Below are 113,226 nucleotides of genomic sequence, written 5' to 3' on the forward strand. Positions count from 1 at the left end.
TCAATTGATGTAATTTATATTGTCTCTTTAATATATAGAGCCCTGGCATTGATTTCGTGTGACTGTACAGATGAAAAGATGTAATTGGTTTTTAAATGTTTAAGGAAAGAAAAGAAACAAAAAGATGTGTTTACTACTTTGCTCCTTGCTTTGTTTGCTGATGCCCCAGATACTCTGTTTAGGGAGATTTTGAAATAAGGATATCAAAGTTTGGAGGTGCTGAGGGGAGCAGCCACTGGACCACAGCACTGGACAGTTTCATTTCCTAATGCACTAATGCTCAGCCAGGCTGATTTGGACTTTCTGTTCCCTTTGTTCTGGAGAAAACTAATTTTTATCTTCCTTAAAAGTTTAAAACTCAGTTTTAAAAGTTTTTAACTTCCTTAAAACTTTTAAAATACGAAATCTGTCTCTGGGCAAAGAAGAGATTTATCCCAAGCTAAATGCAGCTGTGCACAGCCTCCCTCTGAGCACACAGTGCTGCTTTAAAGTTGCCTGAGCTGGCCCAGCCACAGTGTGCCAACAGGTCAATAATCCCCTTAAGAGCTCCCCTTCCTATAAAACAATCACCCAACAGCATGGCACGCTGTGGTTTGGGGACAGTTTCCATCCAAGGAAAGTCTGGTTATGGCTTGGTTCATTCCCTCTGTCCAGGTGGGTGCTCCAGTGGTGGCTGGTGGTGTGAGGTGGTTGTTGGGGTATCCCTGTTTTAGAAGCAAACAGTGAAGCACTTTATTTTGGTTGTGTTTGACCCAGTTCTGGTTAAAGGTGAAGTGTGGCCAAGAAGGACCCGATACTTGGAAACAAATAAAACAAAAAAATACATAGGCAAAGGGGGGACATGCTGAAAATGCCCCCCAGCTCCTCCCTGTGCTGAGACCCACGGGAGTGTCACCGCCTGTAAATACTGTAAATTATTTATTGAGAGAAACACAAGTAAAGTTTGAGGTTTTTTTGACAATAAACGAGTGGGTCTTGCTTTGTTCCCCGTGTGTGTTGCCTGGTGCTGTTCCCCACTCAGGATGAAGTGTTGCCCCATTTCTGCACTCACTCCAAAGCAGCTTTCTTCCACCTGAAGGACCCTCTGACAGCTCATTTCTGTCCTGAATCCTACTGAGAATTGCACTCTGGAGTTCGATTAATCTACAACCAAATGATAAAATTAAAAAGGGGATGGGGGTGAAAAAAAAATTTATATATGGGAGTAATCGACCATTACAGCCCTGCTTCTCTGGGAGGGGAAATGTGCAGCAATGGGGTCCCAGTGGGTATCACCACCCCTCCCTGCTCACCACAGCAGATTGGGGTGTGCATCCTAGTAATGGTAATGGTAATTCCTCCCTTTGTTGGGCAGCTCTCCTGTCCCAGCTGGGTTTGTTGCTGCCCTCTAATGAGGAAAAACGAAATTGCATTTTTTTTCTCCTGTTCAATTTTCCGGTTTTGAAATCTGAAGGGACTCATTGTCCCAGCAGCTGGGGACAGGGAGATGCTGAGGGCAGGTGGGACACCCACACCAGCTCAGAACACATGGATATGGATGAATCCATGCAGTGATGCCCAGCACCAGAGATGTGATTGACATCTGGCTTTCCCCTCCTTCAAAGCCCAGAGAACTGGCAGCATTTTGGGAAGAGCCAAATCCGCTCCCTCTGCCACTCCTTGCATGGGAGAAGTGGCTAAATCTGAAAATTCATCTACAAAGTGCCCAGAGTGCAGGGGCCTGGGGTCTCCCTCACTGTTCTGCTAGGAGGTCACCAATGGTGCCCTGCTGTCCAGCCTGGAACAGTGAGCAGGCAGCCCCTGCATGTTCCAGTGGGACAAAGTGCTGATGTGACCACCAAGACACAAGGATGCTCATCCCCATTAACCACACAAGACAGTAAATCATCCCCAGGAGCTAAGTGGGGATGTGCAGGGACATTGGTGGTGGCAGTGGTGGCCTTGTGGCACCTGGGAGAAGTTCATGTTGAGGGCTGGTGAGGAGGCAGCCCCTGGGGGATCCAGGGTCCCATCCCATCACTCTGCGTTGGACAGCAGCTCAAGTGCCACCACCAGGGGCTTGGGGTGGGTTTCCAGCCCCACTTTGGCTGTGCCTGCCCATGCCCTGGCCTTTGGCCACTGTCCTGGGCTCTGAGTGCTTGGGGTGAGGCAGGACCAACTGTGCAGGAGCAGCCACAACTGCAGAGTGATGTTTTTCACCAAAAATCAGCTTTTTGCTAGGAACCGGCTCCCTCTAGAGGGTCTGCCCCTCTGTAAAGCACAGCCCTGTCCCCTCACTGGGGTGGGTGCAAGGCCGGGCTGGGGGAGACACCTGGCAGCATCAGGGTGCTCACATCCTTACCTGCCTGCTTAAATCAAAATAAAAACGTTTAAAAAGTCACTGGCCTCAGGTAGATTGACCCAGGCACGTACAGCCAGCCCAGCTGCCTGAGCCCCTGTGCCTCCCTGCAGCTGAGCCCCATGGCCAACAGCCAGTCACTCTTTCCATTAGGAAATCCATTTTTCAGGAGCATATAACTCAGCTGTGAAATTTCACTCTCGGCTGAAACTTGGCTCAGCAGCAGAGAGCCTGGGAAGGGCTGGACCCAGTGGCTACAGGTGTGAAAAGTGCTTTTTACAATGAGCTTTTATAACTTGGGAGAAACGGCTCCAATCCCTGCTCTGTGTGGGCCTCAGTGTGAGCAGTGCAGGGTAAAGACCAAACCAAAGCAGCCACTGGATGCCATCACATCCCACCTGGAGAGGCACATCCTGCCCAGGAGGGGCTGGGGACAGACAGGAGAACTCACTGATGCAGCAGCAGCAACACTTCTCCTAGAGAAAGGGGAATTCTCCCCAGAAAAGGTAAAAAAGAAATTTACACATCCTCAGAGATCCATAAAACCTGGGGGTGGGATAAACATAATCATCAGTATCATCCCAGTGAAATCCTGGTGGGTCTGGGTTAGAGAATTTACAGCTCCTTCTGATCAGGTGGAAATTCCCATCTGAAGAAGCTTCCAAGTCTCTATCAGCACAGACTGTGAAACTATGTAAAAACAGCCAAGCAGAACATGCTTATTCCTGCACAGTGAAAATATCCTTGGTAGCTTGGCTGTGGCTGGCAGGAAAGGGCCCTGAGTGATCCCAAAGCAGCCCCCAGAGACACCACGCTGGGGCCCTTCTGAAAATCTCAGTAACACTTTTTAATATACAAGAATCAAAAGTACAGCAGTTTTACAATGTAGGAAAATTTCATACATACTATATAAACAACATATTTACATCAGAAATCACTAGGACAGTGGCATTTCTTTCACAAATATAAATTAATATTAATTACTGTTTTTAGTCAACAGGTTTAAAAGTCCGTATTTTTACAGTAAGAGTCCTTCTCTCCCCAGAGGGGAGGCAGAGGTGGGGAGGAAACGGGTGAAAGCAGAAAAATATTTTTGTGTGGATCACAAACCATTCACACAAGGACTTCAGCACTCGGTTCCATGTCCATTTTGGTTGGGACCACATCGCCTGTCCCCACAGCAAGTTTTGGTCTGCAGGATTTCCACCATGTGAACTCGTAACTTTACACCATTTCCAAAGAGGTCAGGCTGAAAAACTCTTTTCTTTTTTTTAATTGAACCCCAGCAAGTTACTGCTATTTTCTGCAAAGAGGTTGGAGGGAATCCCACAGCTGGTTAGGAAGGAAGAGCTGTACCAAAGCTGTCACAAACACCACAGGGGAAGTTCATGGCTGTGGATGTGTCCCCTCTGATCCCACTCCTGTCCCCGTGACTGTGTTTGGTTGTGGTCCCTATGCTGAGGGGACATAAAATGCATAAGTGTGTGTGTGTGTGCTCAGGGAAGACTTTCTCCCAAATCTCCTTCTCCACCTTCACTAAAGCAAAACCCAGCAAACATTCACCCATCATGAGTGGACATGATGTGACTCCAACATCAGGCTGAAGTGACAGTGGGGACAGCTCTCCAGTGGATATGGGTAAAGCTTTTGCTGTTGCACAAGAAGGAAATCCCAACCAACCTCAGATAAGCAGAAACCCCCACATCTCAACACAGAAAATGCCTCTTGCTGGGATCCAAAGCTCTCCTGCACCAGCCCTCACACTGGTTGCCAGTATTGCCTTTGCTACACGAGTATGGCACAAACTTCCCACCGTGACAAAAACAGCCATTCTCTTTGCCCCTCTGAGGCCACCTCCATTTTCACATTAAAAGCTAATACCTCTGAGAAGAAAGGACCTCTTTGTTGAACACCACAGCCTGCAATCACAGCTTAGTGGGAAACACCACGGAAAGGTGCTCTCTCCACACCTCCCACCCCTCGAGGGGGACTGTGGAAGACTTGCCTTCACCTCACCTTGCACAGGTAAACACAAGTGTAACACTTTATCAGGGCAGCAGGTGCCCCTAAGGAAACAAAACTGCCCTGAATTCGGTGGAAATCTTGCAACATAAAAACAAAAGGGGAACAGAACACTTCCCGTGGAGCAGCGGGATGGGGAGGAGTGGTGGCAGCAGATTTCCAGGGATACACTGCATGGAGGAGTTTTAGTGTCAGTTTGCATGCACCTTCCAAGGCACTGCCTGGAGTCAGGAAGCCAGCCCTGAACACCCATCTGCCCTCAGTCCTTTGGGAAAGGGACATCACAGCTTATTAGAGTCAAATACTGGCATCTTAATAGGAGGCCCAGCTTCTGTGCCCTGCCAAACAGGAGTCTGGAACAGCCTGGTCTTTAATACTGAGCTCTGGGTGGTGATGCAGCCCCAGACACTACGCTCAGGGCAGCATTTGTGGTCTCCAGGGAACTCCAATCTGAAAAATAATCACTCAAGGTGCTTCTGGCCAGCAGGATGTGCACAACCAACCCCTCACCTCACCAGTGTCCAGGATGGATGCTGGTCTGCATCAAATACTGTGGTTTGAATACTTGGAGTGTTTGCCCTGAAGTTCACTGAGCTGGGCTGCACATTCCTCTTTTCCCTCTGCCACGCTGGGCTCTAAGACATTTGTTCCAAGGAATTCCTCATTCTGTCCCTGCTCACTGAGGTGCCAAGTCCTCAGGTTCATTTCCAATTTAGACAAACAAAAGGTCTATAAGTGCAGGTACTTTTAGCAATTCAGAGTCACTGCTGACTGCTGGAAGGTGACCATTCCCTGAGCAGTGATCACTACACTGGATTCCTATTTCACCTTGCTCTACCATCCCCTATCCTTCAGTTACAGTAAAGGTTTGTGATCACTGCTTTGTGAAGCACAGAGAGAAATGATTTGCCCAAAGACCAGAGACTTTAGTGGCAGGAAGATTAGGAGTTCCAGTATCCCCAGAGCCATCTTTTGATCTTGCACCTCCCAGCCAGCATCTGTTACTTCCTGGACCACCCAAGCTGCCCATGCCAGAAGAGTTTTGTTATGAACTCCAGAGCCCTGTCCACCAGGAAATACTGTTCTTACCCCAATTTCTTTCCTGATGGTTAGAAGTGAACTAAGCCTTTTGTTGGCCTTTTTTCGCCAGCTCACACTTAACCCCAGAGTCAAGATTTGCCAGTTCCAGCTCTGGAGAAGGGAGGAAGATCCCCCCACCTCTTCTGTTGCAGGGGACACAACAGCAATCAAAGCAGAGCCAGTTTCTTGAAATGGATAAAGACATGAAAATGATAACATGGCCAGGAAAGTGATGAATTGTCACCAGCATGGCTCCAGCTCGTTTGGAGTCATTCTGCAGGGACATCAAGTCCCTCTTTCAACCAAGTTTGGCTGCTGAGGGACTTCCCTGTCCTTCCTTGAATATATTGCCCCATGCTGGTGACACACAAATCCCAGCCCAACCAGTTTATCCCCAACCCCAAAGCAGCATCTGTCACGTAACATCAAGTCAGAGCAGGCACACAGCCTTCTGCACCATCCTAAGCAGCACCAATCTGCCTTCTCCTTCTGAGGAAACACTGGCTGAGGAAAAACTCCCTTGGGTCCATTGGACTGAGGAAAACAAAAACAAAACAACAAACGAGGCAGCAAGGCTGGTTCCATGACAGAACAGTTCAATGGTAAAAAAGGGGAAAGGAAATGGGAATCTAAACCAGAATCAAGAACTAGGGAAAATCTTCCTCCACCCACTCCCCCAAATTCCTCCTTGACCCAGCCAGATGATAGCAGCATGTTCAGAGTTTCTGGTTGCTGGCTTGGAGAAAGCAGCCACCGTCGCACCAGTCCCAGGATCTCGGACGTGCCCTTCGCCCTCTCCGTCGCTCTACGCTTTCCGAATGTTCCAGTTATAATCTGGGTTGTTTTTCTGTTCCAATGACCTATCCAGAGGTGACCTGTGATCGAGAGGTGACTTGGAATCGTGGGGGGATTTCTGAGAGGGGGGCGAGCGAGGGTCCGACACCGGAGGGTGGGATGGAGGGAGGGGCTGTTTGTAATCGCCCAGTTTGTCTGTGTGGAAGGACCGGTAGTGGTCCGAGGGTCCTTGCCCGTGGTAGCCCATGGGTGGCCTGTGGTCAGACATCCTCCTGAAATCCTGCTGGTGGTAGTTCTGAGGCCTGAAGTCCTCGGACCGCCGGCGTTTGGAATCGTGGTGGTGCCTGTGCAGAGGGAAATGGATGGAGATCAGCTCCCCCAGCCCGCTGAGGTGAGGGCAATGTCTTAGGTGTGTGTATTCTATTCCTATCTGTGGAGCAGTTACCTTCTTAGTTTTTCTTTATCTCTTCCACAACCAATCCTCCCTCTGGGAAATACCCTTCTGTTAATGGCCAATGAGTGTCACTGTATGACTGATAAAATTACATCATCCCATTGAGAGAAGCTCCGCCCAGGGGGAGGGGCCAAGCATTCCTACCTGGATCTAATCAGAGGTTTGGAAGACCACAGGCAGCCTTTTTCCCACTGGATTCCCAGGGGAGCAGCCTTTTTCCCACTGGATTCCCAGAGGAGCAGTCTTTTCCTCTGAATTCCCAGAAAAGCAGCTTTTTCCCACTGGATTCCAAGAGGAGCAGTCTTTTCCTCTGAATTCCCAGAGAAGCACCTTTTTCCACTGGATTCCCAGAGGAAGATCAGGCTCATCTACACTACCACTGGAGGTACTACTACCTTCCTTCAGAGGAAGACTACACTGTTCTACAGGATCAATGCTCCAACAGAACCACCCCTGGCACTGCAGGAGGGCTGCAGCCACCATTTAATGGGACTGCTGATATCCACAGGGTGTCAGCTCTATTCTGACTTTGTCAGAGTTATTTTGTATTACTGCACTGTTTATTTTATTTTATTTTATATTTTCTTCCCTAACAAAAAACTGTTATTCCTGCTCCCGTATCTTTGCCATAATTTCAAAATTACACCAATTCAGAGGGAGGGGGTTGACATTTTCCATTTCAGGGGAGGCTCTGCCTTGCTCAGCAGACCCCTGTCAGACCATCGCTCACCTGTCGTAGTAGTCGCGGTGGCCGCGGTGGTCGCGGTCGCTGTTGTACTGCTCGTAGGGCCGCTTGCGGGACAGGTTGTTTGGTCGGTAGTTGCCGGAGCTGCGGTGGGGGTCCCCCCGCGAGCGCCGCTCCCCGTAGTGGTGGTCCTTGTACCAGTGCTGCTCGTACTGGTGGTGCCGCTCCCCGCCCCACATCTGGTTGCTGTTGCCGCCGTAGTTGAACTTTCGATCCCTCTGCCAGTCTCCTCGGTCTGCCGTGGGCAAAGAGCACCTCTGAGTCTCTGTCGTGATTTGGTTTAAACCCATTTGCTTCCCTGAATTCTCCAAGAAAAAACAGCTATTGACACCCCTTTAACTTTCTCCTCCCTAAACGTGGGCCCATTTTATTCTTTGAATTTCTGTCACAGACATCTTTTATGAAAAATCCTTTCCTTAGAATTTTTCCTCCTGAGAAGCTGAGAGGCCTCAGGAACAAAATGTAAACAATGATTATCTGCTGCTGTGGAATGCAACAGGTGGATCTGTGATTGGCCCATGTTGGTTGTTTCTAATTAATGGCCAATCACAGTCAGCTGGCGCAGACAGAGAGCCCCGAGCCACAAGCCTTTGTTATGATTCCTTCTTTTTCTATTCTTAGTTAGCCTTCTGATGAAATCTTTTCTTCTATTCTTTTAGTATAGTTTTAATATATCATAAAATAATAAATCAAGCCTTCTGAAACATGAACTCAGATCCTTGTCTCTTCCCTCATTCTAAGACCCCAGTGAACACGGTCACAAATTTCTTTATCACTATTTCTTTATCATCCTCACAAATCTTACTCACATTCTTTTCCTCACTACATCACCACGTTTTCTAGCCCAGCAGTAAGTACAGATGTTCTATCCCATCCCCTTTAAACCTGAGCAGCCACAAGTCCCAGAAGGACTTGTGTCCAGGAGCATTAGGTCAGAAGGGAAGGTTTCTCCTGGCCTGCCAGCCTGGCTCACCTGTGTTGCTGAAATGTCTCTTGTTTGGGTGGCCGTAGTTGTCCCGGGGGTGGCCGTGCATCTGCTGCTGGGTGTGGGAAGGGGGCATGTGGATCTTCTGGGAGTGGGGATTGTGAGGCACGTGGGACTGGGACATCACGGAATCGCGGCTGGAGCCTGACGGCTCTGGGCGGAACGGCTTCTTCATGCTGGACATGTCCTCCTTCTTCTTCTGCTCCTGCAAGGGGGAACAGAGGGATGGATACAGCTCAGCTGCTGTCCCACCAGAAGAGTAGGACTGTGAGCCAAGCTTGTCTGCCAGGCTCTGGATTTTCCTGCCTCTTTGAGGTGAGCCAACTCTGTGCCCAAGAACGGCACAAACGTGGTGGAGGACAGGCAGAATTTCGCAGCTCTGCTTCTACACCTGATCTCTACAGGGCAGCATGACCAGGCTTTTCATTCCACTTTTCATTCCAGAGCAACTGAACATCACATGCCTGCTTTTGCTTGGTCAGGACAGCCAGGACAAAGTGACCAGAAATACCACATAGAAAAGAAGGCAAATGCAATCAGGCTGTTTAGATGTTGAGCAAATCACAGTGCCAACAACAAAGAACACCCACGGTAAGAGGCAGAAAGAATTGGCACTTTCAGTGCAACAACTTTTAAGGACAGAAATTGAAGGGAAAGCACTTCAGGTCTCACCTCCTCTTCCTGTGATCTTTTCTTATGAGCCATCTTGTAGAGTTTGTGTAGTTTTCTGGCATCAAATTCTGTGAATTTTGACACAAATATCCACAAGTTCCTAGAAGGACACAAACATTTTCTGTTAAGTGCTACAGCAGCAGTTTAACTGCCAATGACTTCCAAACCAACATCAAATTCCTTCTACCCTTTCGGGAAAACAGTCTCAGCTCGGGACAGGATGATCAGGAGGGCTGGAACCATATTCTTCAAAGTAAAATAAAGAGGTTTGGAGTGGTTTGTATGATTTAGCTTTGAAATCAGTTTTAATGAAACCAGGACAACTTGAAGACAAAACATTTGCCTGGGACTTGTGATGGAAGACCATCCCTGGAAGTGTTCAAGGTTCAGGCTGAATGGAGCAATCTGGTTTAGTGAACTGTGTCCCTGCCCATGGCAGGGGGTTGGAACTGGGTGATTTTTAAGGTCCCTCCCAACCCAAACCATTCCATGATTCTGTGATTCTGTGGACTGAGTGGAGCAGAAATCACAAGACTTCACGGGTTAAGTAAAAGGCAAATGGCACATCCATCCACAAAAAATCCAGCAGCCTCTGATTACCATTTCAAAATGTTCTAGACCAGCTAAGGAAAACAAAATGATCCCTCACCTTCTCCACAGCTTGATGTGATCCTGGTCAGTGTAGGCTTTAAGGCACTCAGAGATGCGATCACCGATTTTCAGGAGGCAGTTTCGTGTGTGCTCCAGCTGTTCTTGGACTGTCAGTCCCTTATCAGGCTTATCAAGTTGCTTCAGTGCTTTTTTGACTGGTCTCATCCTTTCCTTGCACTTGAAAGAACAACAGAGAGGAGAAAGTGATTAATTTGGCAGAGGGCTCTACATCATTGCCCTGTTAATTGAAAAGAAGCTTGTTTAGCTTTATCTGGCCATTAGGCAAGGAGAAATCAGCTATAAAATAGCAAATTGTTAGACAAGCTGCAGACAATCATCAGTAAAAGACAAGATTTTTCCCACCCCCACTGCCCCTGCCTTTTAGGAGGGAACAATTTGCTTTGTAAGCAGTAACCACACATGGTCTGCCCCTGCATGGATCCCATGGCAGGCAGGGAAGTGGATCCAAGCCTCCACACACTGAACCAGCCACCCCAGCTGAAAAACTGCTCAATTCAATCCTGTCCAATCCCATCTTTGGTCACTTTAATGCTTGCTTTTACCAAAACTAGCAGATATGAGATGAAAGCACCCTGTTTTTCAGCCTGGGCACACCAACACCATGCACAGATAAGGAATCAGACAGGTTTTTTGACTGCCTGCCTGGATCTTTTGTACATCACAGAAGGAAAGTTAAAGAAAAAGACAAAAAAAAACCCACAGGACTTCCAACAATACAGAGATTTGCATTGAGAGAACTGCTTGTAAGAAGTGGTGTTTCAGCCAAGGAGAATCTGCAATGATAATTTTACTAAAAGGCAATTTTTACAATGAGCCTTCTGGGCATGTTTGCTGTGAGAGCATTTACACAGCTCTTCACCTCCAGCAAGGTCACCCTCAAAACTCCCCTGCATCTCCTTTCCTGAAAGAGCTTCAGTGGCTCCTTGGCTTCCACAAGAGAGGGACTGTAAGGCTGCAGGGTGTTTTGTAACTTCACTGGGCTCTCAGCACTGCCCTCCCATTTCCCAAGGAAAATACAAAATACTCACTATGCTGAATGTTTCTTGGTCCAGATCATCATCCTCATCTTCTCCAATGGGGATTGGCTCGCTCCCTGCAGTGATGTGGACAGGACCCTGTGATCTCTTCCCTTTACTTCCAGATTTGGCCTCTGCACCTTTAGGCTTTACAAGGACAAATTACACACATCATACAATGAGCCAGGATGGAGGATCCCCAGTGACCCAGCTAACAACCTCCACACTATTGTTACTGGCAGCTGCTAAACCTGGGCACTGTTCCTACAACTTTCCTCCCAAAATCTCCAACTGTTGAGCTGCAATGGCTCTGTTTAACTTTATGTCATCCATGAAGGAGAAGGGAGAAGTCAGAGCCAACAGTTTGGACATGAACACGATATTCACACTCATGGGGAGAAACCAGTGTTGAAGAGTTGGAACAGAGGTTAAAATAAAGAGTATCTCTCCCTTGCAAAGGACTGAGCTCAGGGTAGTCTCATCTCTACAAGCATCTGCAACTTTATGTGATATCACTAGTTCTCAAATCATGGCCTGTTCATGTATATTTTTACCTATATGACTTACCTGCAGTCAAAGCCACACCAAAAATCTCTGGAAAGCAAACTTTCCCCTACATAGACAACAGAACTTCTTAGTTTGCACTTATGACCTCAGTGTCAAAACACACTGGGCATGTAGTACATACCTGTTCCTTGGACAGGTACTTCAGGTCATCATTATGGAAGCTTTTACCCCCCTTCCAATTTGCACCCAGCCTCAGGGCAGTTGTACCCAAAATTCAGGAGACATTTGAGTCTCCAGCATACCAGTGATGTTGAAACACTCATTCTGTTGAGTCCTGAGCAGTGACAATGACAACTTACAGCCTTGATGGTGTGGACACTTGGGTCATTTGGGTGAGTTTAAATTAAAGGGGAATACAGACAAGGACCTGCCAGCCCTGTGATAAATCACAGCTGGACAGAACTTTGATCTGAGTGCTCCAGGCTCTTTCCTTAGCATCAGCTCTGTGGCCACATCCATGGCACAGGGACAGCTGTACTTTAAAGGCAGCCTGACAAAATCTCTTCCGTTTTGGTCACATTCCATGAAGCTTTAGGACATATTGCCTTTTCTACTTTTTATGGCGATTCAGAAGGGCTGAAAAAGGGACACCCCTCATCCCACAAGGCCTTTAATGAATCCTAAGTCTCACAGTTTGTCCAGCTCAGGGTCTTCCCTATCATGCTGCTCCTGAAAGTATCACATACCTTCTCCTTCTTGTCTTTTGTCTTCTTTTTCTCCTTATCGCTCTCCTTTTCTTTCTTAGATGATGTCTGTTTTTCCTTGTTCTCTTTGTTCTCTTTCTTCTTCTGTTTCTTTTTCACTGGGCTCTTGTCCAAGCCATCCTCCTAGAATATCAGTCACAGCACAAAGCTGGAGTCCCTCACCTCATGTACATTTTCTTCCACAAAACATCCTTAAAGCACAGGCAACTTTTGAGGTCCATCCAGATTTACCCTCACACCTCTTTAGGCAGACATCGAGCCCTGCTCAAGCAGCTGCCATCCCCTCAGAGGTGACAAAAGGGTATGAAAAGCAGAGCAGCCCCACTCTGTGGCAAGCTGGCAAGCTGCAGAGCAGCCCTGCTCTCCTGTGCCAGCTGCACTCCAGAACGATCAGCCCCCGAGGTAGATACTGATCAGCACACGAACAAAAAGCCTCAGACTGCAAGCCAAACCACTCAAAGTCTGAACATTTTCTAAGCAACAGCATGACCTTGGTAAACTCCAGCCTCACCATGGGCTGACGTGCCCAAAAGGAGAGGGAAACAATTCTTCTTTCTCTCCTTTATAAGGGCAACAGGCTTTGTCCTGAGACAACCTTTCCCCCGAGTCAATGTGTGGATGTCTGTGGCCTTTCTGGGATGCCCCCAATCCCTTAAAGCACTGAGCTGAAAGAATAGGTGGGAAAGGTCCTTCTTTCACACCAATAGCTGTATGGGTGGTTTTGTGAGTTAGCCAATCCTGTGGGAATTCACTCTTAGTGCCTCTGACTCTGGGGGCTTTGCTGGGAATGCTTCCCAAGGTGAGGTTGGGCAGTGACAGCAGAGCCCAAGGAAACCTGGAAAAGCCACCAAGGCTGACTCACCTTGACTTCACCTTCTTCTGACTGGTTGTCTGAGTGCCGAGGGGAGGAGAGCTCATTCCCATGCTCATCTTTGACTTTGGGAGCCTTGTTCTCCTTCTTCACTCGGGGTTTCCTCTTCTTTAGCTTGCCCTGGTAAAAACAGAACAAGTCAGGGAAAGCAAATAGCTACAGCTACTTCCTGGGGACATTTCCCATCTCCTGAACATTGTGCAAACAGCTGCAGGTCCTGCAGGCTGGCAGGAAACCTGATGAGCCCAAATCCTTCAGTAAGAGCAGAAATAACCTGCCCCTTATTAATTATCATTTAAATGAGAATTATCACAATGTAATCAGACAATAAGTCCATATTCCTTCATAGAAATGATGTCAGGTGAACTTAGGGAACACAGGGTGTCTCCTGCCATCAGCCAACCACTGCCCCTGAAACCCCCAGAATCACATCTCACCTCTTCCCCATCTTTCATGTTTTCTTTCTTGTCCAGATCTTTTTTCAGCAGTTTCAGTAGATAATCAACTCGGGTCTGGAGCTGTTTTCCCTGAGGTTTCTTATCTGTCTCAACTGGTAGGATCTTTAATAAAGCAGAAAAAAAAAAAAATATATATATACACCCATATCCACAAAACTTGAGAAAATATTTATACATTAGCAGCAGCCCTTCCAGGCCCAGCAAAGGGCAGAAGATGCTGCACCTTCTGGGGGAACAAGAAGGCTCAAGCCTTCCTTTCCCATGTCCCTGTGTGGCCAAAGGCAAAGCTCCTAGCAAGCAAGCATCCTTCCCCTTGGAATCCTGCACAAGTTAAAGGATCCCAAGGCTTGCTAAGCCTTGCAAGCTTGCTAAGGTCTCTTGAAGGAAAAAATCCTTTACAGGCTATATTTGGGACTTTGAGTTGCAAAACTGAGTCCACTGGCCTTGACACCTCGGATTTGTTTGTGGCAGCTTGGTCACAGCAGCCCAGTCACTCTGGTAACCTGAGACACTGCCACAGCAGGGGCACAGATGCACAATTTTTAGTGGAAAACAAGGCTGAAAGGTGACACTTTGTGGAGGAAATAGCTCAGCTTGCCAGCTAGGTTTGCTTCATACTTCACTGGAAAATGGGTGGCGTGTTTCAGGCAGCTGTTTCCATTGCAAAATGCCTTTCTGAGCTCCACACATGGAGGGCTCTCAGGCAGAGCCTGATCTCTGCTAAAAGCACCAGCAGGGATGTCAGGGGAATGCTGCAGGCTGGCAGCAAAGCTGGTGTGCAGACTCCCAGTGCTCCTCAGCCCTGTGCTGCAGTTTCCACACTCTTTCCACCACACTGACACAACGGATGGCGGATTATTTTTAACCCAGATCATTTCAACATGGTGCCTGTAAACTGTTCTTGTGGGGATGACTGAGGAACAGAGGAACTAGATGGAGGCTTTCCAGCTGGCTGTGCTGCCATTCCCAGTCCCAGTCGTGTAACCATACCCTCGAAGCTAACACGGACCAGCCTCGACACAAGCAGTGTCAAATCTGTGAGAAATTATTTCCACTCAGAAATTCACACTCAGCTTCTTGTGAGATGCTCAAGAAAACATCAAGTCACAGCCTCTTCCATCCTGTGCATGGAACCACACTGCCACTTTCTGCCTGCATCAATTCAGTGTGGTTCACCCGGTACTGCCCACCAAACAACACAACTCTGCCTTCCATCCAGCATGCAACATTCCATGAAGGCCACCGTCTTCCTCATTATCACTGATCATGGTTTTTGGAGTAGTTACAAACATAAACATCTGTTTTTGGAGCACATGAGGTGTGTTTGCTATGAGCAATGGACCCAATGGAAGCAGCAAGCAAAGCCACCTACCTTATCAGACAGCTTCAGCTCCGGGTCTGTTTTGATCAGCTCCCAGTTTCCATAGCCATGCTCGTAAATTCCCACCAGCAAGCGAGAATCCTCCTCCACTCCCCAGTCTACATCAAAATGAGCAGCTTTGACACGGCACGTCAGGCGGTACCTAAAGGCATTGCAAACACTGCTTTTAGTGCTGTGGAGGATAAAGGAAATCCGCACATCCAGGCTGTTCTCTTCCCACTACAAAATCCAAACTCCCTGAGCCTCTTTCTGCGTTGCCTACTTAGCCAAACTCACTTCTTCCTTTCCTCTGGGTCCGAGGGAATGGATTTGTGCAGCATTTCAAACTCCTCCTCGTGCTGGATGATGGATTTCACATTGACTTGGACACCAGAAATCTTGATGGTAGGACCTCGTCTCTTTCCAGGTCCTTTCCCTGCTCAGCAATAAAACACAGCATTAATTAAAGGAACTCTTACAGAAGGAAGTATCTCTGTAAAATGGCTCCACAGACAGTGAGCAAGACCTTGCCTGCAGCCTCTTATTTAAACATAAGGCCCAAAATATAAGTTTTCTTCCACAGCTCACTTAGATCTGCAATTTAAACACCTCCCAGTACCATTTTCTTAAAAATACTTCTAAGTACACTGGAGCTGTTGATTCTGCAGTCTTGGTCAGCTGCAGCAGGCAGAGACCCAGCAGGAAATCCATCCCTGACTCTGTATGTCCAAACAAACAGCAAAGAGCAGCCAGACAGAGAGTGGGTGGTGATTCCAGCTCTGGGAATTGCTGTGGACCCAGCTTTACTGTGGAGTACACAGCACCAGTTTGATTTCCAGTTAAAATAAGATCTGCTTTGCTTTGTGGCCCAGTATTCAATGAGCTGGTCACTTCAGCCTCTCTCCACAAAAACTCATGTGCAGCAGAAGCCAACAGACCCAAGAGGCACTGTCCAGTCTGAACAGAAAGCTCAGGGGCTCCTGTCTGAGGGTGAGAGCTGCCTGGCAGAGCTGGGGTGGTTTAAGTGTGTTTTTGTTCATTGCTTCACAATGTGGCCTCCCTGTCCAGCACTGGAATGGTTTCCTCACAAGCTCCATGGAACACTCCCAAAACCACCCTAACAACCCCCTGGCCTACCTTCTGCTGGATTTTCCTTCAGCTGCTCCTCATATTCCTGCATTGCTGACACACAGCTGTTGTGGATGAGCTCCCCCAAACGCTTCAGGTCAGCCACAGACTTGTCCACCAGCTCAGCATCCCGGGCAATGCACTCCAGCCTGGGGAACAGGGACAGCTTGGTGTGAGATACAGCAGTTCCTCTCTCAATCACTTCCGATTCCATTGTTTCACAGCTCAGTGCTGTACACATGTGAATGTATAAAACATGCACGAGGAAACAACCCAGGTTTGTCTTTTTTTTGGGTCTAACAGCTGCAGTGCAGATGCAGTAAAACTGATCCAATCATGTGGATTTTTTAGTACCAAAGCAAAGGTGAGAACTGTCTCTCCTGGGGACAACAGGGACCCTCTGTGACTGTCCAGTATTCCCTGAGGCTTTCCCAGTTCCACTTTAACTCCATTTGATGGTCCAAAGCTGCCATCTGCTGTCGCTTTTGCCTGCCTGAAGTCAGTAACATCAAGACTCACATGCAAGCCTTGTGTTTCATAACAGGAGAGCAGAACCAGCTGAAAAACCACTGAATTTCTCCTATAATACATTCAGGGAACTCTGCCTCAGCCCTGAGACCTTTCCAGAGCCAGAGCCCTGCAGATCCATGTTTAAGGATGGTGCCTCTCTTTGTCTCCCTTCAGGAGGGACAGAGCATGGAAAGACGCTCCAAATCCAGTCCTGAGGCTAACGTGCACAGAGGAGCTTGGCAAGTGTTTTGGGCAGCATTTGTTGTTCTGACAGCTGCTCCCTCTCCTCTCTGGGCAGAGTGGGAATGCCCCAAGGGCAGGACTGTGCCAGCAGGGCCCTGCTGTGTCACAGCCTGGCACCACCACTGCTCCAGCTGGTTTTCAGCCAGCATTCATCAGTGCCCATCAAGAGAGGCACCAGGGAGTGCCCAGCAGTGCCTGGGGTCTGTGGCAGGGCAGCAAGGCTTGTGCTGTCAGTGCAGGCTGTGTCACACACCCAGAGCAATGAGTGCCTGCAGTGCCCAGGAGCACAATGTGCCTCCATGGTCATCTCTGGAGCAGGGCCAGCTTGGGACTCACCTTTCAAGAGGCAATCCAAACTTCTTGTAAGCCTTGATAAACCTAAGGAGAGAAAAAAAAAAATTAAAAAACTAAACTAGCTGCCATAAAAAGTAGGTCCTATATCACAAATGTGCTTGAATATATTAATTACAGCCTGTCACATTATCACCCTTGCATTCCCCACTGAGCAGCTCAGCACTGGGCAGCCTCATCCATTAGCCCCCACAAGGAGTTTTGTGACCTTGGCTGAAGAAGAACACAACATTGTTATGAATGTTGAGTGTTTGACAGATGAGGGGTAAAAAAGAAAAGGAGAGTGGTTACTGTAGGGCAAAAAAAAAAAAAAAAAATAGAAGAAAGCATTGGCTCACACCATGTTGGTAATTATTAACTTCATTTTTCCAGGAAGAAAAGAGGCATTAAATCAATGTCATTAGTAATTTTAAAGCTTGGGCTGTAAATGTAGCAACCCATCACAGAAGAGCCAAATGTGGTTCCATTCATCACAGAGGTTTGCAGATGAGGTTTGCTATTTATTTTCATGTCTTATTTTTATTGTGAAAATCCCTGCTGTGGCTAACACATCTTTAGAGCAAGAGTTGCTGCAATCAAACATTGCCTTGAGCTGGGAGTAGACACAATGGCTACAACTACAGGTTATTTTTTAAATGAATTAATTTTCTGCCCTCTCATTTTCATTTTGTATTCTTTCAGCCCCTTTCTGCTACATCACAATAACCTAAACGGCTGTTATATTGCATATTGTAACATGTCCTCCTGCTCCATGGTTTCAAGATGGTTATAAGGCAGCTATCACAGCCCAAAAATTCTGTTATCTCCTGCTTAAAAATACAACTCCTCAGAGATAGAGAGTTAAGGAAAACTCATAACTCCCTCACTTCCATCTTTGGCTGAACATCTGGGTAGAGCTGTTAAGACAAAGATCTCTGGGAAAGACTCAAGAATTAGAAGATAGGAGAAGAAAACAATATTCTAAAATTCTATTCTCCGGTTGACATCAGACACTGACACATTCAGATTAACAGGACCAGTGCTTCTCATGAGGTCATTTTGCCAGAGCCTGCCTTTCACTGAGAGCTTAAATCAGCAGCATGACTGCCAGAAAAGTGTCAGGAAGGCCAGAGCCCTTGGCTTCTCCAGCTCTGTAGCTCATGGCACCTAAGACCTCTTCACATGTTATACAGCGTGAGCTCCATCCACTTGGCCCACAAAGGGCACTTACACCATGGATTAATTTTAGGAAGGTACCAAGCTTCACTGTAGCCTGGCTAAAGACAATCCAGTCCATTCTGCACTGACCTGGATGTTAAGGTCATCAGCTGGGATCAAACTGAGCTATATAAAGGTGCAGAAGCTGTGCCAGTGAACCAGCTCTGCCCAACCACTGACGTGCTTACAGGTGAACACATCCTGGATTAATCTGGGATTTTCCCCACCTGCATGGGGTTTCTAATTTGTCTTCTGAAGTGTCCCTTGTGCCCAGCACTGACCTCCTGATTTCAGCATCAGTAAATCCTTCCACAGTGTCTTTCCTGACACTCCGAGGGCGTCCCCGGCGCTTGGGTCTCTTCTCGTCGTCGGTGTCGTCGGTCTCGCTTTCTGACCCAGATGATCTCTGAAGCCTCCTCTTGGTCTCTGCATCAGATTCACTGTCATTTGTCTGAGCCTGCAGGTACCAGAGAAACAGCAGGACAGTCATCAACTGCTCATCTAATCAGCTAGCAACCTTTTCTGTCCCTCCGTGCACTGGCACTGTTTAATGGACTGTAAACCACGTGAGCATCCACTCCTGAAGAAGCAGGAGCCCATGTGGCCAGCCCAGAGAGGCTGCACAGTGGTGGTCATCCTCCTTTTACAGCCACCAGTTTCACAATTGAATTTTGATCTATAAAAGATGTTAAAATATTGATTTCCATGAGTTTATGCCACGGTCCCTTAGACTATTTTGAAAGCCAGGACACCTCAGAAATTAATCTGGATTCATCCAACATGAATTATCCTTCTCTGTGTTTTTCACATCAATGTTTTTCTCCAGCTCAGCCCACAGAACAGTTCTAAGCCCTTAGAGTCCCACATCCCAGCAGAGCATCCTTGCACAGTCAGCTTTCTTTTGGATTGGGGTAGATCCCATTACATAAAGAAGATCTTGGGAAGACACCATCTCTTTTGCTCCTCAGGATCCAGATTTAGGCAAGAGCCACCCAGGGACCTAGAGAGCCCAAGGAAAAGAGACAGCCAAAAAATGGCAAAATCTGCAGCAAAATCCAATACAATTGGGTACTTTGCTTTGTGGTCACTGCAGATTCTTTTGATTTTGTCTGCTAAGGTGAGATGAGTCGCACCAAGTCCAGTCTGGGCCCTCAGGCTGCATCCCAAACCACTGGTGCAATGCACAGTGCCAACAAGAGGTCACTGTGTTACCTCTGTGCTTTATCCCAACCAACTTTGGAGGAGGAAAAGATGCTCAGATCTTTTTTGGTGCAAGGAGGCTTCCCCTGAGCACTCTCTTTGCCAGTTCTCTCCTCCAGCCTCTCATCCCCTCATGATGGGCTGTACCTTCTTCGTTGAGCTCCGGATTCGAGGCAGCATGTAGATTTCCTCCAATTCTTTCTGCCTTTCTTCCTCCTCCACCTTTTTCCTCTGCTCTTCTGGAATGATATCATCCCAGTCCTTCTGGGACCGCTCATCCAGCTCTGTCTCTTCCTCCTCCATGGTTGCAAAGTTGGCAACCTTTTACAAGCAAAGGAGAAGTTTTAGCAATTCCCTCCCCTGGCAGGAACACCCCAGAGCTGTCTGCTAAGCCTCAACTCCTTCTCCACAGGAATTCTGCCAACACTTCCATAACTACTCCATAATTGATCCCTATGCCACTACATTCCTGGCTCCTTGCCCTTCTTTGGACTAACAGCTTTTGAGGAAGTACGTGCAGTTTAAGGAGTACTGCTGAGTATTTGTAAATTATTGGGTTTGTTTCCAAATTTGGTAAATTCTGCATTTTATTCACAGCCTTCAAAACCACTTTCCTGAAATTAAATTAATACTTACCTCAGGAGGGGTTTGGAACTGGATGATCTCTAAGTTCCCTTCCAACCCAAACCATTCTGTGATTCTGAGATCTGTGCGAGGTGTTCCTGCCTGTTACTGACCTCAGGGTGTGGGGAGCCACATTCCCAAACCCAGCACAGCGCCTGGGGGTGTCCATACCTTGAACTGTGAGAGCAGCTCGTCGGTGGCACTGGTGGACACCTCATTCTCCCGGGTTTCAGCCAGACGCAGAATCTCGTCGATGTCCATCTCCTGCCAGTCAGGGAGAAGGAGGGATAAAGCAGAGGGTGCCAGGCACAGCAGGATGTAAGAGGCTTTGAGAACAGGCTGGTGTGCTGATATGAGCTAAATAAAGTGCAAATGTCTGCAGGGTGTCATCCCGGAGGGCAGGGATGAACTGTCTCAAGTGGGACAGCAAAGTACAAATAAGGTGACAGAACAGAAGGAAAGGACCATCAGGGCTGAACAGTGGGGAAAATTTCCAGGCAGTGAGATGTATGAACTGTAGGCTGTCTCCCTGGGGAGAAGCTCTGCTGCTTGGACCATTAAGAGAATTGGTCAAAACACTCAATGCTAAACTGTCAAGCGATGTTGCACTGAGGCAGGAGAGAGCGACCTGTTCACTGCACTGTGCTGACTCCTGCCTTGCTCAGAACCACCAAAAAAGGGTTCTGAGCAAGTGAGAGGAGCCTTCAGCAGGCTGTGCTGTCACCAGCTAATAATCCTCAGAAGAGAAGGGACTCCTTGGGTGACCATTACCATTTAATCCCCAACAAGGCTCTCCTCAAACCCTGATCCCACAATCCCAGACTCTGCTTCCAGCTTCTCCAGACTCCCACATGTCCTATTCACCAACCTCCTCTCATGCACAGGGCAAGAACAAAGCAGGAGCAACCACACACAGTCCTTCTTGCAGACCTGGAGAGCACTACAAACTGCTATGTGATTTCAATTTCAAACTACCTGAGGCTCTGACTCTTCCCCTTCCAGCTCCTTGAAAAGATCTTCAGCTCCAAACTTCAAAATAGCTGTCAGCTCCTCTTTGTTGAAGGGATTTGAGCTGCAAGAGGAAAAGAAGGAAAAGGTGTTTTCAGCTGTTCAGTCAGAACTGCTACAGCACAAAACCATACCAAAGTTTCTCCCAATTGAAGCAAGGAGTAAGATTTCTACCCAGCACTATAAAAAGCTTTGTTATTATTCTCTTTCCTGCTCCAGCACAGACAAAGACTGCAATGGGAACCACCTCCATCTACTGGGGGAAATGAAGAGAATCTGAGGTCACTGCCAAAATGCAGCTGTTCCACAGCCAGGTTCCCTCAGACCAGGATGATCTCTGGGTGAGAGACAGAAGCAAAAACAAGTGGTGCCCTAAAACAAATCTTGAATTTCTGATTATCTTTATCCTATGTATCTAAATAAATGGCTGCAGAAGCCAAATCAGTGGAAGCTGCCATGATTTATTAGCCTTCTGCCCTGTACCCTATCAGATAAATCTGGGAAATGCCAGCAGGGGAGGCTGGTTATGCCCCGTGCTCCAGACACTTCTGCCTCCTGACACAGCCACGTACTTGGATCTCCCAGAGTTGTTGTCCAGAACAGTCCTGCCAGTGGTGTCCATACGCTGGATAACCAAATGGTCCAGCACCATTTTCTTCTTGGCTCTCTCAATGATCTCCTCCTCCACTGTCCCCTTGGTGACCAGGCGGTAAATGTTCACCTGAGAGGCAAAAAGAGACCACAGCTATTTCCTGCACAGGCTCTGCTGACACAGCAATGCATCCCTCAGCTGCTTTCACTGGGCTGCTGACATTGTCTCTTCATGCACAGATGTGCTTTTTCAGAAGAAAAACAAACACATTCTCTCTGTATCCAGTCAAAATAAGGATAATTAACACAGATCCAGACACAGTAGTGTGCCTAAGCACAGAGCAAAAATCTTCTGAAACAATTGCTCTGAATTCAAACTAGCACCAAACTAGCTTTTCACATGTCCAATAACCCCTAGAAAAGGTGGATGTTCTACTTTTTAAGTTTTTCAGGGCAAGAAAGAACAGAGTCCATAGGACTAGGCTGAGAAGTGCAATGCCATGGGTTGGGTTCTGGGTATGCTCAAAACCAAGAGAAAGACTTGGCACCTGGCAAATCTGGGCTGCTTTTTTGTCTCCTACTTTTTAAATGAGATTCCCTGGAGCAAGGACTGGGACAACAAGCCCATGTTTTCAGAAGCTTTGGTGAGGTGAGAGGGTGTTTAGGTGCACACACTGAAGCCAGAGTGAAATAACCCAGCAGCTCTCCTGACCTGCTTCTTCTGTCCGATCCGATGGGCTCGGGCCTGAGCCTGAAGATCATTCTGGGGGTTCCAGTCCGAGTCAAAGATAACAACAGTATCAGCAGAGGCCAAATTAATTCCCAGCCCTCCAGCTCTTGTTGACAACAAGAAACAGAAGTCCTGAGAAGGAAAAAATAAAAAACATGAGTTAACCAGCTTGTAACTGTGGGCATAAAATAGCAGTGGTGACTCAAAAGCTGTAAAAGGGAAGGCTCTGTTGCACTCATGCTTCTTAAAGCAGAAAAAGGATTTCCTTCTCATATTTCCTTCCCTTTCCTGTTCATGCAGGCTGAGCAGCACCAGCCTTTAAGCCCAGACCCAGGGTGAGGCAGTGCTGGCCCAGTTGAAGGGATGAATCAATTTGGGAGAGCAACACAAGCAGCTCAAGGCAGGAGCACCTTATAGTTACTTCTGAGGGTCAGACCCTGTTGCTCACCAGGCTCCTACAAAGGCAGCAGGCAAACCTGCTTTTTGCTGCCTGAATCCTGTTAGGAGTGAGATCAGCAATGAACAGACTGTGCCAACTTAGGGCCAAGATGCCTGAGCCCCCATAGATGCCCTCAGGACAGGGAAAAGGGCAGGTTCTATGGCCTTTCTTTCTCTTTTCCCCTCACACTTCCTTTTGTTAACTTTCCTACAACCACAATTCCTCAGAATCCCTGTGTGAGCCAAGAATCCTGCTCCAGCCCAGGCTCCTGGAGTGAGGAAAGGTATTTCTCACAGCTGGGCTGACTGACACAAAAACAAGTGTCCTGCACCAGTCACTGTGAGTCAGCAAGCCCAGATGAGAGGTTTCAGATGCCCTCTCCTATTACACTGGAGACTTTCACCTCCAGCACTGGAATCCATTGCTTGCCAACACTTAAAATCCTTCTTTTGCTTCTGTCATTTCATATTCAAAACCAGCTTCAGACTGGAATCACTCAGCAACCATCTCATTCTCCAGACCAATAGGGGGAAAATTACTAAATTTTGGCTGTTCCCAGCCTCTTCAGAACTTTCTGGAAATGTGACTGGCTGCCCTGCTCCTTGGATGCAAGAGATTTCCAGTAATATGAAATATGAAAAACCTGCCATATCCGTGTCTTTAAAAGCACCTGGGCTCCTGTGGAAAGAACTGTTCTGAGCTAACCCCCTGGAGTCAGTGCCAAGCTGTGGCTCAGCCACAAACCCTCTGCCCAGCCTGTGGTACCTCGGAGCCGTCGGCGTTGAAGTGATCCAGCGCCTGCTTTCGGATCTCCCCCTTGATCGAGCCGTCCAAGCGCTGCAAAAACCAACAACAGTGAGAAAAGAGAGAAGGTAAAGGAGCCCTGAGGCACTGCTGCACCCGAGTGCTGCCAGCCCTGCAGCCCCCTGTGCTGCCTGCAGCGTTTAATTGTTAAAAATAGCCACCAATTAAAAATATCTGTGCTGTGTCACAAGGGCTGGGGGATGCTCGGGGAGCAGGCACAGGGCGGGTGACACCGCAGCTCCCGTTACAGGCTGCCAGCCAGGCTCTCTGTGCTCACTGTCCTCGGGGTTTATCACATGACACAGCCCAAACAGGGCCTGTCAGAGGAGTTCTGCACAGGTGGGGCCACCCTGAAAGGAAGGGACACCCCAGCTCCTTCCAGTAAGTGACACCTGTAATCCCAGCCACCAACCTCGGGGGAACTCAGTGACTCCCACTGCTCAAGCTCCCTCCACTTTTGCCCACACTTTCAAGGGGACCCCACTGTTTTCCATGCTGATGTTTCTCACCTGAAAAGGGTAGTGTTTGATAGTCAGGTACTCTGCCAAGATGTCCAGCATCCTCACCATCTGGGAGAAGATCAGCACTCTGTTGCCTCTCTCGCGCAGCCTGGTCAGCAGCTTGTCCAAGAGAATCAGCTTTCCACTGCTCCTGATCAAAGACTGAAGAAATAACCATCATTTCCAATCTTACCCTTATATACATCACACAGAGACCTGCACAGACCTGCTCCTTTTGGGGTCATTCATCTCTTGTACATCCATTATCAAATAATCTGCATTTGCACAGCAGAGCCCACACTCACATTGAATCACACAAGACAAATTGTACACTGCCCACAGCTCCTGCTCTAGAAGGCCATAAAATGTTGCCTGCAGTAGCAGTGGAGGGTTGGAGGTTCAAATGGCTTAGCTGTGAGAGCTATTTTTGAAGAAGAAGCCACAGAAGATAAAGCTTCACCAGATATTATCAAAAGAATGAAATTTAAGGAAAAGAGGTGGTGGCCAAGGACACCACTCACCTGCAGGGTCTCAAGGCCATTCTCTCTCTCATTTTCCTCGGGAGGTTTGATAAGGTAGCAATGGTTGCAGCACTTTTTCAATTCCATCACAATGTTCAGGAAACCAGATGTGCTTCCCCTTGTTCCCTTTGAAAGAGCTTTGTAGTTTCTTGTCAAAATCCACCTGCAGGCAGGAAAATTAAAGTCGGCATCATTACTCATTGCAGAGCAGAGCCTTGGAGGAACAAAATCTTCAGGAACAGCTCATTCAGGCATCAGTCTACTTCCCTGCCTCCATCTCTGGAAGACACTTCTCTTAGAGGATGCTATTTCCTCTCTAAAAACCTTGACTTTCCTATTGATATTATCACTGTTTAATATTGAACAGCATCCCAACTTTGTGCATATTGTCACTCTCTCAGGAAAGACATAACCTCTGTCTTGCAAAACTGGCCAGTTGAACTGGATCACTCTACAAAAACATCTTCCAGAAGGAAAGATATCAGCTCCTCTACCTCATATTCCTGCTGGGAATCTCCCAGTACCACAGGTGATGGTGTCTCACTGCACTCTGAAGGCCACAGGATGCACAGAACACTGGAACACACTGCCAATGCCCACAGAGAGATGTGCCCATTTCCACTGGCACTGCCAGTAACCCATTCAGTGACTCACTTGTAGTACTGCTTCTGCAGAGCAGACATTTCCACCCGCAGGATCTGCTCCACTTTGGCTGGCAGGGATTTCTCCACATCCTTCTTCACCCTGCGCAGCAGGAATGGCTCCAGGACTTTGTGAAGGCTCTGGTAGCCATTCTCCCTTCCTTTCCCGTGATCCTCCTCAAAATCCTCCCAGAACTCAAACCTGGCAACAGAAAGGAGGAGAAGGGAGGTGTCAGAATGCCTCTTGTCTTATGGCACCAAACAGCAGCTGTTGGATGCACTCCTGCTGCACCACAAACAGGAGAGCAGCACTTTAATGGAAACACAGTGGAAGATAACAGATTCACTCTGCTCTGGTTAACTGAACAGACTGCTGGCAAAGCTAGAAGATCTCTGGGCTTAGACACCTTCCTAACATCTTATATTTGAGCTCCCAGAACCCAAAATCCCAAGTTTTCCACTATTTCACTCTGTTGGCATTTACCTGGCAGCAGTTTCTGAACTTTCCACGATGCCTTCCCCCCAGGCATGGCTTTGACAACTGGACTGATTTACCCTGCTCTGAAGCTCTTTTGGGATTGTTGCTTCCTCTGACAGCTCCTTTGAAATGTGGAGATCTGCACTCCTCCACTTGGGAAACCTCAAGCCCCTTCTTCACTTTTTATGTCATCCAATAAAAAGAATTTGGGGGACAGCTCTTCTTGCAGTCAAACATAATTTCAGCGAGCTTTGAGGGTTTGCCTGCCTTAGCCTTAGAGATGCCCATAGCTCATTTTATTTTAAAGGAAACAAAACATTTGTTACACTGTGGACACACAATCAGCCAGACAGCACCCCCAGAGCTGCCATGAAATGGTTGGCAGAGGTGCCTGAACCACAGTGCACTGGAAAGCTCAGAAATGGCTGAAATGATTGCTTCAAACAAGTTTAGCTTTTTAGAGAAGGCTGGAAGACAGCAGACAGATTTGAAAGGCATGTATCAGGTTTCCCCATTCAGTTTGCTGCCAGAAATACTCCTCATGTTAGTTATTTAACCTTTGATTTTCCCCACTAATGTCTCTTCTCCCATCATTGCTGTCACACCACTGAGTTTAATTCAGGGATTTCTGCCATCCTGCATCCCTTGAGCCTACTTAACAGACAAGAATGGAACAGAGACACTTCTTGGAAGGCCTGGAAGGAGACTCACTTCTCTGGCATGATGAAGTGCAGCAGGGACCAGAGCTCCTTGAGAGAGTTCTGGAGGGGGGTGCCAGTGATCAGCAGCCTGTGGTTGGACTTGAAATCAATCAAGGTTTTGTAGAGCAAGGAGTCGTCGTTTTTCAGCCGATGGGCTTCGTCCACGCCCAGAAAGGCCCAGTTAATGCTTCCCAAGACAGTCTGGAGGAAAAGAAGGAAAAAACACAGATGCTGGGGAGATGCTGGGTCAGACAGGCCCCACCACCTTGCACATGTGTGTCTCTCCAAGGCAGGAAGCCCTGCACTGTGTGTGTCCCTATGGCTGCACCCTCACAGGATCTTCTTGCTAATAAAATTTGGGGACCAGGGTGCCTTCCCAGAAAGGAAAAGGTGAAAATCATCCATGCTGTACAACACTCCTGCTGTATCTCAATAGTCCTGCAGCAAGTACACCTATTCTAATCTCCTTTGTTTTACCCAGAAAGCAGAGTCCTTCCTCAGCTCTTTACTCTCCCCTTTCTCCATGCCCTTGGGGCCCTGGGTAGCACTGGTCCCACTGGAGCAAGAACAGGAGAGCAGATGAACAAGCCTAGAAAGTTCAGATAATCCAAGAATTTTGATTTAAATTCTTTTTCTTTTTTTTTTTTTTTAAGCTTTCAGTTTTTTGTAGGACTCAGTGATACACTGACAGGGATGATGCATATTTCCTAAGCAGACAGATTTCTCGTAGATGTAAAAATGTAAATACTGTTAACACTGTGGCCAGAGGTTCAGTCTAATGTTTTGTCCTCTTAACAAGCCTAAATTAAATCAGGTAAAAATCCAGGTACTGCTGGATCCTGCCAGATGTCTTACATGTAAAATAAAATAGCACAACTGTGCAGTACAAGAGTGATGACACTGCAAAATGTGTCCCACATTCCCACATTTTCTTGCAAATGTAGAAGGAAATGAAAATGGGGAAGGAAAAGCAAATAGTGGCTGTAGTTATCCAGCACCACAGAGGGAAGAGGTGAAACCCACTAGCTGAGAACTGGCTTTCTCCTTTGAAAATGAGAGAAAGTCTAAATAAAAACATTCTTGGAGTAATGACTCACCTTATCCTTCAGGAGGATCTCGTAGGTTGTGATAAGTGCATTGAATTTCAATCTTTTAGACTGAGAATGGATCCACTCATATTCACGTATCTGTGAGGGGAGACCAAAGTTAACTTGAACACATGTTATCAAAAGAAAGAGTTAACAATTAACAGTTTTTACTTTAGTGTAGCTGTAAGCCAGAGACTCCAACCAAGTCCAAACCCCTGTTGTTCTAAGGTGCCATTTGATGAGCTCAAGGTGCCCAAGGAACAATTTGTTTTAATGAGCGCACGGTTCAACTTGCACAGCTAACAAAATAAGGTTAACTTGTTGTTGTGATTAATGAACACATCACCTCACTGCAGACACCACTGGAGTCCCCACACTTGTGTGTTCCATTGTCTGAATAATCCCAAACACTGAAGACAAGCATTTTACACTGCTGGACTTCTCACTCCATGTTTCACTCCAGATCAGTGCTGGCTCTGAGAGAACTCAGTGCTCCTGCACTCACTCCAAGAGGCAAAATAAAGCAGAAAATTCCCTGTAGCAGGGAGCTACACCCACACACTCAGCCACACCAGCTCCAGCTGCCTGCACGCTGCCAGCACTATCCACCAGCCTCTCCAGCTGCCTGTGTGCCACACACACCACACACGAGCTGCTGCTGTGCACCCAGTGCTTCTCCCTGAGCCCTCACCCTTTGCTCTCTGATTACACACCATGTTCCTGCTCATGAGGTCTCCAATGTAAACCACCACGTTTATCTCGGGTGCCCACACTTCAAACTCCCTCTGCCAGGAGGTGAGGGTGGACAGGGGCACCACCACCAGGAAAGGGCCATAGAGCTGGTGCTGATGGAACAGGTATGACAGGAATGATATTGTCTGAATGGTCTTGCCCAGTCCCATTTCATCAGCCAGGATCACGCTGTTGTTCCTGAGGAAGAGGAGAACAAACAGAAATGCTGTCTGAGTGCATGTTTCTGCCACTATTTGTAGATTTGTAGCCCCTCATTTCTCTTCACAGAGAAAAGCAAGGCACAATTCTTGCCAAGAATATTTCTGGGATTCATGTTCTCTGAACCTCAGAGAAAGGAAAAATAATTCTTATCATTTCCTGTGCCTGTGTTTGTGCAAAAGTAGAATGCAATATGGAGATTGTTTACCTAGAATGATGGTACTTTGTTTCCTTGCCCTATCAGGGCCAAGTGTGTGTGTGTCAGGACTGTGGGCTGACAGTCATGAGATTCAGTGCAGTGGACTGCAGAGTTGAGTGCTTGGCAGATTCAGTTCAGATGTAAAATAATATAGAATAATATAGCATAATAAAGTAATTAATTAGCCTTCTGATGAGATGGAGTCAGATGCAATCATTTCTCTCTCCCCTAGCTGGGTCTCACAGCACAGCTATAACTACTAATTGACTGATGCTCCACATGAACAGCAATCCACAACAAGGACAGAGAGGGGCAGTGCAAAAACAGCAATTTGAACACTTCTAAGTGGATCTCAGGGACAGCCAGACTGAACATGGCACAATAATGTGCAAAAATTAACTGATTACTCCAAACTGGAGGAAAACAGGCAGAGGGGAATCAGTGGCCTAATTTTAGAAGGACATCTCTCAAAGATTTCAATGAGTATATAAGCACACTGAGCCAGAAACCATTTTTTCCCATTAAGTCAATGGAAATCTAGGGCTTATATGTACCAGGCTCAGCCAAATCCATCATGTGAACAGGCCCAGACAGGGAAAATGCTTTTTGTTTTCACACAAGGTTTCTGAAGTTCATGCTTTAGGCAGCTCCTGCTTGCAGTGTCTGCAATGCACCTGGGCATGATAACATTTGAAATCCTCCAAGCTGCAGAAGGAAGGTGGGTAAAGACCTCACTTGAAAGGGAGGTGTACTAAATCCTTCAGGGACAAAAAGGCACAGAATGAACATGCCAGGCTGTGCACATACTTGCACCAGGAGTGAGCCAGCCAGTTGAGGCCCTCCAGCTGGTAATCGCGCAGCTCCAGGTTCTCCCCGCCGATGTACGACGGCTGCTTCTTCAAGGCAACAAACCTCGGCCTCTGCTTCAGCACCTGGAATAAAACCTGCCTTAAGTCCACTGAAGAGAAAGACAGAACTCTCAGTGGTTGAAAGGCTGAAAATTCAGCAATGAAATTGATGAATTTAGCAAAGAGTGTGTATCTATTCACTGGTTCGAGTGAAGAGAACTTCACCTCCATCCACATTTTCCTAGCCAGTGCTTGTGTCTGCATTTCTGGTGATTTGCCTGCTGCCCTCTGGTTTATGATCAGGGCTCTGAGTCCCCCAGGAGTGTAGTAAGCTGCACAAAATACCCAGGAGTCGGAACAAGCTCCACTTCCTTCTGTGTCCTCTTTTGGTTTTTCTCCCATTATTTCTGTCCCTCTCCTTCACTGTATCAGCATCTTGCAGGCTTCCTCTTTTCCCAGGTGAGCTGTTTTTTCATCCAACTGATATTAAAGCTGCTGCAGCTCCTTCTGAGGAGGAAGCACTTGGCAAGGATTAATTAAGCCTCCCACTCCCCAGGGGGACATAACGTTCTCACTGCGCACAGAGTAAATGAAACTCAAAGGGCTTCACATCTCTGCTTGAAGTGCAATACAAGAACAGCAAACAACCCTTCAAACGCAGGTGGGAGGATGGGAAAAATGTTCTCTGACATTTATCCTGACAAAGCTTCATGCTCCCACTGCTTGCATCTTCCCCCAGCAAAGGAGAGAAGCCAGCAAACCTTGCAGTCACGGGTGGGAATGGTCTTGGAGTTGTTCCTGCTGTTGAAGCTGTCGATGCAGTGCTGGAATTTCTTGCTGATCAGAGCCTCATCCTCCCAGCTGCACTCGGCATAGGGCAGCCCCATCCACTTGCACAGGTATTCAGGGTCATTCGAGGATGTTTTGCGACTGTTTGCTGAAAAATATGCAAAAAAAAGCCCAAACTTCAGCACCTGTAGCTGAGCAGCTGAACCACAAGCATGGTTCACAGGCTGAACTGCCCAGCAGCCACAAAACAGGTCTTGGCTCATAGCAAAAGTGTAGAGAGACCAAAAAAAATGTGCCTTTACCTGGGAAATCGGAATGTCCCGTGGCAGACTTGCTGGTCTTCACAGCTGTGTTCGGAGAGAGAAGGGAAGGGAGGGTTGGAATGCTGGCAGCCAGCAGAGGGAGCAGGGCAGGCCACCACTGCCTCACACCCACGGTTTTACAGTAATTGTACTGGAAATAGCTTACACAGCTCTCCAAGCCAATTCCCAAAGCAACTGGGCATTGGCACCTCTGACTGACATCGCTGTGATATTACTAAAGTGCTCAGTAAGTTCTGGTTTTATTTTTATTAATTAATCATGAAAATCTCGCCCCTGAGCTGCCTTGCAGCCTAACCACATCCTCAACCACACCACAGAAAAGAGACCTCACAAAAGCCAGGCCCGTGCTGCTGCTTTGGAAACAAACATCCTGCATCCAAAAGGCTGGAGACAAAGAAATTCAGCAGCAACAATTTCAGCAACCTGTTGGAAACTAGTGTGTCATCCCATACTCCAGGCAAGGAAAGTCCCTGATTTGTATTGCTTGTTTGCAAGCACAAAAACAAATCTGTAAACCTGGATTTCTACTGTCCAAATTCCTAAATTTCACACAATGAATTACAGTAAAGACCATGGGGCTTTCTTCAGGGATACTGGACAGGGAAGAAGAGAGAGCTGCACACTCATTCTGCTGTCACATGGAATGAAGTTCCCATTCCTATTTCACCCCTTTACCAAAGCCTTGGCTCCACTTACCTATTACCCTCTCCACTATTTGATACTGTTTGTTTAGCTCTGAAGCCAGCTCTTGTTGGCAGTTGAAATATTCCACATCTTCAGGTGATACCTTGCCCAACCTAGATGCAAAATAATTCAAAACAAAACACTATAATGCTTCTGTCATAGTGCTCATGGATGTTGCATATAGAAAATATACTTTCCTGTATGGTTCTGTCATTCAGACAAGTCACAGGGGCAAATTACTGTTACATGACATGTTTCTTAAATTTCCTAAAATTGTAAATTATTGCTGAGAAGCAAATGTCATAGATGTTCAGACTGTCTCCCTGTTAAATGCTGCCTTATTCTGATGCAAGAAATTAATCTCAAAACAGGAATCAAATGGAGATGGAAGCTGCTACTCCAGCTTTAGCACTTTGGAAAGGCACTGTGGCTCCCCTTATAGTTCCTGGGGAAGCTGGACATGACCTGATGCAAATTCTTGCACACAGAGAAGTCCATAATTAACAAGGGTTAAAAAGGCTGCAAGCCCTCACAGCACCTCCTGGGCCAGGTGAGTCTGTGCACCCATTATTTGTTATCAGCCTTCCCAATTCTTAAGGCTAGGAAGTGGCAATAGTGTGGATTTCAGGTCTTGTCCTCTCCATTTTCCAGCCATCCACACCACAAATATCATTTCTGTGTGGGGGGATGTTCCTCAGCAGGCAAAGAGAGACCAGACTGCACATGAAACACACTTTGTAAGAATAAATCAAACATTTTCAGTCATGACTCCTCAAACCTCAGGCTAAACACAACTTGCCCAAGGCAGAATCACTGCTTGAAGCGAAGCCTACCATTGCTTGATCTCCTCCTCTTTTTTCTTGAAGTTCTCCAGCTTTTTGAGGCCCTTCACTTTCTGCTGCTGCAGGGACTCCTCGCTCTCCCACGTGCTGTGGATGTAGGACCAGCCCTTCCACTTGATGAGGTACTGGACCTCCCCCTCGTCCTTCTCGGGGTCGAAGTCGGCGCTGGGGTTCCCGTTGGCCTCGGTCACGTACACGGTGGTGGAAGCTCCGATGGCTGCAAGAGACACCAGCCTGCACTTGGCACCCTCCTGACCCACCACTGGGCATCAGCTGCATTACCCTTCTAATACATCTTTTGTGGGAGCACCAAGAACACCCAAAAGATCCTGCAAACCTAGAAGGCAGGCACACCAAAGTTCTCCGTACAACAGAATATTTTTAAATCTGTCACAAGCAGCTTTTCTTTAAGTATAATTCAAAGGCCTCTTGAAAGTGTTCACAACCATTCAGTTTTACAAAAAAACACTTTTGTAAGGCTTTGAGAAGAAAACATTGGCTTTATTTTCATTATGGCTTTGTCAATGGGACTATGAAAACTGACTCTCTTAGATCTGTTTTATATTTCAAAGCAGAGAAAAGCAGGAATTGCAGAACAATGGCTGCATCTTTAAAATGTGTGCAGGCTAAATGAAAACTGCTGAGCACATAAACTATAGAGATTTTAGGATTTTAAATATTATATGTTACAGAAGCTATTACATATTACAAGATGTAACTAAGAGGCATAGAGGAAAAGACAAAAAGCACTGAAACAACCTTTGCCCCACTTTAAAGCTGCAAAAGCATTGCACCGGTTCAAGAGAAATAAAGGCTTCTTCCAGAGCCACGCACCTCCCTTTTTTCCAAGCCTGATGTCCAAGACTTTCTCAATAGTTTCACTGTTGTCTTGCTGTTCATCAGCTCCTTCCCCAGTCATCTCTATCAGGTCATCAGAATCCGTCTCAAAATCATCATCCTCTTTGTAGCTGAGTAAGATCAAAACCAAACTGATATAAAACCTTTGACTCTTCCAAGCCCACCAACACAGAGAATGGCTCAGACTGGAGCAGCTTCTCCAGCATTTATGCTGTGCTTCAGTGCATGTTCAGCACACGTCTTAAGTATTCAGTATTTTTCCCCAGGACACTCAGACAGCTGCACTTTACCAGACTAATCCTCTATCTTGCCCAGATGGCTTTTCTGATTATGGCCAACATCAAGTGATTCATAAGGTGGAACAATCCCTGCAGCAGAAGCAAGGCCATAACACAGAAGGTCTCCACTACTGAGGGAAAGATTATTCTATGGAGGTTGCAGAGCATCAAAAGGCTGCATGGGACTGCACTTCTCATCTTTGGTGAATGTTTAACCAACACCAAATATCATGTGGATGGCTCTTTGCAAGTCCCTTATTGGGACTGCCTGAAAGGTGAGAAGATTGGGGGAATGGATAAACGCTTACTCCATCCTGGCTCAACACACTGTCCCCAGCTACCCTCAGACAATTGGTCCAGTCCAGCACAGCTGCTCCCTTTTCCTCATTTTCATCTATCATTTGCCATTATCAATCTCATCTGAGAGTGCTTTAGAAATATTATGCAACCATCCTCATGTTTCTCTAAGGAGGGACTGGTAAACATTCCCTCTTTCACAGACAGCAAAATGAGACCAACCCTGGATGTGCCCAGCAGGAACCTGCCCAAAGAGCCACACCTCAGCCACAGGTCCCTGCAGGACCCCACAGGAGTCAGGGGCCCCTTCCCCAGTCAGCTCTCACCCCAAACCAACCCCACACTTGTTCACACCTGACATTTTTGGCTGCTCTTCGCCGAGTTTGTCTCTTGGGGGTCTCATCGTCTTCGTCATCGTCGTCATCTTCAGACGAGTCTGGTTTCTTCCTCTTCCCACGCTGGATTTTGTGGGGCTTTTTAACACCAGTTTTGGCCACTGTTCTAAAATAAGAGTTGATAAAGCCATAATACAGCATGGTTTATGTAAATATCCACTTTAATAAGTCTTTAGGGAAGCAAATCTTAATCTCAAATATTAGACTCCTAAGGGATTTAATCTGCTCTAACTATCATGAAAACCACTCCAGTGCTCACTGGAGCATGAGATGGGGAGATGAGGGAATAACTAGGCCATGGATTTATTAGGTCACAAACAAAGGTAATATTGCAGGGAAAATTCATTAGTGACAAATAGGGATTTCCTCTCCACACAGCACAGGTAGAAAAAGAGACTGAACCAACCATTCCTTACCTCCTCTGGACAGGTCTTCTTGCTTTAATTTTCTTCGGCTCAGGCTCACTCTCTCCACTGGTGCCTTGCTCCCCTCCATCTTCATCCTCTTCTCCAGCAGACACCTCTCTTTTCCATTTAATTCTGTGGTCAGAAACGTAGGTCATGAAGGGCAAAAATATTTCTACACAAATACGTGGCTGAGCAAACCATCAGGTCCATAATTACAGGAAAAACGTTCAAAATTCTATCCTTGGCTGTTCAGTGATGTGCAGGGGGGATGTTGTGTTGTGATTCTCTGCTTTTAGGAGGGGATCTCAGTCACCTGGGGCTTTGCTCACACAGTGGCAGAATTGCCCTGAGTGAGAGCAGCTCTTACCACACGTGCTGGTGGCAGAGCTGTACTGCTCAAACCTGGGTGGGCAAGGCCTTTGATTGATGATTATTTTTTCCTCTACTTCTGCATTTTTTGAGAGGGGCTGGAAGGATCTGAAGAGAAGTGCTCACTGTCACAGAGCATGAGCCACAATGTGCAGAGTTACATGAGCTCCTTGGAGCCCAGAAAATGGAACGAGGCTCCTGGCCATGGAAATTCTCCTGCCAATTCAAGTTTCCAAGTGTGAAGCCAAGTCACACTGTACATTGGTGGAAAGAAACATTCTCTGGGGGCAACTAGGAACAAGCTGCAGCTCCAAAATGACTTTTGGAGGAGCCTCTCCAAGAATACATGGAGGCTCCACAAGGATCACTGCCCTTGCCCAGGAGAGGTCCATACTACCACAGTCCTCCCTGTGCTTCATCACCCTCCTTCCTGCACTGATGAAGGTTTAAAATAGAAGATGCAGGAGAAAGCAAGCAGGATGATGTCTTTGTTTAGATTTTCTCCATCAGGCAGCTCATAGTTCCCTACTCCACTTTAGTGTATAGAAAAACTAGAAGGTACTTATTAGATAGGAAAGGCAGTAAAATATGACTGCAAGTGAACTCAAGTTATGGTGCTTAGACATCCAAAGCATTCTTTATGGAAGTTCTTTTGTTTTAACAGGGGGTTATAAAAGATAAAAGAAGATAATAATTTGGTATTTTATTCTCAGTTAATCAAAAAGGTGGGAGGAGAAGGCATTAAACTGTTTTAAGTGTCTCTGAAGGAGAATCAGTAATCTGATGGAAAAGTGAAAGACTGACAACAGAAAGTGAACCTGACTCATTCAGATTCCACCACAGGCACAGCAGGAACGTACAAACAAGGGTTGGAAATTGCATCCACATATAGATTCATATTTTAATGAATTTTAATATTTTAAGTAATCCAAAGTATTATTAAAATATTTATTTTACAAGCTCACCATGTTGACAACTCCCATCAAACAATCCAATGCACTACTGTTCTGAGAAATAAACCAAAGCATCACCACTCAAGACCCTTTCCCTAGAAACTTACTTTCTTTTCAACTGCTTCTGGCGTCTTCTTTTTGGGCTCTCATTTTCAGACTCGCTACTTGCCTTTAATTGAAAAGAAAGAAAATCAAGTTGTAGGCTTCACTGTGGGCTGGCTCCTCAAGGATGCAAGTGAAACATGTGCTGGTGGGTGCTTTCCCTGCAGCCTGAAGGACACTGGTGCAGAGCAGCTGCCTCCCAGCACAGCCACCTCAGCTGCTCAGCCCTGCTGCTCTGCTCTCAGTGTGAAGAAGAAAACCCTGCAGGAATCCTGGAGAGCGCCACAACATCACCCATCTGGAAGTGCCTGAGCTCAGGAGCCATCCATCCCCCAGCACCAGCCCCCAGTGCCCAACAGACAGCATGGCATCAGGCAGACCCGCAGCGTGTGCAACACCCCAGGGACTGCAAACCCACGGGTGAATTTATCCCAACAACTGCATTGTGATCTCTGCCTTCATTGCACAAACTTCCTACAAGGAATGAAATAAAAATGTTGTAAAAAGGCAATAATCTCATCAGAATTATCCTTTTCTTGCTGTTGGGTTTTTTCTCCCACAGCAAGTCACCAAGGACCTCACTGTGTCAGAGCTGTGTCCTGCTGCTTTCCTTCCTCCCAGTTCTACAGTCTCCACCAGTGAATTCTCTTTAGCTAAATATATCTAGAGCTATTCTGACTGCTTGCTGTACTATTCTAAAAGTGGGCGTCACGAATTCCCACAGACCAGGATAGCTAAAATAATCTCTTTATGCTGGTTGCACACAACCCCATTTTCATAAAAACTAGTCAACCATGAAAACAGATCACCACCCAGATAACGTGACTTCTCCTTAGCCTCCCCCAGAAAACACAAATAGGCAGGGACAAAACTGAAGAAACCCACGTGAGATTTCTAAAGAAGTATTAAAATGACAGAAGTAGCCTCCAAGATTACTTGTTCCACACACATACTGGAAATCTTCCACTTCTGGCTGCTTTTTGCCACAGTATTCAGCTTTGGCTCCAGGCACTGTCTGTCCATCACTATGGGTAGCACAGTTTGCATCCCCTGACAGCCCCACTGCCCTCCTGGACAGAGCTCACACAGCTGTGCACACATTGAGGAATGGTGTGAGCTGTAACACGCACCCTTCATTCCCATTTTCCAGCATTCCTTCCACTCACAGAAACTTCTGCCTCACTTGCATCAGTGTATTCACTAAAATACTGGATGCCACGTCTGACCACGAGCTTTCCTGGATGTGGTGTCAGAGTTGCATGTGGCACAATAACAGCTTTTGCACAATATCTTACTACAAACACGTGTTCATCCACCTGTTTCACAGCCCTGCATGAAATCCCTGTCTCATTTACCAGCCATGAAGCAAGTGCCTGGCAAACACCATGGAGAGCCCTACCCACCCTTGCAACACAAGCCAAGCATTCCACAGGTTTCAGTTTTGATACACAAAATTTAAAAGTCCTGTTTTCCTTTTCTCTTTTAATCTCTTATCCACTTTCTGAAGCTTTTCCACTCGAATCACTGGGCATGGTTTTAACAGCTGCCCCTGAGGGCACGTTTACTTTTGCTGTCTTTTGGCAAGCCACAGGTAAAGAGAGGTGGATTTCTCTTCAGCTCTGCGTCAGAGATCACACTGGGAGAAAACCAAATACAACCTTTAGCTCTTTGAAATTAACTCCACTGTTGTGCCAAAATGCCATTTTCCAAGTTTCTCATTTCTAATGTCTGGACTCTCCCCCTGCTCTGTCACTTGTCTCTACAAAGCTGGTGATTACCTCTAAATGACTTGACTTTTCCTCCCCTCTTCCACCTTGAAAAATGTAACTTGTGACTGCACTCAGAAACCTTCTCTTACATATTTCAAAGACAGCATTGTCTGTTTTGGATGTGTCAAGTCCAACCCTATCTCCTCTGACACAGCCAGTCCCCAGCTTGAGTCATCTGCCTGCCTTGTGCTCCCACATCCTCCCCATCCCAGAATGGAGTAAATTCCTTGTTTAAAAGCACAGAGGACAGCCAGAGAGCCAGGCTATGCCAGGTACAGAGCATGCCACTGAGGCTCTGTCTGCCCACCACCAGCACCAGAACACACTGGTTGGGAAATCACATTGCAACTTGAATTTTTGTAATGTCACCTCCCCGAATGACACAAGCTAGACTGGCAAAGTCCATCCCCAGTCCCAGTGGGGTTTTTGTCAGCCCAGCACAAGATGCTGGGGTCACACTGCTTGCTCCAGAGCCCAAGTGCCAGTGCTGCCCTGCTGGGTGCTGCTGCTGTGGCCAAGGGGAAAGACAAACCTGCTCCCCCTTATCAAAATGTGCCCAACTTATTCCTGCACCACTGGACTAGGATCTGGCCTCTTACCATTTCCTCATCTCCAGCTGAAGGGATCAGCCTTCCCTCTCCATGCCTCACTGACTCCTCCCATCAATTCTTTCCCAGCACATAAAGTGCACACACTTTTACCAGATTAATTGCACTGTATTTTGCCATGGAGCAACACTGAACAAACATAATGATGTTTGCATGCAGCACCAAGCAGAACAACACAGAGCAATTCAAAGTTCTGCTCCTATAAATTATCCAGGAGTGTCCTTGCCACTAGCCCAAGCTGGGAGAAATGGAAATTCCAGGCCATTGGAGAGGAGGTCCAGGTGAGCCTCTGGAGCTCATACTAGGAAAGATAATGACTTGCTTAAACAGAGCCAAAAGTATTTTAAACTAAAGTAAAAGTGAGAATTTGCTCATTGCAGGCTTAACAGAGGCCAAACTGGAAGAAGAAAAGCTAGAGAATCTAAGCTAACCAGGTTAGTTTTATGTCTGCTGAGCTTCTTTCCCAGTGAGACCAGTAGTGTTTGAATTTTCAGCAAATACATGAGGCAAAGCATTGACCAAAATGCAAACGAGCAGATTTTTTTCCAATAAGAAAACCAGCTGTATTTTTAGAACACACTGGTGCGTGACTTCTGGCCTCTCTCTGACAGAAAAAGATACGCTGACATTTGTCACCAATTTCAATCTGAAACTATTCTTTTTATAGTAAAAAGACTGTGTCTGGTTGGGGCACATTGATTTCTCAACCAGCCCATAATCACAGAATCATGGAATGATAAAAAGATTTGAGTTGGAAGGGATCTTAAAGGTCATTCAGTTCCAACTCCCACCATGGGCAGGGACACCTTCCACTTGATCAGGTTGCTCAGAGCCCCATCCAACCTGGCCTTGGACACTTTCAGAAATGTGGAAGTGGGCACCCTGTGTCAGAGTCTCACCACCCTCACAGGGCAGAATTTCCTATATATATCTAACCTAAATCTCCCCCAATTGAATTTAAATACTCTGAAAGGCACCTGGTCCTGCACACCTCACATCCCCTGGCTGCAACCTGAAGCTGATTTGTGAACTGCAAAGAAAATGCCTGGGGAAGTAGTGTTTTTACTAAAAAACTCACACCTTCTCTTGTTCCTGGAGACAGCTCTGGGCTTCTGAGCAGATCTGTGCTCCTATGCAAAGCTGCACTTTCGCTTCCCCAGTGGCTCAAACGATGCCTGGATATTGATCACGAGTTATCACCCTCCCTGATCACCCCTCAGACACCTGCACAAGGAACCCAGAAATCCTCAGAAGGTAACCATGTCTAACACACAAATAACCCTACCCAGAGTGCTGCTCTCAGAGGACACAGTGATTGAGCAGGGCCCCAAAACCTGAATCACCTCCACCTCTGTGCAGGTGAATCACAGGGCAGCACAGGGGATAGTTCATCCACCCTTGCTCTGGTCTCTGAGCCTCACACACTGCCTGCACCATGCTCTTTGAGAAGCATTAAAGAAGAGGGCAATTACAAGCCCCCACACACTGTGCTGGAAGTCCCAAGCAGCAAGCAAGAGGTGCAGGTCACTGGAGACAGGATTAACCCTGTGAAGGCAAAAAGCATCTTCAGATGTGCCTTGGGTTTCTGCCCCCTCCAGCAGCAGCAAGGAGTGCTCAGCACCACACAAGCTTGAACTATGCTATCTCCTCTCTCTTGGTGTCTTCCAAAAGCAAGGCTTTCCATCTCCTCCTGCTCTCTGCGAGGCCCCAGCACTGTGCTCCTGACAGGTCACACCCTCCAACAGACTGCTGCAGATGGGAGCTGCCCTGTGGGGACCAGACAGTGTTGCTCTGGGGAGAGAGGGGTGAGGGCATGCTCCAATTTTTTTTAATTTCAGCTGTTTCACAGAAGTTGCAGTGATGAGGGTCATTTGAAGGACCTTTGGGAATTTTTTTTTTTGTTTTTTACAATATTTTGTGGTATAGCAAAGTTTTCACATCTCAGATTTCTATTTTTTTTTAATTTTACCTTAAGTAGTAGGAAATAAAGGTATTGAAAAAGAAAACAACATTTGCAAAACCACTTAATATTGTAAAACAAAAAAAGAAGGGACTTACCTGGGCCCCTAAGAGGGGGTGAGCGGAACTCAGGGGTGGGTGTGAGGTTGCTGGCACAGTGCATGCCGGGGCATCGCACAGAGGGGCCCAGCCTCTGCCAACTTGAAAAGGAAAACAAAAGCTACGTCAATGGAGCACCCTGAGCCCCCTCCTGAGCTCTGCTCTGCGGGACAGCCAGCACAGGAGTCTGGGGGGCAGCTGGTGGCACTGGGGTGCCACCAAGGCTCAGCAATAACACACCAGAGCAAGGAGCTGGAGACCTACGTGTCACCTCTAGAGCATCCGAACACATCTTGGTGGCAAAGCACAGCCTGAGTCACACAGCACCACTGGGCCCCTGCTCTGCTCAAAGTCTGCTGTTTACCTCCAGATGCCCAGCCCCAAGCTCCCCACAGATGCCTCTCTCTGCTTCTCCTTCCCCTGTGCTATAGCTACTCGACCTTCCTGCAGACCTGCAGGTGAAATGCTCCATGTAGAAAACCTGTCAGATGTAAATGAAGGCGGAACCCGATTTCTGCATCTTCAGAAAAAACCCAACAGTGTTCTGAAACAGGAACAATTGGAAGGTTTGGCTGCCAGGCTCTGACCACTGTCACCTTCAGCTGAAGCATAAAAGACTCCCCAGTGTTCAACCAAAGAAAAGTGATGGGTCATAAAGCTGCACACACACAAATGCATTTATTAGTGGGATCCATTCCAGGACGGGCAATAATGACTGTTTTGTTGCTATGAGGTGTTTCTGGGAACTTTCTTTTATTCCTGGTTGGATTTGTGTTGCATTTTGGTCTCATTCTGTTTTTTTAATTACACAGACTCCTCTCCAGGATATTCCTACAGCAGAGCAGACTTGCATTATGCCCCACTGCAGCAATCAGATCAGTGCATGCAGATGTCAGCCCAGGCAGCGTCCAGCTCACTCCAGAGGTCTCAGGCCAAGGATCCAGCTGCAGGATCTGTGAGATCCAACATCCATGCACCAAACTGGGACTCAGTGTTTACAAGGCAATGCAGTTGAGACCTCCCTTTCCTCTTTGTGCTTGGTTGGTTTTATATGTTCAGTAATCCCTCATCCTTTTTTTTTTCCTTACCTCATCTTTTATATTAAATCGTGACGGTTCTTGTCTGCTTCGGTTTGACCTCCTAACCCCATAAACATCAGGATATTCTTCCCACATCTGCAAAATAAACAGACCATCAGAAGGCCTGCTTCACCCCAATTATTTTTGACATTTTAGAGAAGCTTGATGGTGGCTTAAAAAAAAATCAACCAAAAACCATTAGGGAATTAGCAACCAGTAAAAAACTGGCTGGAAAGATTATTATTATTCTTTTGGGATATTTGACACCTTTCTAAAGCGGCATGTGTTATCTCTGTGTTATCTTTACAGTGGTCCATCTTTCCACTGAGACACAAATCACTCTCCAGCTCACACAGGCTGAAGGACAGAGTGTTGAGGTAACCAGCCCTCTGCAGCACTGGTGCCAAAGGAATGGAGGCAACACCTTGGATGTGGAATGGACAGACCTAACAACTCAGCAGGGCAACTCTCTGTCACTAACAGCTTCCAACACAATTCCTTTCCTGTGGAAAGCCCCACCACCAGCCTGGAGACACGGCCAGCTGCAGCTTCAAAGGTGAATTCTGTGGCCCAGCCTGGATGGCAAATGGAGCAAGATACCCTGTCATTTGGCAAGGCAAGGCAGTGGCTGCTGGTTCCTCTCCTGAATGCACTGATGGGAATGTGGTTTGGCAGTGCAGGACACATGGATGCGCAGAGGTGACTGCTGGCAATGGTTGTGCTCTTTGCTGTAAAACGAGGCCCTCACCAGTTCAATACACTGAGTATAAGAGCATGCAATTGTTCTTGTGGATGGGCAGGAGAAGGGGACACAAAAAAGGATGCCCTGAGGGGGATGAATGCAGAGCTGTGTTGGTGACACAGGACACAAGAGTTATAGGGCAGACACAAACCACCACCATGCCCCTCTAATTCCTACACCAGCAATTCCTCTCTCCCTCAGCAGAGCTCTTAATTCTCTATATCATTAATTTTCTTCTGCTTCTCTTTCCTTCCAATTCTCAAATACCGCTGCATGCCACTGGCAGGAAAAGGAAATCGAACTATGCTGTGATGGGATTGAGAGTGTGATGGATATGAGGCTGCAGCCCCGCAATTTTTCTGCCTCTGTTAAAGCAGTAATGGGATAAGGGACAGACTGTGACAATGTGTATCTGTTGGGCATGCAAGCACTGAGGTACATTCTCATGAAAGAATAAACTCTCAAATTCAAATTTAATGCTCCCTCCCCAAACCATTTGAAGAACTTGTTTTTTCATCTATTAAATGGCATGGGTTTTGAATGTGGGAGCAACTTCCATGACAAATCTTAATAGCACAGATTAACCTCGCCTTTATGGGTGTATCTAGGCAAATACCAAATAAACAATAATAATTAATTGCATTGGTTATTCAAGGGGAAGATGTATCAACATGCCTAGGTTAGACCTAGCTAAGGAAGACACCCATTAACAGAGAAATTAAGGAAGGGAGAGGCTTTCTTATTAAAGGGTGTCCTGACCTTTTCATGTTTCACCCGTGCTAATTATCACCCTGGGTATGGATGCACTTCCTCACAGGATAATGTTAACATTTATTGTTAGGGATATGCTCTTAGAATTCTTCAGAGGGAGAGAAGACTTCCTTTGGTGTCCACTTATCAACAATAGACCACAGATTTTAATATGGTGTTACCACAACTGCCTTATAAACTCATGCTCCCTTGCCAGTCTAAACACTGGAGGATTTAACCACTACCTGAGCCAGCAGCCTGGAGCTTTGGGGAGGGAGAAGGTGGTAACAAAATCCTTTATTTCTTCCTGGCAGGTCCGTGGGGAGCACAGGCTGGAAGCACTGCCCTTCCTCCTTATCCTTTACACACACAGCACCTTTCTCCATAAAACTCACTCTGAGGAGCAAGCTGTGCCCAGTGCAACCCACGGCTAAGAACAACAGGATGGTTACACACCACAAACAAACAAACAAAGCTGACCTAACCAGACTTTTCTCCTTCCAAGTGAACTCAGTTCACTGAGTTCTTGTCTCCAAATGGTATTTGGGCTCCTCTTTCTCACCTCACACTGCCCTGTGTTCGTCAGGTGCCTCCATCTCTCAGGGTAAAGCAGGTACCTGAGGGATACTGCTCATGGTATCCCCCTGCACACCCTTCTGCCCTGGGGTGTGCAGAGGGACACCATGAGCAGTAACACCCACAATTCCCTTTCCTGCTGGACAGTAGGTGGAGGGAAAACCTGACTATTTGAGGGGAGGAGCTGGGGGGAAAAAAAAACAAAACAAAAAAAACACAACAAAGAAGCACTGTCCTGTTCTGGACTTAATAAATAATAGAAGTTCTTTTTTTTTTTCTCCTATGTTTTTTTGAGAGGAAGAGTGATGTAAAAACCCAAAGTGGTTCAAACTTCAAACCCTAGACAAACTTCAAACCTTCTTCCTGCGTATTTATCACACGGGGAAGGCTTTACTGCTTCTGAGGAGAGACAGAACAGAGGAGTGGAAAGACAGAGGGAGAGGATGAAATGACAGGATCATGTACTGATGACAGGCACCTGCCCCTCATTGGCACCAGTCAGCCCTGCCACCATCTACTTGGTGCCCCAGGGGTTGTTCCACAAACACAGCAGCTCCTGCTCTCCAGGTAACAGCAGCAGGGCTCCAGCACACAGCCCAAACAGCCCCTGCGGACACTGGAGGTCACAGGCTGTTTGGTCCATGTGCAAAGTGGCCAGGAATCTGGGCACAGCTTCACTGAGGTCCTGCTGCCTGACCTTCCGTGGTGGGGACAGGAGTAATGTGTCCGTGGAGAGCAGCAGGGGCAATACCTTTTTAACATCTGCTATCCTTTCCTTCTTAGAGGCTGGTTTTTCTTTGGTTTCAGGAGGGGTCTGCTGGGATTTGGAACCCGTTGATTCACTTTCGGATTCAGACTGACTCTCAGAGGACTCGGAGCTGCTGTTTGACTCGCTGCCCTGCTCACTTTCAGACTGGCTTGCAGAGTCAGAGCCAGAGGCTTCTTCGGATGCCGAGTGACTAATGGTAGAGAAAGAAGAGGTTACATTTTAACTGCACTGACACAGCTGTGAAATACGCAGGGAGCAAACCTGAGACACATCCTGAGCCACAACAACAGGTTTGGAAAAGCCTGAATGCAAGTGTGGACCCTGTGTGTACATCCCACACTGGCATTCTGCAGCAGAGAGAATACTTTCCCAGGACTGGCAGTGAACACAGGTGAGAGTGCAGCCCCAAAAATCCCTGTCCAGGATCTCCTGCTCATCACTGGAACAAAGGCAGTGGAGGTAGGTGAGGAGAAGCATCAGCAGTACCAGCAGCACAGGTTCTCCTGGGAGGGTCTGGGAGTCTTGGAGCGAGGCAGAGAAAGGCACAGCAGGGGCTGCAGCATCCACAGACCATCCTGCTACATTAAAGATGAGCAGTTGTTCCAGCACGGCTCTCCACTGCATCCCTGTGTGGCCAGTGGTTCCAAATAAAACTGATATCCGCTTTCTGGAAGAGGCCAGTATCAAAAACACTATGCCCATAACACCATGAATGATCCTAAATGTTATGTTTTTTGCAAAAATAATTAATTCAGCAACAGAGAAGAAAGAAGCTTATATGGGCTTGTGGCTGGGGCAGCTTCTCTTTAAAGGATTACACCAGTGCTGTGCAGGCTGCATTTCTCAAGCCAATAATGGGAGAGCAGAACACTAAGTAGGCGTAGTTCCCCCGCTTTTTTTTCTTTTTTTTTTGTATCTTTATATAAAAATGGGCTAACACTCAGAGTATCCCCTTAAATAAAAGCTCCTCAACAAAACAATGAGAGGCCAAACTATTTTAGGTGGCCAAAATATTAAAATACCTTTGCCCAATCACTCCCAACATATATATTTTTTATTTTAAGATCCAAAATACCAAACTGAAATCTCAGGACACCTTAACACACATGCACTGGCAAGACAGCATTCAAACCCCACTGCCACAAATAAAAACAAAATGATGATGCCACAAAATTTTGGAACAAGTTGCATCCTTTTCCCAGTCAGCTTTCCACTGGCAGCCGGAGGTGTTTGTGATATTTAAAGATTCACTTAAGTATAACACTAATGAAAGAAGAGTCAGGAAAACTTTGCAGAGGAATTAAACAAATTTTTAATTTTTTTTCTACTTCTGTACAAACGTGACAAAGCACATGAAAGGCTTTGCTCAGATTTCATGATTCAAGGGAGAAAAAAAACAAAGAAAAATTAAAAAAAAAAAATACCAAAAAAAAAAAAAAAAAAAAAAAAAAAAAAAAACAACCCAAAGCAAGCATGTGCACATGTACATTTCCATCCGGCTCCCCAGGGGTTACCATGTGGGGATGGCCGGAGGGAGCGCGGCCCGTCCCGCACCCGGCCGGACAAATCCCGGGATCGCGGCTGTGGGCCGGGAGGCGGGCAGGGGGCAGCACCCGCGCGCCCTCAGGCGCCGCCGCCGCCATTTCGTGACCGCCCCTCCGCCGCCATCTTGCGACCGTGGGGCCGAGCCCGATCCCTGGGATGGATCCCTGGGATGGATCCCTGGGATGGATCCCTCGGATGGATCCCTGGCACTGCCCCAGGGAAGGGGAACCGTGGAGAGCGCGGCCCTCCGAGCCTGTGGGGGCACAGAGCCCCTTCCTCAAGGAGCAGGGGCAGCCATAACCCGTGGCTGCTGTTTCACAGTCCCAGCCTGGGTTTGAGGCAGCTGGGTTATCACATTGTGTCCTAAAAGCAGGGCTGAAAATTCAAGTTGAACCACGGCCATCTCAGGCCATGCCCAGGCCCTGTCCATGGATGGAGGTTATCCACGAGAACTAAAGGCACAGTGTCCCACTACGCCCCTTGTTGTGTGGGGTCTACAACAGTTCCCCCCCTTGTCCACCACAGCTCTCCATTGCCACAACCACGACCCATGGTGGTGCCACAGCCATAACCCATGGTGGTGCCACAGCCATGACCTGTGGCGGTGCCACAGCCATAACCCATGGTGGTGCCACACTGCTCCTGGCAATGGCACTCCAGCAGCTCTGGAGACAGATGGTGTCCATGGGCAGGGCTCAGAAGGACACCATCCCACTGGGCCTCCACAAAGGAATGGGATCTGGAGGCATCTAAACTCTGCTGTCACAACATAAGTGGCAACATCAGGCTCTGCTCGAGGCATTTTAGTGTCTCATGTCCCACTGGGAAGCATGGAAGAGGAAGACAGTTTTTCCTTCAGTCAGATTTCTGAGCAATAGCTGGAATAGGAATTTTAACAGCCCAGGCAAGAGTGAGGCCAGACAGCTCTAACAGTATTTGTTTAGAGGCAGAACAGTAATTGCTGTCCTCCTCCTGCTCTGGAGCTCTTTGTTCCTCACAGCCTTAAGCTTTATTTCAAGGACACAGGCTCTCTGCACATCAAGAGCCACATGTGCTTTATCCACAACATTGTCTGAACACTAATTCTTTTTTTCAGACTGTGAACTGTGCCATCTGAAAAGAGGGAGACTTCTCTGATGGCATACACATCTGTATGTGCAGATATTTGCCTGCACACCTGCTTCCCCTACTAAGGAAAGAAACACAGATGAGAAGTGGTTATATCCTTTTGAAGGCTGCTGCAAATAATTTATTTTTTTTTATTAAGGAACAAACTGTTATTGAGGCGAAATATGTGTTTATCTTCTTTTCTATGTTGATCAGATAAAAAATAACTGAAAGGCCTGTTTTCATAAAAGAATCCTTTCTAACTGTCACTGGGACAATCAGGAAGCATTTCTACCTGCCAACAGAATATAATATATTAGCAACATTAGATGTCAAATCTGGTCTAACACTGTATATACCTAGAGACCCAAGTCCTCTTTTCAGAAGTTATTTCTGGAATTTGTCCTGGTTTAATATCCCTGAGTTAGCATCCAAACAAGACCTACTTCCAATTGAACTAAAAGTAAGAAATAAACTGTAATTATTTATCACAAAAATCACAATTCAGCCAGACCACCCTCCTCCAAAAACACCCATGAACATGAAAAGAAAGCAACAGATGGACCATTGGTAATTTCTTTGAAGAAACTCTGAAAAAAAAGCTGAGATCTGCAAAGACTCAGCCAAATACATTCCTCTGGTTTCTAAGAAATACTTTAGACTGTAAGTCTGGTTTAATTAAGAGCTTGCTCCTGACTTGAAGGGGAGCAAAACTAAATCATTCCTTACCAAGAAGAACATGATCCTTCCAAGAAATAAGTAGCTGAAAGGCAGCGATAAGACCCTTTACAGTGAGGCATCTGAGTTTAAAAGGCAATTACCACATGCTTGAAGCCTCCAGATTTTGCATTTAATATTTCACATATGACTTCCATTTAGAGGGGATCATCTTTGCAAACAGCAAATCATTTTATAAGTTCTCAGCAAGAACTAACAGTAGATCTGCTTCCAGAAGGTGTGAGACAGCTGAAAAAATGACCCCAATATGCATTTGTGAAACCAAGAACTGACTGGGGAATGGCTCTAACTGGGACCATTCTGCCCCAGCCTTTAAAATGTGGCTTTTGAGGGACAGAACTTGAATTCAGACAGGGGAATAAAGGAGGATTAATAACCCAACACCCTCCCACAAGCAAAGCTCCTCCCAGCTTTAAGAACTGTTGTGAATGTTTTGAATCTAAACAAGTTTGAATCCCAACAGCAACATTCCACTGGGCTTCGCAATCTCTGCAGGGATTCAGCAGCAGCAGAACCACCCTGTGAAGGCTGGAGAAGGACCTTGGCAGATTATCCCATGGCTGGATAACATCAGGGGCTGGGTGACAGCAGGAACCGTTATATTTAACTCCTGTGCGTTGCTGGCCACAGCGTCAGAGTGCTGTGGGTAAGTGACACCCAGGCGCACACCAGCAGCTCACTGGCACCAGAATGGCCCAGCAGGTGGCTGGGACACAGCCCCTCCCTGCTCACTGTGTTCCCAGCACTGGCTGGACCTGCTGGGCTTCCTGATACCACACCTGGACAGCCCAGAGAAACAGCAGCTCACTGCCAGCTTAAACCCAGGCAGGACCAAGCCTTTACAGTAACAAGAACAGGGGAAATAAACTGCACTTGGCAGTGCAGGTGAGTTGCAGAGTGGACAATGTAACAATAGCTTGGACTCAATGATCTCAGAGGTCTTTTCCAATCTCATAGATCCTGAGAAGAGGGTGAGCAGCCCAGGGTTGGAGGAGCTGCTGGGTCAGCCCAAGGATGTCTGGCAGAGCCAACTCTACCCAGGAGGGGCTCCTGAGCCCCCACAGCTCTTCAGCTCAGGCTGCCAGCTGCCACTCCCATCCACCAGCAGAACCAACCTGAGATTTACTCCAAAGCACAGAGCAGCAAGGCCTGTGCAAGGCACCAACTTAAAACTATTTAAACAGATCTGTCTTCCTAAAGTGACCTGTACAAACTGTGGGACACACAAGCATGGTGACAAACCACAGAAAGGGCAAACACATCGACTGAGATGAGGACTGGCTGCTGTTAACCATCTCCTTTTAATATCTGATCTATAAATGTGATGTTCCCTATTATGAAAAGAAACTATTTACAAGAACATGTAGTGACAGGACAGATGGGAATGGCTTCAAACTGAAAGGAAGTAGGTTTAGATTAAATATTAGGAAAAATTCCTTGCTGTGAGCTTGCTGAGGCACTGGAGCAGGTTGCCCAGACAGGTTGTGAATGCCCCATTCCCTGGAAGCATTTGAGGCAGGTTGGATGGGGCTGTTGAGCAGCCTGGTCTAGGGGAAGGTGTCCCTGCCAATGGCAGGGAGGTTGGAATGAGATGATCTTTGAGTTCCCTTCCAACCCAAACCATTTTATGTTTTTATATAAACATATATGAAATGGCTACATATATTGCAAATACAAACAAGCACCATCAATGTTGATATGTGCACTCAAGTCACAGGGTAGCTGTAAAAAGGCACTAAACTAAATTTAACCTTTAGGCTAAACAAGCCAGGGAGAAGAACACAAGATGGGTTCTAGTTACAGATCACTAGATAAAGAGAAGATAATACGGGTAACACAGAGGACTGAGCAAATACCACAGTAATCATAGACAAAGCCATACAGACACTGCACATGGAGTGTGCAGAAGAGCCAAGCAAAGGACAGATTGTGACACTGAATATGAATGCATTCCTAGCTTTTTCATTTCCCTTGATTTTATTCTGAAAGTCTGCTAAAAAGTGATTGGTGCTTGCCTGTCTCCCAAGGCAAAGATTTTCTGAGTGAGAAGCCTTGAGATGGGTCATTTGATGAAAGAGCTTTTCCCAGTTTATTACCTGCAGGGAAAAGTAGAAATGGGGGGAAGGGAAGAAAGAAAAATACTCCTGCTCCTCTACTCTCCATACTTATGCATGGTATTTTTAACCATTGATCTTCGAGCAAGAACTTAAACTAGAATATTCTAAACACAACCAGGCTCCTCATACTGTTTAGGAGTGAGTCTCAAACAACTCTGAATACTCAAAATACGGTTTGCATAAATCTGGGCCAGCCTTAAATGGGCACAACAAACTCCCATGGTGATAGGGCTGGCCCTTCCAGATTACCAACAAGTTCTTCAAAGCAGCATAAAAATATTTCCCTAACTTCATTTTATGACCAGCAACTTTTTTCCCCCCTTAAACAGGCATGTGAGAAGTTCTCATGGAGAATACACCTGTGTCTGCAAACTTCCAGCCTATTCTGGCCACTGCTACTTACCTCAGCACAGGACTCCCAAATGCCAAAGGCAGAGCTAAATATATCCCTCCCTGCTCTGCTACAGCTCAGCAAAGCACATTGGGCTATCCTGAATGATACAGACTTTCCAAAAGCTGGTGGGTCTTTTTATTCCACTAGGAAGACACTATATGTTGTGTTTGCATAAGCAAGCAAAAAGAGCAATTCATTCATGACGGGGAGAGCTGGCCCTCTGATCTTAAAGCCAGAGGCTGAAAATGCTTGGGATGTCTAGTGGGGAAAAAAAACAAAAAAAAAAAACCAGCAGAGGGACAAAAGGAGTCAAACCCTGTCTGGTTGATTAAGGAGCACCACTGATAATCTCCAAGGCAGCATCCTTCCCTTTCCCTGCCCAGAAAGGGGAGAACAATTGCAGTTCCCAGGGTTTGAAAGGGCCCATCTCCCCCTCGCCGGGAGGCAGCCAAGCATTTCCGAAACGTTTCCGGGCTCCACATCCCACAGCAGCGGGCGGAGCCCGGCTGCTCCTGGCAGCTCCCAGCTCCTCCTCACGCCCAGCCAAGGAGAGGAGCAGGAGCCGGGGGTGCAGCCCTTCCTCAGACAGCGGGCAGGGCTGTCCCTGTGCCCTCCGCCCTTCCCGTTCCAGCCCCGCTGCGCCATGTTCCCCGGGGACAGCCAGGCTGAGCCCAGCGGCGGCACAAAGGGGACTCTGCACACTGGTGCAGCCCACTGGCAAAGGACACGTGGATGCGTGAGAGGGCAGGAGTGTGCACACACAACTAGAACTGAAAAAGCGGGTGCTTTTTCTCCCTTAACATTTGTAAACTTCCTTTAAAACTTCTCAGACTAAAGACATGGAGTGTATATGGAAATTTAGGACCCAAACGCCATTAACAGGACCATGATGGTGCAGAAATTCCTAATGGTTCCAGGTGACCTGCAGTTCAGAACAAGGGAGCCTGACCTGGCCTGAGGGGGTTATTCCAAGTGACTCTTAAAAGCTGTTTTTAACCAGAGATGTAAGCCTAAAGTTTTACAGATAACACATGGCATTCAAATCTCAACTGGTGACAACTCTGCAGTGAAGTACAGAGATTGCTCCCCATCAGAAAGATGCAAACGACTCCTATAATTAACGTATTAGCAATTCTATTAAGTCATCTATTCCTAACAATAACACTTGCAAGAAACATAAATAGTTGCAACACAGCTTTTTCCTAAGGAGTCGAGTGTTCTGGAGTCAGTGGATTCTTGACATTGCAACACCCTTGTTCATAGCTGGGGTAAAGGCTGGTGAGCAATGAAGTGTTAAGCGTCCCATCCCATCCCATCCCGTCTGTGGAGCTTGGCAGACACACTGCACTGAGCCCTGCCAAGATCAAACGCCATGCCAGCACTTCCAGCACAATACCAGAAAGGAATCTGAGATCACTGTTAAAAACTTTTTAATTTTTAACCCTTATCAGTCAAGGTAAGAACAGCACGTGTAGTACAGAGTAGGTTATCTCAGCCCACAGGTAAATATAAAGGAGGATGAAGACTGAAAATTGTAATTTAGCAGCAGTGCTACACAAGCTGTAATGTAAAATGAGCTGCTGCACATTTGGAAAGAATCAGCAACATTTGTCTCATTATATCCAAAAGATACTCCCTGCTGTAAGAAAATGAGGCATTAACAGTGTGACAGACTTACAAAAGCTTCTCTGCAAGTCACTAGGGGTAAGCTTTTTCTCTGGGCTTTTCTTCTTTTATTTCAATTCTCCTCTACAGGATGTGAAAGGGGCTTTACATACACACCAGCACCTACTGAAAGAGCATCTTCACGTGGCATTTTAGCACATGTCTATTAATAAAAGCACACCAGAAAGATTGATGTAAGACACCATGTCAGTAGAACAGCACATCCTTTGCTGGAAGGCTGCTTCTGTCTAATTATGGTAATCCAGGCCTTCCCCTCCCCCAGTGCTGTGCTGTTTGTATTTATTTTCCTTGAAGGAGAGGAGAGATAAAGCAGAACACAAGCTTTCTCCAGCCATTATCAGCTCCTTCCTGAGCTGGATTTCAGCTAGGGGCAAGGAGAGATTTAGAAGCCTTTTTCATCTCCAGAACTTAGCAGCCTAATTTAACATTGCAATTCCTGCTGGGACCGTGGTGTGCAACCTGAAACAAGATGGAGTGGATACACACACCTCCAAGTTATGTATCAGGAGATGCAATAACAATGTAAGCTGCCAAACCCACCCAAAGCAGGTTTACTTGGGCTGTCTCGAGTTCAAAAGCAGCCAGTCCGGGGCATGGGAAGCTTCAGTTCAGTCCCTAAGACTCCTGCTTGCTGTCTCAGGTACTTCACCTGCTCCTCAACACTAGCACTGATAAACCTGAATTAAGAGATGTCCCAGTATAAAAACTCCTCAGGGACAAGTCTGGCAGCTCAGTGACCTGCTAGTGCTATGAACAACTTTCTGAGGGGTGAGACACACAAAGAAAGACAGGAATTGGTTAATCCCTATACCGAGTTAGGGAGATTGAAATGAGCTGCCAGTGGCAGTGTTTGTTTGAACACAGAAATGTGGTTATGGCAGCCCCAGCGCCGCTCCCGAGGCACAGCCGGGATCCGCGTTCTGGGAAGCGCCACCACCGAGCCACAGCTGGCACCAGCGCTGCAGGAAGTGGGGAAGGTGCAGATAAGGGCAACTGCTGCCCTCAGAGTGCGGCAGGTGAAACATCAACCCGACAGAAAGCGGAACAGGCTCCAGTCTGCCATCTGAACCACCCTGCCTTGGCTGGAGGCACTCCTGGAGTTGGGAACATGCCTGCACACACGTGCACCCGGCCATGGCAACGGCCCAGCCCCAGCACAGGCTGTGCCACACAAACTGGGTTACACAATTACCCAGGTGAGCTCTTCATTCCCATTTTCCAATTTTTATTCAGCAGAAGTCATGCATTTTAGAGAATCTCTGCAATTTAAGATATTTAACTAAAAAAAAAAAAGAACAATCCAGAAGACAATGAACTACAGCTAAATGTAGCCTCTTGCAGTTGGTGAGCTCTTTTTATAGCACTGTATATACTGTATCCATCTCTGGCAGCAATCACAAAACAGGGAACAGAGGAGTTGAAAGCCTCAGGATTGTGCATGCGTAATTAGATGAGACACTTCCTTCACGAGGGTAATGTGAAACAGAAGTAACAAAGCAAAACAAGAACAATCTCCTTTGTGCAGCACACAGATTACATCATGATTCATATGAATTCCTTGCACATTATTCCTTTTGTGTCCCGCACTGATAAAGCATTTTTCCTTTTCAAAAAAGGCTCTGGACAGTTTCACAAAGGGTTAAAGCTTAAAAAGGGAGAGAGAAAAAAAAATCCTTGTTGAAGAATGCGGCGGTGCAAATGAAACTGAAAGCCTCGGCACATGCACATGGCCACAACAGCTAAAAAATAACTCGTCACCCGGGTAAAACCTTGAAACCCACAGTTTGAGGCATTTAAACCCAGATAAAACCTTGAAACCCACAGTTTGAGGCATTTTAACAATGTTTCTACTCAGCTGAGAGAAAATCAGTGGCAAAATACACACTGAAAGCAAACAGTGAATTTTGGTGATTTAAGGATACTGAAAGCTGTACATCTCTTTAAAAAATAAAAGGGAAAAAAAAAGACAAAAAAAAAAAAAGACCACAGATGTTCCGGGAATACTATGGCATTCTACAATTCCTTTTGAAGTTTAAAAAAAGAAAAAAAAAAAAGAAAAGAAAAAATCCGCAGCAAAAAATAGCCCTGCTTCTTTTTCAAGTGCCTGCTGAAAATAGCTGTCAGTATTAAAATGAAAGCCCGTTAAAATGAAGCAGAGCGAGCCCACGCCCGGCAGAGCAGCGGAAGCGGGGGGAGGCCGCGGCAGCCGCCGCTCCCGGGGGCCCGCGCGGCGCACGCAGCCAATGGCGGCGCGGCCGGCGCAGGGCGGCCTTTGAACCCCGCGGCCGCTTCCCGCGGCGCCCGAGCGGTGCGGCACAAAGAACAGCCATTTTGTGACAGCGCCGGCCAACGCCGCCCGCCTCAGCCGCCCGCCCCAGGCCCGCCGCTGCCCCGGCCACAACGGGCTGCCCCCTGCTCCCCGCGCCACACACCGGGGGCAGTTTGTGCCTAACGCGATCGTTTCCCTCCTCTCCCCCCCCTCGGCCAAACGCTGGTTCGTGTGCGCCGACATCTCCATAAAATGGCTGCCACGTCAGGCGAGGGTGTTGTGCTGCGCAAAGCCCTGCGCTGGGAGGTGGCTGCTGAGCAAAAACAGCCATTTCAGACCTCGGAGCTCCAGCCCTGCACAGAAAATGGCCCGGGAGCTAATCCACTACAAGCTATTTTTCCCCCAAAAAAAGATGTTTTAATGCTAGAGAAGCCCAGAACTGGATACAGACACAAGGGCTGGCTCAGCCTTGAGGGGTCTGCAGCTAAAACCATTCCCACGCCGGGTATTTCTGAGGTGGGAGAGCAACTGCAACAGATACAGGCCAAGGGAAAGGAAAACTACGTATCTATCCCATGCCTGTTACTTGCTATCCCTGCAAAACTCACTCTGGGCTTCAGGGGGGCCCCAGCCTGTCCCTGGCCTCTGCACTTCCCATGGGGGCCGACCATGGATGAGGTACCTTCACACTGCCTGCCTTTCACACATGCAGCACAGAAGATGCTAGAAAATACAGCAGATTGTGTTCAATTACTTATGCAAATCTCAGGCACACAGGTGGGGGTCAGCAGGAACTGCAGCAGACCCAGAGCAACTTTTACCTTGGGCAAAGTTGCATAAAATCCCTCAGCTCCAAGTTGGATTTACTGTCCAAGCACAAAGGACAGGTGTTGCTGGGCACCTGGAGAGGCAGGAGTACAAGCCTCAGCTTACAAACTGTAAAGAGTTAACACCATCACTCTCTCCAAGAATAAATCATCTGCTTTGGGACAATTCTCAGACATTTCTATTTATTCCACACAGGCCTTTGTAGTCCCTTAGAACTGGAAAAGGAGGAGTCAGTTCCTCAGTTAGGGCACTGCAGTGGTGTGCAAGAACTGTATTTTCTTCCACTCTAACACCCTTCTCCAGCCCAGGTGAATGGCACCGGCCATATCCACCTCCTCCACCACCCAGGGTTCCCACCAGGACTGTGCAGCCTCCATGTTCAGGTACTTCCATGGATACCAAGCTGGTCTCAGCAGCATGAGAAGCACGGACACCGGTGCATTTTGGGGTTTCAATACAGCAAAGTGGTGGCTTTACTTCCTAGAAATCATTTCCCCTACTTCAGGTCAACCTCAGGAAGTAAAGCCCATTTTATGACATTGAGCTGACTCACACCTCACAAATAAGCTCAACAGGGTTCACTTGCAAATATCCTGTGCTCAATTGTTCCCACACTTCAGGTGTGCTGGTGTCACACACAGCAGGTTTATTCAGAGGAAAAAAAGATGTGAAGGGGGAGAAGGGGAACCTCACACAACAGGTGTTAAATGTAAATGATCAATTATGATAAATAACCTTTCAATGAAAACCCCAAAAGCACACGAGACACTATGCAAATCTCATACCCCTAAGGACAAAACCCCCTGTGGGACTCCTGCTACATGGCTCAGATTTTAGCTCCTATTCCTTTCCAACACTGGTAAAATACTTCCAATTTCCTCAACAAATTATGTCAATTGCTGCTCTTGTTGATAATATCCACTTCAAATAAGCATAAAAAAAATACATAATCTGCAAAATAATTTTTGTACGTGGTGACTTTTTACATAATATTTTGTGTGCATTTACAGTAAAGAAAGCACAGTATGAAAATCTGATGTGTTTTTAAACTGCATTATTAGAAAAGCTCAGTTTAAGTGCTTCAACAATCCCTGAGGCTAATTTAGTTATTAATAATTTCAAATTAAACAGTCTTACCCACATTTATTTTAGAATTTAAAATTTGACTGCATTTTTAATACATCCAGAATACCATCCAAGTTTATATTAGAAGGTTACAATAATTTGATTTTATATATATATATATATATATAGCCACACTATTTCAAGTTCATGTGCTTAAGGAAGGTTAAATACTGGACATCAAGAATACTATTCAAACACCTGAACATCACATAGAGCACATGTGATACAACAGACAGTTCAGAGTTCTTTTTTATTAATGTCGGTTAAAAATGCAGGAAGACAACACCAGAGAAAAAGAAACAGACCAAGATTCAACTGAAATTAACAAAATGCAAAACTCAGTGATATTTACAAACCAAAACCAAAAATGCATGTAGTTTAATTTCCAATTTTTGGAAGAGCCGACCTTTTAAATATAAAGTGAGCGATTTGGTAATTGTACTTCTGCATTCCCAGCAAACAAACATTTTCAGTATTTCATACTTTTCCCACATCAAGGTTAAGTTTCTAAAAATCTGTAAAGAATCTCATTACTTGACAAAAGTAAATAAAAATACTCTGAGCAAAAATACGTTAAACAAAACAAGCAAATCATTTGGTGCCTCTTGTTAACAATCCCAGTGTATATTTTATGAAACAAAATGCCATCACCAGCAGGACAAAGTCTGGTTAAATTGTATAAAAATATTCTAAAATACCTCCACAGAATCAAAGTTCTACAAGCCCAAATAAAATTTGAAGTAAGAGGTATCCGACAAACAGGCACTTTCCAGTTTATATTTTAAAATAAGCTTTTTTTCATTCATGTAACTTTTTCTTGTGCCTATTTACTATAATTTACTACTACACCAGGCTTCTGTATGGCCCTCAGTTAAAGTTTAGACTTCTGAGATTCTTCAAAGAAAAATTTGCCTTGTATGTAAAATGGTGCAATGCAGCAATGGCTAAACCGACAAGGTCATTTTTCACAGCACAAAAAACCTAAAAACTGAAATTCAAAAGCTGGAAAAACATCATACAGGGGCAAGGGCTGCCCTGAATAAAGGTACAGTACCTTTTGCCTAGGACATGGGCCCTTAAGTCACAACACAAGTTTCAGAAATTGCTACCAAAAAAAATTAGGGTGTGGCATGCTAACAATCTCAAGGTCATTCCTTAAAAAGGAAGCAAAATCACTAAAATGTTTTCTATTAAGCACTGACAGTAACCCAAGGCTGTCAAAGTAAACAGGGTATTCACAGGTTTTACAAAAAAAAAAAAAAAAAGAAAGTTGATAGGTCATACCTCGATGCATTGCTGTGGACTGAACCCTCCTCTCCTTGGCTTTTGTCCTTATTTCTCATCATCTTTTTATTCTTAAATATTAAAAGGGGGTCAGGGGTGTCTGTTTGCTTTGAAGTCCTGTGCCCAGGTATTTACTGTCAAAAGTTGAAAGAAAGGTAAGGTCCCAGTTCGTTTCACTGGCTTTCATTATCAGGAACAAAGTCCTGACGCTGCAATGATATTGTTATAACAATACACAGCACTGATCAACACGGCAAACCGGAGATTTAAAACAAATAATCATTTTTACAAGAAAAATCCGAGAATAAACACAGGAGAGGAGCATCCTGCAAACTTTCCCAAAGTAACACTGGATGCAAATAATCTCTGTATCTTATTGCGTCATCCCAATACAGCACAAATCGGTCGAAAATCAAAGTATTCAAAACGGCAGAAATCTAAAAATTATTATTATTAATTGCTCACCTACCTGATCCATGCACCGCCGCCAGGACCAAGTCGATATTAGTTTCGGGTAGTGGAAAAACATCGGATCCAAAATATTTGTAATTATACCGATAAAATACAAATTTCAGAAAATGAAAAAAAAATATATATTCTAATCCCAAAAATATGCTGCCGATAAAGCAAAAGAAGCGGTAATTAGTACAAAAATGTCCGGGGGAAAAAGCTCATTAGGAGAGCGCACAAAAATGGAGGTACGCCATGGCTTCTAAGCTGGAAAAACAACGACCTGGGCTCTCTCCACGGCTTCTTCTTTCCAGCAAGGCACGAAAAGGGAGCCCTCAAAAGCTGCTTTTCTGCCCGAAAAAGGTCCGCTCGGCCCCCGATTAGTGCCTAGGAGAGGCAAGGGGCTGTGGGGGCCCCCTGAGGCTGCCTGAAAGTTAGGGAAAGTTGCGTAAAGTGTTGGGGAAGGCACGGAGCTGAGCGCGCTCTCTCTAAGGCACAGCCGCCATCTAGAGCTCCTTCCCAGCTCTGAGCTCTGCCTTTGATTGACACTCTCTACATTTACCCCACAACTCAGGTGATGTACCATAGACCCACCCCTTCATTTCTACCAAAAAAAGAGAGAGCCTCCACCTAAAGGGTGCCTGCTACCCCACAGCCCTGGCTCCCTCCAACTACCCCAGCTCAAGGGGCACCTTAACCCCATGTGGCTCAGGCACCCTTTGGAAGCCAGAAAGAAATGGAATTTGTGCCTTTTGTTTTAAAGATTTGTTAAATATTTCAGTGCCTGGGCTAAAATTACTTCCTCCCTGGACAGGAAGTGGTGCTGTTACAAGCCATTTTGAAGGCATGGAAGTGGAGCTCACAGCCATGCAGGCAGCAGCAGCCCACCCTGGGGTCACCCCACCCAAGGGGCAGCTTCCCCCCAGTTTGGAGGCAGAACCCCCAGACAAGAGCTCTTCCCTTTGCCCCCCAGTGCTGGCACTGGCAGGGGTGGACAGCAGCATCAGCAGCTCCCAAGCCAAGCCCACAGAGCTGAGACTGCCCTGCAGCTCCACAGCGCCTCCCTAGTGGTTCCCCCAACAACTCAAATGCAGCAGCCACAGCACTGCCACCAGCTACACCAAGGCACTGCGCCCAAGGCAGTCCAACACCATCAAACTGCTCGTTTCTAATGCACTTTCTTAACCCATTCATGCTCATTAACAGATTTTAACGCGACAAATTAATTTTAAAGCTGCACAATAGCCAAGCTGCACAATTGCAAATCAATCAATGGACATCTCCAACACGACATCCTGGAATTGAGAGGATGTATCACCATGGGAATGGAGGTGACCCAAGCATCCCCTGACCACCTGATTCTGACTACCAGTTGTCTTCCACGACCAAAACCAAGCCCTCAAAGCACAAGAACATCTTGCATGTTCATAAGCATCACAACAAGACAAGAGCCACCAGCCACTGGGGGCCCACTGGAGGACAAAGGGGCAATGGGCTAGTTTGGGGTTCTGTGGGAACATCCATGGCTCAGCACCCCAACAGCCCAAAACCATTGGCTTCGACCAGTAGAACCAACACCATCCCCTTTAATTCCTCCAGGGATCTGCCATTTATCTCCTACAACCATCCATCCTCTTTCCACAAGGGGCTTCATTAGGAACTCCCCAATGCCACAAACCATTTAAAAAAATTCCACTTTACCAATAATTCACAGAAGACTCCTTGCATCTCAACTGCAAGAATTAAAAAACCACAATGCAAGACCATTCCAAACATTTTCTGGTAAGACTAAAGAAATCCACTCATTTGAATGAGAACCCTTCATGGTGATCCCAGAATCCAACTCCACCATAAAAACACATGGCAAAACCAAACTGGGGCAAGCATGCACCACCAAAATGGCTGGATGGAACAGGTATGAGCAACTCATCATGGCAAAAATGGGCATTTCCAAAAAAGTCTGAGCAAGGCAAACGGTTAAACACAGACAATGAACAGGATTTTGTTTGGGTTTTCAAATACAATTTCAAGATTCTCTCAGCACCAGGTTCACCATCTTGACCCTCCAGCACAAAACAAAGACAACTTTGAGTTTCGGGTGAAACATACAAAAAAGAAATGCCTACAGTTAAATTATTAGATCCACCCAGACACCTGTAAGGAAATAATGACTTTGAATATTAGAACCATTTTAGAATTAATTTGCAAAGGTAAGTATGTCATCTGTAGCCATATCAAAAATAACTAATTTTCTCTCACCAACATGGCAGAGTATTGTGACACTAAGGCTACATGCAAGAGCAGTGAAGCACATTGGACACTTGCACAGAACAGTTTTAAGACCAAAGAGACTGTTCAGGAAGTCTGTAGTCCAGGAAATCTGTTGAAAAGTTTCTGTACCCACACACAACCCAAGAACATACCTAAAAAAGTTACACAAAACATTCAAGTACTCTTTTATTGTCGTATTTTCTCAGCCTTCAATTGGTATCAATTCCATCTTAAAATAACTTCACAAAGTTCAGCAGCAGTGCCCTGACAATAGGCCAAGTACTGAAAACCCCTCATATTAAGCACCTGAATGAACAAGCCAGAGAATAAAAATTCATTGGAAGTCATGGCAAAGTGAACATAATTTGCAAATGAAAACCACATTTGATACCCAGTATAGCACAAAATTTTACCTTGCCTCCAGTACTTAGCTAAAAGAATTTCTCAGTTTAATAGCAACCAAAAATGTAACCCACTTCAGTATCAACTCAATAAAAAATATTCAGCCAGAAAGGACAAACACAAAGTGTGAAATAAACCAAAACCTTTTATTTAAAGTCACTTTATAAATTACATTTTCTCAAAAGCAATAGCAACAGATCTTTTACCAAATTAATTTGCCTGTCATGCAAAAACAACCCAAAAGGAAAATTTTGCCACTCAGTTCTCAAACAGATCCATCATTGGATATCACTGATTAATTCAAATGTAAAGTCCATTTTGATAGGATGATCACAACCCAGATCTTCTCTGGTTTAATAACATGAGAGTCCACGTTTTAACATCCTTTTCTTGGACAGACATCCCAGCACTCATGCATTAGTCCATTTCCTCAACCTCTCATTCCCCAGTGGAACTGCCATCTTGGTGTCTCATTCGTAGACTCCTTTTGACACTCTTCATCTGAATGGATTCTTTATGAAAAATTAGAAGAAAAATGCTGTTGGAATACACATCATTGCTTTAAACTAAGACATTCAACTACTGTACCTTGAAGATAATTTAAACACGTAACTGATGCTTCATTCCATCTTACACAGTCCACAATATCTATTTTCATCAGAAACAATATCAAATAATCAATTCAAGAATTTAAAAAAAGAAAATTTAACCAAAACTATAAAAAAGTGGGAGAAAATATTAGAAGTCCAAGAACCCTTTCAGGATCCATGAATTCCATCTGAAATTTTTAAACCACTAGAGAAATCCATGGTGGGAAATCAAAGAAATTTGCTCTTGCAACCATTTTCATGGCACTGGCCCATCCCCTGGAACTGACATTGCTTAGCAGAACACCAAGGTTCTTGTAACAAACCAAAATTTTTAACTAAGTACTATTCAAGCTCCTTTCTTCAAAGACAAAGATCCATCAAAGCCAATGAAAACTGGTTTCTTATAGACAGATGGTGACTGGACACAAGACATTCCACCATCTTAACCCAGTTTTCCAGCTCATGAAAGATGCAACAGCACACACACACAGGCAAATGGGATGGCTGGTTTAGTTACTGGTGGGAAAGGACACGCCAGAAATCAGACAGAAATGGTCACAAGTCACCCTAGCTACCTTCAGCAAGGCTCCAGAGCCACATTCCAACTGCACTCATCATGGAACTGCAACCAAGCCCACAGGTGAGTGACAAACCAAACTGAACAAACAGCATCCACATGGAGAAATACAAACCCAACGTTCCCATCTTCCTATCTCCTTCCAAGAAATGCAAGCTCAATTTGCTTCAAGTAAAACCTTACTCCTCCTCACATGCAAAACTTGGGTACAGAAGTTACTAAGTGTTAAGAACATCATTTTGAAACCAATACTGACTGTAGGCTGATATGCAAAAAGGGTTTTAAAATGCCTTCATGATTTTGAGTATCTGCACTTCAACATCAATTTACGGTTTTGGATATGTATAGGTTTAACCTCATTTTAGTCTGAAAACCAACTACACCACCACTCTGCTCCCTGCTAATCCTGGGCAGATTCTGCCAAGGGATGCAGAAATTACCCACAGCCCAGCAAAAACCCGTGGGGCCATCTAGTGGTCTCTGCCTCAGCATCCCAGCTTGCCCAGCCTCACCTCAAAACCACCAGTTACAGCAAAGCAAAGAGCACTGGAAGCAGTGCAGGAAGCCCCAGTCTGACTTCCACAAGTACCCACGTGTCCTGTTTTATGCTCCTCTATAGATTTCCTTGTTTTAAATACAAAGGGAAAGTCGTGCACACAGAAGTGGAATATGGCATCTGGTAATTTCACTTTGCATTGTAAAACATGCAGAGCTGCAGGAGTATTCAAGCCCAGGACACTCCTGCTTTCAGAAACAGAACTTCCAAGTTTAAAGAAATGCTCTGTTTCAAACATTCAACTCATCCTCAGTTAAGACAATGTGTTAAATAAAGGTCTTTTCCCCTCACACTAAGCTGGTTTTTAGGTTTGGTTTGGGATTTTTTTTTCCAGTTCTCACCAAATTAATTTCAAATCTATTTAGGCATTTGAGGATTAATTAAAATTTTGAATGTTTTTTCACCATAATGCCTTGACTGAAGTATCAAAACATGAAAAAAAACCCCACAAAGTCATCCATTATTGACACAATCAAACACTCTGAAGTACTAACATACATACAGTGGAAACCCCAAAATTAAGATCATTAAAATTATTTTTCGTTATTTTTAATAAGCTTAAAATATAGAAATCCAATTACTGACATCAACTTTCCCCACCTCTAAAAAAGGTAATTTAGTTATGTATTAGTCACCCTTTAAAAGGCCCTTTCCAGTTGGGTCAGCCCTGTGCCTCAGACACTCACAGGACCTGCCAAAAGCAATCTCAGGGCAAATTTCCCTGCTCGGTTCACCTATGTTGGCTTGGACCAAGAACTTCACAAGTAACCCCATGACCTTCATCTTAAATGCTTCTCTAAACCTTGTAAAATAATTAGCAGTAAACAGAACTGATGAGGGATTATAATTAAGAACACATTCTTGTTCTCCAAGCTATTATAATCAAAAAGATGCCACAGGAATGGCCAAAATATTAACAGCAGCCTCTACACTTGTGAAATTTACATTTGCTTTAGAAGATTTCAGTGTTTGTTTACTTATGAATTAAGGCATATTTTACTAAGAAATTTCAATAATGTTACAAAAATACACTCCTCCATGAAGACATATGCAGTGATCCTACACTTGAGGTAGATACTGAAAAACCCATTTTTTTCCCTAGATGACATGAGTCTACCATTCCTCCTGTAAAATGAATAAGGCATCTGCCCATTTCTCAAGCTTCTGTTACTACTAGTTACTGGTTTGGTTTCCAAGCACTGTTATTTTGGTGATGATAAATCAGGGACCTGGGTAGTCCTGTCATCCTGACAAAGTTTCCTTCAAACCACTGGTAACATGTTGGCACTCCATGCCATCCATTCCCAGCCTGCCTAAAGGCTCAAGGCAACAATTACAAAACATCTGAGTTTACAAAGTTTTTCTCTTCAGTTTTTTTTTGCCATTATTTGTTGCTGTATTAAAAGATCACAGCAACAATAGACACTGCTTATGGCCAAACCCATGGCTTCAGCCATTTCAGGTCCCCTGTGACCCTGCATTCCTTAAAGGGTGAGCCTGAAGCCCAACAGGTACAACTGCCATGTGTCAGACACCAATACATTTATAAACTATTCCAGAGTGAAACCTGAGGTTTAGACTCTCAACCCAGGTGACCTACTTGGGAAAGGGAATTCACTCCAACAGAGGGAGCTGAATGGACAAAAGGAGGTTCTGAGCAAACCAAACCTCAAGTTCTGCGCTTCAAAGTTCATTAAAGCAAGGTTTTACTCTCAACAACACCCCTGGTAACTTTTACACTGAAGGAGTGTTCTCTATTGGCAGCTAAATCCATTATTTTATTCTGTACCATCTTTAGCAAGGACTAAGTGCTCTGGACAGCCCTAAATCTGCTTTTACCACCATCAGATGTTCCTTAAGCAGAGCAGTAAAAGCACAACTCATGTAGGTTTGGGTATTTTTAGGTAAGAAAGGCTATTTGCCAGGTTTGTCAGATTTCAAGGTTAATTCCAGATAACATGTGGCTTTATTCACAAATATACTCTTTTGTGGGTATTGTTTTTAAATAATAAATTTTATTGCATGAAGCAAAGTATGCCAACTTTAATAAAGCCCCTGCTGGTTTCAAGTTATTTCCTCTCTTCTCTTAAAAAAGAGAGTTAAAAATAAAAATCAGTGCTTCAACTAAACACCATGTTAACCAGAGAATGCAAGGTCAGACCTTTCACACTGCAATACTTTCAACAACTGCTTTTTGAAACAACTTATTTGTATACAACTATTTCAACAAAGTCATTTAAGGGTTTCACATTCACCTCTTCCTTTTAGGTAAGGATTGTACACCAGAAAAGGATGGAATAATTACTCAGTGTGTAACTGAAAAGCCAAGTTCTACTCCAAGAGCCAGATCTGACAATAGCTAATTTACAACCCAATGAAAAAACAAAAATGCACACAGGAAGATGTAGCAATCACACAAAGATTAATATTAAAATGGAACATGAGTCACATGTTTAGAGATTCTAGCAGGTGACTGGGGCTAGGAAGGCATCAGTGGATAGCATAGGAAGAGTTTTGAGGAACAGCTGGAGAAGAAACATATCAAGAAATCTACTGCTCAACACACACCTGCAGTGGGAAAAACAGCTTAAGATTTCTGAAAGAACAAAGTAATAAAACATACAGACAATAGTAGTAGAAGAAATTAAATACTTATCAAAAATGAGTTTGTGTACACACATTAAAACTTTAAAGAATTAAGTCCATGATCTCTTTCGCTACATCTTTTTCTACTTCTTTTGCTTCAGGACCGAAAACTCAAATGACAAAATTGGTCGAAAATAAAATGGGCCCAGAAGCAGCAGGAGGCCAGACTGACAGCTTGGCAAGGCTTGCAGCATCTCCCACAAATCGCTTTTCCTTTTCAGAAGGGCTCTATGTTAGGCTCCACACCTTGGAGTGGAAGAGAAGCACAGGACTTTGGAGCACCAAGCCAGCTTTTCTCCCAGCACCTGAGGCAGTGCAGAAGGCAGGGGCTGCTGGAGGGCTCTGCTAACAAACACAGCCATGGCACAGCTAAAATTCACTGTCATCCAGCCACTAAAATAGTGGATTTGCATCTTGGAATATTTTCCCAAGCTATCTGAAGCCTAAGGAAGGCCTTGCTCAATCAGGTAGCATGTCAGACTAAAAGAAATTGTCTCTTAAAGAAAAGCATATATTCCAAAGCACAGTGCTACAGGAATAGAGCTTCACATAAAAAAGTTAACCCATGTATACAAAATGCAATGGATGCCCTAATTAAATATGCAGAATCAAGGAGTCTGAATTTTAAGCAGTGAGAAAGACAAAAAGACTTGGGTCTTTCCACAAGCAACTCTTAAGAAAGTCACAAAATGTGCCAGAGACAACAAAAGGTCCAAAATCCCTTTAAGGAAATGGACCCAAAAGGTCCAACAAAAGACCAAATCCCTTTAAGGAAATGGAAAAAAATTCTGTCCCTATATTCATCCAGTATAGAACTGAATTAATTTACCTACTCAAGCCTGCCAACTTTATGTTTTGACTATATGAGGAATGATTTCAAGTCTATCAGCTAGAAGTTTAATTTAAAAAAAATACAGAAAACTGTACTGGCATTTATCATTTTGTGCAAAGCCAAAGTTTTATGAATGAAGAACAGAAACAGAACAATTGTAGAACAGGAGACAGTTACTGCCTGCTCAAAGGCTCCCACTGATCCTGACAGAAGCATAAGGACAACACAAGATGCTTGTACAGCAAGTTCTTCCTGCTATACTTTCCACACCATTTGTTATCCAAATTGTGTGTAGTACCTCTCTAGAGACAGACATCTGCAAACCAAAAACTCTTCTGAACAAGCACAACTATGATATTAAAGTTCCCAGTGCAATCTGGAGTCAAATCGTGGAAGCCCCCAAACTACAATCAGCTCTGAAAGCTGCTCTGCAGGCAGCCAGGGACAGAGCACTATCCAAGCACTGCTCACTTCCCCAGGGCCAGCAGGAATGACCCAGGCTCCTTTTCAGCTTTTCTGAAGCACACATGGCCACACACCAATGACCTTCAGAATGTACTCAGCCAAAGCCTTCAGCCACTTAAACATTACAGCCATGTGTGCTTGCTGGGCCTTTATTAAAGCTAAAAAGTAAATGTTATTAGGAATAACAACTTACCAGTGCTTCAACCAAGAGCAGCTATTTTGCGCTACAGTGAGTAAATCAGTTCCTGAACACATCTGTAGGGAAAATAGGATATTAAAACACTTGAATTAAAATAAATTTAAAAATAAAAGAGATCTAGACCTTGAGGTCTACAAGACCAAGCACTAGCTTTTATTACAAAAGCCCTCATAAAAAAAACAAACAAAAACCCCCCACAAACACAAAAAACCCAACCATTCCCAGCTCACAGCATGTGCTGGACAAGTTATTTTTATAAAAAATTAAAGTATCACTAAGGAACCTGTTATTAAAGAACCTGGAAACAACCCAAGAAATTCAGACCCAATCCACAAATTCATTGAGAAAAAACAACAAAAAAGATATTCTTAGAAGTTTTTCAAAAAGATCAATCAGGCATCAAGTGGAAATATGCTTAAGCAAACTAACTGGCCCTTCACAATAGAAAATAAAATGCTCTTTTTATTGAGAGGAGGTATCTGCGGGATGGAGGGCAATTATGTAACATTTATGTAGAACAAACTATCTATGCTATCTATGTTACTCATGTATGAGCAAAGTTCAATGTGGAAATCTGACCCTGAAAATGCCTACTGGCAATCTGTATCAATAAATTCCTAATCACAGTTACCTTAAGCAAAGGTAGAAAGAACCTAAAACACTAAAACAACTCATGAACCCCCTTTTCAGGGTAAATTTCAACTACATGAAGCAAGGCATTCAAGTTTATCCTCCTGACACATACAAGCAAACCACTTCCCTTGTCATCTTTCAGAATCTACTTATATTGAAATACAGCCTCAAATACATAAAAATTAATGAACCTATCCAGTGACAGCCTACTGTGCAATCCTCTAAATTCTTCTCTTCCCCTTGACAGCTACTCAGAGGTAGAGAAAGAAATATGGGACGAGGAGGATTGCAATTTCTTTGTTGATGTAATTTACTTGAAACTCTTACTATGAAAAAACACTTAAAAAAGGGAAATGAAAAAAGAAAAATAGCAGTAGGCTGGCAGAAAGATGTAGAATATCCTAATGCATGTGAAATTTAGAGGTTTAAAATGCATTAGTGGTATTTTTAAATGTATGTATTTGAATGTGCACAAGCAGCTGCTATTAAATGGAAGCACAGAACTTCTGGGAAGTGCCCATCCACCATTTTACAAGGAACACAACATGGCTGCTGGACCTTGATCAGCCAGGAGGCATCCATCAGTCATCCAAGGCATGGAAAATGAACCAGGGAAACAAGTGTTACTCGGGCCCTTTGAAGCATTTCACTCAAAAAAGGCCACTTAGAAACTACAATCTATATCAAGGCAGGTACAATTAATGACTGGAGGACTCTCAGTTTACAGCTCTCAGCCATTTTTAATAATTCTTGGCACAGCCACACATCCGTCACTGCTTCCAAGTCGGTTTTTGTTTTCTTTAGTTCTAGAGCAGGCACACAGCTATGGTAGTTTGACAGAAACCTTAATGAGGGTAATATTTAACATGGCTGCCACCACAAAGCACCTTCCTCTAATGACAGGGTTATGAAGACTCCACCAGACTTTTGTTCTTCTGACCTCAGCACACTTGTGCAAAAGGAATCTTTGGTGTGTCAGAGTGGTATCGTGAGTAGTAGTGACACTTCTCTTCTGGGAAGTGAGTGGACAAACCAAACAATGAGTTTTGTAAAAACAGCATGAGGATGTTGATAATATATTAAATTTCATTCACATTAGTTATTTTTTCACGACTGTAGAATATAGCCCCTGTATTCTGAGTCTTTAATTTTTATATCTGAAACACATTCACTCTTAAACTACAGAATAAATCACCAAAGCTACAGGTTTATGTCACAAGCCAGAAACCAGAGCTTGGGAATACAAGTCATGGCTGAAAGAAAACAACTTTTCATGTTAACAGCTCTACTTCATGTATCTAATGTCAAAATTTTTAATCAGACTACCTACTATAATTGTTGTAGTCTGGATGATTAAAAAAATCCACCCCCTATTTAAAAATAAACCTGAATTTACTTTCTCTAGGTTATCTAACAGCTGTGGCTTATTTTTGTATTAAATTACAGACACTCCTAGCACAGTACAGCCTATCACACCAAACATGCCCGGCCTCATAGGTGCATGGCTCCTTCCCCCAAAGACTGGCACTAACCATCACACAGTGCATCTCCTTTTTCAGCAAGAGGTGAGGTCAGACACCCAAAAGCTATGAGCTGGTATCCCATTTTCTATTTTCTCTTGTATTATTTAATTAACAAAGTATTTTGGCAAAGACAACGTGTATCACCCCACCAATGTTCTTCCATGTATGCTGTCAATGCCACCAGAATCTGTTCTATGAGAATATTTAACAGGGGTTTGTGTCCCCACAGAGGAACAGCTTCCTCTACCAAGGAGGCTTGGAGTCAAGCTGAGAGATTCTCCTTGAGCCCCGCCAATCCTCTCGAGCACGCTGCAGCGTAGCCATGAACCTGGAACTTCCCTCAAGTCCCATTAGTGTGCATCTAACACACTGAGGTCTACTTTCCTAGAGGGGAAGCCACTGTGAGCTGAAAACAAGTTGTTCTTGCAAGAAAAGGCAGCTCTGAAGAGCTCACAAAAGTTAAAGCTGCTTTTATTGTAATGTCTATTCAGCATTAGGACAATATTGGAAAGATGCAAGACCGTCAAGACCAAAGTGCTGAATTCCATCGTTATCATAAAACACCCAGGTCGGGCAAGATCCGCTCTTGAGCACTGTGATTTTCTAATTTTTACTCTGCTATTCTTTTTTTGTTAAGAGCAGATCAGTTAGAAATTGCAGATTCAGACATTTCAGAATTTAATACCAGGAATATAAGTCAAGTGTGACAGGTTCAATCCCATCAGCATTATCAGACTTTTGTGTGACCCAGGCTGGGCTTGCCTTTATCGTAACAGACTGTGCAGTATCTGTGATTTTTGACCCTCTAAACTGAAAACTTACGTGGGATTTTAGATATGGCCGGTTGTTCTTAAAGTATGAGATAATTTCTAACAGAAACTTCTAGTTCTCACACTTGCCATCACACAGTCACACGATGAAGTTGCAGGAACATTCTGACATATCACCTTGCTCGTTAGCTGTGTTTGCTGCAGGACATCCATGATGGTGGCACATGTCCAATATCTATAAATATAATTTGAACTCTACCTTTAACATCAGCAGTGACTCACTGCAGATAAAGGTTTATTACAACCTGAAGAGACGTTTTTGTAAAGCTTATGGAAAATTGTGTACAATCTCTTTTCTGTGAACAGACTGAAGGCTTCAGCCAAGCAAAAAAAAAAAAAAACCAGCTGCACTCAGGTGGGGGCTCACAATTGTATTATTATTTGGTTATCATGATGCATTATGTAACTTGAAAAAGCAAATCATGAAAAGTATTTCTGGGAATCCTGATACATGTGTCCTCGTGAAGACGCCTTACGCTTTGAGGTCCTGAGTATGCACAGAAGTACACGAGCACGGGAGGCTGTGAAAAGGAACCAGTTAACACAGGCAAACAGGATCCCCCACTTTTAATTACAGAGAGCTAAAAGGCTAACTCAAAGGTTACTCTGATCCTAAATGCAGAATCTGAAGTGTAAAAACAAAAAATAAACATTGAAAAGATGCTTTGTTTACGCTGCAAGGAGAGCAAGATAGCTCGTAACAACTGGGGTACCACTTTAGGCTTTTAGAAAAAAATTTACACCAAAACCAGAATTTTAAAGTTTATTGTATAAGCAATTTCTCGAAAAGGAAAAACTTATGAGCGACCCTTGCTAATAAACCAATACCTTGAACTAAAGAAAAGCATTCCTGAAGTTTCATTAGACAATATCCTTAGGAGATGACAATCCTCTGGCTTCACCACATGTCAACATGGTCATAGCAGATTGTTAAAAAGTTGTACTTGTGAGTGAACACAAAATCTTCAATGATGCAGGAGACATTAACATTGCTGTAGTACGTACATACTAACAACTTCCAAATGCACCAAGCTCAAAAGAAAATAAATTCAACAAGCTAAAACACTTAAACTTAAATGTTTAATGTTTATTTTGAAAAAACTGTTTCCAGGATGATTAAAAAACAAAAAACATAAAATAAACGAAACCCCACAGCAGTGTAACATACCTGGCATGCACAGTACAGAATTTTGCTCAAGGTCTTTTGCCCAACCAGTCATCTGAATCTTTGGAAGAACCATATCCAGTAATAGCCCTTAAAGATAAAAAACAACAAAACCAGGTTTGTCTGAAAACAAGGTACACACAAGCTCCTTAAGTCTTTACATTTTTGACTGACAAACTTTCTGAAAACACGTAAAGGAAATGTCTTTGAATAAACCAAAGTTTTACCAACAGTACAAAACCCGTATCCTATCGTTGTTAAACACCAGTCCCCAAAAACACGAAACAGGCCCCCAAAAATCTCCTTTTCTATGAATTCCTGAAGTCTTGGGTTACTACCTTCTAATACCAATTCTACAATTTCCCCAAACATTAATGCTACAAACTCATTAAGTAAAAAACGAAAATAATTTCCAAGTTTAATGCAGGTTTCCACTGGTGAAACAGGACACACAGAACTTCAGTTTATATGCAAATACTGTCCTTTTCCACCAAATACAATAAATGTATATAGCACCCATATATTATAAAAATAAACAGTCCACTTATTAAATAGCCTTAGTAAACTGAAATTGATACCCAAGCAGCACGTAAGAGTGACATTATATGAAGATAATCTACCTGTAACTGCAAAGAAAAGCTTTTTAGAAGTCAAGACAATTTATAAAATGTGTCCCCTCCATATAAAAATTCGATTTCTTTCTTCTTCACATCTGCACAGTAGCAAAAAGGCAATTTCCAGTTTCAAAAACAATAAAATAAGGAAATGAATACACTAACACAAGGTATAAGCATTCTTACCTAAGGAAAATAAGGCATGAACGAATCCTCTGGAAGCTTATCAGGAAATAAGGTTCTGTTCACGAAATCCTACCTGAAAAACAAAGTATGGAAATTTTCAGTATTTTGTTTTAGAAAAGCAGGTTAGTCATATGTCTGAAATCTATCAATCTTTAGATAATTATTAAGTTGAGAAAAACTTATGATCACAGTAACTGCCTTTTGAACTGAACTCTGAAAAATAAAAGTATGAGGGGCTGCACACTCCTGGCTGAAGAAAAACCCACTGGAGATGAGTGACTGACACACAACATGCATGATCTGTGTTTTTCATGAAGAACTGCAGTCAGCTCTTCTGTCTCCCATTACTTTAATTTTGAAAGACTTAAAGCTAAAATTCCAATTTAAGATTTTTTTTTTTACTGAGTAATTTATCACACAATATCCCTCAGCCCTTTTACTTTTTTTTTCCACATTAAAATCTTTAGCAGTACACTATACAAAATTAAATAAAACCTTTGCTGATAGCAAGGTTATTTTAAAATGGCTTCTGTCATCAGCTTCTCTGAATTTTAAGTCCTAAGTTATTTCATCTCCCCAAAAAACATCTTTTTTGCCCTTTAGAATACGGTTTTAAAGCCTTCAGCTTCTTTAACCTTTAATCAGATCTCAAACTACGTTCTTTTAACACAAGGAACACCATATTTGCACAACCTCTAGCCAACTTTTCTTGCCTTTTGTGAAAAGCCATAACATTTTATTTTGCAGCAATTTTATCTATCACCAGCATTACTTCATACTCTAGAAGTGTAGAATCATTCTGTAAATATACAATTCTAAAAACCATTTTTATGCTGGATTAAAAGATATATAAATTCAAACACCTACACCTTAAACATAAAAAACCCGCCGCAGAAGTATTAAATAAAACACATTATGAATTGCAAGTAATTTATTGTCTGGACAATTACCTGCTAATTTATTTTTATTTTATTAAAATAAACCAGTCAAAACTGTTTAAAAATTATCCTGTAATATACTTAAGACAAATCCAGCAGACACCCACCTAAAGCTAGAACTTTCTTTAGGGCAAAGTGTGTATGCCAGAACCTGTTCTACACTGCAGAACTGTTGCTGGGGTTATAAAACCACCACAATCCAAATCTCAAATAAAGCCACCGAACACTTGGCATAAAGGTGACAGAAGTCCAGTGGTTGCTAGAACTTGTATTTCTATTTCCAAAAAATGGGCTAACTTCAATTGTTGCAATGACAGATTCTTATTTGCAGAGGAAGTACCGAAAAATGTAGATTTACCTCCAACTGCAGTATTTAAAATCTGCACAAGAGTTTTATAACCTTGCACAAGCGTATACGATTAAAAGCCAACAAATATGGCTATACACAACCTCCAATTAAAACGAAAGTTTTTAGTATTTACCTTTTGCTCTTCTACAGGGACTTTTTATATATTTAAAATTACAATTTTACCCTTAAATTGGTAATTGCTGAACGCAAGCCAACCCAAAACAAACGTCTGCCATTACATTTAAACTTGCATTTTTAGAAAGTCTTGCAATAGGTCTTGTATAACTTCTAAATTATCAGAACACCGAAAGGACGATTAAAATGTTTTGTAAAGAGAAGTAACTGTGAGATCTCTGAAAAACCTACAAACTGAATAATAAAAACAAACGTGATACCCATTAAATGTTTTTTAAAAGCCTTCCATGTCAGACACAAACTCATCCGTTTCCTTATCGTGTAATTCGTATTTAAGTAACTCTTTTCTTTTTGTAGTGTCGCCTAAATCACAACTGTAGTATTTTGCCAACTTTAAACGGTAGACTTGGCATGACCGAGCTTTGTTTTTCTCAAGCTTTTAAGTTTCTACACTGCCGTTTTAATTGCAAAATCAAATTTGCACGTAATTCCCAGGAGTTTTCTTTTAAACTTCTGCACCTGAATTGCTGTTTCTCCAGTGAAATCAATTTCTCTCTATTGTTTCATAAAGTACCGATCGGTCTCATCTGCAGCCCGTTTCTCTTACTGGTTTACAAAGAGTTAAAAGCCAACACCCCACAGAAAAACCACTCCAAGTTTTATTTTTAAGAGAAAAGGACATGGCGTCTTTGTTCTTAGAAACTACGAAAACACATCCCCATCCGACCAGCGACGGGCAAGAAACGCTCTTTACACAGACACGGGGCTAAACATTTCAGGGATGCTGTCGTACAGCCTTCACCTCTCCCCCCTCCCCGCACTGCTGCATTGGAGTTCCAGGCTGGTTTGCAGATACCCCCCTCGCACGCTGCGCTGGGGGAACCGGTCTGCAGCCCCCCCTGTGCTCGGTGCTGCACAGGGGAGCCAAAACCCGCCGGGGCTGTCCCCGGGGCTGCATCGGGGACAGGGCGTGCGGAGCCTCCCGGGTGCTGCAGGAGAGCGAAGGCAGCGCCCGCAGCCGCCGAGGGTCACCGGAGCTCCCCGTGTCCCGCCGCTGCCCCTCAGCGCAGCCGGGTGTCGGGCACGGACGGGGGTCCCCGAGGGTACCCGCAGGTCCCCTCAGCGAGCGGCGGGGGGGGAAGGAGGGGGCAGGGGGAGCCAGCGCCCCCTCCCCCTCCCGGCTCCAAGGACATTTTGTTTTTCCTCCCAAGGACAAAGGACAATGAGGAGCCCGGAGACTCCGGCACTTACCCGGCGAAGAGCAGCCCGCTGACAGGCACCCGGGGCCCCGAGGACGGGGCGCTGCTCCCGGCTCTCCCTGCCCGCGGCCAAGGGCGGCCCCGCGCCCGCCCGGCGAGGGAGCGGCGCGGGCAGCGCTCGGCAGCCCGGCGCCATTGCTGCCCGACCGTCGGCTGCCCCGCTCGGCAGCCCGGCTCGCCGCCCTCCGAAGCCCCGGAGCCCACAGAGCGCCGGGCCCGATTTGGCGCCCGGGAGCGGCACCGAGGGCGCCCGCCGGACGTCTCCGGCGCGAGCGGCGGGGACAGCGCCGGGAGACGGGCGGGAGCTGCGGCTGCTCCCCGGCCATCTTGTGCCGTGTGTGTGAGGGAGCCTCCGCCGTCTCCTCTCAACTCCTTGCTCCCCTCCCCCCGCACAACATGGCCGCCCGGTCGCTCCTCACTGCGGCGGGGAAGGGGCGGCACCGCGCGCGCGCCCCGCCCCTCCCCGCCCTCGGTTGCGCGCGCGCCGCGCGCCGCTCCCCATTGGCCTCCCCCCGCCCGGGCCCCGCGCGCTCCGGCGCCGCGGCCTCCCATTGGCCCGCGCTCCCCGCCTCGGCCGCCCCCCATTGGCTCCCGCCGCCTCCTCGCGCGCCGGCCGCAGCAGCCGCCCCTCAGGGGGAGGCGGGAGCGGGAGCAGGAGCGGCCGCCGCCCCCTCCCAGCCCCACCTGGCCGGGCCGTCCCACCTGAACTGGCCAGCACAGCCCTGACCCCGCCGAGCCCGAGCGCTGCCAGACCCCACTGCAGACACTGCTCATGCTGCCACTGCCGGCCTGCACTGACACACAGCGTGGCTCAGCCCCCTGAGCTGGCTGCTGGCGCCCCGCATCTCACGGCCCCGTTTGCCGCCATTCCACAAACACCACCTCTGTTATCTGCCCTTGACATGAGCCAGGGACAGCTCACCCGGCAGGGTCCCCACGGAGAAAGGGGGCCTCGAACCCCTCTGTTCTGATGGGATACACCCCGATGTCGTGCACCCTCAGCTCCAGAGCCCGGCTGGGGCACAGAGCGAGCACAACCCAGTCACCTACCCGTCTGCCACATCAATCCCCATTAATGCTGCTCAGAAACAGACGCACAAATAAAACTAAGTATCCTGCTTTTTTCAGCCAACACCATAGAAACTCATAGTGTGCCAGCCTCACCAGGACACTGTCTCCTGTTTTGACTAGAGCCATGGAAACCACTTCAGATATCAACAAGATGGAAAGGCATCCCTCACATTCCTGGTCACTGCCATGAATCCTGTACCAGCCCCAGTTATGGTGCCCTCTGCAAGAAGCACACACAGAAAACATGACAGAACTGATATTTATATCAGTTTTACTGATAGAAAGTTTCACTTCAGCAGTCACTTTGAATAACACGCACACCTTTCACCTTCGTTCATTTATCCAGGTGACTCCATTAAAAGCAGAAAGAAATTGTCCACGTCTTCCTTTTTCATATGAATGAACCTGGGTAATTATGACAGGATTAAACTAACAATACTTCAAATGATTATGGAAGGCCTCAGGATCCAGTCTGGCACTAGAGATCACACAGTTGGACTTTGGCAGCTCTCTCCTGAGCTGAGTCCTGGAAAAACCACGAGGAAGTGACCAGCTGAAAAGAATTAATACCTATGATTTTGAGCCAAGAGTTGTATTTCCTTTCAAAAGACAGAGCAAAGATGACCTCGTGTATAGGAGAGCTGGGGATATCTACTACTTGTAGACAGTGGTGTTACCATCTTCAGAGAAGGGATGGTGATGTCCCACATAAAGGTGCCACAGCATGGGAACCTCCAGTCAAGGAATCAGTGGTGGTACAAAAGAGCTGATGCAGCTTCTCACTGAAAAGGGGCAAAATGCCAATTTTTTAAAAAGTTTTTTTGAATGCCTTTTTTTTTTTATTTAAGTTCTAGTCTACGGAGACTATGGATAGCAGAAAGCCTGTTCTGCTATCCATACTTGTTTCCCATTTAGATTCCTGCAAAGGCCAATCCCCTTGCTCTCAGTAGAGCTGCTCAGCTATAACTGTATTTAAAGGTGCGTGCATGGACAGAACTCAGAGGTTGTCCTCCTTGGAAAACCACCAGCAGTGAAAAAAGAGGGAAGGATGAGGCAGGATCCAGATGAAAGCAGGGTTTAGCAACAGCACTTCTTATGTCAGCATTTTCAGCCAATCCTGCATGGTAAAACTTCACAGCAAAGACCAAGATTAGAAATTCCATGTAAAATTTCCAGCCTTTCTCTTGTTTCTTCTCAAAACACAAGAACGTTTCTAGCAGAATACGTGCATGATCACTTGCAATAACCAGATGAAAGGGAGAAAAGAGATCAGAGATTCTAGACATAATAGTGCCTTGTAAGAGTAGTGTGATTCCAGCCAGGAGAGTTGAGATTGTGCCTGAACAAGACCTAACCTGTGTGCTCAGACTGTTATCTGATTTTCTCTAGCTGTACCAGACTGTCTAGTCTAATAGACTGTTCCTCTTAAAAAAAAAACCCAACAGAACAACCCTATGCAAATTTATAGACAAATGTTTCTGGAAGTCTGTTACTCTACTGCTGCTATGTGTAACCAAAAAATTACTCAAAGTCTAAATCTTCATTAAATATGTGCAGCACTGCTCTTTTGCTTCCTGGGCACCAAGACCTGAAGCAGCTGTGAAAATCCTTCCATGTATCCATGTCCTCCTCCATTCCTTGCCCTGAGCAATTGCATGGAGGTGAACACAAGCACAGTCACTCCGCAGAGCCATGGTGTTGCTGTTCCTTACCAGGAACAGACTGTTTGCATTCTTCTTCCAATGAAACAGTGGAACAAAATTCTCATTCCTACTGCCTCTGCAGTTACCCCATCTTTTCCCTCCTAAATTCAGCATAGAGGAAATTCTACACTGCCATTTCCTCTATGAAGTTCATTCCTTCTTTTTCAGATAACACATTTTCTTCCTTTGTGTATCATTAGACCAAACACTTCAGCCATATTTTATGAACCACATGTCTAAAATAATGACACAAGTTAATGTTTCCATTACTAATTTGGGAACTATTTTCTGAGATTGCGTCTGTGGCTGGAATTCCAGATGGAGGCACAAAACCTGACTTTCTGGTACTCTGTTTTCTTCTAGAACCTTCCTTCCTTCCCCCAGCCCCATGTTATTATCCCTTAGGGACAACATAGAAAGGCACACTGTGATCCCACAGGGCAGTGTCCCTGTCCCAACCTGCCCTCTGTACAAGAGGACACCAAAAGGTTGGTGAAGCAGTTTATTCTTTGTTATACAGCATGGCCCACAGATCTTTGGAGACACAAATATAATGGAAAGACAAATATTGGACAAAATGGTTGGAAAGGCAAATACTGGACAAAATGGTTAAGTGTTATATCTGCCTTTTGAAGTAGAAAACAGGAGTCTGAACAAGACTGAAGAAAAGTCACCAAACTTTTCTTCAACCAAACCTCTCACTTTTCAGAAGAAATCAATGCCAATTTCCTAGGCCCTAGGCCAAACAGAATAGTTTAGATTACTTGCACAGAGAATACGCAAACAGGATATGGAATGCCCTTTGAGCACAGCGAGCTGTTTGTGGGAGGCATTTAACTTCCTGTGAACTGGGTGTTTATTGAAGTTATCACTTTGTCCTGAATCAAGCAGGGGCTCTATTTTCAGATTTTGTATATAACCTGTAACATGTTGGTCAAACAATCTGCTTTTTTTTTCCTCCCCCATTCTGTTTCCTTCCTCAGTAATTGACTATGAAAATCACAGTAACTGCTCAAGTAGGTACAAATTCACCTTCTAAGCATGGAACCACATTCCCTGTGTGACTGGTGAAGATGATTCCACTGTATTGATCCCAGCTAAAGCTTTTTGCTAATGTCACAAGCAATAAACCCTGCAGCAGCAAGGATAACACTCAGTTGTAGCAATGAACTCATGCTGCTCATTCTGCTCCAAGTCTGGAACTGGAGCTGAAATCCAGACTTTTGCTCCAGCCGGTAATGAATAATTGCAAACACATCGACACACATAAAGAGAACTTTTACATATGCCCTTTTTCTTCCTGGGCTTTAACACTGAAAACTGAGATTATGTTAATATGGGGGGGTTTGCTGGCACTTCTGTGGGGCTCATGTTCAGAACGATGAACCTTGTGAGCAGCAAAAAAAAGATTTATTACTATGAATAATTAGAAACAAATTCTTATCAGTGTTATAAACATATGGTAAAGAAAAAAATCATTCAATCTAAGCCAAACCCCAGTGTTTTTTCAATTTATTCAGAATGAAGCCATTTTAACCAAGATTCAGCTCTGTCTATTCCTGCTTTCAAAGAAAAGTAAGTTATTAATAAAAAGTAGAAAGATGAAATGGAAGTCAGAAATGGATTCAACATATTTTTTGGGACTTAATGGTCTCTCTGAAGCAAATTTTTAGCTTGTTGGTCGCAATGTATCAAAGTCAGTACCGTTACTGTACACATGATCTTGTGGCCTGAGATCAAAGTTTAGATCTAAGAGCTCCTTAACAACCGACACACCTCGCTGTTGCAGTTTTGCATGAGTTCCTGTGTACAATAAAGCAAATTGCAGACCAGCAACTATTGTCTAGTGAGAGGATTAATTATTATGCTTTATATTAACTCCACTAGGGAGTATACACACATTTTTCTTGGGAAATCAAATCCACTTTTCTTAAGGAGGCTTGAGACTTTTAGTTCTTCGTTTCTATTACAGATCATCTTCAAACCAACCCTTGTTGCCATCTTAACTGGAGGTAAGAAATAGAGACCACCTTAGTCAAGGTATTTATGCTGTATTTGGCCAATGTCTAACACACAGCTATTGCCTTAAATGGCAGCCTTAGAGGTATAAGAAAGTCAGAAAGAAGCTGTAGTCCTTATTCTGGTGAAATCTTAAGAGAGCTTAAAACTCTAGACTGTTTCAAACTTAAATAATGTGGGTGATAGGATAATAATATGTTTAATTGCTTCTCAAAGTAAACCACTGGAGCTTGGAACAACAAATCTGTTTTCTTTCCCCCCTTTTTTAGCCCCTACTTCTTGTATGGAATGTTCTGTTTCTTCAAGGTTGCCTTTTAGGTAACAAACTATTCTGCTTGGCTTGGAAAACTTTTATAAGAGGACTGGGACATGGTAGAAAAATACTGACCATTTTACTTGTCTCCACTTAGACACTGGCATTTATAAAACTGTTAACAAGGTATTACATGTCTCCTTACATGAAAAAAATTATTGCTTACTGCTGACATCACCTTTGAAAGCAAATACGAAATTAAAGTGCGCCTTTCCCAGGGACTGTAATGCCAGAGGCACAGCACACCAAGGCAGGTGCTGTGACCTGGCTTACACACTTGGACTGATCAAGTTCCCTGCCTGCAAACTTGCAGGACTGGAACCATACAAGGATTAAATGTGGTGATAGGGTTTAAAATCACTTTAAATGATAGGAGCTGCAGGCAGTGTTCTTTATCTCACCATTCTGGCTGGAAACAGTCTGCAGAGTCACGGGAGTGTTTTGTGGTCATTGTTTTATCAAGAGTTTGTTTAAAAAAAACCCCAAAACAAAAACATCAGCACAATTAAGGGAGCCTAATCCCATCTTACATTTCAAAATAGATACTGTTCTCCCATTTTTCCAATATGTTATGGAATTGTTACATAATGAGTCAGAACATTTTATAACTTTTAAGCCAAATCTTCAGAATATCTGACTTTAAATGTAGCTGCAAAATTTTTAGAAGATCTAGACAATGAAATTAATTTTTTTTGTAAATTCAGATAATTTGAAATTCTAGCGTGATTATTTCCTTATGCACATTTAAAACTCATTTTCCAAAGGCATTTACCTGACCGTCCTTGAAACTTATTTCCTGCAAAAGCCAGTAAAGCTGGATTGCTTAAGTGTTTAAGGAATACGATCAGAAAGGGAAAAACAGGATTAGCACAAATATGTGTTTACACGACAAAATCGAGGACAAAATAAAATTCCAACTATGAGCTCTAATTTTTATTTTTACACTCTCTCCATTTGAGTGCTAGTGGAGACTTTGGAAAGTTATGATGATGATTGTAACAACAACTATATTTTCTTGGTACATCTCCTTTGGAGTTTTGGAGGCAAAGGGTTTCATACCAGCCTTGCAAACATGAGGAATTTCACTCAGACTGAACAAGATAAATTACAGCTACTCTAGAATGAAAAGAAAAACAGCCCAGGTCTCCAAAACCGTGAGTACAGAACTGGGATTTTTATTTCAAGCAAGTTTCAAGCCTGTTTCTATAATGATCTTCATTCTCATCTCCCGTGTGCAGCTGGCACCATAGGGCATTTATTGATTGGTGTATAAAAGTTGACAAAATGATGCATTATTCAGTAAATTGCCACATGCAGGGAAAAGAAATGGTACCTTTTTTTCTGTAATCTTACAAGCATATACTTTTTTTATTTCATAGACAGTGTGACAAAGCACTGAATCACCCTGTTGTAGTGCACCATATATATAAGACCACTTATGTAGTAGCTCAAAACAAACTTCTTCGTATTTGTCAATATTTGCTAGATGTGGAGTCCAATTTTTGCTGTAGTGAGGCATCAACACACTTGGATTAGAATGTCACCTGAACAGAAACAGCTCGTGTCAGGCTGATGTTTCCCATGAGCTTTTATATTTTCTTTTTACGGTCAATTTATTAAAAACTGGCTCCTGCCAGAACTTTACCCAACTCAGAAAGCTCATCAGCCCAGGGACTAGAGCAGCTCTGGGCATGTCAGGCACATAAACTCCAGAATTACCAGCCCTAACTGTTGCAGACAAGAGATTTTCACGCTGAAACAAATACTCCTCTTCTCTCTGACCAACCATCAAGGGTGACAATCTTGTCTCAGCTTAAAAACATTCACAGTGCACGTTTTTTTTTAATAGTTGAAATTTTATATTAGGTGGTGAGCTGTGACAAAACATAAGCAGCCCTAGAAAACACTGCTGGTACAATCCTGTCACAAAATTAGGTCAATGGCTTTTTGTGCAATTAAAGCAGCAGAGCAAACACAAGACATCTTGGCTGAGACACGCACAGTGCTTGATCGCCACCTGAAAAATCTGACTGTCACCTTCATTGCCATTTCACCCAAAGGAAGATCCCAACAAGGTTCTATGTGCCCAAAACAAGATTTATTTTCTTCAAGATTTAATCATGCATCTAACCAGAATCTATCACTTCTCTCTACAAATGTGTCTTAAGTGTAGAAACATTTACTTTAATGACAAAAGCTGAGAATTTGATATCTTCTTGTTACTCTAAACCCATGGAACATAAGTTATGTGCCTGTGCCTTTAATTCAGGGCTGAGTAATTACACTTAGGCCCGTGGAATCACTCCAGTTTTTTCTTGGTGTCTAAACTGAATGTTGTCCTAAGGATTTGGAAGCACATGAAGTGAATTAGGGATGAACATGTACGGCAGTACTTGGAAAATGCAACTGAAGTGAATTAATCCAGTCAGTAGAAGGGAAAGAAAACCTAAAGCAGAGGTCTGAATTTCAAGAGTAAGAGCAAGCACGTTGTAGCTTTGCACATACAGATATAATTGCAACACCATTATTTTAATTTTTCCCAACACTTATTTTTCATTCATATTTTTATTAATAATGGCAAAACAAAGAATATAAATTGTGCTAGGTACTTCACCTCTTATTCCTCTCCTTCAGTATGCCTTTAAAAACCTTCCCTAAAACAGAATATTGGCTATGAAGAGACCAGACATGAGACAGAAGTAGAAACAAACAGGTCAAAATAAAATGCTTTTAATTTAGAAACTATCTCAGATTTTCTTGTAACGAGGCACACATGCTACCGATATTAAACAGTACATTTATATTCTCCAACCTGGGGTGCAATACAAAGGAAACCATAGAACACTTTGGGGAAAAAAATGTGTGGAGAGCATAAGTTCGTATGCGTAGAAGCTAAAGGCAAATGCTTGAATAATTTACAATCATAACATGCATGAAAATGAAACACTGTGACTTTAATAACTAGCTTTTTTTCCCCCCTCCTTAAACTCCCATTATTAAGCTATTGTGCTCCAGGCTAGCATATCAGGTGCTGATAATGAACATTCAGGCACAAGATTTCTCCTGCACAAACGAAAACTGTTCTGCTCAAAAGATTAATAAAGGATTATCTTCTTGTATATACATATATACATACACACACACACACACACACACGCACTGAACAAAATTAAAATTGTAACCAAAATTGGAATGTTGAAGTCTACTCAAGTGCTGTTAATAATGTGGAATTAAGTTTAGGAGAAAACATAACCTAACTAAGAGGTTCCAAAAGGCACGTTAATATATGCTGAAAAAGTGGTTTTTAGACATGGAAACTATTTTATGCTTTATATTATCATTATAAGGCACAGTCTTAGACAAACAAACCAAGGATATACACAAATGTCATGCTAGAGTTCTACATTTATTGCTGGTCACCAGTGCACTGCACCCAGGTTATGTTTGAACGGCAGATGGAATGTAACCTTAGAAGAGTAAAAAAGGGCAATCAAGAAAAATAATAGTTGTGAGATGGCAAAGAGGCTTTTCTGTAATAAAGGAATCATCATCTGAAAGAAATCTTTGCAGGTGACAAGCTTGAAAAAGGAACCTTCAGACCCAGAGCGAGGAGATCAAAGACCTTGCAAAATTCAGCTGCACATAACATGGAGGAGTCTTAAATATGACTAATACTCCTTGAAAACCTAGCTGGGATTTGAATACTGTGGCTGGAAGTTTTCAAGTCTTTTGTGAGCAGCTGAAATAACGACGGCTGCGTTCCTGGGAGTCAGGAGCCCCACACCCAAGTGTGCTGCACTGCTGCAGCATCCCCAGTCCCACACCATATTCCCACAGAGGCTGCAACATTTCTGAGGTACACATTACAGACTGGTCAGCTGGCTACAGGATGGTCATTGATGGGTCACCAAGGAAAAAAAACAGAGACCCTCTGCACTCATTGTGTAGCTCTTCCTTTAGAAGATGCACTGATTTATCACTATAACATGCAGCCTTCCCCAAAGTGCAGAACCTCTAGAACAGAAATTTGTTGAAACTGAAGGTCAGGTCAAAAGCTCCAGGCCTTTAACAGCACCATTTCATGAGCTCTGCCTCCTTAAGAAGCCAGGAGAAAAAAATACAGCTACATGAAAAATAAATGAGCAGCTTTTCCTGACTCTGAAAGCAGAAAATAATGACATGAAACCAAAATCAAATGCAGCACTATCAGTTGTATTCCCAAATGCCAGCATTAATTCTCCCTCTTCTAGCTCCCAGAGACTTGTTAAACAAATGAGCCTTATAATGCATTTTGCAAGTGAAAGGTCCCGGAGTGGTAAAAAGTCAACTCCCATACCAAAAGCCCTTAATGAAAATGCTGCAGCTTATTCCAGGAGTTCTGCACTGAAGGGCATCAGCCTGAGCTCGCTCCTGCCACGATTCCTATTTTCTCCTTTGATCAAAAGAGCACTTCTGCAGCACTAGCAATAGTCTGGGCTTTTAGATCAAAACTGGCATCTCAAAACCTGCAAGTCAAATCAGCTCGCGTAAATCACAAAAGGCCGGTTTCGTGTGTGCACAGACCAGTCAGACCTTTTTTTTTTTTTTTTTTTTTTTTTTTTGTAGCAGAAAAAAATCCTCTATTTAAAACATTCCTGATGTACCACATTTTCCCTGCACACCTGGGCTGGGTGTACAGCCTGGTTATCCTCCCCACACCGTTCATAGCATTTTTGGAACCATGTACGCCTCTAAGATTTTTTTGTCCGCTGGAGAGAGACCTGATTTTGCTTGCATACTGTGACAGCCTCAGAATTTTCCCCCTTTTCCCTGGTTTTCCTCGCTTGTCGTAACTTTTTTCCTTTAAGTTTAAAAAACAAAACCCTATGGACTGAACGAGGATGAATAAGCCTCTCGCTTCAAACCAAGGGGAAAAACCTTAAACCCGAACTGCACGAACACAACATGTCTGCTCTCGCTGCATTAATGCCGCCTCACGAAATGGCGCCTGCCTCTGCAGACAGCTGCCTCAAAACGCCCACGGCTCCTCGGGAAAACAGAAATGCAACTTCTTTTTCTGTTTGTTATTTTCCTCGCAAAGCATTTATTTTTCTCTCTTCACATTCAGCCGCTCGGCTCCCCCGCAAAGCCGAAACCTGGCGGGGAGAGTTCTCCTTCATAAAACGGCCTTTCCCCTCTGCTTTGGGAGGCCCCCCGGCACTGCTCCCCGCACGGGTGTGGGTGTGTGGGGCTGTGGGCTCCAGCCCCTGCACACTGTAAATAAATGTGCCGATTCAGCCGCTATCGCCACGATCTTGCCTTTCCAGAATTTTCTCCCTCCGCTTCCCAAATATAAAAGGAGTTTTTGTGCTGAACACGGAGCAGGAGCGGTGACGGGCTCGGCGCAGGGCGCCATGTGGTATTTGGTTTCTCTACAGTACATGTTTTTATAATGAAGGGGGAAGGGAAGGAAGGGAGCTGCTCTTACCAGCATGCCAATAATCTGTTGCAAAGGGCTGGAGCGCTCAGAGCCAATTAGTGCTCCTGTTAACCATTTAACTGCGGAAACAAAGCCAGACTCGGGCACGCAGACCGCGGGATTCGAGACAGAAAAGACCGTGGGGGTTCCCAGGGTATCGTGTTCATACAGATCTTTTCATAGATGCATTTTTCCTATACTTCACTAATAAATACTTTCGATAGACAAACAGCTCTATCCTGCACACGTACACCGCACAGTTTTAATGGAAGCTGGATGTGCTGGCCTGTGGTGGAACGATAAAAGCCACTCACAGGAGGTACATTTCCGATACGGATATCAGGTCCCTGCCACAGGAATAGCAAATCCATGCTGTCCATGGTGGGCTGGGAAGGGTCAGAGTGCTGCTCTGCCCAAGAACAGGTGTGTCACTGCAACATCTCCCAGCAAAGCTGCTGTGGGTGGAAAAAACACCGTAAGGTGGGACGAGCTCTAGGAAAGCAATGGCAGAGTCTGTCTCCCTCTAAATGTGATGTCTCCACCATCCAGACAGCACTACCCTGCACTAGTCTTGTTTTTTCAACCCTTTAACCACATCAGAACAAGACCAAAAATAAAATAAAATTCTTTTTACATGCTGCAGTGTGATTTGTTATAAACCTTTAAAGCCTGAGGCAGGCCAGCTCGTGGCTTGTTATGTGTCACTGAACAAGCCAGGGAAGAAGCTGCACAGGGAATTCTCAGCCTCGATCTTTTTCTCTGGGGGCAAGTCTGAACATTGCCAGAGAGCACAGACAAATTAGTCCTAAAGCACAGCCACAGTAACCTGCTCCCGCTGGACCCAGCGGGTTAGTAAACCTATTTTTGTCCTCCTTTTTTATCCCATGACGTAGCAGTGAATATTGGATCAGACTCCCAGGGATGCCAGGAGGAGCAGCAGAGTTTGTACAGCTCACTGAAGTGCCCAGGGTGCCAAAAGCAGGCTCTGCACCACAGCTCAGCAGCCCTGGCAAGAAGCAGACTTCATTTGCTTGGGAGGGGCTGCAGCAGCGCTGCAGGTCTGCTCCCACCTCAGGCAAGCTCTGCAGTGCACATGAAAGGCATATTCGAACATCACTATCTTCTCTAAAAGATGAAGTTAAATTTCCCTAGTTTCCATGGAGAAAGTCCAGTGTCCTTGAAAGTTGCCGTTGCAAGTTGCCCCGTCTGAAGTGCTGTACCAAGGCTAACACTGTAACACATCCCACTTTGAAGCTTTAGGAAAGATTCCGTCTAAAGTATAACTTTACATTCAAATTAAAAACACTGAGGACCAGGGGGAGGAAACATATGGGTAAGAAACTAGCAGATTATTTAGGCATGTGAGCTGTGAGAGCGCAGGCAATACAAAAGCTCTCTTGTTCCTGCTGCCTCCCACAGCTGCATTCACTAAATATATCCCGGGCTGAGAGCTGCATTTCTCCACCCCTTCCTCAGCCCAATCGCGTTTGCACAAACACCACCCAGGTCCCTTCGGACAGGCAGTGAGGCAGCAGCGATGCCCTAGTTACAGTCGGCATGAAGAACACCAGCGACTAATCGTGTCTGCAACAGGGTGAAATTGTTACATCCACACCTTTTTTGGAGAGGGAGTCCATGCAGCTGATCTATATTTAACTTAAACCCAGGGTGGTTTGTTGTTCTCTATAAGGATACACTCCATTTGTATGACAGAATCAGTTACTGGAAGTTATTATTCCCATCAGATGATTTTCAGTGGCAGAATAGCCACCTCCATAAAAAAAGAATTCACTCAATCCACCTCATGGCAGATGTGGAGGAGAGCAATAGTCTTGGGGACTGGCTATCCCCCAGAGAGTTTTACCCAGTTTTACCTTCCATCAAGTCTCTGTGGTGTATTGACTGATCATATATACATTGGGGTGGGGGGAAGAGATATCACTGAATTTCCATAGGACTGAGGTGCTTCCCCCACAACCTCCATTCTGCTCCTTACATTTCTCCCATCCACACTTTGCATCCTTTTCCCTCAAGGACACATCCTTTGGCCTGGCACAACAGAACCTTGCTCCCAACTGCAGCCTTGAGATACTGCTGCAGTCACAGCAACAGAGGGAAGAGCTGCCCCCTCTCATATAGTGAATTCTATAGTAGATCAAATCGTGGCAGAAAAGAAAAGTTATCTTTCCTCACTTCCAAGCTGTGAACCAGCAGGGATTTTGACCCTCCTGGTCTCTGCTTCTTCCTTTCCTCACAGTTCCCCATTTCTTCAACACCTCCAGTTCCACTAGCAGCGCAGCAAATTTGACAGAATCTGGTCAATTTTTCAAGCTTTCTCATTTTAAGAAGTCAGTGGGAGCACACTATCTTGCAATCAAACCTCACAGGAGGGAGAATTAAATATCTCATGCATGACCTTAATCCATAGGATTTTGCAGATAGTTTCTCTTGTAATCTCAATACCCAGAGTTTATTACGCATTCAAAACGTATCTGTAGCCTCAGAACATTTTGCAACAAAAGAAACTCAAATTCATTTTGATATAATTATGCAGTCACACCAGTCACATGCTTGCTATGGAATAAATATAAATACTGGGCTTTTGGGAATAACTTGCAGATTTACAGTGTTAAAAAAAAACCAACCAAAACCAACACAAGAATGAAACCATCTATTATATATGGAAAAAAGATCAGGTTTAGATGTCAAATTTCAGCCAAGAAAAATGGCACAATTATGAAGTCTTTTATATATATTTTTTTTTTCAATCTGCAAAACATAAAAGAAAGAACTCAAACTGATGCTTAAGCCTCTCCATAAAGTAAGGACCTCATTTTCTAAAGCAGGAATATCATTCAAGGCATTTAAAAACCTTTGAAATCAGATAATTCATTCACAAAATGGCCACAGGTCCCTAAGCTTAAAGCTAGAGAAGTTAGAAAACTCTGCTCGGGGGTTTGTGTCTTTCTAGCACATTTTTAGTTTCTCTGCTTTTCTTGCCTTCCTGAAATGAAATGACCTCAAAGACTGTTCTAATTTTGTCGTTGTAAATTGCCTCTTTTAATTGGCAATGTTTCTATTCAAGAGCCACACCCTGCTGCCCTGGTGGTGCTGGAAACCAGCCTCGCTCACTGGGGACAGCCTGGGGGTCTGCCTGCTCTGATCTCTGATCTCCTGTGGTCCTCAGGATCCCGTGGATTTTGGACCACATGTGGGAATACATTTTCCCATATCTGTGCTTTTAAAAAGGGAATACAAAGCGTGAAACCAGATGTTAAACCTGAGCCCCAGAGAAGCCACAGGAGCGTGAGTTACCTTCAACAGCACTGCAGTTCCAAAAGCAAACAAAGGCATAAGGGGTTGGGATGGAAGGTTTCATCCCTCAAAGAAAGCAGTGACTCACCCACATTCCTAACTGCACAAACAAGGGAGGCAAACCCTCTTCTGGCAGTCAGGATCCTCCACATTTTCCTGTGTGGAGCAAATCCCAAGCAAAGGTGACTGTGGTGGTGTGTTAGAGCAGTCACAGCACAGGGCAGATGTAGTTTGGAAAGGGAGCCTCTGTGTTTATGTGCCTTCTTGAAAAAATAAAGAGTTCCCAAGTACTGCTTTTCACTTCTGAAAACACACTGAAAAAGGGCTACTACTAACAATTGGTTTTTAAGATCCAAACCCATCTTTTCTTACATACCTTTCTTTTTAATACTGAGGCAGTAGTTTACTTTAAAAAATCCGAACAAACAAACAAAAACCCATCCAAGGACAGAAAAAACAAATCCAAAAGTTCACTGAGCAGAGAGCCAAGCAGTGTGTAACATGGATAAGGTGCTGATTCTGACCATCAATTTACCCATGTGGGAAATTTTGACCTAGGGATGTGGAAACTCACCTTCCCAAACGTCTGCTCAGTCATTCCCATCAGACAAGGCACACTTCACTGATGGAGGACCAGCATATTCCAGGTGATGGATGGCATGTAGCCAGGCTGCTAAACATGCTCCACCCTTCCTGCATGGCTCTCCCAGAGGTGAGGACACTGTGCAGGTCCCCAGATGGCCAGGGCATCAGTGGAGCTGCTGGGTGGTACCAACAGAGCCCTCAGCAGCAGGGATGAGGAGGAGGCGGTGCAAAGGCTGGGTGTGAGGAAACAGGACCAAAAAGGAGCTCAGAAAGCACAGAACGTTGCTAATTTGCGAGAGAAACTGCAGGAAACCAACATCTCTTAACTGTAAACCTCAGAGAGGCTGTGGTTAGGAGACAGGTGACAGGGTGACAGGGCTGCAGGACAGGCTTTGTCTGTGCCCAGGAGAGATGCCTTAAACCCACGGTGCAAGTGGAGCTCCCCAAGGAGTGGGGCTGGGTAGGTGTCCCCTGTGTAGCTGTGCCAGGGCTCCGTAGGGTGAGTTTGTTCCTCTGTGCAATGCGGGATGCCAGAACGCCAGCACGCAATTCCCCTCTGGCTGCATGCTCCATGAAGCAGAATTAAGGCTGATGCTCAGTGTGTTCCACTTTATATCAAATTTTTAAATTCTCAGGTTTCCAGTGGTAGACAGACACTCCAAAGTAATTTTCATTCCTTCCTCCTCAGGAGCAGCTCTTGATGGTTCCTGGAGCTGCTGCAGAAGGGAAGTGGCAGCATTACCTCAGTGGGGGGACTTGTGAGGGGGCACACTTGTTTGTGTGACAACTCCCAGTGTAGTTTTGTCTGCTGATGCTACAAGAGACCTTGGCAGCATGGGCTGCTGGCAGGACCACAGAACTCGTGTTAATGACAAGTATCAAGCCTCAAACAGATAAAATAAGCTATCCTGGAGCTGAAGCCATGCTTGAGGCATCACGGAAACGCCTGTTGCACTGACACTGCTGCCATACTTAAAGCTAAGCCCCAGCAAGCAGGGACAGCACACAGACCAGCTCCTCCTGCTGCTGCAGATTCTGCTGGCAGCATTTGAAATATTTTAGGCATTTCAGAGTACTCTCCTATCAGGACTCCAGAGCTTACATAAAAAAAAAAAAAAAAAAAAAAAAAACCAAAAAAAAAAAAACCAAAAAAACCCCAACAAACCTGTTTATCAAGTCGCAGAACAACAGCGATCCGTCTGGTTTATTTGATGGAAAGGACAAGAGCGGGGGAGGATTTTGCTAACAGTATTTCTACCTTAAGTGACTGCTATGATCAGAGCAACAGCAAACAAACATTACAAGATATTTCCTTGTGCAGAGGAAGGGAAACTGCCATAAGATATGGACTCCATGTTATTATTATTATTATTATTATTATTATTATTATTATTTCTGCTGCTGCTACTAGTACTGAGCATTTTGGCTGGCCTGCGCTGTTTGGAAAGCCCAGTTCTGCCAGGCTGCTTGAGAAAAGCAGCATTTGTCCCCAGCTTTGGGCATGGAAACACAACTCAAATCCCTTCTCGGGAACAAAGGTGCTTCCCAGGAGCCTGGCGTGCTGCCGGCATGCCGAGCGCGTAGCCAGGCAACGGCAGCCGGATTGGGGCTTGCGCCTCACCCGCGATGCTCCAGCCTCCACAAACAATTCTTGCCACGTAGACAGGAGCGTGCAGGGTAATGGAAAATTACTGCAGGCTCTTTCTTAAAGGGCGAGCACCGCCGCTGGCGGAGCGGGCTGATCCGCACGGCGCTCGCCAGCGCGCCCCGGGGTCAGCCCGTGTTTCCTGCGGGGAGGCTGCAGTGCGTCACCGCGCACCGGGGCATTAATGCACTGAAATACCATTTACATGCCATTCCAGCCGGCCATCGGGAGCGTAAAGCAGCGAGGGAAAAGGGAACAGAGCAGCCGGAGCTGAACAGCCGAGGTTGTTCTCGAGCTGCTCTCTCGAACACGGCAACCTTGGTGCGGTGCAGTTTGTACGGGCTGCGGGCTGATGCCAAAATAACCCTTGTGTGCTTGACAGGAGCAGCGTTATAACAACTGCCTGGCACATTCCTGCAAGGCTGCAGGAAGAAAAAAATTACCCTTAAAGAAAGAGCAAACTTTGGCAGCGGTTAAGCTGCTATGAGGACAACAGCAATAATAATAATAATAATAATAATAATAATAATAACAATAATGGCCATGTTTACCTCCATTTCTGGTGTAAAAGAGAATTTAGTTAATAAGACAGCATGGTGCTTACCTAGCTTTTAATACCAAGCCAAAAAGCCATGCAAATAGCTACAGAAGCACCCAACAGCCAGCTCGAGGCACTGCACCTCTGAAAACCAGAGATATGCAGACCTACTGGTTGGGCAGGGCAGAATCTGCCCCCGGAGCACACAGGAGCTGCCCAGCAAGAAGCAAGACAGCACAGCACCAAAAGGTGCTCTTCCCAGAAGTCTTCCAATATAGCTCCTATGTCCCTTACAAGTTTTATTTTGTCTCCTGCAGGAGCAGACCACGCTGCCTGTTCTTGGGGTACCTATGGGGAACTGTGTCCAGCCCGCAGCAAAAATAGAAACGCAGGCCTGCTGCTCTTGCTTTTCCTTTTTTGCCCATGCAGCTCGTGGTGGCCTGGTGTGACTCAGGATCACATGTTGCATGCCAGACTGGTTCTAGGTCAGCTCCTGCAGCAACAGCGCTTTTGTTCTTCCTTATCTTCATGTATTAATTTGCCTGTTTTTTCTCAGATAAGCACTGGTTACAGCCTCAACCCAAATCTTTTTTTCACTCTGTTGTAGCCAGCAAATGAAAACAAAGCCCCTACACCAAGTTAGGGGACTACTTTGTAATAGAAACTTCCTCTCCCTTAAATAGAAGCCTTTGTTGTGAAGCTGTTTTCATTGCAAGCTCCACAGGGAAAGTCATTATATTTAATAGAGGTTGACCTCATTTTGTAGTCCTCGATATTAAACCTTAGAAGAGGGACACATAATTAGAAGCGCGAGTTCTCAACAAAGATACACAGAACTTGTTGCTGTTGCCTTCTTACCTAAGGATCAATTTAATATGGTTTGGAAAGAGTAACTTGAAACAGCTTTTGGCAGATAAGTGAACTCCTAGTGAAACGCAAAGATCTGGTTTCCAAGAAGCTTTTTACAAGCTGTACAGAGAAGTGAAATGAAACCCTCCAGCAGCACACAAGGCTTCCTGCAGAGCCTCCCTGGCATAGCTGCAAACCTGCATTTCGGTGAAAGCTGATCTGGGTCGGAGGCTGGGGTTACATAAAGACATCTTGCACAGAGGACCCGTGGTCAGGCAGGACCTGCCCCTGTGGCAGCCTCTGCTCGGCTGGAGGGAATCAAGGGAATGTTCTACTGCAGTTCCAAGGCTGTGCTCTCAGACAAAGAAAGCAAAAGGGTTTTCATCTCAGTCAACACACACAAGGGAGGGAATGCAAAGATGCCCCGGCTTTGTTAGGTTTGCTAATGCAACCTGGGTTTCCACACAGTGGACACTGTTGTCACTGCATAATGGGTAAACACAGCACTGGCCACCACTAAATAAACACATTTTCCACAGCAAGGCAGTGAATAATGTGCTGTGCTGCACTGTGTAGGGGCCTCACTGAGCACAGCCCTGTGTTGGGGCTCTTCAACTCTTCAGCTTGAGTTTAAAACATCTCTTCACAGCCTGCTTTGCAAGTAACCCCATCACTTTTCCAAATATGGAAGTTCACTTGAAATACACATTGAAATACACATTTTCAATTCATTTTCCCAGCTCTTGTGATAGTCCCACTGCTCTCCCACCTCCTGAGCATCCCTTGATTCCCAGTGCTTTTGAGTCCTGCTGGCAAAGTGTCACCTCCCTACTGAAACACTCATTATGTAAAAAGGATAATTTCTCTTTAGATTCTGTGGTTTGAATGAGTGAGTCTGCTTCAGCAACCCTGAGAACTTCCTGATTTCTGCACAGTTCTCCCCTCTGCAAACTGCTCACTGCTTTAAACTCAGATTTTGACTTGTTTTCCTGAAAAATCAAATAAATGGTGTCCCCAGCTGAAGCACTTTCACGTGTGTGTGCGCAGCAGCTTCTTTTCTGCAGCCCAGCTCTCCTGGCTCTGTGCTGTGTGGAGCAGGGTGGTGGCTGCTGCCCACACCTGCAGTGGGGTTGCTCTGCCCTGTGGTTTGTGGCACAACGTGCATTCCAACGGGAGGAAAGAGAAAGGCAGCTTCTCCAAAAACATCACCAGAAACCCCCCAAAGCCCACAGCATGGTGGCTTAAAGCACCCAGCCTTTGTTCCTCCTCCCTGGGGACAGATTCCCACTCCACACAAGCAAAAGGGATCACAGCCATGAAAAATATATGAGGAATATATGGGACCACAGCAGCCTGGGACAGTCCTGGATGGGTGGGCTGTGGGGCTGGGAGGACACGTGGTGGCCAGCAGCTTTCCTTGGGGACAGAAGGACATGACATAGATGAGACACCTTTACCCTTGCACCCTGCTTGGCCTCCACCCTCAGCAAGGCCAGGGCTGTTCTGGCTTGGCTGGTTTTTCCTCCCTGCTATTTTAGATGTAGAGTGTTATTAAATCACACCCAACAATTCCTACCACACCTCAAGCAATTAACCCTATCCCAAGGCAGTGCTGACTGGGGAAAGCCCTGGACAATGTCCTGGGAGTCCCATAAAGCTGAGAGCAGTTCTGCCACCCGTTCCGTGTGGAGAAGGTTGGGCTTTCTGCGTTTATTTTTGGAGCAGTAAGTTATTTTCAAAGAGCCTTTCTGTCAGGCTTAGCCGAGTGTGAGCTGCCAAGTGAGCTCCTCCAGCTCTGTGGGCACCATTAGCAGAGCTGCCCTGTGCTGAAGTGATGTCAGCACTTCCATTACAGCACCTTTCCCCTGCTCCAGCTCCCTTATAAGTGGACATAAAAATCCACTTTTGGCAGAAACACTCGAGCCAGCAAGGAAAACAGTCTCCACTTTAACCTGATCCTTGCTAAACTTATCTGGCTGGGCGGAGAAAGCAGGGGTTTAAAATATATCTTCTCCCTCCCACGCCTAAATCATGAATTTTAAAATCCAGCTGTATTGCACTCAAATTACTCACGGGGATTTTTTTTTTAGGTTGGGTTTTTTTTCTCGTAACTTACCCGGTGATAAATGGAGAAGTGATCCTTTCCCTCCTCCGCCTCTTTGCAAGCCAAACACTTGATTAAAAGTTTCCATTGTCAGTCCTACTAATGAAGGCCAGAGTTAATAGTCATTTTAATTGGGCACAAATCCATTGTAGTGTTAAGAAAAGAGACTGATGTCCTTCTCATCACCCTTGGTGACACACAGCCACCCAGGGTGCTGGGGCAGGAATTAATTTAGCTAACGACTCACCAGGAGCTTCCAGCCAGCTCAGCCCAGGCTGAAACCACCCTGAGCAGGGGCACTGCTGGGTTGGGACAGAGCAGATGGGGCTGGAGGGAAGCAGGAGTGCTCATGGAACATGTTTTTCAATAGCTGGCTTCTAGATCAGCTGCTGCTCAAGGACAAAGCAGCCCCTTCTCTTGTGGAAATGCTTGCTATCGAGTGGCCATGCTGTCTGCCAGATTCATCCAGGCTCAAACTTCATCTTTTTCCTTTTCCCTTGACTTTTCAGCTGGACCAGTTCCATGAGCACTAGAGCCAGCACACACAGAGTGGAGATAGGGGAGTGAGACAGAGGAGTGCAAGATGCCTGCAGCCAGCAGCACCAAGGACTGGGGGAACTTTGTCTCTCTGAACCCAGCACGCAGCATGTGCACCATGAAATCAGCAGGCAAAGAGAAAGAGCCCCTGGCCTTCTCTGCATTGCTACCCAGATGTTAGAGGAACTGCAGGAAGATGACCTGTAAGAGGGAGCTTACCAACTCTGTCACTCTTGGAAAGAAGTTACCCCACTTCTGGTTTCAGTATTTACACATTTTCTAAGCACAACATTCCTGGGTTACCCCAAAAAAGGCAAAGCCTGGAAACAGCTCAGGCTCCGCCCAACAGGAGCTTGTTCTGGTGTGACGACATCTGCAGCTCCAGCCCTGCTGAGGATGTTTGGGAGATGCAGAAGGTCGAGGTTCTGTGGAGTCAGGTGAGACAGCAGCCAGCCCAGCCCAGCCCTGCCCAGCCCAGCCCAGCCCAGCCCAGGCCAGGCCAGGCCAGGCCAGGCCAGGCCAGGCCAGGCCAGCCCAGCCCAGCCCTGCCCAGCCCAGCCCAGCCCAGCCCAGGCCAGCCCTGCCCAGCCCAGCCCAGCCCAGCCCTGCCCAGCCCAGGCCAGCCCAGCCCAGCCCAGCCCAGCCCAGCCCTGCCCAGCCCAGCCCAGCCCAGCCCAGCCCTGCCCAGCCCAGGCCAGCCCAGCCCAGGCCAGCCCAGCCCAGCCCTGCCCAGCCCAGCCCAGCCCAGCCCAGGCCAGCCCAGCCCAGCCCAGCCCTGCCATCCTGCTTTCCTGGGAGGGAATGCTGTGCTGCACGTTCTGCCAGTGCCTGCTGAAACACCTCAAGCTCCAATGCCACATCCAACTGCCCCTGAAAGACGTGTTTTAGAACTGCAGAGGAGTTTCTACGTGTCTCCTGAAAACTCCTTCTCCCACTTGACCTCCAGACAGTCGGGGTATGAAGCCTGTGAGCGTGGCCATCTGCCATCCTGCTCAGAGGCAGCTGTCTTTCAGCCTGCTCATTAGTGTGCATGTCATCACATCACACACTCTGTGCTTGCTGTGGGGAGGGATTCTACTAATACAGGACACAGATTTACAGGAAATGAGCCTTCACTTCCTGCTCATGGAGACTCATGTCCCATGTGTCTGATTAATTCTGGAGGAATATGCTAACGGGTGCACATTCCACTGCAGGACACACATAATGCCAAACTAGCACCCTTGAGAACACTTGAAAGGGAAATCTGCTATTTTGGCTGCTGTGCTGCATCTCGAGCCCCCAGCAGGCTGTGCTTGTGAATGGCAGCACCAGGGCTTGTCCTTCTCCACCCAGGAGCTGCAGTTTTCCCTGTGCCACCCACTGCAGTGCATGGGGCATTTGGCAAAGCTTTGCTATGACTTCCACCTGGCTAAAATTCCAGCTCCCCGGGGAAGAACGACACATTATCCCAAGTAAACAAAAACCCTTTCATGGAGAAATAAATGTCAATACCAAAGGTGGGTGAGTGATTAAAATAGTGCTCAGAGGATACTGGCTTTCCCTGGGGACTTTGATTTCACCTCTGATGCTGTGGTTTGGCTCAGCACTGGAATTTATTCCTGTTAAATATGTACCTAATGAGACCAGTGACCTCCTGGGAGAGTTGCATCAGTTCTCATGCCAGCTGTTCCAGCTTCTGTTAGAGTTTCCATTAAAGAACTGGTTAATATGTGGCCCATTGGTCCCATTTCCTTCTTCTAGCTGGGTCTGGGACTGCTCCAGCCCCTAAACCTTTACCTGCTGCTGGCTGGGGAGATTTGCACAGGCAGGTCCACACCTCAGTCCTGTTGTCACTGTGAAATGCTGAGGTCCCCTGTGTGCCTCATGGAAATACCTATGAAATACAGAGGGATTAAATCAAAATGAAATGCCATTTCTCTGCCATGATCTTTGTGCCCAAAGCTGAGAGGTGAATATGGCTCTGCCACGCTGAGAAACAAAACAAACCCAATGGTTTTCCAAATCTGTTTATGAGATTGAAATGTAAGTCATGGCTTTGAGGTATGTATTGCAGGCTTTCTTCTTTAAACACATAAATATTTTATCAGTGAATATTCTGTTTCAGTAGTCAGGCATGAGCTCACTCCAAAGGCTGTTGCAATTCTGAGTTGTTGCAATTTGAGTTAAGCAGTCATTCCGATTGTGCAATTTCCTGGTGTTTGAGGATATCCCAACAGGGAAGAAACAACAGAAAATAAAAAATGTTGTTTTCTTAATCAAATCGATACCAGTAGACTTAAATCCCTCCTGTTCTGAGCCAAGGATAAGGATTTTTTTCAAGGATTTTCTTCTTAAAAAGGAGGAAAAAGAAGATCTACTTGTCTGGAAATGTTTTCTGTCCAGCACCAACCACAACAGGGCACAAACATCTGGTATATAGGGAGAGGTCAGACCTGAAATCCAGCCAAAACCAACAGAGTGTGAAAAGGAAATACATCTTTGTCATGTGCTGCTTTGTCCACAGCAGTAAATTGGAAACTAGACTTTCCTATTACAAAAAAAAAAAAAAAAAAAAAAAAAAAAAAAAAAAAAAAAAATTAAAAGGCAGAAAAAAACCACAAGAAAAAGTAATGAAAGGGCTTCTAAAATCTGCCTTATTCAATGCGTTAACAGCCAAGAGAATTGAACTACATCAGATATTTAAATTAAATACTCAGGATGAAATAAAGCAAAAAATATGAGAGAAAATCCAACTAAGCTCCCACAGATCCATTTGGGGATCCCAGAGGACAAAGGCAGGAGAGCCTTATTTTACCACCCAGCAGCAGCAGCGTGAAGCCCTTAAATCTGGGGCCAGCTACATCGAACCCTAATCTATTTTAACACCCCTAAATCAAACCCTAATCCATTCTAATGACCCTAAATGAAACTCTAATCCACTTTAACACCATGGCATTGCCCTTATCAGTGACTGGAGTAAATCCCACCCACACCCACACCCATTCCCAGCAAAGCTCATCCCAGGGGCCTCATAGAGCACTTTGGGTGATAAAGGGCAGCACTCTGGAGTGGCTGGAGAGCAGCTCTGCTTGGGGGTGCTGCTGGGTGTGAGACTGGATATGGCAGGCTGGACACGACCTGGCCATGTGTGCTGGCAGCCCACAGAGCCAAATATACCTCAGTCTGCATCCAGAGGAGCGTGGGCAGCAGGGGATGGAGGGAAGGAGGGGATTCTGCCCCTCTCTGCCGTCCCCACCTGCAGAGCTGCCTCCAGCCCCGTGGGCTCAGCACAGGAGGGAATGGAGCTGCTGGGGCAAGTCCAGAGGAAGAGACAGAGATGCTGACAGGGCTGAAGAGCCTCTGCTCTGGAGAGTTGGGGATGTTCAGCTCTAAGGTCTCCCTTAGAGCCCCTTGCAGTACCTAAAGGGGCTCGCAAGAAAGATGGGAACCAACCTTTCAGCAGGGCCTGTCGGGATGGGACAAGGGACAATGGTTTTCAAGTGCAGGAGGGTCGATTTACATTAGATACAAGGAAGAGGTTTTTTATAACGAGGGTGGAGAAACTGGCGCAGAGGTGGTGCATGCCCCATCCCTGGAAACATTAAAGGCCAGGCTGGAAGGGGATTTGAGCAACCTGGTGTAGTGGAAGGTGTCCCAGCCCATGAAAGGTTCCTTCCAACGCAAACCACCCGTGATCCCCTGGTTCAGAGCAGGGGCAGCTCCGCGGGAGCCGCGGCATTCCCGGGATGAGGCGCCTCCCTCTCCCGTCCCGCTGGAACCCGGCTGGAACCCGGCTGGAACCCGGCTGGAACCCGGCTGGAACCCGGCTGGAACCCGGCTGCTGCTGCCCCCGCGCGGCGGGACCGACCGACCGGGACCGACCGGAGAGCCGAGCACCCCCGCTCCCCTCCGGGACTGGAGAACCGAGCACCCCTGCTTCCCTCCGGGACCGATGGGGCCAGAGCAGAGCCCAGTGCGGGGTCTGACCCTGCCTGAGAGCTGTGCCTGTAAGCTCCGGCCTCAGAGAGCTCAAGGGTGTAAGGATCTGTTCATCCAGCCATCTATCGAGCTATCTGTCCAACTATCTATTTATTTCCTGCTTCCTGACTACCAGAGCAGGATGTCAGGCATTGTGGCCCTTCCCTTCCCTTCCCTTCCCTTCCCTTCCCTTCCCTTCCCTTCCCTTCCCTTCCCTTCCCTTCCCTTCCCTTCCCTTCCCTTCCCTTCCCTTCCCTTCCCTTCCCTTCATTTAGATCAGAAGGTCAACAATATTCTAATCTGATCTAGTTTTTTATTTTTTAATAGGAATTTCAGTATCACTGTGGCTTTGTCTTACACAGATTTCACCATTCTGTAAACTTGTTGAAATAAGGGAAATTTTCCCACCTGCAGCTCCCTAAGGGATGTGACAAGTGTGCTCTCCCTGTCCAATGCCAAGCTCCTTCAAAAGCTTTTGTGTGTGTGTGTATTTCTTCTTGGACCAAACGAATGCACACCCCACATGGAAGCTTGTTTAAGTATTAGATTTATAGAGCATCACTAGATATATAACCCCAAATCACTGCAGTTAAACAGCCTGTGAAATTCCTGCAAGCATATGAGAGAACACATGAGGACAAAATGGTGAGCACAGCTTTTCCCTGGCATTTTTAATGCCTGCAGCAGGCGTTGGTTCCCCAGCAGTTGGTGCAGAGAGAGCTCCCTCTCCTGCTGAAAATTCTCTTTAGCCCCTGTCCACCCGTGGGAGATGTTCTACTACCCAGCATTTGCAGGGAACAGACCCGTGGCAATGGGAGATACCATTAAAAAAAACACATTTAAATCGACATAGACAAAGCACTGAAAATTTTGTTCATATCCTGTATTATTTGCAAGAGAAAAAGTCAGTTTCTGATGTTTTTTCCTACTGCAGAAGGACTGTCCCTGTCAACAGAAATCATCCAGCCTGCAAACAATTCATCTGAGAGCCTGTCACTTCACTAAAAAAGCCAGAATAGCCTGGAATAATCACATTGTCTGCTGCAAGGGATCAGTGATTTGACAGTTTTTAGCGGGTGAGATGCTCCTGTCCACAGGCAGGTGACCCCGAGCAGTGCTGAGGCACCAGGTTTGCACTGAGAGCTGCAGCTGACACAGGGAGGATTTTCCAGGAGCATCCACGTCCAATCTCATCCAGAGTTTCACTGCTACAATGTCTCCTATAAATAGGGCAAATAGGTAGCAAAGTGAGGGGGATTTCAGAGCAACTGGAGAAATAATTGAGCCTGCCTGGAATGGCTGTGTTACACCAGGCTGCACTAGCAATTTCCACTGGCTATTTATACTCCTCTGAAGACTTTGCTATTTCTCACTTTTTTTTTTCCTTTTCATTTGACCTGATTTGTAACTAATAATCCTCGTTTTATAAAACAGGAGGTGTTGACGTGTGGTACATTTTAAAAAGCTCTCATTTCCAAGTGTCAGAAACCCCTCCAGCTTGCCAAAACATGGCCATGGGCATAAATGCTCCTCAATAAAGAGGAGGAGGAGTTCAGAACAGCAACTTGGGGGTAGCAAGAGAGCTGATTGTAATTACAAGGTTTTCACTTCCTAGGGACATTAATAAGGAAACGAAGGAGCCAGTGACAGTAACTGAATCAGGCTGGAAGGAAAATGGGTTGATTTTTTGGTGTGAATCAGCAATCCAAGAAGAGGATGCTCCAGGGCAGAGCTGGCAGCAGCCCTCTGCCTCCAGGATGCAGCTCAACCCTCCAGGCTGTCTCTGTTGCAATGTACAACAAAACAGAGATTTGAGAGTCCTGGGCAGGCCTGAATGCTCAGGGGGTGCAAACAGTGAGATCCCATTGCTGTAGTGCAGAGTGAGATGCAATCCCCCAGATCCATCTATCCCCTCTCATCTGAATCTCATTTAAAAAATCCAAAGCTCTCAGCTCCCTCAAGGCCTCTGCCACCCTGCTCTGTGCCTATAGCCAGCTTGCCCTCTGGGTAAATCCATATTTTAGGAAGTATTTTCCATGGATGTAACAGATGGGTGAGCTGAGATGGGGGTGAAGTGTGTCATTGGGGGCAGAAGTGCAAAGGGAGGTTTGTTGTCCCACTCCTCCTCCATCGTGACCACCCTCTCCATCTGTTGACACTTCAGCACACGATGCCAATTCCAGTGTGACTCCCATTAGTCTGCAGAGTGCTGCATGTTGATGCTGTGGTTTGTTACTTGGAGAGCTCTGTGAAGATATTTAATTAGACAAAATTAATTCCTTTGAGAGCAACCTTCTGGCATCATTTTGGAAAGTGCTAGGAAGCTTCTTTTGTTCTGACACTTGTTAAAATTGGCATTAGCCATTTCCTAATTTATTTTTGAAAGGACAATCAAGCCACATTGCTTCCCAGGTCAAATGGGAGCTGTGACTTGCCTGGCAGGAGTGCTATGAGAACATGAGGTGCCAGACCTCCTCACCAAAACTCACTTCCCACAGCTGTTGTCACCCTGAAAGGTTTCCCTTCTGCCTGAGTGGTCAGGTCCTCCTGTCCCTTTTTTGACACCTTCACAGTGATTGTGGGTTCTGATGATGACAAGACAGACACAGTAGGAAGGGGAGCAGCAGTGGTGACCTTGCTGGCCAGTTCTGCAAGGTGACATCCCTCACAGCCAGCTGATGGGGAGTGGGAGGTGAATGGGTCCCTCTCTGCCTTCTCCTGCAGTCACGCTGGGATACCAGAATTTCTTGTGGGACCATCTGCTGCTAATTCTGCAAACCTCCTACACATAAGGGCCCAGGAGGGCAAAGTCTTAATATGATTAAACTCCAGGAGCTGCAGAAGTCTGTGGCTGCACCTGGTTTGGAGTGAGGAAGGGACTGGTACAGGCTGGAAGTACTGTGCAAAACACAATTTTAACCTGGAACAATCCCTGTAAGCCTCTTCCCTCTCACACTGCACCCACGAGGCTCTGGCTGCTTGGGCACAGTGACAGAGCCCTTTGGGGGCTGTGTCAAACTGCACATCCTCTCACCAGAGACCTTTTCTTGGATACCCATTTTCTGTTCCAGCTTCCAGTCTCTCCTCTTCTCCCTTCAGGCATCCACATGGGTTTCTCAGCATGTTGTCCATCAGTGTCTGTGCGAAATAAAGTTGTTATTTTGAGTGTTTGATGTGTTTATACTGGGATACGACATTCCATGGCTGCCTTGTAGGAAGTGAAGGGCTGCAGCAGCACCAGAAGGGATGGTGCTTAGCCCTCTCCTGACACAGCCTGAGCAAGGCAGCAGCACAAATGATGTCCATTTTAGTCCCTCTCTTCACTTCCTTTAAATTTCCTCCTTAAAAAGTCCATTCATACTACACTATAAAGGAAGAAGGAACCTATAGTTAAACACTTCATTAGGGGATGTGTGCAGAGTGCTCTGCAAATGGGATGGCACCAGAGTGTGCTGTGCATTTGCCATTTAAATATAGCTGTATACACACCCCCGGCCTCCTGAAAGGCTGAAACCCTCCTCCTAGCAGGTGATCACAAGCCTTTCTATAATTGAAATGAACTTAATCCTGACAAAAACGTAGCAGCAGCTGCTGTGAAAGCTGTGGCTGCTCTCCAAGTATTTCTTACATTCCCCTGATCTGTATATTAAAGCGAGACTGATTGCTGTGCTGCACAATCCTGCCACAGAGTGTCTCTTACAAGGGAGCTGCTGTGGTTTAGATTTAAGGGCTTTGTTGTCTTTTTCATAAGAATGCTTTTCTCTTGTGTGATGATTGTCACAGGAGGATCTGAGCTGCTCAGGTATTAATTACTTAAGGCCTGCAACAACACACTAAAGTTAAAGGTAAATACAGATATTGCCTCTCCTTCTCCTGTACACACTGTAGAGATATACATGGGTGTTGCCTGAGTGGTGGGATGAAGAAGCAGAGCTGATTTTGGAGGTAAAGTGAGCTGCCAGCCCAGAGGATGTGTGCAGGATTCTGAGGAGACAGCAGCCAGCTGGAACATATGAGAAATGACTGTAGCTGCCCTCCTAATTTAACCTTCATGCCACAAGTCTCTGCCTGAATCCCAATGTGCTGTGGGGGAGTGGGACAAGGAGCAGCTCTCTCTGTAATTCTCGATTTCTTACCATTGCTGATTTTTCACTGTCTGCCTTGGCTCCTTGGCTCCTTTGAGTCCTTCCTCCTCTCCTGTCCCTGGGCTTTGCTGAGTGGGACCTGGCATTGAAGCAGCACAAGCAACGAGCAACCATGCAGCAACTTCATGACCTCAAAGATGAGCAAACCCAGGGAAAACAGCAAAAAACAGAGAAAAGCAGTGAAAACCCAGGGAAAGCGTGGCTCAGTGAGTGTGAGACTGATTGTGCTGAGCAGCACTGAGCCCCTGCTCCCTGCAAAGCAGCGAGGGGGTCACAGCCCGTGATAAATCCCCTGAGCATGAGAACAACCCCAGAACCAAGGTGCCTCACCCCAAAAGCCTTGCCTGGGAGTGATTTGCCCATGGATTCCAGGGCTGGCCGGTCCCTGCAGAGCTGGATCGGGCTTCCCATCTGCTGTGCTATCGCTGCTTTATGGCACGGAAAACATTAACTCGATCTTCTTCAAACTGTTCTTTAGCCCCGAGCTAGCCCAGGCACCCGCTCCCGTTCGCAGCGTGACATCCCAGGCTGTTTGAAGGGCAGGACAGAAGATGGTGCTGCCGAGCCAACATATTTTAACAAGAAAACTTCCCGGAGCTGCTGGGTTTTTTTGACAGCTCCTGTTCCAAAATAATCTTTGTTTAAACTAAAGAGTTGTCAAGGAGATAAGTTTAAGCAGCTACACGAGCTACAGAGAAACATCCCACAGCAAGATCAGGAGCAGATGTGGTGAAATATTGATGGACCAGGATCCCTAATTACATCTCCTACTGAGGAGCCGGCTTGAAATCTGGAGCCTTCCTGCTTTGTATGCGGCACCGTTGGGATGAAGCGATGGGATCCCTCGCAGAGCTGCATGGGCAATTGGGCTGGGATGTCTGTGCCTAATGAACAGGCGTCCGCCTTGTGGGAGCTAATGAAATGTTCAGCACAAAATGTGTCACCTCCAGGTACCGTCTGTGCTCGCTCCTGGAGTTTAATCCTCCTCCCCGCACGCTCCCCATGCTCCCTGTTTGCTGAATCTTCTCCGTGTAAAACAACAGTGGCAGCGGAAACAACAAAAAGCACCTTTGATCATCAAACTGGGAGAAATGGTGTGAAGCTCTTAGGCTTCGCTTTTATTTATTTATTTTTTTATTTATTAAGACTTATGTTACCCAAAAAAGGCAAATAATTTCCATCCATAGTGCTGGCTGCTTATTTTTAATAGGGAAACTTTAGCTCAAACTGAGAACAGGTATAGGAAACTGGTTTATTTTTCACATCCAGGGTACCCACATACTTCACATTTCACCTGCTTGGGAATTTCAGTGGTTTAGTGGAAAGAAACATCCGAAATTCAGATGCCTTTTCTAAAACCAATTTACTTGGCAGATATAAATAAAGAGTCTATAAAAGAAGGTGCTGTCTCACAGTATTCAATTTCTAACTCACATGGCACCTGTAAATGCAGCTGACACAGGGTGCTGAGCATTGAATGCACAGTGGGACCATGTTCTGCTTTGTCCCTTCTAGCAGCCCCATGCTTGGGGAAGTGTGTGTAGCTGACAGGGCTGGAAATAAGAATTCATGCTGCCCCTCAGCACATCTCCATGCTGACAAATGAGGCCTGTGCTGTGAATTCCTCTAGGAAAGGTGCCACATCCAGGCATGCCCATGGCAGTACAGATGATGATGGCCATCAACAGTCAGGAGCCCTCATTTCTGGCCTCAACACCAATTTTCTGGGTGAGTTCAGTGGAGCCACTGTGTCTTCTTTTTTTCACTTCTCAGGCTCTAGAGCAAGAAAAATATTTACCATTTTTACAGGCCACATTGGAAAGACTGATTAGCCATTGCTCATTGAGTAGTTTGAAGACACAAAGCAAGAAATGCACATTATAAGATAAATAAGAGCAGTAAAATCCTCCTGCATCTTTCTTCAATAAATGCCTATATGCTGTTCTCCTACATCTTCTATCAATGCAAACTCTGGCACTGAATATAGAATGGTCTGGAATTGCCTCAGTTTCCCCATTGTGTCTCCAGAACAGCATTAATTGGGACAATCACAAGCTTTTACTTATTATTTTGTCCCAGCATTCCTGAACAGGATGGAAATGGGTGTATGCAGATCAAACACAGAGACACAGGGCTCAGGGACCTTGAGCCTGTAATCCAAAACCACTTAGCAGGAGCCTACATTTGTTAAACGAGACCATCAGTCTTCAGCTATTCCTAGAAAAGCTGAAAGGAGAGGAAAAGGCAGTGAATCTTTCAAAACATGACAGCATTAGGGGCCATCTTTTCCTGAAGCTCCTGTATTTCTCTCAGCATTTTCTGTGCAGCAGGTCATTATGAATTACTAATTACCAGAGCAGGCCAGGTGGGTCTGTCTCGCTGCCCTGCTGTGTAAGCTGGGCAAAAAAATGGGTCTGTCCCCTCTGCATTGACTCCCTGTAAAATATGTGCTCTGAAGAGGCTTGAAGCTTAATACAGGTCTTGTTAAGTGTTCATAAAAGACAGTGAAACCCTTAGATTAAGAGGTACACCAGAGGAGAATGATAGGGTTATAAAATCTATTTCTGCACATAACTCATATTTATATAGGGCCTTTCAATCTAACAGGTCCCAAAGTTTTTTTTCAAGCATAACACCCTGATATACTGTGTTCACTTCACCTACCAGTTCAAGGCAACCTCCTCTGAAGTGAAATGTGGCAGCTGTTTAAAAGCCCTGAGCAGTAGTAAGTTTAATAATAGGAAGGCATTTATATGGTCTGACAAACTTCAAAGAGTTAATTCTCTGCCCCTTCAGGAGGCAGACAAGGTTTATTATTCCCATTTCACAAAGGCAATATAACAAGAGTGGACAAGAGTGGAGGAAATCTGCACTCCCACAGATTTATAAAGCAAAATTCTGTGCATGAGCCTGAAGTGCTTTTAATCCCACATAGAGAAAACATATCAACATGTCTTATTAAAAAAAGAAATCCTTTTCTAAAAATAATGATGTGGAGAGAGCTCTGATCTGGATTCTAACACCTGCCACTTCTGGTGAAAGAAAACCCTCCTCAAGCACGTGTTGACATAGAAACATCATGGTCCACAAATGCTTCTGTGCCATGAAACAAATTGGGCGCTCAAAATACGCTGCCAGGAATCAGACAATCTGTTTTAAGAGGCCCTAAGAGTTACTAAAACCCTCTTGACATACAGCAGGAGAGAAAGCTGCAGCAGCCCCAGTCCCAGAGGCAGACTGGCATTGTTCTTCCACCGCATGTGGCTCCTCAGTTTTCCCCAGCTGGCCTGCATCACATGGCAATGGTGCCTCCAATGAGCAGGAAAAATTCCTTCTGTTATCCCCAGAGGTTCTGCAAGATGGTCCTGACTTGGGAAAAGAAAGTCACAAAATTGCATGGGTTTAACCACTTACTCATGGAGTCCCATCCCAGGTGATATCACTGTTCTCAAGCTGTTTCTTGAGTGCAGTCGTGATGGAGGATGAAGTAGGAGCTTAAAAGGAACAACTGATGCCTGGGTCCCAAACACCTTTTCAGTTGGTAGCACAATCTCAAGCTTCCATTCTTCCTAATGTTTCCCAGCAAGGATTTGCCCTATTGTAACTTCCACTCTTATTTGCAAAGTGAGAAACACCCTCTTTTAGACCACTTTGATCTCTCAAACTCTGCTTGTCTCCCCCAGACTACATAGCCTGTGTATAGTCTCTGCAGCCTCCCTGCAGCCCTGGGCAGCTTTCAGGTTGGGCTGCAAAGCTGTTTTCAGCTGTGCTGCCCAAGCTCCCAACAAATGGCTCTGGAAAATCTTCCATGCAAAAAGCCAATCCCCTTGGTGAATCCCACAGTGTGAGCGATGCTCAGGACTGCTGCAGGGTGAGCTGTGGGCTCTGTGTCTGGCAGGATCTAGGACAGGGAACTGGGAGAGATGAACTGACCCATGCTGAGCATCATCAATCCTCCAGCAAAGTGATTTCCATCACGGGAGCACATTTGCTACATGAATCACATCCCATTCATCACTGCTACTGTCTGGATGTAGCTCTGCCAGCCAGGGCTTGGCCTCTCTCTCCAAAAAGGCCCTGATGTGCTGTACAGCAGCTTCACCCTGCAGGACCTGGATCAGTGCTCCTGCCTGACTCACTGCCCCCTTCCTCACTTCTCAGGAGCTGTGGGAGCTGCTCCCTTTCACCCCTCTGGCTTCACAGTCCTGGATTAAACTGAGCCTCCACAGTCCCACTGCAGCCTCTGCTGTGGGAGGGTGGCCAGGGAAGGAAGGGAGGATAGTCAGGGGAAAAAGGAGAAAAAGGATAACTTTAGCACTGTTGGCAGGTACTGTGCCCTCCATCACCTCCCTGGAGCCCTGCAGCTGAGGAAGCTGATCTGAGAGCAGCATGTTACAAAAAGCTGCTGCAGGGCCCTGCCAAACCACCTGGCCTGAATTCACAGCCAGAGGCTAACACTCCTTTAGGCAACAAATGGGGTTGTAGAGCTCTGGAGCTCAGACATAAAGTGTGGGCCTTTCTGACACTGTGAAACTCAAACCCAAGAGCAAAATCATTCCTTACTGCTGTGGCACAGAGCTCACAGCACAGACCTCTCACCTTCCCTACCATGCAAGTCAAACGTGTCACCAATCTAGATGACGGCCTAGGAGAGGAATCTCCTTGGCAGATTTGATGCCTTATGAGACAATGCAGATGTCATGGAGGAGATCCTGTGACTTTGCTTCCTTGGCAGCCTCGGTGCCAGGAGCCTGAACATGCCACTGGCTCTGTATGGGATCCATCCACGTTCATCCAGTGCTCCAGCCCTGGAGAGGAAGCAGCCCAGCCCTGCTGGTGGCCTTGGTGGTGACAGCAGCTCTGTGCTGTCCCTGTTGCATGTGCTCTGTGGTGTCCCAGCTCTGCAGGCAGTGCTGGTTTTGCTCTCAGCCCTGAGGAATGAGGGTTATGAAATGAGTTCTGCCAGCTCTGGCTGACGACGTCAGTTGATTTCTCATGCTGACAGGGAGATTTGCAAGCTTAAGATGGCTTACAGGTCCTTATTTACAGCTCACAGGATGAAGCCCAGACCTGGGCACTCGTATATTTGCGCTCAGAGGTTGAGCAAGTAAAGGAAATGTTTAAATATCTCTCCCTCTTGATTCCCTGATGTGGGATGACTGTCCATCACAGGTATGAGTGTGAGGATGGAGCTCCCATCTCTCCTTCACTGATGGCTCAGGAAATCCCTGAATCCACATCATGGTGGGTGAGTCCCTGTCCTTCCTGTGGAGAAAGGCATGGCACAGCCCTAGCTGGCTGAAATGAGGGGACACAGGGAAGCCTATGTGATTCTGGCCACAATTTATGGGATGAGACAGTGGAGCACAGGCACAGCATGCTCCCAGTCTGCAGCTGGTGTTAAGTCAGCAGCCTGTCCCCACCTGAGAGGTAGGATTTTTCCATTAAATAAAACCTTGCAGCTCTTCCTTTCTCTTTCTCCCCTTCCCTCTTTAAATCTGAAAGAATCCCATTTAATCTGTAGGGAGCTTTTCCTGAACAAAAATCCCCACCAGGCTTGACCCTGACCTTTGCAAATGGAAATATGATGTAGTGAGAATTGAGTACTGAGAGTCAACTGGCATCTTTGCTTTTGCTGCTGAAATAGAGCAGGTCTTTTCACATTTCTATTATGAGCCTCAGATAATGGGGAAGAAAATTAGGTAATTCCATTTTTTGGATTAGTTGGTTTTCTTGTCAGCTGGGAGATGAGATCTGCTGTATGTGGAGAATGACTGGAGGCACAGGATGAACAGAACAGCTGGTCACAGATATTGTTTGGGATTCTATTTCTGCATGACCTGCTCCAGAGATATCAAAAGAGATTGTGGCTGTCTCCCCTGACAGTTATACCTGTATTCCAGTGCTGACTTCAAAGCAGTTGCTCTGCATTTGCCCACATTTGAACAAGATGAGAATCTGGACCATTGTTTAAAGATAGTCTTGAAACTTACCTAAGCTTTAAAATGCTTGAAAATGAGTTATGCATGGACACATGAAAATTAAAGTGTATCAGGAACCCACAGGCAATAGCAAGATGTGCAGGACAGGGAGCCTTGCCAGAGCTGACAGGTATTTATTTATGGGGAGAATTAGAAGCTCTAGTTCAAAGCCTGCAAATTGCTCCATGAAAGCAGGGCCTCCTCATCACAGAGACTGAATTCTCCACACAGGCACATGTGAAAAGAAGAGTTTGTAGAATCAAGAGCAGTGTTAATAAAAAAAAAAAAGAAAAAACCCCAAAGATCACTGCATGAAACATCAACAAGCACAGCAAGAAACAACAGGATACCAGGCAATTTTTAATCTGAGAGAAAAAAAGACACAAACCCAATGTCTAGAAAGCAAAGACTGATTAAATTTAACAATAAGTATTTTAAAACAAAACAACAAAAAGGGCAATATATGTGATTAATGAAGCAAAGTGTATGATTTTTCATCTCATGGGGTCTTCAACTCTGGACATTCTGGAAGAGATGCTTTAGCTCACTCAGTGGTTGAAAGGAGCAGGTTTGATGTCCTCATGCTTCTTTCTGATCTTAAAAATCAGTGAGCCTTTTTGGATTTGGCAAAGCACTTGATAACATATCACGAAACTTAGCTCTTTGGATGATCTGAATACAATAATCCATGCACCAAATCACAGCTGAGTGGCTGCAAAGAAGAATACTAAACAGGGAGTGATTCTGTTCGAGAATTATGTTTATTAGAGCATCACAGAGATCAGGTCTTTGGTCTTTACTGACATTTTTATTGATGACTCTAAGGAAGGATTAAACAAAAGGATGACAGGCATTCACACAGTGACAGGAAGTTGAAAAGGATCAAAAACACCAGGGTAAGCTGAAAGATAATGCAAAAGAATCTGGATAGACTAGACACTTGGGGCAAAAATATCCCAGTGCAGTGAACCTCAGACCTGAGCAGATTGAAAGTTTCATCTCTGCAGACACCTATAAGCTTTAAAGGGGATGCTCATTAGGATCATGCCATGGGGTAAAAAGCCTAAAAAATGCAGTGTGTGTGGAGATGCTCCATGTGAAGCCCAAAGATGTGATACAGCGAGCCAGAAGGAAAACAGAGAGTCCTTTAGCATTTCTGGCAGGCAGGTCATTTAATAAACATGTCCACCAAGAATCTTCTCTAATAAAACTCCATGTGTCATTTCCATTCACTGAGATGGTGTCATGTCTGCAAACTGCACACAGCTTTGTCTCCTCCATGCATTAATTTCCATCCAAATGCCCAGGCAGAACCTCTATTAGCCACCTCTGTTGACAGGAGTGGATTATTCAGGAGAGCGTAACTAACTCTCTCTTATTTCCCTGAAATCTACACTCAGCTCCTCTGCTGGCAGATGAAAATTTACAAGTTAAAAATTCTACTGTGTTTCCTTTGCTTTAGGCGTTTGGAGCTGGATTTAAGGAGGGATTCTAGAGATTCCAAACAAGGTTTAGTCCTTGGAACCTGCCGTGGCATGCTGGCAGTGTTGAGTTCCCTTAAACCATCTCCCAGCAGCTCTTGCTTGGAAGAGCAGGGGGTTAGAACAGGGACAGAACTCCTGGGGACACTCTGAACTGAAAATGAATCATTGATCTGTAAAGCCTGGGGAAACTGGGCAGATTTAACCAGCTGGAGCAGCTCTTCTGTGCAAGGATCCCTGCCTTGCTGTGGCATCCTTCCCTTCAGGCCACTGCCAGCAGCCAGGGAAGGGCATTCTGGAGGAGAGGCAGGATGGAGCAGTGCAGGGAACTGAGACAAGAGCATCCACTGCCAGACTGCTTGAGATGGCTCCAGAGCACCCAGTGCTAAAGGGTTTGGAGTAGGTGGGAGCAGAGGAATGATGATTGCCTGTAGGGTCACACCACCCTGCCTGGCATTAGCTAAAGTCCTCTTGCCTGTGGAAAGGCTGTCTGCATGATTTCACTGTTCTGTGACCTACAGGCCTGTCCCACCTTGCCCCTGACTGAAGCTGGTACAAATCCATGTGCAGAGCATCCTGTGCCATCACTCCATCCTCCCCTGGCTGGCACTGCTGCCCAGTGTGCCTTTATCACTGTGAAATAAAGGTCATTTTGGTGTTCTGCAGGTAGTGAAGGCTTTGAAGAGAGGCTTTGAAGTACACTATAGAAGTAGACATTATTACTCACTGCCCAGGGATTTGGAGAATGTTTAGTCTGATTAAAAAGACTTTGCATTCTGCTGGCAGGAAGCATGACATAAAGTGGAAAATTTTTCTGAGCTGAATTCAAATGAGTTGATTTTTCTATTAGCCCTTCTCCTAGAGAATGGGTATGCTGTTCCCTGCTCTGGATGAGGCTTCATGCTCTAGCAAGGTTCACTCTACCAGCAAGGATTTGAATTTTGGACTGAAGTTTTAAGGGGTTTGATTTGAAATGAAGTTTATGGTACACTGGAGGACAGTAAGTACATCTGGCTCAGGGGAAGGGCTCATAGGGCTTTTGGTGCTCAGGATTTAGAGGCATGGCAGATTTGGCAGGGACAGGAGTTGGAGCAGGGACTAAATTAGCAAATCTTCCTAGCTAGAACCCCAGTGCATCCTAAGGGAGGATTATATGTTCTGTTTGGCTCCAAATAGTGCTATCAGACTCCAACTTCATAAACACCACATTCTTTCACAGGTGTTTGGGTTGGGGAAAGAAAATTGGGAGAAACAGGATAGGCTGATGGACTAGACATCTTTCATCTGAACTGCAGAAAACCTCTTAGCATCCCACAGGTGAGGAAGGGTTTGTGGCACTCAGCTGATAACAGCACTGACAGCAGATGTTTAGTGCCAGGCAAATTCTTCACAGCCAACATCATTTGAAGCGCTGCTTCCAAAAATCATCAGCTGTATTTGGGGTGATGCTGAAAATATTTTAAATGGTGGTTCAGGAAGCAAAACAAGAGATGGGTAGAAATTGCAGCTCACAAAGGCTGCTTTAAGTGACAATTTGTGTGGTAGGAAGCGACATTTATTTGGTTGGTTTGAAGGGAAACAAATATATTTTTACACCCACTCCTCTTGTGTCAAAATTCAGTTGAAAAAAACAGGTTTGCTGCTGAAGAACTAGCAAGACATTTTCCCTTTCTGCTTTGCTTTTTAAAGAGAGTGGAAAATAGGTGTAAGGTTTTTTTTTCACGGTGATGAGATACCTGAATCTTCCGAGCAGCTCAATTCCTATCCCAGGTGTCTTTCTGATATTTTAATTAAATAGATTATAACAAGCAACAGTAAATTTTTGGCAATTTAAGAAATAATCCTTCCTTTCCTGATTGCTTATCTTTTATTTTTGGATCTAGTAAAGTCATAATCCTACTATTTCTTCACTCATCCATAGAGACCCTCCAGCCACACAAAGATAAGGCTTCATGATGCTAAAGTAAAACCAGAAAAATCCTTATCTGGAATTTACAGAAACAACTAAACAAAAACCCCACCAACAAACCACAGGGTTCAGCCCTTTTAGAAAGCAACAAACTGCAGTGAGAGCTCACAGATTTCCTGCTGTCAGCACACCTTTTGGTCAGCACACCTTCCTCCTGATATCCATCTTGCCACAGGACAGTCTGAGGGCTGGCTCACACTGGGGATTAGGGAGCCTGGCTGCAGATGTTAACAGATGTTTTCCCACTTTCCCTGAGAGCGGGTGCCACTTGCACATCCATAATCCTCTACGAGATGATCCCTGTAACAAGATGCCACAAGGATTTAATCTCACAGCTTCCAGGGGAGCTGCTTCACACAGAGAATTATTCCAGGCAACTCAAGATCACTGTCATTCCAGGGAGAAGGCTGTGCTGGGCTGACAGTTACAGGCATTGCTCAATTAAAGCAGGATTTAAAGGGGGATGTGTTGGAGGATAAAGGGGGATATATTGTGCCTCACCCCTGCTCCCTGCTCTGCTGGGTGTTGGCATTCCTGGGACCTGCAAACAGATGTTTGGCCAGGTGTGTGACTCCCAACAACTCCCTCTTCTGTTGCCCTTTGGGGTGGTTCCTGATTTACAGAAGAGCACCCAGCAGCTCCAAATCACAGCACGGTGTGGGACAGGGAGAGTGATCCCCTCTCCAGAGGCACTGCCAGGGTGAGGGGCTCTGTGACCGTGTTCACAGGGGTCTTAGGATGAAGGAAGAGATGAGGATCTGACTCCATGTTTCAGAAGGCTTGATTTATTATTTTATTATGTATATTATATTAAAACTATACTAAAAAAAATAGAAGAAAGGCTTTCATCAGAAGGCTAGCTAAGAATAGAAAAAGAATTATAACAAAGGCTTGTGACTGACTGAGACAGTCCAAACAGCTGGACTGTGATTGGCCATTAATTAGAAACAACCACATGAGACCGATCACAGATGCACCTGCTGCATCCCACAGCAGCAGACAATCATTGTTTACATTTTGTTCCTGAGGCCTCTCAGCTTCTCAGGAGAAAAAAATCCTAAGGAAAGGATTTTTCAGAAAATATCATGGCTACAGTGCTCCACGTGGGATGGACACAAGTGTGACAGGGCACCTCTGTACCCTCCAGCCCTTCTGGAGACCAGCTGTGCACTCTGCAGAGGGATGTGTGCTGGTGAGGGCTGCACAGACTGCCCGGGCTGCTCTCACTGCAGCAATGACCACCACGTGTTAGAGCAGCATCCTGCAAGGGCTCAGCTGGATTCCCTGCTTCTTCTGCCAGTGCAGACCTCTGAGACGTGGGTAAGTAGGTTCTGATGGATGAGAAGCACTATCACAGCACAGATATTTCCCCTTTGAGTTGGTCTGACTGATTTTCCTGCAATGACAAAATAAGTGCCGTGTCTGACGATGGTTCAGCTGCACTGGGAGATAGTGTAGAGGTTAAATCCAATTCTGTTTATTCCATATCCCAGTCACTTGCAATTCTGGATGGAGTCCTGCTACTTGGCAATCACTTCAACATCATCAATGAACCTCTAAAACCATATCTGAGGCTGCAAGATTAGCCACTACCACCCTGACAAGTTTATTCCATGCAGCTGAAATAAGAAAACCAGTCTAAGGACATCATTTGCAAGTTGTCTTTAAAAAAAAAAAAAAAAAAAAAAAGGCCTTGAATTA

At 45.5% G+C, this 113,226-nt stretch overlaps 1 protein-coding gene across 4 annotated transcripts; it reads right to left on the reverse strand.

The window, feature by feature from the left end:
- Nucleotides 1-4,482: 4,482 nt before the first annotated feature.
- On the reverse strand, nucleotides 4,483-88,398 carry CHD2 (chromodomain helicase DNA binding protein 2). 4 transcript variants are annotated; one of them, XM_054272967.1, is made up of 43 exons: nucleotides 88,306-88,398; nucleotides 71,172-71,244; nucleotides 70,375-70,461; nucleotides 66,215-66,276; nucleotides 57,702-60,867; nucleotides 57,233-57,366; nucleotides 44,122-44,329; nucleotides 41,312-41,398; nucleotides 35,794-35,855; nucleotides 34,374-34,496; nucleotides 33,917-34,063; nucleotides 32,964-33,097; nucleotides 32,121-32,346; nucleotides 31,300-31,400; nucleotides 30,583-30,627; nucleotides 30,253-30,428; nucleotides 29,451-29,575; nucleotides 28,207-28,423; nucleotides 27,503-27,592; nucleotides 26,416-26,606; nucleotides 25,240-25,428; nucleotides 24,586-24,748; nucleotides 24,074-24,226; nucleotides 23,526-23,597; nucleotides 22,304-22,453; nucleotides 21,573-21,721; nucleotides 20,968-21,064; nucleotides 20,164-20,256; nucleotides 19,516-19,689; nucleotides 18,450-18,625; nucleotides 16,957-16,998; nucleotides 15,877-16,016; nucleotides 15,037-15,175; nucleotides 14,752-14,902; nucleotides 13,359-13,481; nucleotides 12,913-13,041; nucleotides 12,033-12,173; nucleotides 10,792-10,926; nucleotides 9,741-9,919; nucleotides 9,092-9,191; nucleotides 8,408-8,624; nucleotides 7,420-7,669; nucleotides 4,483-6,579 (listed from the first exon to the last, which is right to left on the reverse strand). In XM_054272967.1, exons 6-43 carry the CDS (start codon nucleotides 57,292-57,294, stop codon nucleotides 6,246-6,248), a joined length of 5,490 nt encoding a protein of 1,829 aa, XP_054128942.1. In that variant the 5' UTR covers nucleotides 57,295-57,366; nucleotides 57,702-60,867; nucleotides 66,215-66,276; nucleotides 70,375-70,461; nucleotides 71,172-71,244; nucleotides 88,306-88,398; the 3' UTR covers nucleotides 4,483-6,245. The 4 variants fall into 4 exon arrangements, with proteins under 4 accessions (XP_054128942.1, XP_054128939.1, XP_054128941.1 ...); XM_054272964.1 differs by lacking the exon at nucleotides 88,306-88,398 and adding an exon at nucleotides 73,845-73,968; XM_054272966.1 differs by lacking the exon at nucleotides 88,306-88,398 and adding an exon at nucleotides 73,845-73,968 and having other exon boundaries at nucleotides 57,698-60,867.
- Nucleotides 88,399-113,226: the final 24,828 nt, after the last annotated feature.

The sequence above is a fragment of the Melozone crissalis genome, unplaced genomic scaffold, assembly GCF_028551555.1.
Source record: "Melozone crissalis strain CALT ecotype California unplaced genomic scaffold, PUWL_Pcris_2 ptg000014l_1, whole genome shotgun sequence".
NCBI lineage: Eukaryota > Metazoa > Chordata > Aves > Passeriformes > Passerellidae > Melozone > Melozone crissalis.

Excerpts from the sequence above, each read along its gene's own strand:
- CHD2 (XM_054272967.1), bottom strand. The coding sequence starts at position 57,294 with ATGATGAGAAATAAGGACAAAAGCCAAGGAGAGGAGGGTTCAGTCCAC. Across the intron at positions 32,347-32,963 it reads CAGGCTTGGAAAAAAGGGAG|CCATCGGAGCTTCCACCACC; the intron begins GTGCGTGGCTCT and ends TGTCTCTTGCAG. Across the intron at positions 30,429-30,582 it reads GGGACATTCCGATTTCCCAG|CAAACAGTCGCAAAACATCC; the intron begins GTAAAGGCACAT and ends CATATTTTTCAG.